The sequence below is a fragment of the Oryctolagus cuniculus genome, chromosome X (assembly GCF_051225735.1).
Source record: "Oryctolagus cuniculus isolate XC-2025 breed Fujian yellow rabbit chromosome X, ASM5122573v1, whole genome shotgun sequence".
NCBI classification, from domain to species: Eukaryota; Metazoa; Chordata; class Mammalia; order Lagomorpha; family Leporidae; genus Oryctolagus; species Oryctolagus cuniculus.
The window spans coordinates 129715212-129833519 of NC_142888.1; the positions used below are offsets into that span (position 1 = coordinate 129715212).

At 42.8% G+C, this 118308-nt stretch overlaps 1 protein-coding gene across 1 annotated transcript; it reads left to right on the forward strand.

The window, feature by feature from the left end:
* Positions 1–41417: 41417 nt before the first annotated feature.
* PASD1 (PAS domain containing repressor 1) lies at positions 41418–94587 on the forward strand. The gene is made up of 16 exons (XM_017350860.4): positions 41418–41471; positions 42426–42577; positions 48026–48093; positions 48927–49016; positions 56743–56842; positions 57202–57312; positions 60376–60506; positions 62523–62605; positions 73343–73409; positions 82729–82837; positions 85328–85665; positions 87676–87852; positions 88751–88915; positions 89308–89624; positions 91071–91224; positions 93979–94587. The coding sequence occupies exons 1-16, from the start codon at positions 41440–41442 to the stop codon at positions 94105–94107; spliced, it is 2223 nt and encodes a 740-aa protein (XP_017206349.1). The 5' UTR covers positions 41418–41439; the 3' UTR covers positions 94108–94587.
* The last annotated feature ends 23721 nt before the right edge of the window (positions 94588–118308 follow it).

Consider the following 118308-nt stretch of genomic DNA (forward strand, 5'->3'; position numbering starts at 1 on the left):
CCATTTTCTACCTGCGTATGCAGACAAGCACCCCGTTATAAGTAAGAGGGCTCCCAAAAGTGGCTGAGTCGCAGGGCAGTTTTGAGAACACAATTTTTCGGCTGCTAGAGCAACTTGCGGTTATGAAAAGTGACTCTGGGACTATTTTTTAAAGAACCTGGACAAATATGGAGAGAGAGAAGGAGCCCAGGGGGTCTAGAATTCTTTGCGTAGCAATGCACGACAGAGTGTCCTGTTCTAGAACTGGTAGCTGGGTGGTGGAGTGGGAGTGGGAATGGGAGTGCGACACCGACACCGACGACACCGACGCCGCAGCATGGCTTGGGGCGCTGCAGGCGCTGCAGGTGCTGCAGGCGCTGCAGGTGCTGGCGGTGGCTCTGGCGCTTCGGACTTCCGTGTATTTAAGAAATGCAGTTTTCTTGTACTAATTAGACCAGGTGAACTTTCTGTACAGTTAGAGAATTTAAATGAATTGTTTTGCAGTGTTCCCCAGTCGCAGTTTTACACAAATACGTACTGGCTTATTTGGTAAATTCACATCGAGCTTGTAAAGAGTTACACTGTTGGTCTCTGACGTGAAAACTGTTGTGAAGCCAGGTGCTAGGGGCTTGAAAATGGAAATACCTGAGAGGAAAAAAGAGAATAGGGCAACGTGAATTCTTCAGTATTTTAAAATCTAAATGCTGTGATGGTGGAGAGGTTAGTGGCTGGCAAACTGGAAAGAGGACAAAAAGCACTAAGTGATTCCCAGGTTGTGAGAACAGTAGGGGCAGTGAGTGTTTTTTTTTTTTTTTTTTTTTTTTTTTTTTGTAAATTGCAAGACATTTTGCTCCTTACTGAAAAGCAAGGGCCACAAATGGACTCACAAACATTTCTCAGGTGGAAGCAAAACCTGAAAGGAGGAACCCCTAAGGCCAGGTCCCCTGATATCTTCCCACCTTTTTCTTGGGGCTTATTCAGTTCTTTGCAACCAGGAGGAAGGGATAGCAGGGAAAAATGTTATTATCTAAGCAGGGAAATTTGCATTGCTACAGGAGCTCTAGGAAGTTTGTGGGAAAATTGAATTAAAAGATAAAGCTTTTAACCACAAAAAAAAATCCATGAATTTCCTCTTATACCTTTTGAAACCCTCATGCACAGTGATAAACTCCACAAAGGGTGGAATTTTTCCTCTTTCTATTTCAGATAGCAGAAGATAAGCTCTCTGGTTCTTGACACTTGGTTGCTTGACACTGGACCAGCAGCATGAGCAGGCAGGCTATTTAATCACCTTAGGTTTCTGTCTGGGGCATGATGTTATTACATGTGTAAATAATTTAAAATTAAAATGAACTTTGTGTAGCTCAGTGGCTTGAGGTAACCCTTCCCTGCCACAGGAGGCCTCGGGTGGTTGGTGAGCCTAGTGGGTAGTGTAGCAATGACCTGGGAGGGGCACTTGGCTTTACACTTCATGGTGGTATTTTTTTTTAAAGATTTATTTATTTGAAAGGCAGAACTACAGAGAGAGATCTTCCACCCATTGTTTCAGTCCCCAAATGGCCACAACAGCCAGGGCTGAGCCAGGCCAAAGCTAGGAGCCAGGAGCTTCTAGGTCTCCCACATGAGTGGCAGGGGCCCAAGCACTTGGGCCATCCTCGGCTGCCTTCCCGGGTGCGTTATCAGGGAGCTGGATCAGGGGTGGAGCAGCTGGGACTGGAAGCAGCACCCATATGGGATACTGGCAGTGGGGCTATGCCACAACACTGGCCCCCTGGTTGCTTTTTTTTTTTTAAAAAAAACTACCAAATGACTTTCTTTTGGGGTCTCACCTTACAAATGTTGGTACTTCAATTAGGAAAGTATTTTAAAACAGATTTGAGAAAGATCTTTATTATGTTTTGTGTCTTCATGGGTAAATAAAATAGCACAGTAATAGAAATTTGAACTCCCACTTTAGCCCTATTTATTATTTTCTTTTATTTTGAAGTTAGTTGCTCAATTCTGAATAGAAAAACAGAAGGAGGCTGAAAGTTCACCCCCAAAGGTGGAAGGATTTCTTAGCAGGGTCCTTTTCTTACTCAGGCTGCTAATGCAAGAAGAATTGTATGTAATTTTCTGAATAATCATCAGTTTCTTTTGTTTTTAAGAATTAGTTTTTCAGATAGATAGCCAGTTTATTTAAATTATGCCAGAAGGCATGAGCAGTCATCACATTTAGAAAAGTACTGCCAACTGAAGTCCTTGTTCTAGAAGAAAAAAAAAAAAAGCCCAGTTACGTCTGAAGTAGTTTTATGGTATTTTTGTTTTGTTTTGTTTTTGGCCTGTTCTCAAAGACAAGGGAGCATTGAGGTGTTAAAACAGACAGCAAAGAAAGCCCTTTTCCACTAAAATCCAGGGGATGGGCAGAAAGTATTGTATTCATGACTTTGAGAATACTCAGGCTGTTGAGGTCCCTGGGCTTAGTGATGAGTCCTCCCCAGTCCCAGTTATTCCTTAAGGAGGTTTCTGCCTTTGACCTTAGCTTAGCACTTCCACTGGGATAGAAGTGGCAGGGGTAGTGGGGGTGCACTGGCACTTTCTGTCATCACCAGAGAACCTGTGTGTGGGTTGTTCTTAACACCGCCCTCCCCCAAGGCAGGAGCTGGTGGGGAGTGGTCATTTAATGACTGACTTTTCTGTGTACACCTGTTAGCAAAGCATTTCACAGGTACTTAGGTTTTCGTGATAAGAATGAACTGTACTACAATCATCCTACTCTTAAATTAGCTGAAAGTTGATAATTAGGATTATGGGGTAAAAGCAGTTGGTTAATGTCAGTAAAATTTGGGGTAAAAGTGTAGTTTAACTCCTGGTTTTAGTCTCAAACATCTCATTTGATAGGTATTCACACTGTTACAGTCACTTTCTGAGTCAGAGTATGGGGAAAACAAATGTGAATAAAGGCACAGGCAGTTCTTCTAGGGCTTCCATAGACTAGTGGAGCAGAGAAATTTGCAAATAAATTGCCATAACTATATGTGCTTTGCTTTGTACTTTAACGAGTGATGGAGTCACTTTGTATCACAGAGGACAGAGTGACCAGTTTATCTGAGGGGGTGTGTGTTGGGGGGTAGATAAGATCTTCAGAACATTTTCCTAAAAGAAGAGGACTTAGATTGGGCTTTGAGGGTTAACCCTAAAAGGAGAAGGCAGGGACCTTCAGAGGAGGAGGGATAGAGAGCTAGCCTCTGCAGGCATCAATTTGGGGAGCTGCCTTGTATTTCTTGGACAGTAGGGAGCCACTGGAGGATTTTAAGGAAGAGACTGATTCCTTTTACTACATCTGATTTGCATGTTCACTCATCAGGACTTGCTGGACTGGATTGAATCTGGGAGTTGGGTGAAGGAGTGAGAGCTCTTAGGAATGAGTCTACAAGTTTCTGGCTTACTTGAGTGGTCCTACTCACAGAGGTGAGAAGCACTGAGGCAGGAACACTATGGGCAAGTTTAGTTTTGGACCCAAGAGTGAGGTTTTGGTGGGACATCTAGAAGGCTCAAGGTGTCAGGGAACTGAGTGAATCCCTACCCTGCTGCAGTGAATGTCTGAATGTTGTAGATGCAAGCTGTGCGGGACAAAGACTCCCCCTAGACTTGCAAAGTGATAATCTCAGATCAGCAGTCTTGTAAAAGAAGCGCCAAGCATGGAAAACACAAACTACCTCTGCTGTGGGCCTCCCAGTTTGCATTCTGTAAAGAACCTACATTTTCCCTTTGTCCTTTATCAAGAGTGTAAGATCTCTGTAAGGCTTTTTCTAAACCATGAAACTGTTGAATTGGCTTAACCAGTGTTGTTTATAAGAGATAGAATGCTCATGTTATTTGATATGTATTTATGAACTGCCTGTGTTCTGACTTGAGTCTAGTTAACGTCCCAGTAGAGTAGAATGCTTTGGAGGTTGATGAGTTTTACATGTAATTCTGTTCCTAACAATTAAGCACATTGTTTAAGTAACAGATTGATATTTGATTATGGAGTGTTCACGACCATTAATAAATGTTCCCTGAATTTAAAGACACAACTTGTACCTCTGGGAGGGTAGGGATCTAAGGGCCTGTCAGCCCTTTCATATGCTAATACTGGAGATCAAGGCACACTTTGGTCTTACTCAATCAAGTTAATATTTAGCTTTGGAAATTAAAGCATAAATTCACAGATTTAATTAATGTTCTCTCTGAATTTATATTTAACCATAATATATGTATGCATAGGATGTTCCAAGAGTTTTTGTTTTTCTTTTTTTGACAATGTACGTTTTACTTTCTGCAGTATTTGTTGCCTTCATGAATGCTGTTGTTTTTCAGGAGAAAGCAATCTAAGAGCTATTGAACTCTCAGTGTGTCTTCCTGAAGCTTGTCTCCTTGTTAAGGTAAACCTTAACTAAATTTAAGGTTAAGGTAAACCTTATCATTTGAGGCACTTGTTAAATATGTTGACGTGCAAAGCATGTTAGACTTTCCAGCAAGCTTCCACATTCCTTGTGACATCTGATCCTCCTGAAAATGAGTTTGTGGGGTAAGGGGACCAGGGCTTGGCATCATTCTACAGGGACTCAGAGAGGCATAGCTCACACAGCTAATGCAGAGCTAGGATTGAATTCCAAGAATTCTGACTTTAAGAATGATGCTTATTTCCATTAGTTTTGCAGTTCCTTCTTGTTGAGCCACTGGATTAATAGTTTTTGAAGTGTACTTTAATATACTTTCTTGGCTTGTTATCCTCTAACTTTAGTTCTCATGGTTGGGAAAATAAGCTTGTAATACAGGTAGAAAGCAGCTAATATATTTCTCTCTTTCTAAAGAGATTTATTTACTTATTTGAAAGAGTGACAGAGAGAGAGGGAGAGACAGATATCTTTCATCTGCTGGTTCACTCCCCAAATGGTTTCCACAGCCACGGTTGGTCCAGGCTGAAGTTGGGAGTCAGGAACTCTATCGGGGTCTCCCAAATGGGTGGCAGGGGCCCAAGCATTTGCTCCATCCTCTGCTGCCTTCCCAGGTGCATTAGTAGGAAGCTAGATCAGAACCAGGATTTGAAGAGGTATTGCAAGCAGTGGCTTAACCAGCTGTACCATAACACTGGTCTCAAACGTTTTTATTTTAAGATTTCTTTATTTTACTTGAAAGTCACAGTTACACACAGAGAGAGGGAGAGGCAGAGAGAGAGAGAGAGAGAGAGAAAGAGAGAGAAAGAGAGAGAAAGAGAGAGGTCTTCCATCCACTGGTTCACTCCCCAGATGGCTGCAACGGCTGGAGCTACTCCAATCTGAAGCCAGGAGCCAGGAGCTTCTTCCCGGTCTCCCATGTGGGTGCAGGGGCCCAAGGACTTGGGCCATCTTGTACTGCTTTCCCAGGCCATAGCAGAGAGCTGGATAGCAAGTGGAGCAGCTGGGTCTCGAACCAGAGCCCATATGGGATGCCGGCACTGCAGGTGGCAGCTTTACCCACTACAGCAAAGCTCCGGCCACATCAAACATTTTTTAAAAAGATTTATTTATTTTTGAAAGGCAGAGTTTATTCCCCAAATTGCCTCAAAGGCTGAGGCTTCATCCTGGACTCCCATGTGGGTGGCAGGGGCCCAACTTCTTGTGTCATCTGCTGCTGCTTTCACAGGTGCATTGTTAGAAGACAGCTGGACCCGAAGTAGAGCATTCAGGACTCAAACTGTTCTTCATATGGGTTGGCAGCATTGTAAACAGTGGCACCACAATGCCAATCCCCAAATATATTTCTTAGTACAGGCAATAAGTTGTGGAAATTTCTTTTCTTATTTTTTTTTTCTTTAAGATTTTATTTATTTATTTGAGAGGTAGAGTTACAGACAGTGAGAGGGAGAGACAAAGAGAAAGGTCTTCCTTCCGTTGGTTCACTCCCCAAATGGCCGCAATGGCTGGAGCTGCACCGATCTGAAGTCAGGCGTTTCTTCCTGGTCTCCCGTGCGAGTGCAGGGGCCCAAGCACTTGGACCATCTTCTACTGCTTTCCCAGGGCATAGCAGAGAGCTGGATTGGAAGAGGTGTAGCCGGGACTAGAACTGGCTCCCATATGGGATGCCGGCATCACAGGCAGAGGATTAACCTACTGCACCATAGAACCGGCCCCAACTGTGCCTGTTAAGTAAATAAATAGATCTTAAAAAAGGACTTTTCTTAAAAAAAAAAGAAAGAAAAAGCAACATTGGATTATGATAAAAACATGCAGGATTAAATGCGTGTATTAAGTTTAGAAAGCTTGACAATTTGAGAGAGCAGCCTTCTCTTCAGAAACATACAAGTATGCTGGCCTATTTGTTCATACATTGTTTTATATCCTTCAGTAATATTTTTTAACATTCTTCATGTAGAGCAGGGGTGGGGAACCTTTTTTTTCTGCCAAGGGCTCTTGGATATCTATAACATTGTTTGCGAGCCATACAAAATTATCAACTTAAAAATTAGGGGCTGGGGGCCAGTGTTGTGGTGCAGAGGGTTAAGCTGCCGCTTGTGACACCAGCATCGCATAGGGGCTCTGGTTCCTGTTGCAGCCACCCAGCTTCTGACCCAGCTCCCTGCAAATGGCCCATGTCCTTGGGCCTCTGCATCCACATGGGAGATCCGGATGAAGTTCCTGGCTTCGGCTTGACCCAGTCCTGGCTGTTGAGGCCAACTGGGGAGTGAACCAACTGATGGAACATTTCTCTCTTTCTTTGTGTCTCTCCCTCTTTCTGACTTTCAAATACATAAATAAACCTTTAAAAAGTTAGCCTGCTATAAATGTATTGGATTTAGGGGTTGGCTCTGCAGTGTTCGAGTCCTGGCTCCTCCACTTCCGATCCAGCTCTCTGTTATGGCCTGGGAAAGCCGCAGAAGATGGCCCAAGTCCTTGGGTCCCTGCACCCACTTAGGAGACCTGGAAGTAGCTTCTGACTCCTGGCTTCAGATCAGCCTAATTGTGGCTGTTGCAGCTACTTGGGGAGTGAACCAGCGGATGGAAGACCTCTCTCTCCCTCTCTCTCCCTCTCTCTGTCTCTGCATCTCTGTAATTCTGCTTTTCAAATAAATAAATCAATCTTGAAACAAATGTATTGAATTTCAAGTCTTATCTACGGTTGCCTGGGCAGGCCCAGGCCCAGTGATTCTGTGGGCTTTAAGGGGTCTGTGTGCCAGATGTTCCCCACCCCTGTTGCAGAAGATATTTATTTTTGTTGTTAAATTTGTCCTACATATCCTGTGATATATGTTGCCACCATTAATCAACTTTTTTTTCATTTGAAAAGAAAGTAAAGGTAACAGGCAGCAATTTGGGAAATTGAAAAGTGCATCTACTCAAAATGATTGTACTTTGAGGTAAAATTCACAGTCTGTCACCATGAAAAATCTGGAAACTCACCGAGAACAGTTTTGTTTGTCTATACATTCCACTAGAAATAACTTGTAACTTTCTAGTAAAGTTCTAACATGTATAATCATAAATGATAATTTGAAAGTTATTGAATATAGCTACGGGCAAAAAAGTTTGCAAAGCTTCATTTTGATGTGCTTATGTCTTTTTTTATTTTATTTAATGAACATAAATTTCCAAAGTACAGCTTATGGATTACAATAGCTTCGCCCCCCATAACTTCCCTCCCACCCACAATACTCGCCTCCCCCACTCCCTCTCCCCTTCCATTTACATCAAGATTAATTTTCAATTATCTTTATATGCAGAAGATCAATTTAGCATATATTAAGTAAAGATTTCAACAGTTTGCACCCACACAGAAACACAAAGTGTAAAATACTATTTGAGTACTAGTTATAGCATTAATTAAACACCTAAGAGTAAATGTGTATTAATTACAGAGTTCAACCAATAGTTTTAAGTAGAACATAAAAAAATACTAAAAGGGTAAAGTATTAAGTTCTTTTTTTTTCTTTTTTTTGTTTGTTATATAGCTATTTTTTTATTTAATAAATGTGAATTTACAAAGTGCAACTTTTGTGTTGTTGTGGCTCCCCCCCCAACCTCCCTCCCTCCCGTGGCCCTCCCCTCTCCCACTCCCTCTCCCATCCTGCCCTTCATCGAGTTTCATTTTCAATTACCTTCATATACTGAAGATCAACTTAGTATATACTAAGCAAGGATTTCAACAGGCTGCACTCACAGAACCGCACAAGGTATAGGGTATTGCTCGACTAGTAGTGTTGTTTTTAAGTTTCATAGAACACATTAAGACAGAGATCCTACGTGGGGAGCTGGTGCTGTGGTATATTAGGTAAAAGCTGCCTCTTGCAGTGCTGGCATCCCGTATGGGCACTGGTTCAAGTCCCAGCTTCTCCACTTCTGATCCAGCTCTCCGCTGTGGCCTGGAAAGCAGTGGATGATGGTCCAAGTCCTTGGGCTCCTGCACCTGCGTGGGAGACCCAGAGGAAGCTCCAGGCTCCTGGCTTCAGATCAACCCATCTCCAGCCTTTGTGGCCATTTGGAGTGTGAGCCAATTCTACCTTTCAAATAAATAAATAAATTCATTATTTTAAAGTCAGAGAGAGGGAGAGACATAGAGAGAGAGAAAGATTTTCCATCCCCTGGTTCACTCTCCAAATGGCTGTAACTGCCAGGGCGGGACCAAGCCAAAGCTTCGTTAGGGTCTCCCTAATGTGGGTTCAGGGTCCCAAGGAGTTGTGCCATCCTCTGCTGCTTTCCCAGACAGTTATCAGGGAGCTTCCAAGTGGAGCAGTCGGGACTCCAACCAGCACCTATATAGGACGCTGGTACTGCAGACAGCAGCTTAACCCACTGTGCCACATGGCCGGCCCCTGTGCTTATGCCTTAACCATTAGGCTTGAGAATTGGAATGGTGCAAAAGTGGGGGGTTGCAGGTGGGGTGGGGGAGAGAGGGTCTGACATGGGATGGCAAACAGTCAGGAACAACTATGGAGATCATTTTAAAAGAAGAGTTCCATAGAATTTCTTTCAGGAAATCGAAGGTTTCATGGACTCTTATTTCTAATTCAAGAACAGTGTAGCCAATATGTTAAGAAGCTTTTTGCCAAGTAGTATATGTTTTTCATATTTTATGTGATATTGGATCTTAATATATTGATCATAAATTATTTTCTGTTGTATATGGGTTTTCACTTGTGGACACAGCTCCTTTTGAAAAGCATTCAAAAGAGTGTAGGAGACAAATGCCCTGCTTTTTTAGATTAAGACATCCCTTAGTATTCAAAACAGTGCAATAGGATTCCAGATAACTGGGGGCTTAACTGGGCATTACTTTAAGATAAGGGGTTTAAAATAAGTTAAGAGAAGTCACCTAATTGCTGAAAGCCTTGTTATCCCACTTAGAATTGTCCTTTTACAGAATTTTCACAGCCATGTAAAACAGAATAAAAGAAATACCCTGAAACGGTAATATGTTCCTTACAGTGGTAGAATTATGTTTTTTTTTAATAATTATTTTATTTGAAGGTCAGAGTTAACAGACACACAGAGAGAAGGAGAGGCAGAGAGAGAGAGAGAGAGAGATTGAGAGAGAGGTCTTCCATTTTGCTAGTTCACTCCCCAAATGGCCGCAATGGCCAGAGCTGAGGTGATCCGAAGCCAGGAGCCAGGAGCTTCTTCCGGGTCTCCCACGCAGGTGCAGGGGCCCGAGGACTCGGGTCATCTTCCATTGCTTTCCCAGGCCATAGCAGAGAGCTGGATCAGAATAGTAGCAGCTGGGACTCGAACCAGTGCCCATATGGGATACCAGCCCTGCAGGCTGGGGCTTTAACCCGCTGCACCACAACGGCGGCCTCAGAATTATGTTTTCATTGCCTCTCCTTTCTGTTTTGTAAAACTAACATCCTTAAAAGTAAGAAAATGAAAGTAAGTTTCCTTTAAAGAATGAAATAGCATAAGAAACAAGAAGTCCGGCTCTTTCTTTTTCTAAAGGCCTCCTCAGCCTTTCCAGGTAGACAGGCTGTGTGCAGGACTGGGAGGTGGCCAAGGTCAGGTGTTTCTAGGGCGAAAAGTGGAAGGAGATGGGTTTGTAAATATCACTGATAGTCAAGCACTGGCAAAACTTTGGTGCTTAAGATATTACCTGGAAAGAACAAATTATTATTCAAATGGAACAGGTTGAGGTGGCAGAGAGTTCTAGAATGCTGAAATTGTTCTGTCTTGATGTCATACAAAATGTTATTACATCTTTTTGTGTTGTTTGCAGTTCTTTCCCAGTTTCCTCCCTGAACCTGAGGTTCTATGCTTTTGTTCAACATGGAGAAGCTGCTTCCATTTGTGCTCATCTCTTCAGTTGCTGTGGCTCTGTCCTCTCTCCTTGCCGCTGTGTACTTCTTCCACTCTTGTTGAGTATCTGCAAGGTTATACCTTCTCTTCAAGTCATTCCCTTGGGGCACTCCAGCGATTAGTCTTAATTTCAAATATTCTCTGTGAACATTATTTGTGGCTTTGTGGAATTCTCCAGGCTGGAACAAATTTCCAAGATTTCCAGGTGCCTTGAGGGGTAAAGGCAGCATGTTCTGGAGATGGCGGGGGGGAGATCTGTAAAAGCTTCTGGGAGAAAGTGCTTTTGGGATGTCCCTTGAAAGATAGGTATGACTTCAATTGTTAAGGATACTAGGAAAAGGCATTCTAGGCAGGGAGATGATCATGAGCTCAGGGTGGGTGGTAAGAATGGCGAGTGATGGTGAGTTACTCTGGGTAATTCACCTGGGTAATGGTGAGTGCTTGCTGGAATTCAGAGGACATGAAGAATGTTACAACCTGAAAGGTGAGTTGGGTCGTATTGTAGAGGTCCTTGGGTGACAGGTTGAGGCAGTTTGATTATGTATGATGTTTAAAAGCTGCAGACAGAAGAACACATGACCATGACAGAAGAACACATTCAATAATATGTGTGGGTTAATTTACATATTGAAACCTTTATATTCCCCCATTCTAATATGATCTTATCTGTGATGAGGCAAAGTAGAAATTAGTTTAGTAAACTAAACCAAACCCAAACTTATATAGCCAGGTGTAGTCCAGAGTCCAAATAACCATTCTTGTTTGCTTCATAATGGTTTCAAGTGACAAAATGTCTGATGATCTTCCTTGAGGTCAGAAATGTGCCAAAGCAGGTAGTCATGAAAGTCATTCACCGTTGAAGTAAGTGCGGGACCCAAGTTCTGCTGCCAGCACCTAACCAGTTTTTGGCAGGTGCTCCTTGGCTAATGTAAATTGAGGCTATCTGTTGATGACTGGCCCTGGTTCGCTTCAAGGAATGACTCTTGAGCTTCTTCTCTGTGCCAGGGGCTGGGGATAGGGTATAACCAGATCACATTCTGACCTTATGCTCATAATCCAGTGTGTGTGGTAGGGAGGAGAAGGAAGAGATAGACAGGAGCTTAAATAGTGATATGTTATTCTACAAAGTAGCAAGTGCTCTGAGACACAAATATATACTAAATTCTAGAGGCCGCAGAGAGGAGGAATCAGAAGTAAGAGTGAGAGAACTGGGCTGGCGCCTCAGCTCACTAGGCTAATCCTCCGCCTTGTGGCGCCAGCACACCGGGTTCTAGTCCCGGTCGGGGCACCGGATTCTGTCCCGGTTGCCCCTCTTCCAGGCCAGCTCTCTGCTGTGGCCCGGGAGTGCAGTGGAGGATGGCCCAAGTGCTTGGGCCCTGCACCCCATGGGAGACCAGGAGAAGTACCTGGCTCCTGGCTTCGGATCGCAGTGCACCGGCTGCGGCGGCCATTGGAGGGTGAACCAACGGCAAAGGAAGACCTGTCTCTCTGTCTCTCTCTCTCTCACTGTCCACTCTGTCTGTCCAAAAAAAAAAAAAAAAAAAAAGAGTGAGAGAACTTTCACATGCTTTTGGAAAAACTTGAGAAAAATGATTGGTTTATTTTTTGGATACATCATGGTCCTGGATAACCTTCAGGTCCAATGGATGTTGTGGGGGTATATTTGGAAAACAGCAGAAACAGGTTTTTATTTTGTAACAGTTCATATTCGGCTTCAGCATTCGTACCACCCAGATAGTGCCAGGGTTGTGTGTCCTTCAGAGAAAGCAAGAGTACTCCATGCCTAAGGTGAAGCAAGTCTGTAGGATCTGTTAGAAGAAATTCATGACCATCAGCATTAACTTCTATTTGTATAAGCCAAGCTAACATTACAAGTAAGACTTTAAATTGTGCACAAAGAGTTTTCATAGAGGCAGATCTAAATACCATCTATCAGAAACTCAGTCCCTTTGCTCGGGCAGGTCACAATCCTGACTGCAGAGGACTGAAATTGGGAGGACAATAAGGAAATTTGACTTCAAACAAGCACCACAAGGAGTTTAAGAACATTTTGAGGGGAATGATGAATGTTTCCAGTTTCTCTACCCCACAACATTGCTGTGAGAGTCCTAGGACTCATGAAAAAGTCATTTCTAACCTGGAAAGTCTTGGTGGATGGAAAGTGTTCTCCAGCGTGCAGTGAGCTTAATTTGATCATCTTCCCCAGGCTTTCTAGAAGGGCTATTTTTTTATATCTAAAACATCTCTTTTTTTTTCCAAAGTGATCTGAAGAGAATATCCAGTGCCCATACACAACTGATCAGTTTTTTAATCTCTTGGACTCAGGTAAAAAAAATATTGCTTAGACTTTACTTTTCTATTTACCTTTCATATTTTACAATATAATTATAATCGAATGGAAGTAAGATCCCTCTGTGTTTTGAAACTGATCATCAGTTTTAAAGCACAGATCAAGATAAAAGAGTCAAGCAGTGAGAGTTCACTAGCAAATTGAACGGAAAACATGTGAAATTGCATAGTATGAATAATAAAAATGTTTATATGTGTTTTTGATTTTCACCAATGACAGTTGTAGACTTAAAATGGAGATCATATTTTATTTTGGAATTCTACTTAAGATCGCTACATGTGGTAGTACTCTACTCATTTTCCTGAGAGAATTATAAAATCAAATAATGGAAAGAAGTGTTGGTTTTGATAAATGCATAATTTTAGAGCAGTAAAGGGGTGTATGAGTCTGTGTATGTATTCATGTATGTATGTATACTCAGTTGTGAAACAGATGCAAACAAATGTTCCCGAATGTTATTTTTTCTGGTTATGATTTTATATTTATGTAGAACTTCATATGATCATACTCTTATAAATGAAAAGTCAACATGTATTTCTTTTGAACTGTGATGTGTAAGATAAATTGTAGAGGCAGCTGTATAGCCTAGCACTTCAGGTGCTGGATAAAATGCCCATGTCTCAAATTGAAATACTTGGGTTCAATAACCAGCTCCATTCCTGACTCCAGCTTCTTGCTAATCGGGACCATGGGAGGCAGCTGTGATGGCTTCAAGCAGTTGGGTCTCTGCCACCCATGTGGCAGACTTGGATTGAATTCCCAGCTCCATGTTATGAGTTTGCCTAATCCAATTGTAGGAATTGTGGAGTGAACCTGCACTCACACACACACACACACACACACACACTCTCTCTCTCTCTCTCGCTCTCTCTCAAATAAAAACCAATGTAACATATGTAAGGGTACTTTAAGAAGTTTATGAAAAATTGAATTAAGGGCTGGCATTGTGGCATAGTGGGTAGAGCTGCTCCTTGCAATGCCAACATCCCTAATCGGCGCCAGTTCGAGTCCTGGCTACTCCACTTGTGATCCAGCTCCCTGCTATTGCACCTTGGAAAGGAGCAGAAGTTGGCCCAAGTACTTGGGCCCTTATACCTTGGGCTCCTGGCTTCAGCCCAGCCCCCAGCTTTTGCAGCCATCTGGGGAATGAACCAGTGGATTGAAGATCTTTCTCTATCTCTCCCTCTCTCTCTAACTCTGTCTTTCAAATAAATAAATAAATAAATAATTTTAAAAAATAAAATTAAAAGATAAAAAATTCTCTTTTTGAAGATCCCTCATATTAATTGAGATAAAAGTAATTTGGTTTTTCGATAGTCGGGGAACTTTGATACTTCAGTAATGCAAAAGAGAACATATGTGGAAAATAGGTTTATAAAACGTTTTAAAGATTTATTTTATTTATTTAAAAGACAGTGACAAAGAGACAGAGAGAGAAAGGTATCTTCCACCTGCTGGTTCACTCCCCAAATGGCTACAACAGGTGGAGTTGGGCTGATCCAAAGCCAGGAGCCAGTAGCTTGGCAGGGGCCCAAGTATTTGGGTGGTCTTCTGCATTAACAAGTACGATTTGAACTGGCTCTCTGATATGGGTTGCCAGCGTTGCAAGCTGCAGCTTAACCCACTGTGCCACTGCTCCACAACACTGGCCTCATGATGTAACAATCACAACTCAATCTCACTCCATTCTTTCAGAGGGGACATTTTCCCTTTCTAGTATAGAGCTAGTCAATTCTCTGAATACACTTTTTAGAAATTGCAATATACTTACATACCTGTCATGCCAACTTGATTGCTTTATAAAAAAATCTCTCAATGAAATACAGATTGCTCTTATGCAGCCTTGAAATTCCACACTGTTGGGGGAGGGGGGTGGAACTGTGGCACAGAGGATTAAAGCCCTGGCCTGAAGCGCTGGCATCCCATATGGGTGCCGGTTTGAGACCCAGCTGCTCCTCTTCCGATCCAGCTCTCTGCTATGGCCTGGGAAATCAGTCGAAGATGGCCTAAGTCCTTGGGTGCCTGCACCCACGTGGGAGACCCTGAAGAAGCTCCTGGCTTCTGGCTTCGGATTGGTGCAGCTCTGGCCATTGCAGCCATCTGGGGAGTGAACCAATGGATGGAAGACCTCTCTCTCTGTCTCTACCTCTCTCTCTAACTATGTCTTTCAAATAAATAAAATAAATATTTATAAAAAAAGAAATTCCACACTGGGAATATTTACTTAGCATAGGTATTCTCCTGTAGTAGTACACCTGGTAAACACATTTTACCTTGTTTCTGTCTTCAACGTTATCTAGATGCCAGGGATTAAGGTAATAATAATTTGTGCTTGAAAGAAAGTTATCTTGCATATATACTTATGAGAGAGACACATACAGGTATACAAGTATAGTGCACAGTCATTCCGTTGTTCTCTGAAAGAAGGATTAGATGAATGTCCTTTATCCTTCAAGTTGTCTCCCAGATGTTTGCACAGGCCTTTGCTGGGGACTTTTCCGGGGAGCATCTTGGACTGAAAAAGGTTTCCCACATCCATCTTTACTCCCAAACCTTGGGGGATCCCAAGAACAGTATTTTTAAATATCTTCTGTTTACTCATTTTCATTTTATTTGAAAGGGGAGAGAACAAGAGCAAGAGAGAGCCAGTAAGCCCATTTGTTGGTTCACTCTTCAAATGCCCAGGATTCAGGAACCCAGTTCTTTTCTGACACATGATTCGCAGAAACCCAAGTACTTGAGCCATCACCTGCTGCCTCCTGGGTGCTCAGTAACAGGAAACTGGAACTGGGAGCGTAACAGAGACTTGAACTCAGGCACTCAGATATGGGATGTGAGTGTCCTAAGTGGTGTCTTAACATCTACCCTCAATACCTGCTCTGGGTTCACTACATTAAACCAGTGTTTTTCAAATGTACTCAACCAAGGAACACTTCATTTTGATTTAGTAGTTATTTATATCATTTGATATTAGTGTTCTGCAGGACCAATGACTTTTAGGAGTCCTGGTTATTTGTACTAGACCATTTACATATATTTGTACTAGACCATTATATAATATATTTATAATATTTAATGCATTATACTAATATATAATTTATATGTGCAATGTTTTAAAAACCATTTATTTATTTGAAAGGCAGGGGAGGAAGAGAGATAGAGATTCCCCAAATGGTCTCAACAGTCTGGGCAGGTTGGCAGTAGGGGGATTTGGGCCAGAGCAAAACCAGGAGCCAAGGACTCCATCTGGGCCTCTCAGATAGATGGCAGGAGTCAATTTTCCACTCCTTTCCCAGGCTCATTAGCAGGGAGCTGGATCAGAAGTGGAGCAGCCAGGACTCCATTCAGCACTCTGATAGGAGATGCCGGCATTGCAGGTGGCAGCTTAACCTGCTTCACCACAGTGTTGGCTCCTACAGTGGTATTTGACCCAGGAATCCTTGAACTCTGCAGTAATATTTACCAGCCATTTCTAAGCAAGAAGAATACCAACAGTTAATTGGCAACGTCAAACTTCTTGGGACAACTGACAGTGAATGTTTTTGTGCCAAATTCCCTGATGTATTGATAGAGGATCCAGCAAGTTTGAAGGCATTGAAAGCTGTTGGGATCTTTCTGGTAGTTTCAGAAAGAAACCCGCCTTCTAGGCCTAAGCATTTTATCTGCTGCAGACAACATAAATAAGCCCAACCCTCAAATTGAGAATGAGTTTGTTGACACAGTCGCCTCTGTTCTTGGATGCTGTTGCAGAGATTTCAGTGCCTCTCCCTCCCCTCTGGGTGGCTTTGAGGTGATAGACTTCCGGTGACTGAGTCCATCTCTTTGGAGAGCAGATGTAGAGACTAGCATCATCCGTGGTGAACAGAGACCTGTCCTCTTCCCAGGAAGCTGGGCCGGTTTGTTCTTTCCTTGAACTGTGAAGAGAGTTTTAGAATATTTTACTCATTTCCTCCTTCTTCTTTTTTTTTTTATTTTTATTTTTTTGGTAGTATGAGCTGTTGAGCATTTAGGTTACAGACCAAATCCTACCCTATCCTTTTTAACTGTAGAATAATGAGTTTATGTTTGGACAGACTAACTTTTCTTTAAGGGAAACAGTAAAATGTAATGTTCCCATTCTACAAAACATTGAAATCTTTGCATCAAATTTCAGTGAGTTTTCTTTTTAGTGAGTATGATTGGAATTATGCTTTTTTCCATAATTTATTTTTTAAAGATTTGTTTATTTGAGAGGCAGAGTTACAGACAGGCAGAGGAAGAGAGAAAGAGAGATAGAAAGAGAGAGAGAGATCTTCCATCTGCTGGTTCACTCCCTAAATGGCTGCAACAGGTGGAGCTGGGCTGATCCAAAGCCAGGAGTCAGGAGCTTCTTCCGGGTCTCCCACATGGGTGCAGGCACCCAAGCACTTGGACCATCTTCTATCGCTTTCCAGGCCATAGCAGAGAGCTTAATTAGAAGTGGAGCAGCCGGTCTCAAACTGGTGTCCATGTGGGATGCTAGCATTGCAGGCAGCAGATTTACCCTCTACACCACAGCGTTGGCCCCTAATTCCATAATTTTTAAAAGTCAAAATCAGTTTGTATTACTAATACAGTAGATCCAGTGTGAAGAATTTTATACAAAATATTAATCTTACAAGTCAGTAAAGATTTCATCTTGAGCCTCTTACTAACTTAACTATGGTGATTTCAGTCACTTTTGGAAAATGTTTGGACTACACGACTGACTACAACCTTAGTTTCTATAAATTAAAACTAACTCAAGTGGGGGAAATATAAATATTTGTTTATATATAAACATTTATAAATACACAAATATATATTTTGTATGTAAAAACTTTTATTCCTACATGAGTTGAAGTTTTTGAAGAATTATGCATATCTGTGGAAGTCAAGTCAAAGAATAAGTAAATTTTTAGTTTTTGTAAAGAACAAAGAAATAACTGTAGGAAGGCTAAAATGTAGACATTTAGGGGAAGGAGGAATACTGAGATGGACATGAGAGAAATACGGGGGTAATCTTGACTCAACTTTAAATAATCACTTTCAAATTCCAATGCTTTCACTAATATTAAAGTATGGTTACTTCATTCATTTATTCATTTAGTAGAAATTTTAAAAAATTTATTTTGGGGGCTGGTGTTGGGGCACAGATTAAACTGTTGCTTGTGACATCAGCATCCCATAACATCTCAAACACTGATTTAAGTCCCAGCTGCCCTTCTTCTTATCCAGCTCCCTGCTAATGTGCCTGGAAAAGCAACTGATGATCGCTCTAAGTGCTTGGATCCCTGCCACCCACGTGGGAGACCAGGATGGAGCTCCAGGCTCCAGGCTCCTGGCTGAAGTCTGGCCCTGCCCTGGCCTTTGCTGCCATTTGGGGAGTGAACCAGCAGATGGATGATCTATCTTTTCTACTCTCTCTGTGACTCTGCCTTTCAAATAAATAAATATTTTAAAATCATTTTTACTTATTTGGAAGGTGGGGGAGAGAGTGAGTCATTTCCTGGTGTGCTTCCCAAGTGCTTGCGACAGTGGAGGCTGAGCCAGGCTGAAACCACGAGCCTGGAACCCATTCTTGCTCTTCCACATGGGTGGCAGGGTCCAACCACTTGAGTCATTAGCTGAGAGCTGGAAACAGAATTGAAAGGTAGTAGAAGCAGAACTAGGGGCTGAATCCAGGCACTCTTGATACGCATTTCGGGCATTTCAGCGGTAACTGCAAAACCAAACATTGCCTCCCATCCCCCCAAAGTTATTATTTTTCTAGAGTTTTGAAGACTACCTGTTAGTACTTTACATTGTTTGTACTTATAGTCTAGGTTGCACACATTGGTTTTCCTCACTGAATTGAAATGGAAATTCTATTAAGTGGAATGGATGAAAATCACTTTGTCGGGGCCGGTGCTGTGGCACAGTAGGTTAATCCCCTGCCTGTGGTGCCGGCATCCCATATGGGCGCTGGTTCTAGTCCTGGCTATTCCTCTTCCAATCCAGCTCTCTGCTGTGGCCTGGGAAAGTAGTAGAGGATGGTCCAAGTCCTTGGGCCCCTATACCCGCATGGGAGACTGGGAGGAGGCACATGGCTCCTGGCTTCGGATTGGCACAGCTCTGGCCATTGTGGCCACTTGGGGAGTGAACTGAAGGAAAGAAGACCTTTCTCTCTGTCTCTGCCTCTCACTGTCTGTAACTCTACCTCTCAAATAAATAAATAAAATCTTTAAAAAAAAAAGAAAATCATTTTGTCTTTTATAATAGTTTGCTTTCTTTTCCTCTGTAGTAGTTCAGTGACTACTTTTTCTGCAATTCTAAGAAGGACAGCTCAATGTTTTCACTAGCCAGAGAACCCTGAGCTTCACCATAGCAGTTCACGGGTCAAAACAGAAAGTGTATAATTCTTCAGCTTGAGTGCTCCTGTTACAAGCAGTATCAGTTCTGGCTTATGTGCCTGTCTGTTCTTGGCATTTCCTCTGTGCTCCTTATTTTTATTCCTTCCCTTCAGCTTCCAGAATCCTTTGTGTGTAACTTTCTTATGGAGTTTAGAAATTTTAATCTTGTATTATACTTATCTATTTAGAAGTCTAATCTCCAAAGAGCAGTACAGATTGACTTCATTTATCCTTCAACCACAGAGTCCACACTTAGAAAATGGATTTAAACTATAACATGAGAGTGGCAAGGTAGTGCAGCAGGTTAAGCCTCAGCTGGAGATGCCCATATCTCATATCAGAGGCTGGTTCCAGTCCTGGTGCCTCTGCCTTCAATGCAGTTCCCTGCTAATAATGCATGTAGGAAGCAGTGGGTGATGGCCTGAGTACCTGCATTCTTGCCACCCATGTAGAAGATCCAGATGGAGTTCTGGGCTCCCAGCTTCAGCTTAACCCATCTCCAGAAGTTGCAGTCATTTAGGGAGTGAAGCAGTAGATGGAAGAGCTCTTTCTTTGTCATTCTGCCTTTCCAATAAATAAGTAAATCTTTCAAAATGGTAAATGAATAAATGGGATTTGATTTGCACCATATTGTTGCCTGATGAGGAGAAGCATGCCTTTATTTACTTCCAATAAATGAGTATGTACTTTTTTACATAATAAGAGCTACGATAAAGAGAAACAGAGTATTAAGATATAGTATTTTTTCTTTAACATGCTTTCTGTACTACTTTTCTTAGAATTATCAATTGTGCCTTTAAAGTTTTTTTTTTATTTGAAAGGTAGAGCATGAGAGAGAGAGAGAGAGAGAGAGAGAGAGAGGGTGCTTCCATCTACTGGTTCACTCCAAATGGCAGCAGCAGCCAGGTATGGACCAGGCCGAAGCCAGGAACCAGGAGCTCCTTCCCAGTCGCCCACGTGGGTAGCAGAGGTTCAAGTCTTGTGCCATCCTCCACTGCTTTCCCTGGCGCATTAGGAAGGAGATAGATGGGAAGTGGAGTAACTGGGACTCAATCATGACTGGAACTTGCACTGCGATATGGGATGCCAGTGTCACAAGCAGCAGGTGAAGCCGCTGGACCATAGTGCTAGTCTCTACAATTTTTAATTATTATTTTTGGTAAGTTCTCAGGTTTACTTATTTGCTTATGAGAACTAAATGATGAATGAGGAGAGAGTAACAGAGCAGGGTAGAGGATGAGAGTGGCCCTCGGCTAAGCCTGGAATGAGAAGCAATGAGCAGCCAGCTCTATTGACTCATTTTTGCACAGCCAAAATAGACAGGACAGAGTTTGGATGTGTGAAGAGTGGATAGTCAGAGAACATCCTCTGTGTAAAAATCATTCTGAGAAACATTCCAGGACAGTTTTCTTCACAACATGTTCTTGGATATTGAGTGGATATGAGAGTATTACAATTAGTTCAGTGCCATAGTCCACTCATATGCCACATTCAGCAAACAGCCACAGAAGCTGTGAAAGAGCTATTGGTTGGGGAAAGTGGTTGCAGGGACTTGAAACCCACACACTGGAGGGGGAGAAGAGTTGAGAGGCGATGATAGAATTTATTCCAAAATTATCACCTTCTACAAAGTCCAGAGTGCTGTTGTGCTTCGGCCTTGATACTGTCTGGAATCAGTAACTGGCGTCACCCTTTACTGTTTAGAGCATGAGCTCTCGAATATTTAAATCTTGTGTCTCAGCAGTCACTGTCAAGGGACTGGACTCTCCACTATGATGGAAACCAAATGCCCTTATTTTTTTCAGCAAAGGACATTGATGTGTTTATAGACAGTCTGTCAGCATATTTATGATTTTTTAGGTTTCAAGAGCATGATCAGTTGCAGAAAGGTTATTGGACATAAATGTGACTGCTATAGAACATCAAAGTAATTTGGTGATAGGCAGGAAACGCAATTTGGAGGAAACATGGGATGTTCATGCTTATTCCTAGTAGGCTGAAAGGTCACAGATGGGAATCAGGGGAGTTTAAGGGAGGGGAGACAACATGTGACACTTGCAGATGGGCAAGAGGGTTGAAAGAGGGTCAATGCCAAGGAGTAAAAAGTTGGCACACTACCGTGAATAAATACCCAAACATTGCCACTGACTCTCAGGGTAGCCTGGTGAAAACTGGCTAAAATCATTCAACCTCATTTTCTTTGTATGTTAAATAGGGAAGATAATTCTAATTTTTACACTATTCTAAATCAAAATTCAGTGAATATGGTCGAGTGTGAGCCCCATTAAAAGGGCAATTTGTTGCTATAAAAATTGGGGCCTGCACTGTGGCTTAGTGGGTAAATCTGCCACCTGTAGTGCTGCCATCCCATATAGGTGCTGGTTCAAGTCCCGGCTGCTCCATTTCTTTTTTTTTTTTTCTTTTAACTTTTATTTAATGAATATAAATTTCCAAAGTACGACTTATGGATTACAATGGCTTCCCCCCCCCCATAATGTCCCTCCCACCCGCAACCCTCCCCTTTCCCACTCCCTCTCCCCTTCCATTCACATCAAGATTCATTTTCGATTATCTTAATATACAGAAGATCAGCTTAGTATACATTAAGTATGGATTTCAACAGTTTGCTCCCACACAGAAACAAAAAGTGAAAAATAATAGATGATTTTTTTTTAAATGATGATGAAATCAGATCAGACCTATTGTCATGTTTAATCCCAGTGAGAGTCAAGTTGGGAATTGATAATTTCTTTTATTTTTTACAGAAGATCAGTTTAGTATGCATTAAGTAAAGCTTTCAACAGTTTGCACCCCCATAGAAACACAAAGTGAAATATATTATTTGAGTACTCGTTATAGCATTAAATCTCAATGTACAGCACATTAAGGATAGAGATCCTACATGAGGAGTAAGTGCACAGTGACTCCTGTTGCTGACTTTACCAATTGACACTCCTGTCTATGGCATCAGTAATCTCCCTATGCTCCAGTCATGAGTTTCCAAGGCTATGGAAACCCTCTGAGTTCTCCAACTCTTATCTTGTTTAGACAAGGTCATAGTCAAAGTGGAGGTTCTCTCCTCCCTTCAGAGAAAGGCACCTCCTTCTTTGATGACCTGTTCTTTCCACTGGGATCTCACTCACAGAGATCTTTTGCCAGAGTGTCTTGGCTTTCCATGCCTGAAATACTCTCATGGGCTTTTCAGCCAGCTCCGAATGCCTTTAGGGCTGATTCTGAGGCCAGAGTGCTATTTAGGACATCTGCCATTCTATGAGTCTGCTGAGTATCTCACTTCCCATGTTGGATCACTCTCTCCTTTATTTACTCCATCGGTTAGCGTTAGCAGGTACTAGACTTGTCTATGTGCTCCCTTTGACTCCCAGTCCCTCCACCATGACCAACTGTGAACTGAAATTGATCACCTGGAACAGTGAGATGGCATTGGTACATGCCACCTCGATGGGATTGAATTGGAATCCCCTGGTATGCTTCCAACTCCACCACTTGGGGCAAGTCAGCCTGAGCATGTCCCAAATTATACATCTCTTCCCTCTCCCATTCCCACTCCCATGTTCAACAGGGATCACATTTCAGTTAATTTTCAATACTTAAGAATAACTGTGCATCAATTACAGAACTAAACCAGTCATATTAAGTAGAACAGATAAAAAAACTACTAAGAGGGATAATGTATTAAGTTGTTCATTAACAGTCAGGGCTATGCTGATCAAGCCACCGTTTCCCATAGTGTCCACCTCACTCCAACAGGTTTCCCTCTTGGTGTTCAGTCAGTCGTCACCGATCAGGGAGAACATATGGTATTTGTCCCTTTGGGACTGGCTTATTTCACTCAGCATGATGTGTTCCAGATTGCTCCATTTTGTTGCAAATGACTGGATTTTGTTGTTTCTTACTGCGGTATAGTATTCTAAAGAGTACATATCCCATAATTTCTTTATCCAGTCTATCGTTGATGGGCATTTAGGTTGGTTCCAGGTCTTAGCTATTGTGAATTGAGCTGCAATAAACATTAGGGTGCAGACCTCTTTTTTGTTTGCCAATTTAAATTCCTTTGGGTAAATTCCAAGGAGTGGGATGGCTGGGTCGAACGGTAGGGTTATCTTCAGGTTTCTGAGGAATCTCCAGACTGACTTCCATAGTGGCTTGACCAGTTTGCATTCCCACCAACAGTGGGTTAGTGTCCCTTTTTCCCCACATCCTCGCCAGCATCTGTTGTTGGTAGATTTCTGCATGTGAGCCATTCTAACCGGGGTGAGGTGAAACCTCATTGTGCTTTTGATTTGCATTTCCCTGATTGCTAATGACCTTGAACATTTTTTCATGTGCCTGTTGGCCATTTGGATTTCCTCTTTTGAAAAATGTCTATTGAGGTCCTTGGCCCATCTTTCAAGTGGGTTGTTGGTTTTGTTTTTGTGGAGTTTCTTGATCTCTTTGTAGATTCTGGTTATTAACCCTTTATCTGTTGCATAGTTTGCAAATATTTTTTCCCATTCTGTCGGTTGTCTCTTCACTCTCCTGACTGTTTCTTTTGCAGTACAGAAACTTCTCAATTTGATGCAATCCCAATAGTTGATTTTGGCTTTGACTGCCTGTGCCTCCCGGGTCTTTTCCAGAAACTCTTTGCCTGTGCCAATATCTTGAAGGGTTTCTCCAATGTTCTCTAGTAACTTGATGGTGTCAGGACGTAGATTTAGGTCTTTAATCCATGTTGAGTGGATTTTTGTGTAAGGTGTAAGATAGGGGTCTTGCTTCATGATTCTGCATGTGGAAATCCAATTTTCCCAGCACCATTTATTGAATAGACTGTCCTTGCTCCAGGAATTCGTTTTAGATCCTTGATCAAATATAAGTTGGCTGTAGATGTTTGGGTTGATTTCTGGTGTTTCAATTCTGTTCCATTGGTCTATCCATCTGTTTCTGTACCAGTACCATGCTGTTTTGATTACAACTGCCCTGTAGTATGTCCTGAAATCTGGTATTGTGATGCCTCCGGCTTTGTTTTTGTTGTACAAGATTGCTTTAGCTATTCGAGGTCTCTTGTGCCTCCATATAAATTTCAGCACCATTTTTTCCAGATCTGAGAAGAAGGTCTTCGGTATCTTGATTGGTATTGCATTGAATCTATAAATTGCTTTTGGGAGAATGGACATTTTGATGATATTGATTCTTCCAATCCATGAGCATGGAAGATTTTTCCATTTCTTGGTATCCTCTTCTATTTCTTTCTTTAAGGTTTTGTAATTTTCATCGTAGAGATCTTTAACGTCCTTGGTTAAGTTTATTCCAAGGTATTTGATTGTTTTTGTAGCTATTGTGAATGGTATTGATCTTAGAAGTTCTTCCTCAGCCATGGCATTGTCTGTGTATACAAAGGCTGTTGATTTTTGTGCATTGATTTTATACCCTGCTACTTTGCCAAACTCTTCTATGAGTTCCAATAGTCTCTTAGTAGAGTTCTTTGGGTCCCCTAAATACAGAATCATGTCATCTGCAAAGAGGGATAGTTTGAGTTCTTCCTTCCCAATTTGTATCCCTTTAATTTCTTTTTCTTGCCTAATAGCTCTGGCTAGAACCTCCAGAACTATATTGAATAGCAGTGGTGAGAGTGGGCATCCCTGTCTGGTACCAGATCTCAGTGGAAATGCTTCCAACTTTTCCCCATTCAATAGGATGTTGGCTGTGGGTTTTTCATAGATTGCTTTGATTGTATTGAGGAATGTTCCTTCCAAACCCAGTTTGCTTAGAGTTTTCATCATGAACGGGTGTTGTATTTTATCAAATGCTTTCTGATTCAGCTCTTTACTATGGCCTGGGAAAACAACCATTTAGGGAATGAACCCAGGGATGGAAGACCTCTCTCCCCACCCCCCTCTCTCTCTGTAACTCTTCTTCTCCTTCTCCTTCTCCTTCTCCTTCTCCTTCTCCTTCTCCTTCTCCTTCTTCTTTTTTTTGACAGGCAGAGTGGATAGTGAGAGAGACAGAGAAAGGTCTTCCTTTTGCCGTTGGTTCACCCTCCAATGGCCGCCACGGCTGGCCCGCTGCGGCCGGCGCACCGCGCTGATCCGAAGGCGGGAGCCAGGTGCTTCTCCTGGTCTCCCATGGGGTGCAGGGCCAAAGCACTTGGGCCATCCTGCACTGCACTCCCGGGCCACAGCAGAGAGCTGGCCTGGAAGAGGGGCAACTGGGAAAGAATCCGGCGCCCCCACGGGGACTAGAACCCGGTGTGCTGGCGCTGCTAGGTGGAGGATTAGCCTATTGAGCTGCGCTGGCCTCTGTAACTCTTCCTTTCAAATAGATAAATGAATCTTTTAAAAAATCACATAATAAGGAAGGTTTCATTTCTGAGGAACTCTTTTTTTTAATTTTGTTTTAAAGATTTCATTTATCTATTTGACAGGGAGAAGGAGAGAGAAAGGTTCCCTTTTCATTGGTTCACTCCCCAGATGGCCGGAGCTGTGCCAATCCGAAGCCAGGAGCCATGTGCCTCCTCCCAGTCTCCCATGCGGGTATAGGGGCCCAAGCACTTGGGCCATCCTCCACTGCTTTCCCAGGCCACAGCAGAGAGCTGGATTGGAAGAGGGGCAGCTGGGACTAGAACCAGTGCCCACATGGGACGCATGCACCGCAGGTGGAGGACCGAAGCTACTGTGCCACGGAATTGGCCCAGAGGAACTCTTTTTTTTTTTAATAGATTTATTTATTTATTTGAAAGGCAGCTACTGGGGGCAGGGGAGGGGGACGAGGTGGACAGAGAAAGAAAAAGATCTTCCATTTGCTGATTCACTTCCCAAATGGCTGCAATGGCTTGGGCTAGTCCAGGCCGGGAGCTTTTTCTGGGTCTCTCACGTGACTGCAGAGGCCTAAGCATTTGGGTTGTCCCCTGCTGCTTTCTTAGGCACATTAGCAGGGAGCTGGATGGGAAGTGGAGCAGCCCGGACTCGAACAGCGCCCATATGTGATGCTGGCCCTGCAGGCTGTTGCTTAACCAGCTGTGCCACAGTGGCAGCCCAGAAGGGGTTCTTAGAGTAAGCAACTTGAAGACAGATTTCTAGCAATTTCCTGCTTTGTTTCTTTGTGATTTCAAAGGAGAATGAGAGTAAAATACTCTTGGTAATTAAATTGAAAAGTTTGTGTTAGTTTTGAGTTTATCATGCCACTTAGAATTCATAGATTTTAATCTTCATACCATTCTTTTTAACTAGGATTAAAGTTACTGGTTTAAATGTCTCTCCTTATTGACTGTGGACTTCATGAGGGCAGAGACTTCGTCCTTTTTAGCTCTACAATCTCATGCTTGGCACTGCCAGTTCTAGCATGGAGTAGGCACGCCTTGAATGCACTAAGAATAACTGCAGAACTTTGGCTTTTCTTAGTGCATTCATATGCCCTAGTCCTAGAAGAACTCAGATTAAATCTGAAGGAAATTTTTAAAAATCTAAAAGATTTTTCCTGTTATTTCTCAGGTTTTATAAAATGTCAATTTGAAGATGACAAATTTCATGCATTAATAGGAATTCCAAGATTGTTGTACAATGGTATAGCTAGAAATGTAGAGACCAAGAAAATAGTTCTGGTATTTCTTTGTGAACTTTCTTAATGAGCTCCTCAGTAGATCACTCTTACTTGGAAGTTGAGGCTAGCTTTAGTAATAGAGATAGAAGGCTTCGTTCAGGGCAGGATAGTGCCACAGCGGGCATTCAGAAGAAAAGCAGTTCTGTCCCCATGCACTTTTCATTATTAGGGCTCCTTTTCCCTAGCTCAAGGGCTAGTGCTTCCTATGAGGACTGATTTCTGTGTTTAATATTAAGACATACTTAATATAATGAAAAACATGCTCTGTAGGTTGACTGAATTCTACTTCAAGTTATAAAAATCTTTGTTATCACCCTGAGTTTTAGAAGGCTTAGTTGCTAGGTTTTGTTGTTGTTTGTCTTTTGGGAATAGTGAAGATAATGGGCACACTTGAGCAGCAGACTTCACATCGATTCTCCCTTTCCGGAAAGCGAAGTCCCGCAGAGATGTAGAAATCAAATTCCTTTACCTGTTGGGGATCGAAGTAGCCCTGGACAGTTATAGATAGTGTGAAATGGCTCTTTAACCACTAGAGGCAAGAAACCTGGAATCCACGGGTCTTGTAAACGCCTTTACAGGCCACTATCAATGTAACCCTTTGATACAACTTTGGTCAGGTGGCCTTGGTAAGCCTCACACAAAATGTACTTTGGAAATGAAATAGACTGGATTTCTTTTTTTTTTTTTTAAGTCTTGACTTGAAAAAAATTTTTAAAGATTTATTTATTTATTTTAAAGGCCGAATTACAGAGAGAGAAGGAGAGACAGAGAGATTTTTCCATTCACTGGTTTACTCCCTAAATGGCCACAATGACTGGAGTAGGCCAGGCCGAAGTCAGGAGCTAGGAGTTTCCTCCTGGCCTCCCACCAGGGTTCAGGGGCCCCAGGACCTGGGTCATTCTCCACTGCTTTACCAGATTTATAGTCAGGGAGCTGGATTGGAAGTGGAGCAGCCAAGACTTGAACCAGAGCCCATACGGTATGCTGGTGCTGCAGACTGTGAATTTAACCTGCTGTGCCACAGTGCTAGCCCTGGCTGGATTTCTTCAAAATAATTTGTTTTCTAAAACTCTAGGATCGTATAGTTTTAATTTTGGTATTCTAAACGCTCACTTCCTCTCTGCCATATGAGTATATAGAATCATATTTGTCACTGCAAACTTTGCAAAAGGTCAAATAGTTTGCACCAAATTCTCTACATCATCTTTTTAATTACACACCTTTAATTGGTTTGAACAAATATCCAGTGATTTGTGTGTATGGAGAATGTTTCTAGATGGTTTAGGGTATAGAAAGTTGGATAACACTTTCCTGCCCTTAAGAAGTTACATTTTAGTGGAAGAATATGATAAATATACCTAAAGAACAAAATTTGTAACAGGGATATTTAAAGAAAAGACTTAGGGGAAATCCAGGACGATGTTTTGGAAAGAACTACATAGGTATGGAAAGTAGTCTAATGTAGCCTTTCATCCTGACATCAGACTTTCTGGACTCAAATCTTTTTTTTTTCTTTGACAGATAGAGTTAGACAGTGAGAGAGAGAGAGAGCCAGAGAGAAAGGTCTTCCTTCCATTGGTTTACTCCCCAACTAGCTGCAACGGCCGGAGCTGCGCAGATCCGAAGCCAGGAGCCAGGTGCTTCTCCGTGGTCTCCCCTGTGGGTGCAGGGGCCCAAGCACCTGGGCCATCCTCCACTGTCCTCCCGGGCCACAGCAGAGAGCTGGACTGGAAGAAGAGCAGCTGGGACTAGAAACCGGCGCCCGTATGGGATGCTGGTGCTGCAGGTGGAGGATTAACCAAGTGAGCCACGGCGCCGGCCCCTGAACTCAAATCTTTGATACCACTCACTAGCTGGATAATCTTAGGCTGCCTTTCTGTGCCTTAGTTTCCTCATCTGTAAAGTGAAGATGACAACTTCAGGGTATATCTAAAAGCAATTTGTGAGAATTAAATAAGTTACTTTGTGCCGAGTGTGAGTCTGGGATTATGGAGGCTCCGGGGGAGGGTTTCAGAAGGAAGGGCAGAATCAAGTCATTGTGTTACATTGTGTTGCCAGCTTGGTGAAGATGGACCTGAGGGGGCAAGAGTGGAGACCATAGGGGGCTGCCATTTGGTGCAGCAGATAAGTTACAGATAAGTTGGAGTGCCTGAGTATAAGTCTTGATAATGTACACCCTGAGAGACAGCAGATGAAACTCAAATACTTGGGGTCCTGCTCCCCATGTAGGAGACCCAGATTGAGTTTCTGGCTCCTGGCTTCAGCCTAGCCCAATCCTGGCTGTGTGTCTCTGTCTCTCATTCTGTCTCTCTCCCTTTCAAATAAAACTGAAAATTTAAGAAAAGAGTGGAGACTATGGAGGAGGAGGTAGTAGTTTCAGGAAATGAAATGAAATGGCCTGAGCTAGAAGCCATTGAGGATAGAGGTCATTGAGGCCATTGAGGATTGACAGGAGCAGGCAGGTGTGAGCCACAGAGCAGAGGTGGGTCCATAGACAGGCCACAGATGTTGGTCAGATGGGCTCAAACAAGGAAGAGAAGGAAGAGATAGTTATGAAGGTGATGTGACAACCTTCATTTGCAGTAATACATTTATGATGCTCATTGTCACAAACTGGGATTTTCTGTTCTAATATATTGATTAATATAAAGACTTTCTTTCAGTGGATGACAATATAATAAATGAAAAAACAGTTAAGAAAAAACTTTTGTCTTTTTCAATCAAGGGAGGAGAGTTTTGAATTCTCTTGATAAATGAGGAAGGGAAAGGAATCAACATTAAACTGCCTCCTTAATGCTGATCAGCAGAATTCCTGTGAATCTTGGGATTCTAGAGGAAAGGGGCTTGGAATAGACATTCCTTTTTGTTAAAAGAAAATATTTGTTTGAGAGGCAGAGAGAAGACAGAGACAGAGCTCTCATCTGCTAGTTCGCTCCACAATGTCCAGGACTGGGCCAAGGATTAAGTTGGGAACTGGGCACACAATTCAGGTCTCCTGAGGGTTTCAGGAACTAGTTACTTGAACCATCACTGCCGCCTCTAAAAGGTCTGTATTAGTAAAAAGCTGGAGTTAGGAGCCAGATCCAGGGATCAAACGCAGGCACTCCAGTGTGGGAGGCAGGTGTCTTAACCACTAAACTAAATGCTTGTTTCCGAGACAGTCACTTTGACTATGGAAGAGGGAGTAGATTACTTAGGGGCTTCATGTACAAATTAGGCAAAGGCTGGGGCGGGTGCTGTGGCGCAGCAGGTTAAAGCCCCAGCTCGCAGAGCTGGCATCCCATATGGGCGCTGGTTTGAGTCCTGGATGCTCTACTTCTGATCCAGCTCCCTGCTATGACCTGGGAAAGTAGTAGAAGATGGCCCAAGTCCCTGGGCCCCTGCACCGGAGTGAGAGACCTGGAAGAAGTTCCTGGCTCCTAGCTTCGGGTCAATGCAGCTCTGGCTGTTGCAGTCATCTGAGGAGTGAGCCAGCAGATGGAAGATCTCTCTCTCTCTCTCTCTCTGTAACTCTGTCTTTCAATTAAATAAAAGAAATATATTTTTTTAAAAAAACAAATTAGGCAAAGGCTGGGAGATAAGATGTGAAAGACTGCATCCAACAGGGTAGCAGACAGCTTTCTTTGACTAGAATGGATATGAAGGCTGTTATGAATGTTTAGGTAGTCTTGTCCAGAGAGTAGTTGTTTTGAATTGGATTCAGAAGTTTCTCATTTATTTATATGCTGCCTTCCACATCAGTTGAACTTCCAAAATAGTTTAGAGAGGTTTAAGAGAAATCATCCCAGAGTTTAATAACTCAGAGAAAAAGTGGGTAGTGTAGCCAGACAGGAAAATCTTGTTTCCCTGAGGTTTGAGAAGCACTACAGAAATGATTAAGCAAAATGTTTGCAGACTGTTTGATTTGAATTCTGGTGCTGTCAAGCCTTTCCCAGCTGAACTCCTTGAGTCTTCTTATCCAGTGCTTCTCAAAGTTAGTATCCACAGGCATTGTTTAGAGATGTCATTGGAGCCAGTGCTGTGGCTCAGAAGGTTAAGCCACCGTCTGCAGTGCCAGCATCCCAAATGCACTCCAGTTCAAGTTCCGGCTGCTCCACTTACGATCCAGCTCCCTACTAATGCACCCGGGCAAACAGCAGAAGATGGCACAAGTGCTTGTGCCCCTGCACTCACGTGGGGGACCTGGGAGAAGCTCCTGTCCTCTGACTTTGATCTGGTCCAACCCTGGATGTTGCAGCCGTTTGGGGGTTGAGCCAACAGATGGAAGATCTCTCTCTTCTCTGTCTCACCCGCTCTCTCTGTAACTCTGACTTTCAAATATATATATGAATAAATATTTCTAAAGAATAGAGATGTTGTTATGGTGGTAATTCCAATTCTTAGGTAGGGCAGCCCAAGAATTTCCTCCTGGGCAAGGGATTGTACTTTTTAAGTAACAAGGATCTAATTGGTGTGACTTTCTTCAGGATTAATTTCTTTGTAGCCTTCCATTCCACACACAGAGTAATCTATAAAATATATCAATGACTTGTTTATAATTGAATAATTGAATTCATAGGATTTTCTGTTGTTCCCAGAGGGCACTTGTTGTAGATAAAGTTCACACTTCTCAGCTGGTTACTTTGAAAGTTCTTTGCTTCTACTCCTTAACTGCCTTCCTAGATAATTTGAATGATTACAGTCACACTGTGTTGCTTGTTGGGTGAGCCTAATACTTTTTGTTTCTGTTTAGTTTTTTTTTTCCCATTTTTAAATTGTGGATATACACGTGCATAGTAGAATGAATATATCATAAAACTTACCATTTTTTTTTCCAGGCAGAGTTAGACAGTGAGAGAGAGAGAGAGAGAAAGGTCTTCCTTCCGTTGGTTCATCCCCACCCCCCCAATGGCTGCTGTGGCCAGCGCACCACGCTGATCCGAAGCCAGGAGCCAGGTGCTTCTTCCAGGTCTCCCATGCGGGTGCAGGGCCCAAGCACCTGGGCCATCCTCCACTGCACTCCCGGGCCACAGCAGAGAGCTGGACTGGAAGAGGAGCAACCAGGACAGAATCCGGCACCCCTACTGGGACTAGAACCCGGTGTGCCGGCGCCGCTAGGCGGAGGATTAGCCAAGTGAGCCGCTGCGCTGGCCATAAAACTTACCATTTTAAGCATACAATCAAATGACATTAAGTACGATCACATTGCTGTGGAATCATCACCTATTGTTCTATCTCTAGAATTTTTCTTATCTGAAAGGAAAACTCTGTACCTGTTAAGCAATAACTCTCCATCAGGTCCTCCCTGCAGCCCCTATCTAGTATCCAGTATTCTACTATGAGGTGTTTTCCCCTGCCTATTACTAGGATAGGCACCTTGACATTCATTTTTTCATTATTATTTCCAGTTTACATAAGAGGAAACAGGCCCAGAGATGTAGAGTAACTTGTCCAAGGAAGTTACTAGGAAGCAGTGTGGACATTTTAGTTTCACTATACCGTGATGTTCCACCTGAGGGTCCTCACTCAGAATTTGTTTTCTGTGTAAAATGTGCTTTCCTCTGCATTTCCCAGTTGAGGTCCTTTGTACCCATTACCCAGTGGCTGCAGACGCCATCTTGTATAAAGCTTCTCGTCCAGCACTGTCAGCTCCTTTACCCCAAATCACTGGATTCATGTAGATGCCAGTGTTCCTCACAAACCTTGTGTTGCCTGGGGAGCTGGGACAAGGGTTGAATGAACTGCTGAGATGCTTCAGGACTGGCAGGAACTTGGAAGGCCTTCATGGAATTTCCAAGGACTTAATTGTCACAAGGCCACGGTTAAGAATTTAATTGAATGCTGATCTTATTTTTAGGTCCTGCAGAAATTTTTATTAGATCATCTAAAAACTTGAGACATTCTACCACAATATTCAAGGATCTAAGAGAACTTTTTTGCTAAGAGAACATGCCATATAGAATTCCCCAAAGTGGAAGATCAATAATTGATACACATTCGGATCCCACTTTATTTATTTGCAGATCTGGGCTTGCCTTTTTGGTGCCTATTGGGAATAGGATTAGCTATGTGAGAGGTATTCAAAAACCTTTGTCCGTCCATCAGCATTTTTTTTTAGGTAGGACCTAGTGCTCTTTAATTCTTTTGGACACAAAACATCAACTCAGAATAAGTTTTCCTGTATGCATAGTTTGGGGTATAGGGGATACAAGATTCACAAAATAATCTGACTTTATCCTTTAAAGGAATCACAGACTATTCTCAGAATGTGTCTGAGTTTTCGTCTAGGAAAGAGTAGGCATTTTACCTGTGCAGGGGTGTGTGTGTGTGTGTGTGTGTGTGTATGTGTGTATTCATGAGTGCATGTGTGTGGCACATGTGCATGCATATGTTCCCAATGAATTGGACTCATTTGTTTCATTGCTTGGCTTCCCCTAGAACCTAGCTCAAGCCAGGGACTATGGCTGTGTAGTAAGTGGTTGCTGAAAGAACTAAGGTTAGAGAAAAGCAAACCCATTCCACTAGGGCTATCTCAAAGGAACCAGCAAACCTGATCCTATTTCTGGATCTCTTCTGGTGCATGACTTTGCCGCTTGTCCCTTCTTGGCATATTAAACATGGTGTGTGGCATGTGTATTCCACAATCCAATCTAAGTCAAGTTTTATTCTTAATATTATCTGTTGGACACTTTTGTTCACTTAAAATGGATGAAGAACTAGTGAAGTACAGTCTTATAAATTAATTTTTGAAGGAAGTTTTGATTGAAAATCAGTTGGAAATTTCCGTTGACATGGTTAATGTATTTGTGCCATACACATTTAACACCATTACGTGTGCCTAAAAATTTTAAGTATCTCATTCTTTCTTTTGTGTTTAGTAAACCTTATATGACTTAATTCTAGTTGATGAGATATGTCATCATGTGATAACCCCTACAAACTTCATAAAAATATTCCTGGAACCATATTGAGGTTTCAGACTTATTTTCCTTTACTTGAATAATTGCTTATTAAAAATGTGTATGTGTCTCTCTATATGTAAGGAAGGAGCTGATCCATGATAATAGAATGCAGATTTTATAACTACAAAATATGGTATAATTATTTTCTCAATGGCATTTTAAATACTTGGAGGTTTTTACTTTAAAATAAACAAATATTAGAGCCAGAGTAATATCCAGAGATGTATTCATCTCTACATTCTGCTTTTCTTCATACCCTCTCTGGTTTTCTTTAAAATTCCATATAAACATTTTAAATGATGTTTACATGAGGCAAACACTTTCTGGCCATTACTGCTCTGGGAAGCCATAGGGCTTTCCTTCTCCCTGTCTGTGGGACTGAGCTGGCAAACTGACAGGCAGAGGACAGACTGATCAGCAGAGCACAGATGGGGAAGAGTGCAGATATACTCTCTCTTTCTCTATCTTTGTGGAAAATAGGATATTTTCATGATTGAACTTGGCATCAGCAGAAACTACTGGTGACATTTCAACTTAATTCTCCTCAGTTGTGCCCAGAACTCCTATCCTTGTGTTACTTTTTTTTCCTGGTACTTTTAAAAAAAAGAGATTGATTTTATTTATTTGAAAGGCAGTGTTAGAGGAGGGGAGGGAGGGAGGGAGGGAGGGAAGAAGAGAGAGGGAGAAAGAGAGAGAGATCATTCTTCCATCCACTAGTTCACTGTCCAAAAAGCTGCAACGTCCAGGGCTGGGCCAGGCCAGAGCCAGGAGCTTTTTCTGAATCCCCTGTGTGGGTGCAGGGAGCCAAGTACATTGGCCATTTGCTGCTGTTTTCCTAGGCACAATAGTGGAGAGCTGGATTGGAAGCGTAGCAGCTGGCACTCGAACCAGTGCTCATATGGGATGCCTGCATTGTCGGTGGTGACTTAACCTGCTACATCACTTTTTTTTTTGATACATCACTTTTAACAACCCTGCTATTTGCCTCTTCAAGATTTATTGTAATTCCTTGACCACTCTATTTTCTTCTCAGTGAGCGTCCCCCATCCCTGCCGCAACTTCTTTACTGAGTCTTCAGATCGTGATCCAGCATCTAAAGTCCCATTTTTAGCCAATATTCTTAGTGCCTCTTTTCCTTGGTGCTCAGAAAAACTCAGAGGAAGGGTCAATCTGACCATCCCTGTCCTCTGTACCTACCCTTGGGCTGCTGCGTGCTGTTGGAGAACGTGTCATTTCTGTGCCCCCAGCACAAAGAGTCCTGCTGTTTTCTCACATGTTACGCATTCTGAGGATTGACAGCAGGTGCCGTGATACCCTGACTCAGTACCAAGACTTGGAACATCACTTCCTTTTTTATTTATTTAATTTATTTATTTAACAGGCAGAGTTATAGACAGTGAGAAAAAGAGAGACAGAGAGAAAGGTCTTCCTTCCGTTGGATCACTCCCTAAGTGGCCGCAACGGCCAGAGCTGCGCCGATCCGAAGCCAGGAGCCAGGTGCTCCCTCCCGGTCTCCCATATGGGTGCAAGGGCCCAAGCACTTGGGCCATCCTCCACTGCACTCCTGGGCCACAGCAGAGAGCTGGCCTGGAAGAGGAGCAACCGGGACTAGAACCGACACCCATATGGGATGCCGGTGCCACAGGCGGAGGACTAACCTAGTGCACCATGGCACCAGCTCTGGAACATCACTTCTTTAGGATGTGTTAGACTTACCCAGCTGGCCCACTGCATGCATATCAGTCTCCACATGGTTGTCTCATTCTTGTCTCAACAAAGGACATCAAGAAAGCTCCTTATATTGCTGTTTTTTCCATCATGCTCTCCTCTGAGAACAGTGCATCCCACTCATAGTCCTTTACAGTTTCTAGTGCTATTACTAACCTCAAGTTAAAATCACAATTTATTGGATGGCTGATGTAAGCAATAGTGTTAGCCACTTATATACAGTAACATAATTGTCACAGACCTGGACTTGTAGATATTATAACTCCTATTTTATAGTTGAGATAATTGACACTCGTAGAGGTTAAGTGATCCATCAAAGTTCACACAGCTTGTGTCCATATTTTTTGAGAGGCGTTTCTTAATTTTGAATTTCCCAGTTCTAATAAACTTTAAAAAGTGAGAAAAATAGTTTAATCACACATAGTGACAGCAACCAAAGACATCTCAAAAGATTTTGCTTTGTTTCTATTCCTGTGTTCATTGTTCATTATTTGTTTTATTAGCTTATCATGTTTTATATGATTAGGTTTCTATGGGATACATGGCATTGTAACCTTATTTTTCAGCAAATATTATAACAAGTACTTCTGATAGTACAGATTTTTCACAAACATGCTTTTCAGTAGCCCTCCACAATTACTAAAATGCACATGAAAAATCTACCAAGTATCACAAATGCTGAGACTTGCCATGAAATAAGAAATGTAATCTTGGGAGGGAGTGTAAAGGAAGCATGGACTTTTAGTCCTGGGAAAATGTTACTGTATTGCAAACTGAACAATGCCACAAGTGTAGAGATTTCACATGGAGCCACATTAAATCCAACTTTACAAATCATCACGCAGAATAGGCAAAGGTGAATGAGTACATGTATTTATTAGACTTTATGTAAAGAATCTGATGTAAAGGTCATCAGCCCTGAAATATGTAAGTAAATTCCTTGAATTATCATTTTACAATCTTCCTTCTGAAGCTCTTTCCTCTGCACTTCTAGGTTTATATCCCCAGGGGTGTGACTGTGTTACTCTTTAGCTATTTGGCTTAGTTTCTCATCTTCCACAGCTGCTGGTGTAGTAACTGTTTGGAACTTTAAAGGGATGGTGGAATATTTGACGCTCTGGAACTAACCTCTTTTGTAAATAAGTCCTGTATACACACATACAGACACACACACACACATGCACACACACTTTTTTCCCAGAAAATTAAAAGTGGCTGAGAACCATGCCCTGCCACCATCTTTAAAGCAGAAGAAATCTTTGCAAGTTTGATCTTTTTTATTTTTTAAATTTATATAAGTGGAACAAGTGTCATGTATTTCATATATACAGATTTAGGCACATAGTAATACTTCCCACCCCACCCTCCTGCCCTCTTTCCTTTCTTATTCGTTCTTTTAAATTTTACAGTGACATATTTTTAGTTTATTTGATAATCATAAGCTTAACCCTCAACTAAGTAAAGACCCTCTTAACCTTTGTATCACACCTCAGCATTAAAATCTGATGATATTTTAGATTATTTCCCATTGATTTTGGAAAATGGTGGGTAGTACATAACTGCTATTCTCACAAATTATTGTTTGCATAGCAAGCATGGCTACTCTAAGCCTGAGAGCTTTTAATTAGCCTTCCTACCTTTCATTATTTCACTAGTATAGTTTTTTGAGTCTGTTATTTTAGAATGGACTGTTGAGTGGAAAAGGTAAGCAGGTGTGTTAGCAGTTAGGCATTTGTGCCTGCTCTGTTCAGTGGGTAAGGACAATTATCAGCTAATTAGCATTGTGTTTTGTCTGCTCTCTATAGAACTGGGTGCTGTTGGAGTTATCAAAGCATGGCTCCTGTCTCTAAAGAGCTTGGAAACAAATTTTATTTCCCCCAAACACAGAATACTTTGTATTAAACACACACACACACACATTTTTCATGGTAACAAGTTTAAACTTACCATGCCTCTTTTGTCATAAACCAAATTTCATTTTATGTAGAGATGTGTCCTCTGTTGGCTCTTTGTCCTGTTAACGTATACATGTCTTACAGCATTATCTACTAGTCTAAATACTACAGCTTTGTAGTAAGTGTTCCTATCTAGCAGGGCACATCTTTTACATTGTTCTTCAAAATCATTCTAGATGTTTCTGGATCTTTACATAGGAATTTTGTAGTTAATTTGTAAAGTTTACATAGTAAAAAAACCAAAGCAAAACAAAAAAAAACCCTATTGAGTTGTTATTAGAATTAAATTAACTTATACATTTGTTTGGTAAATCTAACAAGTTTATGATATTGGCACTTTCTGCTTACAGACAGGGCATATCTTTCCATTTATTTAGGTCCTCTATTATGTGCACTTTAATAAACTGTTACTGTTTTCCCTGTGATGGTTCTATATATTTTCATTAAATGAAATAATAAGCAGTGTTTAGTTTTTTTCTATATGTAGAAACCTCTAAATTCTGTCTAAAAACATGAGGAAGATATTTGAATAATTGGATAAATATAACTGCTCTTGGTGGAACTAGATAATATCATAAAGATATGAGATAATCTTAATAAATTAAAATCAGATTATTTATTTAAGTTTGGGGTCTTAAAATGGATTTTTATGAACAATTTGAAATATTTTTTCATTTCCTTTGGAGTTTCTTCTTTAACCTACAAGTTTTTTAGAATTATCTTATTTGGGAGATATTTTTTATATTTATTTGTTATACATTTCTTTTTATTTTTTTAAAGGCTGATTTACTTGTTTGAAAGGCAGAGTGAGTGAGCGAGAGAGAGAGAGAGAGAGAGAGAGTTCCATCTCTTGGTTCACTCCCCAAATGGCCGAAATGGCTAGGGCTGGGCCAGGCCTAAGCCAGCAGCCAGGAGCTTCTTCTGGGCCTCCTACATGGGTGCAGGAGCCCAAGCACTTGGGCCATCTTCTGCTGCTTTTCCAGGTGCATTAGCAGGGAGCTGGATCAGAAGTGGAGCAACAGGGACTCGAACCAGCTCCCATATGTGATACTGGTGGGCTTTGCAGCTGCAGGCTTAACCTGCTATGCCACAACACCAGCCCCTTTATCGACTTCTAATTTAATTCTGTTGTGGTCAGAGAATATAGTCTGTATTATTTTAATACTTTAAATTTATTGAAAGTGCTGATATGATCCAGTGTGAGTTGAATCTTAATGAATGTTCCGTGTTCTACAGTTGCCTGGACTGGTGTTCCGTAAACATAAGTGGAGATAAAGCTGACTTGGTGGTGGTGGTGTAAGTCTTCAGTGTCCTTACCTGTTTTCTGTTTATTTCATCTGTTGATTACTGAGAGAGGAGTGTTGAACTCTTAACTTTTGATTGGGAGTTGGTTTATTTCAGTGTCCACTTCATTGTAAAGCTTTGTAATTAAGTTTGTAAGGACTTGCTGATTGGCTTTCTCAGTAAAAGTGTCTCTTCTTTTTCTCTGATAATATTCCTTATCTGAAAGTCCAGTTTCTCTGATATTAATGTACCCACTCAAGCCCTTATCATTGGGGCTACATAGTCTTTCTATTTTTAACCTATTTGTGTCTTTATAACTGATTTATGTTTTGTACAGACACATGTAGTTTGGTCTTGATTTTTGACTTTACATGAGTTTACTTAGTCTGTTGACAGTCAATATGCTTATTAATATGTTTAGCTTTAAGTCTCCCATTCTGCTGTTAAGTTTTCTGTTTGTCCTATTTGATCTTTGTTCCCCTTCCCACCCTTTTTTGGTTTTCTTTTGTATTAAATTACTATTTAATTAGTATTCCATTTCAGCTATTCTTTTTATTTATAACCTGTGTCTTTGTGTCTTTTATTTGTTGCTCTAAGCAATTTGTAGCATACATTTTAAGTTATTAGTTTGCAATGAATTAATATTGTGCCACTTCATGTATAATGTAAGAACCTTGTAACAGTAGGGTGTTTTCCACCCTCCTGCCCTTTATACTGTTGTTATCACAGGTTTTGCCTCAACATATATTATAAACCATGTAGGACAAAAACTCCTCCATTTATGATGGGGTCGTGTCCTGAGAGACCCATTGTGAATCAAAAATGCATTTAAATAAACCTAACCTATCAAATACCATAGCTCAGCTTAGCCTGCCTTAAATGCACTCAGAACACTTAATTATAGCCTACAGTTGGGCAAAATCATCTGAAGTGTTGAATGTCTCATGGGATTTGTTGAATAATTCACTGAAAGGGAAATGGTTTCTACTGAATATGTTTCATTTTTGCACCATTATGAAATGAAAAAAATTGTAGGTCAAACTATCATAAGTCAGGGACTGTTTGTACTTTGCTTTTACATCAGTTATCATTTAGAGAAATTAAAGAATAGAAATTATATTTTATTTACCTACATAAATATTATAACCAGTGGTTTTCATTCCTTTGTGCAGATCCGAGTTTTTACCTGGTGTCGTTTTCGTTCTACGTGAAGAACCTCTGTTAGCATTTCTAGTAATGTTGACATGCTGGTCATGTCTTCTTTCAGACTTTGCTCACTTTGCAATGGCCGGAGCTGGACCCATTCAAAGCCAGGAGCCAGGAGCTTAATCCGGGTCTCCCACGCAGGTGCAGGGGCCCAAGTACCTGGGCCATCTTCCACTGCTTTCCCAAGCCATAGCAGAGAGCTGCATAGAAAGTAGAGCAGCCTGGACTCAAACCAGCACCCACATGGGATGCCACACTGCAAGTGGTGGCTTTACCTGCTACACCACAGTGCTGGCCTCATAGTATTCTTTTTAAAAATATTTTATTTGGGGCCAGCACTGTGGCGTGGTGAGTGGAGCCGCCACTTGCAGTGCCAGCATCCCATATGGGCACCAGTTCGAGTCCTGGCCGCTCCACTTCTAATTCGGCTCCTTGCTATGGCCTGGGAAAGCAGTAGAAGATGGACCAAGTCCTTGGGCCCCTGCACACGCATGGGAGACCTGGAAGATGCTCCTGGCTCCTGGCTTCGGATTGGCACAGCTCTGGTCGCTGCAGCCAATTGGGGGAGTGAACCAATGGATGAAAGACCTCTCTCTGCCTCTCCTTTTTTCTCTGTCACTCTGCCTTTCAAGTAAAATAAATATGTCTTTTAAAAATATTTTATTTATTTATTTGAAAGGCAAAGTGACACAACAGAGAGGGAGAGACACACAGATCTTCATCTGGTGGTTCACTCCCCAAATGGCTGCAGTGGCTAGGGCTAGGCCAGGGCGAAGCCAGAAGCCAGGAACTCCATCCAGGTTTCCCATATAGGCAGCAGGCATCCAAGTACTTGGACCATCTTCTGCTACCTTCTCGAGCACATTGGTGAGGAGCTGCATTGGAAGCTGAGCAGCTGGGACTGGAACTGGCACTCTGATATGGAATGCAGGAGTTGCAAGCAGCGGCTTAACCTGCTGTGCCACAGTGGAGGACCTGACCCTGTGCTATTCTTATAATACTTTAGTTTAGAATTCTAAACATCCAGATCTATGTTTTTTGTCTGATTTCTAATTTAATTATTTGACACTTACTTTGAGAACATTTAAAGGATGTTTGCTATATTTTGACCTTTTTTTCCTTAATATATGTATTTGAAAGTCATTGAATTCTACTTTGAGGTGTTGACCTTGAAGTGGTGGGTGAGTCTGATTATACAGTTCTATGTAGAAGACTGATGACTTCAGGGCCATTGTTTTAATATGGCCAGGCTTTTGGTGACATAAACAGGAAATGCAGATTTTGTTTTTTGTGGCATGCACATGCTATGTATGAAGCTTTCAAACTGATCTATATTTGTTTCCGTAAGTGTCCTTGAAGCTACTGAAAGTTAAATGAATTTAAGGGTATGGACGTAAACCCACAGATATTGGACTTTTGGATTAAGTTGTGGAACTTAACAATATTTTTGTAACTTTTACAAATATATTCAATTGTAATGTTATTGTCAAAATATTCATTGAGGATAACACAATAAAGCAAGTCTTCAACATCTGCATAATATATGAGATGGTTATTGGCACTTAATGAAATCCTACCTTTAAAAGAAGTGAAGTATCTATTCCTTGAGGGAAAGGTAATAAGCAATTGAGAATTATGACTAGTTTTCCTGCTTCACCATGCTGCACAGTAAGCTGATTTCTTAGTGAAATGTTGCTCTTTCATTTCAGAATTCTTTATTACTGAATAATGGACGAGGGAGACAGAGAAAACGAGAATGCGTAAGAATTCATAACTGACTGATATTTTTGTTATAGCCCTCTCCCCCATCTTGTTTTCTTATTTCACATCTTGCAAAATCCTGCTTCCTCAGGGAAGCCTGATTCACTCAGGAAAAATGTGTTTTCCCCAATGAGTTTTTCCTAACCCCCAGCCCCAATTCTATTGTAATACTTAGCACATCACCTATGTATCTGACAGCCTCCTTCATCAAACTGTGTCCTCCATGACTTCCACAGTGCCTGCCAAGAGCTGATGCTAAATAAATGTGATCATTAAATAATGGATGGGTATACACTTCCTGATATGTCTAGAAGCCTGTTTTTCAACTTTGGTTTGCCCACAGCTTTAATTCATTTACATTTGAGAACACAAATTAACTTATTTTCCCAAGCAAAACATCCAAAATAAACTCAATAAAAAGGTTTTTGTCAAGACATTCAGCATGTTCTGCGGTTTTTAAAGGTTAAAAAAACTCAATTAGTATTTTATTACCCAGTTTTCTCTCTGAGATGCAGCATTGGCTTTGAGAGAGACTTTTGAATAATTATAGACCACTTAGAATTTTTAAATAGAAGTAATCTTGTTAAAGCAGGTAAGACTATGTGGTGGAACAGACTCACTCATTTAAATTAAAATGAATCTGACAATTTATTTATGCAAAGCTTAGTTTACCATGCCAGACATTGTGCTGGCCTTTACTCTAGAAGACAGGGCAACAGATATGGTCTCCACTCTCAAGGGCCTCATGGTTTAACGGTGATAAAGTTGGCTTTCGTTTCCTTATTTTAACAGTGACAGTTACTGTTGTGCTATGAGTAATTGAAGAACTAGGTTTTTCCCAAATATTGATACTAACATTTCTCTCTTCTTATCTCTTCCTTCTAGTGTCCCACGATCTGAATCCCCAGCCCCATCTTTACCTTTAGTAACTCTGATTACTTTTTGTCCACCAGTGATGTACCTGGTAGACCTGAAAGGAGAAAGAAAGAACGGATCAAGTCCTTCTTTAGTGAACTTCGTGCAATGATGAAGAGTCAAGGTTATCCTACAAAAGGAGACAGATACAAAGCACCAATGAATGATATTGCTGTTTCACAGCTTAAAGGTCTGATTAGACAATCTCACCCATTCTCACCATTGGCTAGACATGTTGAAAATTAGCTGTGGGTGGGATTGTTAAATCCTTCGCTTTTTTTTTAAGATTTATTTATTTATTTGAAAGTCAGAATTACACAAAGAGAGGAGAGGCAGAGAGAGAGAGAGAAAAGTCTTCCATCTGCTGGTTCACTCCCCAATTGGCCACAACGGCCGGACACAACGGCCAGAGCTGCGCCGATCCAAAACCAGGAGCCAGGAGCGTCTTCCTGGTCTCCCACATGGGTGCAAGGGCCCAAGGGCTTGGTCCATCTTCTACTGCTTTCCCAGGCCATAGCAGAGAGCTGGACAGGAAGTGGAGCAGCCAGGTTTAGAACCGGCGTCCATATGGGATGCCAGTGCTTCCAGGGCATTAACCCGCTGAGCCACAGCGCCGGCCCCAAGTCCCTTGCTTTACCTCAAAAACATTATTTGGGAGAATTGATGATTAGAAGATATATTGAAGTATCTTCTATATCTCTTAATTTTTTATTTATATAAGATGAATAAATTTCATGTAATGCAAATATACACTTTAAGAACATAATGCTAACTTCCCACCTACCCTCCCTCCTGCCCATGCTCCCAACCTCCCTTTTCTTCCCTGTTTTTTTCTTTTAATTTTGACAATGATGTACTTTTAGTTTGTTTTATAATCACAAGCTTAACCATCCACTAAATAAAGAATTCAACAAATAGTAAAAGGATAAACCATTGTTCCTCAAAAGTATAGACAAGGGGTATAAACAGTACTCAAATTTCAAAATGTCAGGGGGCCAGCACTGTGACGCAGTTGGTTAAAGCCCTAGCCTGCAGTGCCAGCATCCCATATGGGCACAGGTTCAAGTTCTGGCTGCTCTACTTCCTATCCAGCCCCCTGCTGGTGCTCCTGGGAAAGCAACAGAGGATGGCTCAAGTCCTTGGGTCCCTGCACCCATGTGGGAGTCCTGGAAGAAGCTCCTGGTTTCTGGCCTCAGATTATCTCAGCTCTGGCTGTTGCGGCCATTTGGGGAGTGAACCAGCAGATCAACCATCTCTATCTCTGTCTCTGTCTCTCCGCCTCTCTTTGTGTAACTCTTTCAAATAAATAAAATAAATCTTTAAAAAAAAGTGTGTAACACATTCTTAAGTATCATTTGTAAGACTGTACAAGTAGTGACAAATTCTTTCAAAAGATAGCTATTCTTTCTATTCACAAGTTTGTTTATGATTGATGCTTAAAATGTTACTGAGGTTCATGCAAAAAGTGGAATAAGAAAATGAAAATAGAAGCATATGTGGGAAATAATAATGTAGATTTTGGTATCTTAAGCACTTGAAGACATACAGAAAATGTTGCTAAGGGAAACACGGCTTCAAGGCTGTAAAATGATTCCTACAACACATTAAAGCATTTCAAAGGGTCATGCCCATAAGCACATAATCATGCTGTAATAATCTCTTACCTTAAAAAAATCCCATAATAACTTCAGCTGTCGCCCCGTTTCTGTGTCCCCCTTCACAGCAAAACTTACTGAAATAATTTTGTAGGCATATCTCTTGTTTCCTCACATCACATTTTTTCCCTAGTTCTCCACACCAACAATTTTTTCAGGGATACCAGTGATCTTCAGATTGCTGAATTTGTTGGTCCTCTAACTGTCCTCATGTTTGTTTATGTTTCAAAAACACGGGATGAGTGACAACTCCCACCTTAAAGAACAATTTTCTCTTAGCTTCCAGGACAACACACTCACTGGCTTCCTCTCAGCTGGTTGACTTCCATTGACTTCTCTGTCTCTTTTTGTTACATCTTTCTTCCCTTTGAAACTTTAAACATCACTTCAGTCCTTGGAATTTTTCTCTTCTATATCTATGCTCATTTTTCAGGCAGTCTCATCCAGTATCTTGATTTTAAGTGCTATCTGGATGTCAGGGATGACCCCACCACCACCACCACCACTAACACAAGAACAACTTAACAACAAGTTTCATCATTAATTAAGGAAGCACCTAAGACAACAGGCAATGGAGTTGGACACTTAGGCATAACTAAAACTCAGGGGCACACACATACTTTCTAAACCTACCTCTAGCCCTGACTTCCTACCCAATCAGGCCCCATACTTGAGAAACATGCTCATTATTAAATCACCAAGAAAGTTTTCTAATGTGAATTCTTCACTTGGATATCAGTTGAACATGGCCATAGAGGGATTCTTGATCTTCCTCTACCACATTGTCTCTTGAACTCACACTCTCTTCTCTCCAGACAAGTGACCGGCAATTGTTACTCCACCAGCTGCTGGTAACAAATCTAGGAGTCATTCTTGTTTCCTCCACTTCTTTCACAACCTCATCCAATCCACTGGCAAATCCTTTTGCCTTCTAAGATATATATCAAATGTGTTCACTATTCACCATTGGTATAGCTTTGATGTACCACCATAATCCAGGCCACCATCATCTTATATTTTTCTTTATTTTAATTGAGAAATACAAACTATATATATTTATGGTGTACAACATGATGTTTATATGTAAGTATAAATGTGATATGACTAACTCAAAGCTAATTAACATGAATTATTTTCTGTAGTGAGAACATTTAAAATAGGTTTTTAGCAATTTTGAAGTATGCAATATATTGTTATTAACCAGAATCACCATGTTAAACACTGTATTGCTTGAATTTACTCCTCCTATCTAAATGAAATTTTGTATCCATTTATAAACATTTTCCTACTCCCCCTCCCCCATCTCCTACTTCTGAAAGAGATTCTTACTATGACTGTTTTTATGCTTAACCCCTGTTTTATTCTATTTTCCACATCCATTAGTGATATTTTAAAAGCTGACTGCATCACTCTTAAAAGCACTTGATATTTAATTCAGAATAAAATACCAATTCTTTGCCATATAACCTACATAATCTAGCCATTTCTATCTTTCAAACTTCATTTTCTACTACCTTACCCAATGACTGTACCACTGAAACCACTCTACTCATTTTTTAGTTTGTTTAAATAGAATTCCTTCCTGCTTCACTTTGTACTAACTGCTGCCTCTGCCTGTCTCCCATGTGTTTACCTCATTGTCATTCAGGTCATATCTCAGATGTTTCCTTCCCAGTAAGGCTTTCCTTTATCACCTAATCTCAGTCATTCTACTTGCAGGAATCTGAAACAATCTGCTATGTTGTTCATGTGTTGATCATCTGTATATCCTGCCCCATCAGTTTATAAGATACAAAGGGACCATGTCTTAGTCTGTTTTATGTTACTATAACACTTGAAATTGGGTAATTTATAAAGAAAAGCAGTGTATTTTAGCTCATGGTTCTTGAAGTCCAAGGGCAAGGTGCTGGCATCTGCTTGGCTTCTGTTGAGTGCCTTGTACTGCTTCTACTCATGGCAGAAAGAATAAGAGCAAATGGATGTGTGCAAAGAGAAAAGGGAGCCAAACTCCTGAGAGAGAGAATCCATTCCTGAGAGAAAAGCCTTCATTTGTTCAGAGGGCAGGTCCCTCATGACCCTAAATGCCTCTTAAAGTCTTCACCACGTCTCAACACCGTTAAATTGGGGACCAATCCTCATATGAGTTTCAGTGAGTACAAATCACAGCAGACAGTTATTTTACGTCTGCTGCTCATATTGTATCCAGAGCTTCTAAAATCGTCTGACACATAACAGTTCTTTAAATGCTGGTTAAATAAATGAATGAATGATATTGAATTTAACAAGAATTAAGTCGTTCTTACTGTGACTTAAATAAGTATCATGTTAGACATTGGGCATATAATAAAGAATTGCTGTGGTGTACACCCCAGAGGCAAAACAAAAACAAGCTCATGGATAATAATAAGGTAGAAAAGCCCTTTATTATTTAATGATGAAATGCATTGGTTTTCTTTTCTTAGAAATATATAGATTCTCCTTTCTATTCTTTGTAGTTTTTTGGAAGAAGCATAAGAGATGAAAGTCATAGGTGGAGCTCAAAGGTGATAAGGAAATGACCTCAGAAAGTAACCATGAGAGGATATCATGGGTCATTTCTTGAGTTGAAGGAGCTGTGCCCAGAATTGTTGAGCTTTGCCTTAAATTGAATTTCTGCACTGGGGCAATGGTCAGCAGTGTTAATCTTGAGGCAGTTGTGTAATTAGTTTGGTTTAATTTTCATGTGATTCCCACTTCCTACCCAGCTGTATGCCTCTTTGTCCTATTTTGTGAGGAATGTGAAGCTCTTCTGCTTAGGTATTACTTCTCTGTTACTCTAATCTACTTATGGTACAGAATCTGAGACTCATGCCAACTGGAAAACCAATAGCCACTATCAGAATTACATTTTCAATAGGGATCAAAGTTGTGTACTATTGGTGAGGAGAAGTAACTAATACTTATTGACACAAACCATTTATATCACTTGAAATTGAAGGCTTGTGTCAATGAGGTTGTTTTTACTAGTGGAGTAGATGAGGTTGGAGGAGGTGAAGGGAGTAGATGTTAGGAAAGTCTCTGAGTAAGCACTGGAGCAGGACCACTGCTCATTGGGGAAACCAGTAAACCTTGAATGGACTAGAATGGGTGGGAGACAGAACAGTTCCAGCAGCTTTGAAGAGACATGAGATAAAGTCATCACAGTTAAGAATCCTTGCTTAACGCTTAATGAGATGAAACTTAAGAGTGAAATTCTATATTTTCACGGGGAGTTGAGAAGGTCTTTGGGGGTCTAGATCTGCCTAGAACCCTTGTCCTTATGAAGAATTTGGTGGATACTGGGTTTTGGTAGAACACAAGAGGAGGAAAGAACTAATCATAAAGTTGTTGGAGTAGAAATTGAGTTGGATGACCTTCAAGGCCTTTTAAAATTCCAAACATTTCTGTGATTATGATTCTGTGATTAGCCACTCACTGTTTTCTCATGAGAATCTTTTCTATAGAATTAATTGTAACTTTGAGAAATCTAGTACCAATAGCTAATCCTTGTGTGTGTGTGTGTGTGTGTGTGTGTGTGTGTGTGAGAGAGAGAGAGAGAGAGAGAGAGAGAGACATTCAGGTCTCCTATTATCATTGTTGTGCTTTCTATTTTTTTTTTAAAGATTTATTTGAATGACAGAGTTACACAGAGAGAGATCATCTGCTGGTTCACTCCCCAGGTGGCCAAAACAGCCAGGGCTGGGCCAGGCCGGAGCCAGGGGCCAGGTGCCAGGAGCTTCTTCCACATGGGCTCAGGGGTCCAAGTACTTGGGCCATCCTTCACTGCTTCTCCAGGCACATTAGCAGGGAGCCACATGGGAAGCGGAGCAGCCAGGACTCGAACTGGTGCCATGCTAGAGCCGTAGGCAGTGGCTTTACCTGCTATACCACAGTGCTGGCCCCAGTTAACCATTTTAAAGTGATGTTTCTCTATCCTTTTTCCTTTTTTCTGACATGCAATCCAGGAATCATAAAATCAAGTTGGATGCCACGGTTTCGTAACTATGAAGAATTCAATCAAATGACCCTACAAGTAAGAGAACTTTTGTTTTTTATTTCATATGTAGAAAATACATAGTAGAAGATAGAGAATAGTGTTTTAAAAAAGGGTTACTTATTTGTTTTAAAGTCAGAGTTACAGAGAGAGAGGGAGAAACAAAGAGAGTCTTCGTCTGCTGGTTTACTCCCCAAATGGCCTCAAAGGCCATGGCTGGGCCAGGCCCAAGCCGGGAGCCAGGTGCTTCTTCTGAGTCTGCTACATGCGTGCAAGGGCCCAAGCACTTGGGCCATCTTCTGCTGGTTTCCCAGGCAGATTAGCAGGGAGTTGGATTGGAAGCGGAGCAGATGGGACTTGAATTGGCTCCCATAGGGGATTCCAGGGTTGCAGATGCAGGCTTAACCTGCTGCGTGCTGGCCCCTTGTCATTTTAGATGTTCTGTACTAGGAAGCATTTTTTTATATATCTTACTCAATATATAGCAGGAAAGTGATGACAGTATCCACATTTATAAGTAAATGACTAAACCAACCATGCATGAAAGTGTCCTTAAAATATCCTTAGTACTTTTGAAATTAAATGTGCTTCAAAGGAAATAAGTCTTCTTAGCTCATGTTTGTGTTAATTGGGTGTACATTGAAATTTGTCTAAGTGACATCTCATTTGATAAACATCTCATGCTTAAGGTTAAATAGATTCTGTGTAGGAGGTAGAATAATAGCATTTTAATTAATTCTGTACCTACTTTATTGATATTTAAGATTGTAATACATTTTCAGTGTTCTATTATGATTATTTGCATTTAGAAATAAAGCTATCATTTCGTTATTGTTAACTATTTAATTACATTATTATTTTCTCTTCATTAGTCGTTAGATGCCTTTATGGTTATACTGAGCACAGATGGACTGATTATTTACGTGTCTGAAAATATTTCACCTCTTCTTGGCTATTTGCCCGTAAGTTCTACAAGCTTTTGGGAAAGTGGATTGCTCTGGTTTATTGCTTAGTGGTTTATTGTTTGTTATTGGGAGCAAATAATTCAAAAGAGAAGATGCTCACAGTGTTGTCAAAAGTATGCCGTGTTTTATGTTCATCTCTGTTGCTTTCAGTTTTAAATCTATACAAAGCATTCTGATATGAGGTAAGGAAACACGTTTTGCTTTTTTGGTTTGAAATCTGCCCCAGGAGGCAATCCCTAAAAAAGCATGCACCTTATAAAACAGCAGTCTCCTCAGAATCCGTGGCTAGTCTCCGAGGTGACTACTTGGAGAGGAGAGAGCTGTTGCTAAGAGAGGTGGTGCGATGTGGGGTGGGTGTTTGATTTTGATTTTGTACATTTCTTTAGGTTCAGTCACATATAGATTAAACAATGTCAAGACTTTTTATGCTGACTCGTGGAATCCAATCCGTGTCTGATTTGGTTTTTATTTATATAAAAGAACAAATAATGATCTACTTTAGAAGCAATGTAGAAACAATTGTGTGGATTTGCAATGTCATAAATATTGCTGGGGGCAACTACACATTAGTTGTGCTTAGGATCTCTGGTGTCCAAAAATCACTCATTCCTGAGCCCTTTGATGGAACTGTGACTCCTTTGGGAAAGCTTTCTACATCATGATAATACTGACGACTTGGAATATATAATTCCCTAGTGCTTTTTTGTGGATCTTCAGGCTGCACATCTAACAACTGTATTACTTAAATATGAAAGTACTACACGCCTTAGTACATTCAGACTGTTATAAAGAATATCATAGACTGAGTGGCTTATGGCCAACAGAAATTTATTGCTTGTAGCCTGCAAGTCTGAAAAGTCCAAGTTCAAGGTGCAGTGCCTGGTTGAGGGGCCACTTCTGGTTCATAGATGTATGAACTTCACTGTAATCTCATATGACAGAAGAGGCAATGATCTCTCTGGAGTCTCTTTTATAATGACACTAATTCTGCTCATGAGAGCTGTATCCTCATGTCTTAATTACCACCTAAAGGCCCACTTCTTAATATCATCACATTGAGAATTAGTATTCAGCATATTAATTGTGGAGAGACACGAACATTAAACCTATAATGGTGCTTTCATATGTACATCCACCATCACAGATCCTCCCCCACGAAACATCTTTCATCTGGATTGTTGTTTTTCTTGTGTATTCTTCAATCCATAGAGTTCTCTCACGAACTTGCCAAACCCTGCCCCAGAAATCCGTAGTACTTGAGTTTGGAGTGTGGAAATTAACAGAATGTTGCTTAGATTATCGTATGGTTAAGTTGGAATTGGGCTAGTTTATTTCACTAGTTAGTGATGTCAGCATGTTCCATGGATCTCTTTGAAACTAAGAGTTTTAATATTCTTTTCTTTTGATTCACAGATGCTAGAATCCATCCTTTCTATTTCTCATTATCTTAGTTTACATTTCCAAATTTAGTTTGTATTTGTAGGATACTAAAACAACTGAATAAAATGCAAATATTAGAGTTGTTTATTGAATTTAATTGGACTTTAGAAAATTTTTATCATAGAAATGGGAGATCTTATTAAAATCTATATTAAAATAAAGAACTGTGAGTGTGATCCTCTACAGTTTGTAATTTGTTATAGTGAAGATAAGAAAACTCCTCAAATATCAGATATTACATAATCCGTGTTGGCTGTTGAGTGAGACTGGTGACCATTTCCTGTTACATGAAGATTTTTCATAGTGTTGCTGTTTGTTATATTACGTTTATTTCTTAATGTATTCAGTTCCAGGGTTTTCACTTTCTTTTTTTAAGATCTATGTATGTATTTATTTTGAAAGTCAGACTTAGAGAGAGAGAGACAGAGAGAGAGAGAGAGAGAAGAGAGAGAGAGATACATATACACACAGAGATCTTCCATCCTCTGGTTCACTTCCCAGATGGCTGCAATTCCCATGGTAGGGCCAGGCCAAAGACAGGAGCCTGGAATTCATCAAAGTCTCTTAGCTGATGCAAGGGCCCAAGCAATTGGGCCATCTTCTGTTGCTTTTCGCAGGCCATTAGCATTGAGCTGGATTGGAAGTGGAACAGCAAGGACACTAACTGGCACTCATGTGGGATGCCAGCATCCCAGATGGCAGCTTTACCCACAACACCACAGTGCAACCAACTCCCCCTGCTGAGTTTTACGTTTCAAGAGGCTCTTTCACCCTTGGACATTTGAAGTACCCCCAAATACACACACACACACACACACACAAACACGCAGTGTTACCCATGAGATGACATCTTTTGGACTATCACTCTTAAACTATAGACTTGATTATCTGAGATTGGTGTACTTAAAATAAGGGCATAACTGTTCTATCTTTACATAAACCTTAAATGAGAATGAAGTCACACATTGTTTTTTTTTTAAGATTTATTTATTTATTTATTTATTTAAGATTTATTTTTATTTGCAGCCCAATTGGCTGCAATGGCCGGAGCTGCGCTGATCCAAAGCAGGATCAGGAGCTTCTTCTGGGTCTCCCACGTGGGTGCAGGGGCCCAAGGACCTCTACTGCTTTCCCAGGCCATAGCAGAAAGCTGGACTGGAAGAGGAGCAACCGTGACTAGAACCGGCACCCATATGGGATGCCAGGGCTGCAGGCAGAGGATTAACCTAGTGCGCCATGGTGCCAGCCCCAATGGATTACATTTTTAACGGCAGAATTTAGCAGAGTCTGAACATAGGTACACGGTTAATTTGTGATAATTGGGATAAGATTTGCTCTGTTCTTCCTGAACTTCCAGCAATAGAAGAGAATTATTACTGACAAGTCTCATTTGATGTAATACGCAGCCTGAATTTCTTGCAGAGGCTCTTATGCTTTCCTGTGTCCTCTAGAGTTGAGAAGTTTTCTAATGCGTGTCTACTGTGAATGTCTCAGGCACGAAAAAATATTTTTTTTCTTGGAGATACTTCTTGACTGTGACATGGAGTGGAATGAATTTCTTTTTTAAGAAAAGATTTATTTATTTGAAAGGCAGAATTACAGAGAGGCAGAGGCAGAGAGAGCAAGATCTTCCATCCGCTGGTTCACCCCCAAGATGGCCACAATGGCCGGAGCTGGGTCGATCCGAAGCCAGGAGCCAGGAGCTTCTTCCTGGTCTCCCCGGTGGGTGCAGGGGCCCAGGGACTTGGGCCTTTTTCTACTGCTTTCCCAGGTACATTAGCAGGGAGCTGCATCGGAAGTGGAGCAGCCAGGACTTGAACTGGTGCCCATATGGGATTCCGGCACCGCAGGCGGTGGCTTTACGCACTACATCACAGCGCCAACCACTCCTTTATTCTTTTTTTTTTTTGCATGACTGGGACCATACTGATATTTGTGTGACAACTAACAGGTATTCAAACTTGGCTTTTGAAAAATCTCCTTAATTTTTCACTGGTATTTATCCTCGCTTCATTAAGCTTTAAGTATGTTGATCTTTCTGCCTTGTGTAATAAGAAGAGCAAATGCCAAAGATCTAGAAAAAGAACACGAGGTTGATAATGCTTTCAGGTCTCTGCCCTTTTTCCAACAAAGGAGCAGGTCACTGGAATGATTGTTATGCTCATTATTTAATTGGTGGCTAATTGTAAGTCTTATTATCAATATTCTCATCCCTAAATAACCAATAAGAAACTCATGGGAATGGGAATTCTTTTATGTGACAATGCTGTCCTTCATTCCTCTATTGAGAACAAAGTCTGGCATGGAGCAGTGGTTTATTATGTGTTAGATGAATGAATGAGTGATCTCCACTGAGATGAGATAACTTGATTTGGTATCTAAATTGCATTTGGGACTAAACCAATCAAATAATTTCATTGAATTTATTGAAAATGGTAGGTTTAATGAATAGTAATCTACATTTCTTTGCAAAGACAATATTTTAATCTGTGACTTTCACTGTCAAAGTATATTGCCTATTAATTCTGTAAAGTTTTGTTTGCTAAATTAATGTAATTCTATTCAGGAGCCAAGCCTTTTCATGAATAAGACAGGATCCATCTGCTAAATTTCAGCGCTGACCAACTCATAGGCTGTTTCTGCAAATGGACCCTAAATATTTATTTCTAAATATTGACTGTAGATTATTACTATTAATCAGTTAAAATCATTTGAATTTTGTAGTTCATCACCCAAAGTTGTTACTCAACTACAAAGGATACTTTATGACTTTGTTCCTATCACATTAAAAACTCTTTATTTTTTTATCTGTTATTCAATTTATCCATTTGTCTCCATATTTCAACTACATGGTACAGCATTGTTCATTCATTCAACTAATATTTATTAGTACTCACATGCCAAATTCTGTTCTATGTGTTGATAATAAAGCCCTTTATAAATGACTGGGGATGAGTATTTCACATGGATTGAGGATTAAATATCTGCTTGGTGTATTTGGATATGAGCAAGGAATTACATGGATCTGGAGTTCAGGGAGCAGCAAGAGAGAAAGTGAGAGGAAATAAAACTCAATAGCCACGAGGATGCAGAATATACAGCAGTAAAGGCTAATTTAAAGACTTTAGATTTACTCTGAATGAGTTGGATAGCCAGTAGAAAGCTTTGTGCAGAGGCTTAATGTGATCTGACTTCAGTGGATCACCTCCCTGCTGTTCTGTGGAGAATAGAATGTTGGCAGAGGTGTGGCAAGAATAGATGAAGAGAGACCAGTTAAGTCTATTGGATTAATCCGAGATGGAGATGAGAAGTGGGACAATTCTGTGTGCATTTTTGAAGTTAGAAACAATAGAGCTTGCTGTTAATGAGTTTTGGAGATAATAGGCACGTCAGAGATAAACAAATAGGTAAATGATGATGTTGTTTATTGAAATGAGAGTCTGAGGGAAAAGTATATTTTTTTCCAGGAAAAATACCAGGAGCTCTGTTTTGTATTTCTCAAAATTGAAAATTTTTTAGTTGCCTCTGGGACCTAAGGCTAGAAGAATTCAAGGAGAAGTCTGTACTATAAATGAGAATTTGGGAGTCATTAACAGATATTTGTATTTAATGAGATAGAGCTGGAAGAGACCATCTAGGGAGACAGTGTATTAAGCGAAAAGGTCCAACCAGTAAGCCAGGGGAACTCCAATACCTAGAAGTCAGGAATAAGATTGGAAGATCCAGCAAAGAAAATTGTGGAGTAGGCTTTGAGGTAGAAGCGTATCTGTATGTGTGATGTCTTGGGAGCCAAATAAAGAGTTTGATGAAAGAAGGGTTAATTAATTGCATAAAATTTTGAAATATTAGGTAAAACAAGGACTGAGAGTTGGCTGTTGGATTTGGCAAGATGGAGGTTATTGTGACTTTGATAGAAGCAGTTTCAGTGGAGTGGTTAGGAAAAAAAGATTAGCATAGTTTTAAAGTATATTAAGTAAATGAAAGAGAGATATCAAGTTAGTCAGTAGTTCATTTCAAGGACTTTTGCTCCAAAATTGGCCTTAGAAGTAGTGTTACAGCTGGAACAGAGGAGATAGCAGCAAGGAAGGTTTTGAGTTTTTTAGACTTTCTTTTTTTGGCTTTCAATATAATAGATACTATAGCACGTTTGACAAAGCATTTGCATGCGTGCTGTAGGGAGGCCCAGTAAGAATGGAAAAATTGATGATATAGGAGTAAGGAGAGAATTTCTAGAATGATATCTGAGTATTCAAGAGAAAAATGAGATGCAGTGCATAAACAAAGGAGTTCAACTTAGGAACTTATTAATTGGAATAGGAGGGAAAGCACATCTCTAGAAGCAGGAACAGATATGTTGGCAAACTTGGTGCCAGGGAGATGGTGACTTTTTTTTTTCTTCAGTGAAATCAGAAATTAGGCCAGTGAAAAATGAAGAGACTGAGGGTTTAGAGGTTTGGAGAAGGAGGAAAAGTCAAGAAATAGTCACATTGAAGAATAGGAGATCAAATTGTCCGTGGAAATGATTTCTGGGAAGAGCTGAGTACCAATTTCAAATAGTATAATGCATGGCTGTGGGTTTTTCTCCATCCACATTTGATTGCTTGGGTGAAGGTGTAGGATAGATGAGCAGTTAGAAGTTTTGATTTTCCCAGGAAAACTTGGCAAAAGGCAAGAACACATAGGAATGGTCATAATGGCCAGTGAATCTGAGCTTGTTTTTTTTTTTTTTTTTTTTTTTTTGACAGGCAGAGTAGACAGAGAGAGAGAGACAGAGAGAAAGGTCTTCCTTTTGCCGTTGGTTCACCCTCCAATGGCCGCTGCGGCTGGCGCACCGCGCTGATCCGATGGCAGGAGCCAGGTACTTCTCCTGGTCTCCCATGGGGTGAGGGGCCCAAGGACTTGGGCCATCCTCCACTGCACTCCCTGGCCACAGCTTAGAGCTGGCCTGGAAGAGGGGCTACCGGGACAGAATCCGGCGCCCTGACAGGGACTAGAACCCGGTGTGCCGGCGCCACAAGGCGGAGGATTAGCCTAGTGAGCCGCGGCGCTGGTCTTGAGCTTGGTTTTAAGGGATATAATGCCCAGTAGAAATGTGTTAGGAATGAACTGGAGGTCTCAGTGGGTGGAGTAATTTTTTTAGAGGTGGAGTGCTTGAATTGAGTATACTGAAAAGGTAGGAAATAGTGGTCATAGAGTTGGGGCACAGTGAATTGTATTTTGAAAGGTATAACAAATATAGCCACACCATCAAAGAAGGAGGTACCTTGCGCTGAAGGGAGGAGAGAACTTCCACTTTGACTATAGCCTTGTCGAAATAAGATCAAAGTCGGCGATCTCAGAGGGCTTCCATGGCCTTGGCAACTCATGACTAGAGCCTGGGGAGATTGCTGACGCCTTAAACAAGAGTGTCAATTTGTTAAGTCAACAACAGGAGTCACTGTGCACTTGCTCCCCATGTAGGATCTCTGTCCTTAATGTGTAGTTCAATGTGAATTAATGATACGACTAGTGCTCAAACAGTATTTGGTAATTTGTGTTCCATGTGGGGGCAAACTGATGAAATCTTTACTTAACATATACTAAATCAATCTTCTGTATATAAAGATAATCGAAAATGAATCTTGATGTGAATGGAAGGGGAGAGGGAGTGGATAAGGGGAGGGTTGTGGGTGGGAGGGAAGTTATGGGGGGGAAGCCATTGTAATCCATAAGCTGTACTTTGGAAATTTATATCTACTAAATAAAAGCTAAAAAAAAAAAAATAGAGCCAAGGGAGATTACTGATGCCATAAACAAGAGTGTCAATTTGTTAAGTCAACAACAGGAGTCACTGTGTACCTACTTCTCATGTGGGATCTGTCCTTAATGTGTTGTCCAATGTGAAGTAAAGCTATAACTAGTACTGAAACAGTATTTTACACTTTGTGTTTCTGTGTGGGTGCAAACTGACGAAATCTTTACTTAATATATACTAAATCAATCTTCTGTATATAAAGATAATTGAAAATGAATCTTGATGTGAATGGAATGGGAGAGGGAGCGGGAGATGAGAGGGGTGTGAGTGGGAGGGAAATTATGGGGGGAAGCCATTGTAATCCATTAACTGTACTTTGGAAATTTATATTTGCTAAATAAAAAATTAAAAAAAAATATAGCCATAGATGACTGAGGTTGAATAGAGGATAAGCTCGTTGGAGGTAAGGAGATAGAGGAACTGAACAGTATTAGCATGTCTAACAAAATTTCTCCTTATCCCTGTCCGTTTTCTTCTTCCTCTTTCCAGGAAGAGATTGTGGGCAAAAAATTATTACACCTTCTCCACGATGAAGAGAAGAATGAAGTCTACCAGAAGATAGCTCTTAAACTTCCTATGTCAAACTCTGGTACATAAAAAATAAGTTTTTAGATTTTAAGAGACAAGAGGCAAACATTCAGTGGAGTAGTTTTATAATATCCAACATTATAATGTTAAAAATCTCTCCTCTACTAAGTCTTGTTTAACCACAAATCCCCAATATTGCACGAATGTGTGAGTGCTATAAACACAATAGACCATTGTGCATAAGGTTCTTGCTTGCACCTTACCCTACAGATACAACATAAATAGCCATGTAAGTGCTAATGTTCATGGGAATAAAATATTTTTGTAAAATCTAGTGTAAGACATTGCTTGTATGAACTTATACAGTAGAATATGATAAAGTGCAAATGTAGAATTGTTTTGTGTCTATTCTTTTTTTAGTAGAAAAACACATTGAATTTGGCTGTTATTTGAAGAGAGGAGATACTGAACATGACGCTTATGAATATGCAAAGTTCATTCTGGATGTAAAAGATATTGCTTTACAAAGTGGTAAGCAGTTCACTTTATCGTCTCTAGATGATGTCAATGAGTTATGTAACTTCCTCATTACTAACATTAATGTCTTCTGCACTCAGTATTTACAAATTTTCATGTTTTTTTCAAGATTAATTTATTTATTTGAAAGGCAGAGTTAGAGAGAGAGAGAGAGAGAGAGAGAGAATATCTTCCATCCACTGGTTCACTCCCCAAATGGCCACAATGACCAGGGCTGGGCCAGGTTGAAGCTAGGAGCCAGGATCTTGTTCCAGGTCTCCAACGTAGGTGCAGTAGCCAGCACTTGGGCTGCTTTCCCAGGTGCATTAGCAGGGAGCTGGATTGGAAGTAGAGCAGCCAGGACATGAACCTGTGGCCATATGTGATGCCGTTGCTGCAGGCCGCATCTTAACTCACTGCTTCACAGCGCTGGCCCTGCAAACTTTCTATTTCCATGGCCAAACTTTCTATTTACATACATTAATTGGAATTTAAAAAAACTAATAGTGAAATGTACAAGGTAAGCTCATGCAAAAGTATAGTAGACTGAGCTGATAAGGATGGCTTTCTGCTTTTCTGAAACAAGGAAATTACTGCTGAAATGCAACAAAAGAAATGTAATGCATATGAAAACTTAAAATAAAGGGACTCTGTGTTGCCAGAAATTAAAAGATACAGCAATACAGGGTCAGCATTGTGGAACAGTGAGTTAAGCCGCTACCTGCTGGTTTGAATACTGGCTGCTCTGGTTCCAATCCAGTTTTCTGTTAATGTACCTGGGAAGGCAGTGGAAGATGACCTGAGTACTTGGGGCCCTGCTGTCAACACTGGAGACCTACATGCAGCTCCAGGCTCTTGGATTCAGCTTGACCCTGCCCCAGCTATTGTGGGAAGACTCTCTCTCTCTCTCTCTCTCTCTCTCTCTCTCTCTCTCAGCTATTGTGGGAAGACTCCCTCTCTCTCTCTCCCCCTCTCCCCCCTTCTCTGCTTCCCTCCTTCCCTCCTTCCCTCTCTCTACTTTTTCTCTGTCACCTACTTTTCAAATAAATAAATAAATAAAATAAACCATTAGAAAATTAAGCAATACCACAGTGGTAAAGAGGAAGCTGATTTTGTGGTGGCCTTGGTGAGTTTTAAATCGTGCATAGGATCCCTTGGTTGGCGTCTGGAGTTCTAAAATGCAATTAAGGACAGATTTGAGGAAGCTTTTAAAAAGTTAATGGACCCACACAGAAACACAAAGTGTAAAATACTGTTTGAGTACTAGTTATAGCATTAAATCACAATGTACAGCACATTAAGGACAGAGATCCTACATGAGGAGTAAGTGCGCAGTGACTCCTGTTGTTGACTTAACAAATTGACACTCTTGTTTATGGGTGCAAACTGTTGAAAGCTTTACTTAATATATGCTAAATTGATCTTCTGTATATAAAGATAATTGAAAATGAATCATGATGTGAATGGAAGGGAAGAGGGAGCGGGAGAGGGGAGGGTTGCGGGTGGGAGGGAAGTCATGGGGGGGAAAGCCATTGTAATCCATAAGCTGTACTTTGGAAATTTATATTCATTAAATAAAAGTTAAAAAAAGTTAATGGAAAATGTGCACTATCTTTCAATCCATTTTTTCATGAAACTTTTGAGGTATCCTTATATAAAACCTAGAGTGAACGTGGTAATTACCTGATTTTATCAGTTCATGTTGCATACATGTATTGAACTACTCAGAGTATCCCATAAAATATACAGGTATTATATGTTTATCAAAAATTTTAAAAAATTAAAAACATTTAAGTGTTAATAAAATAAAACCTAGAAATCAGTAAGATGATCAGTAAAGTTCTGTCCACTGACCTAGAAGAAGAGCATTTCTCTGGGAATTTGAATATATATCACAGGAAATCAAAGCATGGATTTGTGTTATATATGGATATGGGGTTCAACTTATAATTTTTTAAAGATTTACTTTTTTATTTGATAGTTAAAGGGAGGGAGGGAGACAGAGAGAGAATTTCCATTCACTGGTTCACTCCTCAGATGGCCACAACAGCTGGTGCTGGGCCAGGCTGAAGCAAGAAACCAGGGCCCAAGCTGCTTTTCCAGGCCATTTTCAGGGAATTGGATTGGAAGTGGAGCTGCCAGGACTCAAGCTGGCGCCTATATGGAATGCTGGTATCACAGGCGGCAGCCCCACCCACTATACCAGAAAGACAGCCCCCACTTAAAATTTTTGAGGTCTCAGGAACTGCAAGCTAACAAATTAATAAGTTAATTAACATTAGTTGCTTTGGGGCCACTAAAGCATCTGGATTGGATGGTCAACCTTACTAATAAGCAAAGAATAGAAAGTGTAAAAACTCGTGAGATGGCACTCTACAACCCAGCAGAGCAAAAATTAGAAGAGTATGTAGTAACAAATCTTAGTGAAGATGTGAGAAATGAATGAATAAGTAAACAAACAATGAAAACTAGCTCATACAAAGTTCAGCTGATGTATTTGCTGTGTTTCTTGGAAATTAAGGGTCAGTTACATTTCAAAAAATCTTACTTGATTACATATGAATATACACACAAGTTACATACACATGAACACTTAATATCCATGTGGTGTTTATAAAGGAGAACAGATCAGAACATTCATCCACAGGGTTGTGTTAGTATACATGAGTAAGTGAAGTTCAGCTCATGTATTTCAAACTGGAAATCTCAGTGGAGATTCATACATACTTCAAAGAGGCAAAATCATTTACAAGTGGTTTTGCTACAATATAGAATAGGTATATATGAGCTGCTGGGGGCTGGAACATATAAAGGAAAGTGAACCTTCTGACAGGTAAATATTATTACAGATGGCTAAAACCAACATGAACTCATAATAATTGATTCTCTGTTACGACTTCTTCATGTTTTGATAAGGACCATCTTGGGAAGGGTTGCAGGAAAAAAGGAAAACAGGAAAAATTAGAATTTTGAAAATTGTCAGTAGGCTGACAAGCAGCACACTTTTGTGGAAGGGATCTGTTTTCTTGTTTATCCAACTTACCGTTCAATTGTCATATGTGTTCCTGTCTCCTTTAGAGCCTTTTGCATTATTTGCTGCCCACATTCCCACCAGCTACTACGATGCACCAACTAACTCGACTCTTCCTTGGGAGGATCGGATTTATCTTGTGGGAATGATTTGTATTATCAGGAATAAGATTCTAAAGGTGAGTGTGCTGTGTGTGTATATCCATTGCATCCCATTTGGTGCCTTAGCCACAGGACAACATTGCTAAAGCACTCAATGTGTGCAGTAGGTTGAGCTAGACTAACACGAATAAGGAAAGATCAACTCTTGTATTTCAAACTGTGCGCATCTCAGTGGAGATTTCGACATGCTTGAAGGAGATGCACAATTATTTATTATGAATATAGAATAGGAATATATGAGCTTCTGGGAGCTGGAACATACTGAAAGAGTGAATATTTTGACAAGCAGATAAAGAATTTTGTCAGAAAGTGAGTTTTGAGGCAGCTGTTTTTTCCCTGATTGTCACTTGTTTTAAAGGATTTTACTCAGTATTCACCTTATTGGGCACTCACAGGCACTATCTAAAAAGAGGAACAAGTCTTTAGACTTAATCTGATATATTTGGGGTCAGATAATTTACTTATTCAGTAACATACTTAGTAAGCACTTCTTAGGTTACAGGTACTATGCTAGTTGCCTTGAAACATACTGGAAGATGGACATAGCTGGGTGATTCTGACCCTTGCCATGGAGATAAGACAGAATAACTTGCTAATAACTTGGGGAGATGGAGAGCTCACATGTCTGGTCCCTTTCTGAGAGCAGAGACCCTCAGTGACGACAAGAAAAGAAGGCAAAAGCCCTTAGGTAGCACTAGTTTGGCAGGTACCAAGAAGCAAAGTGGAATATGTGATTATAATAAGTGAAACAGGAAAGAGTAGTAGAAAACAGGATTTAAGAGGTCGCAGGGTCCAGATCATGCAGAACTTTGAGATCCTTAGTAATGACTCTAGGTTTTTCCCCAAGTGCATTGGAAAGCAAAAGAGTGACAAGATCGAATTTACTTAGAAAAATTTGGGCTGACTCTGACTTCTGAGTGGGAATGGAGTATGGAGAAAGAGGATCTATGTGAGAGATGATAGGGGCTTTGATCATGATTGTAACAATGGAGATAGAAGTGGAGATGGGGCATTTCCTGATGAGTTGAAAGTGGCTGGGAGAAGAGAGAAACATCTCAAGCATGATCCTTTGCTCTTTGGCCTGAGGAAATCGTTGAGTAGAACTGTCATTAACTGATTTGAGCAGGATGAACAGTATGGATTGGAGAGCGTTTGGGGTTCAGAATCAAGAGTTCATACCATTATCTTGATGATATTGCAACATTCAACCCATCCAACCCCTTACCTTAAAGGGGGAGCTTCTGGATCAAGGCAACTTGAGTTCTAACCCTTTTCCTACCATCTGTGTGACCTTGGCCAAGTGGTATCATTTACTCTCAGTTTCTTTTTCTATAAATGATGATAATAGTACCTCATTTTAGGGTTGATGTGGGGAGCAAATAAGAGAGTGTCTCATATGTAAACACTACTAAAATTCACATGATCATCGCTATCACTGTCATTAATATTGCTATTTTAGTATCTAGGACAGGATATCGGGTAGCCCTCCAGATTTAAACTGCTGTGTTTACCATGAGATGTAGACGTCTCATCTGGGGGGTCGAAGCCAATATCTAGTTCCTGTTCTGATAAAGACAGAAAATCTTATATGGCCCACCACTCTAGTCCCCTTCATGGCCCATGGCCCAAGGAGCTCTATTTTTATCTACTCCAGTTTTTCTCTGGGTTTCTAGAATATTTGTTCTATATTGGTGGATATTTTGGAGAAGATATCATGAAAATAGAAGGCTTTGGGCAGCTTTCTTTTTATACTGTGACTGTGTAGCACTGTGGGAAGAACATTTAGCTCAGGGTTTAAACTTTTTGAAATTCTGCTGCTGGATTTACTATCTCTGTGTCTTGGGGTAAATTGTTACATCTCTGTAAATCCTGAATTTTCCTACATGTGAAATACAGTGCCTTTCTCAAACTGATAGGGAAATTAGTTATGACATTGAATATGAGCATGCTTCCAAAATTAGATATGTTGCATATACCATGTATTTATTGTGTAAATATATTGTAAGTGTCTAAACATGCCAGTATTTTTGCAGGAGCTTTATGATAACAGATACTTCAACAGAGAAGTTCTACTTACTCAAGATTCAGAAGGCGAACATGCTCCTTGGAACACCAGGTGAGAGGTAGTGTTAGCACAAGTAATGGAGATGTAGAATACATTTCTGTTACACAAAACTAAAGCAAGAGAAAGAATATCTCTAGATTTTTTTCCATCAAAATAAAAAAATCAAGTGAATCCAGAAGACCAATCCACTAGTCTTAATTCCCTTTCCCAATTAATATAATTCATATTTTCCTACCCAATATTAATATGGGTGATGGCTTTTTATTAAAACCAGTTCAAGTAATAGAATAGTTCAAGTGTAGAGTCAATTTAACTTAGAGATATTTAATGACTTTCAAATTAAGATAATGCATTTAAAATAATACTTAATTTTTAATTGAAAATAGAGATAATGTTTAGAGAACAGAAGCCAATACTCTACTATTTTAGGTGGAAAAAACAAGTTTGTAACCCACAGGAAAATGTTGATCGACTTGCTACATATCACCAAAACCCTCTTCACTCCCATTTAACAACCCACCAAGGTTTTCTGTAAAATATAAACTTTTTATAATAGTCTCTATCTAGTTACTTAATACTTGATAAACAACAACAGTTGATATGTTGATATGCAGTGAGCCACAATACCATGCAGTACACAGTGTACAGAATTGGGAACCTTTTCCTTCTACATGATCATGTACATGTACTGATAGATCAATAATGGAATTATGCATTAAATATGTGCTCTACAAGCCAGCAGTAATGCTTAGCAAAATAAAATAAGCAAATGAGTACTTCGTGAGAGGTTTTATCATTGGAGGGCATGCTTGTTTGAGGTCTGATGGTAAGAAGAGGGAGCTTGAGGCTGTGGTCACTCTTACTCTTGGGGAGTAGGTAAGGAAACCAGATTGGTGAAGGAATGAGTTAAACAGGAAACAGCTGAGGTTCATGCATGTGTAGATCTGAAAGAGGACAGAGAGAATCCTCCCTTCCCCGCAGGAGCAGTCAGAGGTGATTGGCTGTGAACCATTGTCAGAATCTCTGCACAGAGCAGAGATTGAAAAGAGAATTCATGATGGGTGACTGCATCCATGTTGCTTGGTTAAACGCTCTGGCTAACCTAAGGGTGCATTTTTTTTTAAGATTTCTCTCTATATATTTGAAAGCCAGAGTTACAGAGACAGAGAGAAAGAGACACAGAGAGATCTTGCATCCACTGGTTCTTTCCCCAGATGGCAACAATAACCAAGACTGGGCCAAGCAGAAGCCAGGAGCCAGGAACTTCATCTGGGTCTCCCATGTGGGTGCAATGGCCCCCAACGCTTAGGGCCACACTCCACCTCTTTGCATAGTGCATTAGCAGGGAATTGGATCAGAAGTGGAGCAACTGTGACACGAACTGGCACCCATATAGGATGCTGGCAAAACGGGCAGTGGCTTTACCCTCTATGCTACAAAGCCTGCCCACTGAGGGTGCATTTGTAATTGGGTGTCAAATGTGACATGTCTGCTCATGTGCTCACATTCTTTTGTGTCAGCAAGCTTTTTCTTTGTAGAAACTTTGAAGTTTTGTACATCTTCATCATTTTATTCACAGTTCGAAGGAGTTGGGGACAACTTAGTCCTTGCTGTCTTGCTTACTTCCTTCATTGGTTTCTTTACTTTCTTAGAAGATCTTTTACTGAACAACTGGGAAAGAGGATAGCCACAAGACATAAAGTGTTTTAAACAAGGTTAACTCAAGACACTATCCTCAAAGACACAGTAGCAGTATGCTTCACATCCTCTTGCATAGGTGTGCAAGAGGATGTGCAACCTAAGATGGATTAATCTAGTAGATTTTGGTAATGCATTTGTGTAAAAAAGTTAGCACATCATTGTAGGAAATATTCAGATAATGAAAGTTCAGAGATCAAAGAGAACCTATACCTATTTTAGAACAAAGAGACAAAGATTTATTTTACACTTGATCTTAGCCAAAAGGCCGAGAAGTGACAAAGATCTTATTGTAAAGACAGATTTAACAAGATGAAAATATTTTGATGCACAAAGGAGTCCTATATTACATTTATGCCAGCAACATTCATAGAATATGCAAGAAATTTTTTTCCTGAAGGGTAATGAGCACATTATTTCTAATACTCTAAGAAATTATTACATCAGTGTGGATGATATACTACAGTTCTATCTACTGAGGTTTGGTTGTATTGGGACTTTATACTGGCTGAGGAGTACACTGACTTCATTCCTTTTTTTTTTTTTAAAGATTTATTTATTTATTTGAAGGCAGAGTTACAGAGAGGCAGAGGCAGTGAGTGAGAGAGAAACAGAGAGAGGTCTTCCATCTGCTGATTCACTCCCTAGCTGCGCCTATCTGAAGCCAGGAGCTAGGAGCTTATTCCGGGTTTGGGCCATCTTCTACTGCTTTCCCAGGCCATAGCAGAGAGCTGGATGGGAAGTAGAGCAGCCGTACTCAAAGTGGCGCCCAAATGGAATGCCAGCACTGAAGGTGGCAGCTTTTCCAGCTATGCCACAGTGCTGGCCCCTGACTTCGTTTTTGTGTCTACCTAATCTCTAATAGGGAAGAGTCTCACATATCACTGTATCAGAATGCCACATGTTTCAGTTTCTCTGCCACTAAGTAGCTAGCTTGCCCAGTCTCACCACTCTAGATTTAATGAAGCTTATTTATTCATACAACACATATTTAGCACCTACAATTTGGGAGGTTCCATTTTAGGATCTGGGCCTTCAGCAATGAGCAAAGATCCTTATCATCATGGTACTTAATGCACCAATAGAGGATAAATATAACAAGCCGGCGAATTCGTAAACTATAGATCAGGTTATATGGTAATGAAAGCCAAGGGGGAAATAGGCAGTGAAACGAGATAGGGACTGCTGTGGAGGGAGATGAAATTTTACTAGGTTTTGCCACAGTGAGTGGCATTTTTATAGATTAAAAATGGTGGATATTACCAATTCCCTATAGTTTAAATTTATTGATAGGATGTCCAGAAAAGACCTCAAAAAGCAGGTGACTTCTGCTTTAACACCTGACAGGAGTGGAGGAGCAAGTCTCCTTGATTTTTTTTTTAAGATTTCTTTATGTATCTGAAAGGCAGAGTTAACAGAGAGAGAAGGAGAGACAGAGAGATCTTCCATTTGCTGGTTCACTCCCTCAATGGCTGCAATGGTCGGGGCTTCACCGATCCAAAGCCAGGAGCCAGAAGCTTCTTCTGGGTCTCCCACATGGGTGCAGGGGCCCGAGGACTTGGGGCATCTTCTGCTGCTTTCTCAGGCCATAGCAGAGAGCTGGATCAGAAATGGAGCAGCCGGGACTCGAACCAGCACCCGCTATGCCATAGCAGCGGCCCTGCCTCATTGAAGAGCAGAGGCCAAGGCTCAGAGGCAGAGGCTCTGGAAACAGCAAGAAAGCCAGTGTGACTGAAGTACAATTGCCAGAGAGTGATAGAGTCGCAGCATGCAGGCCCTGCTAGGCCATGGAGAGCAGTGCAGCTGCAGAGAGTGTGAGCAGCTTTAGGGAAGAAGCCAGGAGCACGCCAGCTAGTCCCTGCCTTCATGGGGTAACAGTACAGTCAGTCTCCGCGACTTCCCTCTGCTTTCCGGTGTCGCGGAGAGGACAATTCTTCTGCTCTCCCTGTGCAGGTCAGATGGCTAATTTTACAGATTCTACTCCTCACTGCTACTTGTCACATTTGATAAATACTGTGGTGGGCTTGTTGCATAGTTAACTATACTACCTATGGGTGCATTTACACCCAGGTTGTTTAGTGAAAAGCATCCATGTTTTCTATGGGGCACAGAGGAGGATGCAGTCAAGTCTGAACAGGATGACATTCCTAGCTTCAAGGCCCATCCAGCCATGTGATTCCATTTTCTCATACCGCCCCAAGATACACTCACATGTTTGCATGTGGTGTTAACACATAAGGAAAGAAGTTGGAGAAAACTCCGCAGCCCATCGCCCTGCGGCTGCATTTGCCTCTTGGTTTCCACCTAAATTGTCATGTTAGTCCTTGAAATGCCTGATCTTTGAAAAGGGCATTCTTCAAAAGATGGAGGTAAAAAAGGGATGGAAGTCTTGGGATTTGGTGGTTTATATTTTGTCTTGTGTATATGACCTCTACCCTACCTATAGTCCATCTTCAGCTACGCAGCAAATTATTTTTATCTTCTAATAGCATACAATCATTAGACTGTTAAATTTGCAATTGATAAGAATAGTTTCCTTGTTAATATTTTTGGAAACAATTCTGTGTAAGGGTTTGTACTCAAAACTCACTGAAGTGAAACAAAAATCACTGAGGGTTTAGATACCAATGAAAATGAGTCTAGTAAATATCAAAGTTTATAAAAATCGGGGACAAACTTTCTGAACTATTATCCTGCTTTACAAAATAAGTTGGGATAAATATCTGGCAGACGCTCATTCGTACAGACAATCACTTGTGAAGAAGATGTTATGCTTATTGTAAATTAATCATCTGAAGAAGAGTGAAAGGGTTCATTCAGCTGTTGTCTTAATTCTTTTTGTTTCATCTTTTTCTTGTTATTTTGCTTTCATTCTGTTACCTTTTGTGCATTTTTTCACTTTTTTATTTGAACATTGCAGAAGCTATCATATGTATCTTCTTTTACACGTAGTCACAAGTATTTATATTTTGTCCCATTTTCTTTGTTTTCACTCTCTCTATTTTCCCACCTTACTGCTTCCCTCCCTCTGTTTGTCTTCCTTCTTTCCTCTTACTCCTCATCTGCCTACTCCTCTTGTTACTTCTCTAACTCCTGTCTCTTTTTCTCTTTCTCATGTGTACTACCTCTTTTTCTCAAATACTTCTGCATATTTCCTCCGATTGAGGATATTCCAGTGTATAGCTACATTATGATTATAAAATCAATAATTTTGGTACCTAGAGAATACTATTATCTAACATATGGTCTATGTTAAAACTTTACAATTAGACCAATTGCTGTCCTTTTCTTAGTAGAAGGTCCAATTCAGGATCATGCGTTCAATTTAGCTGTCATATCTCTTTAGTTGTTAATCTGGAACACTTTCTCATACTTTGATTTTCTTGACCTGAATATTTGTGGAGAATACAGATGAAATAGTTTCTAGGACATCTGTCCATTTGAGTTTTCCTTGACTAGATCCATGTGAGGCACAGAAGCAATATTATATTATGAGTACATGATGTCCAAAGGCACCTTATTGATAATTCTCCCTATGTTGAGATTAAATTTGGTCACATGACTAAAGTGGTATCTGCCAAGTTTCTTGAATGTGAAGTAGATTGTTCCTTTGAAAATTGTAAGTAACTTATGGTAAAATACTTTGAGACTATAAATGTTGAGGCCAGTGTTGTGGCATAGTGGGTTAAGCTGCTGCCTGCGATGCCAACATTCCATATGGGCACTGGTTTGAGTCTTGACTGCTCTGCTTCCTGTCTAGCTCCTTGCTAAGATGCCTGGGAAAACAGCGGAAGATGGCCCAAGTACTTGGGCCCCTGAACCCATGTAGGTGATCTGAATAAAGCTCCTGGCTCTTGGCTTCAACCTGGCCGTTGTGGCCACTTGACCACATGGAGAGTGAGCCAGCAGATGGAAGATCCATCTCTTTCTCTCTCTCTCTCTCTTTCTCCCTCCCTTTCTCTGTCCCTCTCCACTCTCTCTCTATACATACGCCCACACACACATACACAAAATCCTCTCTCTTTTCTCTGTAATTCTGCCCTTCAAATTAATTAATTAATGTTTTTTTTAAAAAGGCTATAAATATCTTGTTCCTCAATAATTTTTTTGCCCATTAGTCTTATCATCTATTGATGATTTTCTAACTCTTTCATATATTCTATATTTAATGGCTGGCATTTATGGTCAAGTAATTTCTCCTGTGCCTCATTAATTAACTTATTTGTTCAGTTTTTACTAGATTAGAATATATTACTATCATTATTTATTTTAGTGCTCATATGGTCCCAGAATTAGCCCAGAAGAGTTCCCTCCAACTGGTTCTTCGGTCCTTTGGACACTTCTCATCAGTTTTTGAGAATTATCTTAAAATCTGGTATAAGATGCCCAAAGTTTTTTTTAAGGTTTATTTTATTTATTTGAAAATCAAAATAATACAGAGAGAGAAGGGGAGGCAGAGAGAGAGGGAGTGAGAGAGAGAGAGGTTTTCCATTCACTGATTTACTCCCCAACTGGCTGCAACAGCTGGAGCTGTGCAGATCCGAAGCCAGGAGCCAGGAGCTTCTTCCAGGTTTCCAACATGGGTGCAGGGGCCCAAGGACTTGAGCCCATCTTCTACTGCTTTCCCAGGCCACAGCAGAGAGCTGGATTGGAAGAGGAGCAGGCAGGACTCAAACGGGCTCCTATATGGGATACAGGCACTGCAGACAGCAGCTTTACCCTGCTGCGCCACAGTGCCGGCCCCCAAGTTCATTTTGAACTTTCTTTGCTTCAGCCATAAAATCAGCTAATTGTTATGTCATGGTGCCATGAAATCAACTAATTCCTAGGCACCATGGCTTCTTTACCTGAAAGTATTTAGAAACCAAGATATGGGCAGCAGTTCTGCTGTTACTTGTTAACTGCTTTCAGGTGCTTTCCAAATTAGGAAACAAATACACACAAAGCTACCCAGATATAAAGATACATGCCCATATTTCCATGTCTTTCTTTAAGAATAACTCCCTGGAGTTTCATCAATATGCATCAATAACTTTTTGCTGATGAGCTACATTTCATTGTGTGAATGTATCAGAGTTTATCTTTTCATCACTTGCCTTCATCTTGTATTCTTTTGCATTGTATCTTGAAATGCTTTGCCTATTTTAAAATCATGTTGTTTATTTTCTTATTACTGAATTGAAAATTCTATATATATATAATGTGTACAAGCCTTTTTTCTGATATTTGATGTGCAAATACTTTCTCCAGTCTGTAGCTTCCTTTTATATTTTCTTTAACAGTATCCTTAGCAGAACAAGTCTTTGATTTTTAAGGTAGGAATATTTTATCATTTCATTCTTTGATGGATTGTGCTTTTGGTGTCATGTCCTTCTTTAAAAATTATTTATTTACTTAAAAGCCAGAATTAGAGAGAGAGAGATAGGGAGAGGGAGAGGGAGGGAGAGAGGGAGGGAGAGAGAGAGAGGGAGAGAGAGAGAGAGAGAGAGAGAGAGAGAGAGAAAGCTTCTACCCACAGGTTCACTCCCCGAGTGACTACAATAGCTGGGACTGTCCTGGGCCAAAGCTAGGAGCCAGGAGCTTCTTACAGGTTTCTCACATGGGTGCAGGAGCCCAAGAACTTGGACCATTTTCCACTGTTTTCCCAGGTGCTTTATCAGGGAGCTGGACTGGGATTGGAGCTGAGACTTGAACCTGTACCCATATGGGATGCTAGGTTGCAAGTGGAGGCTTATCCCACTTTGCCACAGAGCAGGCCCCTTGATGTCACTCAAGTCTCAAGAATTCCATACCAAACTTAAGGTTACATAGATTTATATTTTTTCCAGAAGTTTTATAGTTGTGAATTTTTTAAAAAGTATATATTTATTTATTTGAGAAACAGAGTTACAGAGGGAGAGACAGAGAGGTTTTCCATCCAGTTGTTCACTCTCCAAATGGCCACAATGGCTGGAGATGGGCCAATCCAAAGCCAGGAGCCAAGAGCTTCTTCCGGGCCTCTCAGGTGGGTGCAGTGCCCCAAACACTTGGGCCATCTTCCGCTGTTTTCCCAGGCTATTTTCAGGGAGCTGGATTGGAAGTGGAGCAGTCGGAACTCGAACTGGTACCCATATAGGGTGCAGGCAGAGGCTTAACCTACTAGGCCACAGAGCTGGCCCCTATAGTTACATTTCTATGCACAGTCCATTAATTTTTTTATAATGCATGAGGTTTAGGTCAACGTTCACATTTTTTTTGGCATATGGATGTCTAATTTGTTTTCCAACATCATTTGCTTAAATGTGATCTTGACCTTTTCTTTCCCCGGAACTTTCAGTGGTTTCCCCACTGCACTCAAAATAAAATCCAAGCTGTTTGTGCGTGGCACGGAGGGCATACTACTCTCAGCCTACCTATTCCCAAATCCTTGTTTTGTGCCACATATCCCCTTATCTCTCATACTCTAACCACCCTGGCCTCTTCCTCCCTAGGTTATCTCAAAGCTCTTTTCCAACACAGAGCTTATGCATATGTTTGTTTCCTGAACCCGAAGTACGTTCTCTCTCTGTTGTTTCATGTTTGACTCGTACTGTCAGTTTCTTTGTTTTATTCCATGGCACTCTGCCCTTTCCTTCATCATTATTACATTTTGTAATTTTAGATTTCACTCTGAGACTAATTCTTCATTATCCACATACCCCATGAAACAATACATCCCACTTGGCTGTGTTCTCAGGGTCCAGCACCGTATCTCCTGTCATATGCTTGCTTTGTAGCACAGAGATGGATGAGTGAACAAGAAACTATAATAAAGACACCAGTCTGTGACATTCTTCCCCCTTGTAGCTTGCATGTTTGAATTCTCATCATTCAAGAACAAGTGCAGTCCTCCTCCTCTCAGGAGTCCTCCCCACTGCTGCCCACGTTGGAAGAGCTCTTTTCCCTCTCCATTTCCCTCTGTTCTTATGACACTCCACATTTTGTTCAGTGATTACAGAGAGTTACTTGGCTCTTTTCAGAGAAAATTGAAAATTCCATGATGCTAGGATCCAACTTGCATCCAGCTTGGGTCTCCCTAAGTACAAACACTACTTCATTTTATTCAATTAATTTGTTTTCTCCTTTCTAGGGCACAATCTTGTACATAACCACTAGAAATGAATGGGAATGATCTGAAGAATGCAAAATGAAAAATATGGCCAAGTTTAATGTCAATCTCATTTTTTCACAGCCAACACATAAGCCATCAGCATTTTAATAAGTAGCAAAGACATACAAAGTTTTTTTATTTTAATTTATGCTGGGACTTCACTGGTCTCATTGGTTTTATTTCAGGACTGACACAGTAATAGTCTTATACAAATGATAGAAAAAACACATGTGATGTCATCTTAGGGGAATGACCCAGTGATTATCAAGTAGAAAGACTGAGATGCCAAATGAAACACACGTTGTGTGGGAAAACCTTTCCATGGAGTATGTACACATGCTAGGCCATATGAAACCACTCTGTGTATTAAAAATAAGTTGGTCCTGCTTTTTGTGATGTAAAAATGTTGTATGTGTTTCCTTTCATTGAAGCACTATGTCTATCAAATCATTTTGACTGAACATTGACATGCTTTTATTCAGGGGTAGGGAATGTGTGGCTCATTGTCTGTATAAGGCCTGAGAAATCATTTGGTTTGGCTTTGAAAAGGTGACCCCAGGCAGGACTTGAAATTCAGTACATCTATAACAGGCTAATTTTTTTAAAGATTTATTCATTTTTTTTGAAAGTCAGGGTTACACACAGGGAGGAGAAGCACAGAGAGAGAGAGAGAGAGAGAGAGAGAGGTCTTCCATCCACTGGTTCACTCCCCAGTTGGCCACAACAGCTGGAGTTGCACCAATCTGAAGCCAGGAGTCAGAAGCTTCCTCTGGGTCTCCCATGGGGGTGCAGGGGCCCAAGGACTTGGGTCATTTTCTACTGCTTTTCCAGGTCATAGCAGAGAGCTGGATTGGAAATGGAGTGGCCGGGACTTGAACCGGCAGCTGTATGGGATGCCAGCACTGCAGGCAGAGGCCTTACCCTCTCCACTGCAGCGCCGGCCCCATAACTGGCTAATTTTTTTAAAGATTTATTTATTTATTTGAAAATCAGAGTTACACAGAGAGAAGGAAAGGCAGAGAGAGAGAGAGAGATAAGTCTTCCATCCATTGGCTCACTCCCCAATTGGCTGCAACTGCCAGAGTTGCACCAATTTGGAGCCAGGAGCTTCTTCTGGGTCTCCCATGCGGATGCAGGGGCCCAAGGACTTTTCATAATTTAAAAATTTTATATATTCATGTTACCATCTTGCTGCTCCAAGATTTTCCTTTATACTGTATTTATTATCATACTCCAGTTCCTCATTTTTTTGGAGCAATAGGGACTTTTCAGTTTCTGGTCTCTAAAAGAAAATTTCTTGAAAACAAAATATTTTTCAATTTCAGAGTCCCAGTTATGAAAAATTTTAAGGCTTGGAATGATATTCTCAGTATTAAAAATAAAATTCTCATTTCTTCATATTCTCTCCCTCCCTCCCTCCATCCCAGTCACATTCTCTCTCTCTCTTCTTATTTCACTCCCTTTCTTCCTCCCTCCCTCCTTCTACTTTAATTGGTAAAAAATTAGTATTTAGATTCAAATGTGCCGCAAAGCTGCAATCTCCTCTTGGGTATTGAAGTTCTGATTTTGATTGAAATGAATGGGTAATGAGCCAGAGAATGCAGAATTTCTCTAATTACAGGAAACTACATGTTCTTTCTTGATTTTTAACCCATCTGAAATTACAGAAATGTCTTTGGGCCAGATTTAATTTTCTCATTCACCTTGGCTTTTTAAAACCTTGGTTTCCTCATCGAGATCTGTAGCAAACGTCATTCCTACAAGGGTACAGAGGATACATTGCGTAGCTATGGTGCATAACAACTTTCTCTGTAGAAAATGTGACACCTCAAAGATTGATGATGTTATATATTAAGACAAATAGTTTCTCTTACTTGAAATTTATTTTTATTATCTGATCTAAAAATTAGATTTAAATGGCAAGTGAAATGCTTACCATCTCTCTTTTCACCTGTTTATAGGAGTGCCCAAGGCCAAAGAAGAGGTTCTAGATTTCAAACCCTGCGTGACAAAGCTGCTGCATCAAATGTATGTACATTGAAAGCCATTGACTAAAACCTTGACCTCTTACCCTTTAATGTTGACTCTTTTAGTCAATATGCATTGCTAACATGGAAAGATTTTAATTTCAAGAGGAATCTCATATGGGCATACACATGAGCAGGGTTCCATTGTTGCCATTATGTAAAATTATTATTATTATTATTGGGAGCCTCTAACTGCCATGTTTGGAATGGTCCCCATAGTATCTTTAAAAAAGAATTAAATTAACCTCAATCCCAAACATTGTTCAAGTTCTTCTTGCCCTGTGAGTGCATTTTATAATTATAAGTTACTGACTGGGCTGCCGCAGTAGACCATGTGAGTAGATTCGTCAGACATCATCATCCCATCAAAGGCAGAATCTAGTTCCTAATTCACCTATATTGTCCTTGTTCTTTCCTTAAGAAATTCAGGGTATTGTTCATTTATTCATTCACCAGGTGTTACCGGAAAGATTTCTTTAGGGATATACATTAATAGAAACTAAAAACATGAGTCTGCCTGCAATGATTTGAAACTTAGTCTGGGAAATAAAATCAAACCACATTCTATCTAAGTATGATTTGGTGTCTCTTTTCTGACCTCCCTCTAACCTGTGCTTCCCACCTTTCACAGTTTCTAGTAATCACAATTCTATGTTCAGGTTTTTGGTGTTTTATAGCTTTCATATTCCTGGAGAGAATGTGAGGTATGTGTCTTTCTGTGTTGACTTACTTCACTTAACCTAATGCCCTCCACTTTTTGCTACAAATGGTACCGAAACACGGAGGGGTTTGCAGCAATTTATAATAACCTATTACATATTTTATGAGCAACTAGAAGACAGGAGTTGGAAGGCTCCAAGTGTAAAGTAATGAAACGGAGGTGGAAACATTAACTACCGTGGCTTAGTTATACATTATATCATGTGTTGAAATATCACACTGTATCCCACAAAGATGTACAACTAAAATATGTACAATTATTACATGTTAATTAATTAAAAAGCTTTAAAAATTTTAAGGATTTGTAAATGCTAAGTAATCTTAGTTATTACACATTATATACATTTATTAAATTATCATACAAATAGGACACTACATTAAAAATTCATGGGAAATGGAATTAAAAGATAGTTTTATTTTGGTGCAAATTTTTTTGAAAGTACACACAGTTTTTGCATAATACACATTTTCCATGAACTTTGTGGAGCTTATTTGCATGCATTTAAGATAGTAATAATAAAGAAAAATGTAATGATTCACACTGAAAGAAGAGTGGTAGAGAAGAAACGAAGAGGCATTCTGGGAGGCATTCCCAATGTTGAGAAGCGACGAGGCTGTCCTTCACCTTCCTGCCACTGCATGGTTACCTCTAACAGAGGTCTGTTTTCCTGCGGCAGAATGAAACCCCTGTTAGAGCAGGGACCCTTAGCTATCTGCTGAACAGCATATATTCAGCATCTTGAGCAGGTTTGGCACACATAGGAGGCAATCATCAATATTAGATGTACAAATGAATACTCTATGTTAAATCACTCTGCTACTGTTATAGAACTTTTCAAATGTATGGTAAAGAAATTTCAGGACAGTATATGTAGTTGTGTCTGAAAGGATTTGCAAGTTCCTGGGACAGTGCTGACAGCAGGTGTTTTCAATATTTAAGTTCTTCTGTCCCATGCATATTCTGTGAGCAAATGTTCTAAATATGAAGTGCTGATGTTGTATTGAAGTTTTAACTATTGTTCACTTAGCAAGGTACTTCTATGTAAATAAAACATCCTCCCTTCTGATAGGAGGAGTAAGTTCTAGTATTCTACAGCACAAAAAGATTTCATTTACCTAACATTCTGTTCAAGGTAGTTTGAAACAGGGAGGAGATTAGGTAGAAGGCGACTAATGTAAATAGAGCTATGTTCTGTTTACATACAGTTATTCTAGGAAGAGAGGCCAAGCAACCACACAGCTCTCACCATCAAGCTAACCATCAACACAGCTGGTGTATAGCATACTATGTATGAGGAACCCAGGGTCCTTAAACGTAGTATGTTTTGAGGAAACCTTGATTAAAATATTCTCAACTTTATACAATTTATAAAATCTGATTATAACATTCAAAGAAAATATTTTAAGAAACTCACAATCCCATCACCATTGCACAGCTGCTATTTAATTTTGCTTATTTCCACTCAGTTTTAGTCTATCTATATATTTTTCATATATTTATAATGAAAAATATAGCTTACATGCTATTGGCTTCTCCTTAACACTAAGTGCTATTTTTCTACAGTCCCAAATTTGATCATAACATGACTGTAGAATATTCTATGGAGTTAGGAGACTTCTACTTCCAACCAAGATGGAGCAGCAGGGACTAGATTAACTTTGCTGCTCAAAACAGGCAAAAATAAAACCATTAAAAGATCTGAATTAAGAGTTTTCAAGATAATGGACGTTAGACAGAGAAGCCAGGGATCCTTGAGTGATGGGAGATCACCTGAGTCTCATAGTTCCCACAGCCAACTACACAGCAGGTGTCTAGGCTATGTGGCCAAGGAGGAGAACACAGATGCAGTTCAGTGGACTGCCTGAGTTGAGGAGACTGAGGTGATGATACAGGCAGACATTAGCGTGCTAGCGAAGTCCCAGAGAGCAGAGAGGTGATGCTGGAGGGAAATGTCTGAGTTCTGTGATGGTGCCCTCTGCAATTCAGCAGAGTCCTGATGAGCACTTGTATTTGGGGAAACTGCTTAAAGCAGGGTAAAGAGCCATTCAAGAGAATTACAGGGAATAGTTCCAGCAGTCATAAAGGTCTGGCCATAGTTCTTGTTTGTACCAGCCACACTGGAAATCCTCGTCATTCACTGGAAGTTAGGTAAGAAAAGGTACTGCCTCTGCTAAGGGCAGAAATTAGCTCTAGGCTATCTGCATTGCCTGGTTCTTCCTAACAGTTCAAAAGAGATCAAACTGTTTCCAATTATTCTTTTTTTAAAAAAATTATTTATTTATTTATTTGAAAGGTAGAGTTAAACAGAGAGGAAGAGACAGAGAGAGAGCTTCCATCCTCTGGTGCACTTCCTAAATGACTTCAGTGGCTTGGGCTGGGTCAGGCCAAAACCAGGACCAGGAGCTTTTTCCAAGCCTCCTACGTGGGTGACAGGGTCCCAAGCACTTTGTTCATCTTTCACTACTTTTTCCAGGCCATTAGTAGTAAGCAGGATTGGAAGTGGAACAGCTGGGACACATACCATACCATAGCTCATATGGGATGCCAGCATCTCAGGGGGCGGCTTAACCTGCTATGTCACAATGCCAGCCCCTGGTTCTCACTATCCTGTTTCCTTGAAAATAGAGGAATAATATTTGTAGGAGTACAAAATATGAAGTAGTTTCCAAAGTAAATTTAACAATATTGTGGCACTCAGTCAGAGATTACCAGACATGCAAAGAAGCTGTAATGCATGACCCTTAGTGAAGAGCAAAATCAGTAAATAGAAACTTTTCCAGAACAGATTTAGAATTAGTGAACAAAGTTACTGAAATCATTGTAATTGTGTTACATATGTTCAAAATTCTAAGTTAAGATATCAAGATAGGAACACATTCTTAAGTCAAAATTTTAGTGAAAACTACACTGGGTGCAACTAATGGCAGATAAAACATCTTAAGTTTAGTAAATTGATAGATTTAAAGACAAAGAAATAGAGCCTAGGGTGATTACTGAGGCCATAAACAAGAGTGTCAATTTGTTAAGTCAACAACAGGAGTCACTGTGCACTTACTCCTCATGTAGGATCTTTGTCCTTAGTGTGCTGTACATTGAGATTGAATGCTATAACTAGTACTCAAACAGTATTTTTCACTTTATGTTTCTGTGTGGGAGCAAACTGTTGAAATCTTTACTTAATATATGCTAAACTGATCTTCTGTATATAAAGAAAATAGAAAATGAATCTTGATGTGAATGGGAGGGGAGAGGGAGTGGGAAAGGGGAGGGTTGCGGGTTGGAGGGACGTTATGGGGGGGAAGCCATTGTAATCCATAAGCTGTACTTTGGAAATTTATATTCATTAAATAAAAGTTAATAAAATAAAGACAAAGAAATAGGAACTCTCCAAAATTAAACACATGGAGAAGAAATTAAAATGGCAAAGACAAAAAGAAAAGAATATCAGAACTCTATGACAGCCTCTGATGAGGAAGTGGACAGGTGGCCAAGAAAAGTAGGTGGAGAAGGACATCCAGGCTGAGGGAGCAGCCTGTGCTAAGACCAGGAGATAAGAGATCACGTGAGCTCGGGCAACAGCAAGTACCTCACCAAGGCTAAGCAGAGGTTCTCCAGCTCAGTTGCACAATAACTTCACTGAAGTTCCTTCCACAAAACCACCACATCACTATATGGGCAGCAATGGCTAATGTAGTAGTGTTGATGCCAATCCAAAGCAAATCCTTCCTATTGGCTGTCCAAGTACTTGCTCTTAATGATGGGTTTAGGTAACTTATGTTATCAGCTACTTGACGTTTGCCATCCATCCCTAGAAATTGCTGACTTCTCAGCTGTGCACTAAACAGGCATGTTTGGCAGATTTGGAGCTTGCATGTGTTTCAGATTTCTTTCCCATCCAAATCCATGTGTCTCAATTATATTAAACATGTGATGGGCACTTAATTGTTTATTCATTCAACAAGTATGTGTGTAAGTGTCTAAAATAAGTAGTCAAAGAAGGTAAACGCTGATTCAATCTGGGAGAGCGGTTTTGGCTGCTTTTGTTCCCCAGCTCCCTGCTAATGTGCCTGGGAAGGAAGTGGAAGATGACCCAAGTACTTGGGACTCTGCACCAATGCGGGAGACCCCGATGGGCCCCTGCCACATGTTTTTTATAAAGCAGGTGTTGTATGGGATGCATTGGCCCCAAAAGTCCAAGAGAGGTAGAGGGACGATGATCTGTCTTCTAGAGCTACTTCCTGCTGATATGGGGTGATGAGTTACTCTTCACTGGCATGGAGTGATGTCTCAAGCTGTGATCTCCTGGGTGGGGAGCCAAGTATATCCCTGTAGCAGCATTTGATTGACTGCCTGGTTGATGAAGGCTTTGATTCATTCCATTATCACCTCTTGTAAACACTTAAACAGACACGGTAGTATAAGAGACAGGGTGAGAATAGCAGCCAATGTTCCCAGGAGTGGCATTAACCAAGTAACGAGAGGATTTCATAGGGGAGAGGAAATGATGGGGGGTGGTCTCTGAACCCTAGAGAAAACTGTTTGATGGGTGTGGTTTTGCCTGACCTGATTGATTGGTTAACATAATAACAACACTTTGTGTTCCATAACATCTGTTCCATAGTACCATGCCTGTTAGTGAGGTGATATGGCTTTGGAGACCTCAAATGGCATCAGCTGAGGTCTCAATGGACCTAGTGACCTCTTCTTGTAACTGTTTAAAAAATATTTTTTATTTATTTGAAAGGCAGAGTTACGGGGTGGGGAGGGGAGAAAGGGAGTGAGAGTGGGAGTGGGAGAGGGAGAGGGAGAGAGATAGAGATCGAGATCTTCTATCTGCTGGTTTGTTCCCCAAATGACTGCAACAGCTGGGGCCTGGCCGGCCAAAGTCAAGAGCCAGGAGACTCTTCCAGATCTCCCTTGTGGGTGCAGGGGCTCCAACACTTGGGTTGTCCTCCACTGCACTCTCAGGCACATTAGCAGGGAGCTGAGTGGGAAGTGGAGCAGCCAGGACTCCAGCTGGCACTAATATGGGATGTCAGCACTGTAGGTGGAGACTTAACTTGCTGCGCCACAATGCCAGCCCTAACGTGGATGCTCTTAAAGCTGTTGAGTCTAGATGAGCTCACCTAGGTAGATAGCAACAAGGGCCAGAGACTGAACCTTGGAGTACACCCAAAGATAAAGAGATAGAAGAGGAGGACTCAGCAAGGGAAACTGAGCAGCAATGACTGTGAGGTAGGAGTTCAGCAAAGGAAAGAAACTATTTCCAGGAGGAGGTAGTGATTAGTTAGGTTTATTTATAAGTGCTCATTAGACTTAGGCCCTTTAGATCATTGCTGAACTTGGAAACAATTTTGATGGAATATGCAGGAGTATGGGCGGATAATGTCTGATTGTAGGTGATTTAAAAGACAATGGTGGAATTGAAGACATTGTGTATAGAGAGAAAACCTCTTTGAGAAATTTTGTTGTGCAGGAAATAATGTAAACAGGATGGCAGGTAAAGAGTGGAGTCCAGAGAGAATCTTTTAAAATCATTGTATTTTAAGAATTATACTCTAGTTTGTCTCGCATTTCCCTATGTCTATTCAATGTGCTGGCCTGACTGGAAGACGAATGGCTCTTTTCCCTCCTAAAATATAAAATTGAAGGATCTCTTAAAAATAGGTCATGAGCACTCATGATATTAAGCTAACACATGGGAAATGCAAAGATTTGGGTACATAATTCTTGAATGCCCTCTCTACCCTCACATATTCATTTCTAGTTACTGGAGTCTACATCTGAAGCCCATTCAGTGTCCAGCCTCAAAAGCTGTACCTCCCTTGACCCATCCCTTAGCATTTTTCTTTTTAAAAAAATATTTATTTATTTGAAAGACAGGGATACAGAGAGGAGAGAGAGAGAGAAATCTTCCATCTGCTGGTTCACTCCCTAAATGGCCACAATGGCTGGAACTGGGCCAGGCCAAAGCCAGGAGCCAGGAGCTTCTTCCAGGTCTCCCACATGGGTGCAAGGGTCCAAGGACTTGGGGCCATCTTCCACTACTTTTCCAGAAGCACTAGTTGGGAGCTGGATCCGAAGTGGAGCAGCAGGGACTCAAACTGGCACCCATATGGGATGCTGGCACTGCAGGCAACGGCTTAACCTGCTTGTCAGAGCGCTGGTCCCCAGGCCTTAGTATTAATTGCATTTTAAACAGGTGTGTAAAATTGTTTTTTTGATTTTGTTTTCTCCAGCAAATTACCATTACTGTATATGATAACATAGTTGAAGTTAATTTACAATCACTGGATTTATATTCATAGACTAAAACATGAGTGCACAACAATAACCATCTTAATAAACATCCTGGCATACAAATTATTATTGAATATTGTTCAGGAAGCAAGGAGTTATGCATTAAATCAATAGATTACTATGATAAAGAAAAAAGAAGGGGCTGGCACTGTGGTGCAATGGGTTAAAGCCCCAGCCTGCAGCACCAGCATCCCATATGGGTGCCAATTCAAGTCTTGGCTGCTCCACTTCTGTTCCAGCTCTCTGCTATGGCCCATGTGGGAGACCCAGAAGAAGTTTCTGGCTCCTGGCTTCGGATCAGCTCAGCTCTGGTTGTTGAGGCCATTTGGAGAGTGAACCAGCAGATGGAAGACCTCTCTCTCTCTGTCTCTCTCTCTCTCTCTCTCCAGCTCTATCTCTCTATGTAACTCTGTCTTTCAAATAAATATCTTTTTTAAAAAAAAGAACAAAAGAAAGGAAAGAGAGATCATATCCTATCTCAGTGAATACCACCCTGTCATAATTTTATTCTAAATATAAAAAGTATTGACACATCTCTAGCAACATATCACTTTTTTAAAGGAGTACAAAACAAAGCAGTTGTTTCGAGGCTACACAGTTTCCTGAAGTTGAAATGCTAGGATGTAATCCAAGAAACAGATTCCTTGTAGAAAAATCAACATAGATGTCGGTGCTTTAGCTAGTACAAACAAACCAATAAAAAAAACCCCAAAGTATTTTGACAGATGTGTAAAATATTTCATTGCTTAACCATGTGCTTAAATGTCATATGAACAGTGACCCACAGACCATTAAAAAGGGATCCAGTTGTTAAGGAAATGGAACTAGATAACCCAACATGCATATAGTATACAAATTGCCCCGATATACAATGGCTTAGATTATGATTTTCTCACACATGATACTGTAAGAACAATGCACACTTGATAAAATCGGTATTGTGATTTTTGAATTTTGATCTTTTCCTAGCTAGCACTCTAATCTTCTCTTGTAGTGTTTGGCCAGTGGCAGTGAACTGCATCTCCCAATCAAGTGGAACAACCCACACCCTATGCTGGGATGTTTGATAGGCTAGGTGGATTCAATGCAATTTCCACATACGCTATTTTCAACTTGTGATGAATTTATCAAGAGGTTATGCCATTATAAGTGAAGGAGCATCTGCATACAGTTTAAAGTAGCACATGGCTTAAAAAGAAGTAGCCAGGCTTAGGAATAAGAGCACTGGGTTTGACAAAAATGGAGTCTCTCTTGCCATGCCCCTAACATGCTGTATGACCTTGTCTTGTCTGACACTATCAAATGAGACTGTTGCACTTGGATTTCTCAAGAACATTTTCTCTCTCAACTACTAGTGATTTTTCTAATATTATTTTCAATGTCAATTCATCTAAAATACAGATATTTAACAGGTTATTGAGAACTATAGTTACTCACCTGTGCTGTAGAACCTTAGAATGTACTCCTTCCATCTCATCTCATTATGTTTTGGTACCTGTTATCCTACCTCCCTCTAGAGAGGAGTTTGAAGACTCCAAACATAAACTAAGACAAGTAGAGGGAAATGTTAATTGCTCTGGTTTGATCAGTACACATTGAATACACATATTGAAGTATCAAGCTATATTTCATAAATATGTACAATTTGTGTTATTCATTAAAAACATGTTTGAGATGGAAATGCTGACTAACCTGATGATCACTGAATACATGTACCAAATTATTGTGCTGTGACACATTAATACAAAATTTAAAAAATATGAAGTAGTACTTAAACAGCATCCAGTTGACCTTTTCTTGATCTAAGCCTAAGCTGCATGTGTAGGTATTCTGAGAAGATGGCCCCATCAGTGTACAGTGGTGCAGTTTTCCCACTGCTGTCCTGCTTTTCTTTGAACCAGTGATTTGAGGCTAGTAATGAGGAATGGAAGATGAGGTGACTGGCCATCCTTGGCTACTACTCCTACTAACTCCATTGAAAGGCATAATGTGTTTGTCAGGACTTTGATAGGGACATTTTTAAATTCTTCTGCTTTTAGCATACATACATATGGTGTCTCTCTCCTTTGGTTTGGCAATGTTTACCTTGTGATGCCCATAATCTCTGCTTGCTGTTTCCTTCCAGCAACATTTTTCAAGGACACATGTGGTGATTTTGTGTTAAATTTTCAGATGATTGAAGCAATGTTAGAAATGTGGTTGTGAAATGTGATACATTGTGTTCTGCCTCTGTTTCTGTCATTTATCTCTCTACCTCCAAAATGAAATGTCATCTCCTTTATCTTTTGGAAATTCATAGGATGAAACTGGTTTGGTAGCAGTCCAGCAGTATGGATCACAAGAAGTTGAAGTGATTAAGATAGAGTCTGACTCTTCTTACGACTCCAAAACATCTTCTGATTCTCCTGGTAGGTAAATTTGGGTTTTTGGATGGAGATGAACAGAAGAAAAACAGTGAACCTACAAAGTGGTTACAGCTTTTCAGATGAAGATAATACTATATTTGCAATGGTATAAGATCACAGGAGAGAATTCCAGCTTTCTTCATCTTCTGTGAATTTATTGAGAGGATGATTTGAGAGCAATGAAAAATGAACATCTCATCACAAGTTCAAGTGCTTGGGAATAGTATCATTTTCTCTCATTTAATTTTACTCTTCTAAAGTGCTAGATATCAGTCCTGGGAGGAATAGCACTTTATCTTTCATATTCATGCAGTCTATTCTGCTATGGCACAGTAGTTGTAGTCCAAAGAAACTTTGCATTACTCAGTTTTAATGAGAATAAAAGGGGAAAATGATAGTCTCTAAAACGTTATTACATGAGTTTCTGCATTAAATACATTTCACAACTGTACTTGTATAAAAAACACAAAGCTTAAAGATCTGCTAATATAGATCATGTCCTCTAATTAGTGGAATTCTATCATAGATAAATTTTTACTGTGGAATCTCCATATATAGAAGTCATACTTCTATTTTTAATTAGTAAATTTTACAGTTTCTACACTTTCGTTTTTAAGATATGAGGGTATTTCAAAAAATTCATGAAAAAATGGATTAAAAGATAAAAGTTTATTTTGGTGCGATAAAATTTTGAGACCCATGCATATGAAGGGGTCTTCTAAAAACTCATGAAAATGTGGATTATGAGCTGGGTCAGTCAGGAGCCAGGAGCCAGGGGCTTCTTCCGGGTCTCCTTTGTGGATACAAGTGCCTAAGTTCTTGGGTCATCTTCCACTGCTTTCCCAGGCATATTAAGAAGGAGCTGGATCAGAAGTGGAGCAGCACGAACTTGAACTGGTGCCCATATAGATGCTGGTGCTGCAAGCTGCTGCTTCCTTTATTTGCTATATCATAGCACTGGCACCATAACCACTGTTTTCTGAAGTGACTTAGGCTTTATTCACTGTGGATACATCATTTATTTTTAATGCTGTTAGATTCATTTGCCACAGTCTGCATTCAAAACTGGGCTTCCTCATATCATGATCAATTCATTTTTAAATTTATATACATCAAAATTCACCATTTGGGGTGTACAGTTCTATGGGTTTTGAGAAAGGCTAAGAGTCATGTGTCCATCACCACAGTACCAAACAGAATAGTTCAATCATCCCCAAAATTCCTTTGTGCAAACTCTTTATACTAAGCTTTTGTCTCCCAAACCCTGACAACCATGGATCTACAATTCCATCTTTGTAGGCTTCCCTCTTCCAGAATGTAATGTAAATTGAATCATACAATGTCTAGCTCTTTTGGCCTTGTTTCTTTTACTTTCCAAAATGCAATTAAGATTCATGCATGTTGCCTCAAGCATCATTTCGTTCCTTTTTGCTGCTGAGTAGTACCATATCTTTTGCATATACCACATTTTTAAATCCAGTCACCTGTAGTAGGATGTCTGATTGTTTCCATGTTTTTGGTGTTTATGAGTAAATATTTACATGGAGGTTTTGTTGGATATACATTTTTGGGGGGGCAGGCAGAGTTAGACAGTGAGAGAGAGAGTTACAGACAGTGAGAGAGAGACAGAGAGAAAGGTCTTCCTTCCGTTGGTTCACTCCCCTAATGGCTGCTAGGGCCAGTGCTACACTGATCCGAAGCCAGGAGCCGGGTACTTCCTCCCGGTCTCCCATGCAGTGCAGGGCCCAAGCACCTGGGCCATCCTCCACTGCCTTCCCGGGCCACAGCAGAGAGCTGGACTAGAAGAGGAGCCACCGGGACAGAATCCAGCATCCCAACTGGGACTAGAACCTGGGGTGCGGGCGCCGCAGGCGGAAGATTAACCAAGTGAGCCACAGCGCTGGCCCTGGATGTACATTTTCAATTCACTTGAGCAAATTCCTTGGCATGGTACTGCTGGGTTGTAAGGGAAGTGTGCGTTCAACCATTGTACAGACTGTCAAATTGCTTTTCCAAAATGGCTGTGCCATTTCACATTATTCGATATTCTTTGCTATTGAAGAAAAGTCATGTTGTCACATCTCCCAGGGCCCTTCAAAGCCCCCTGGTCGCAATTCCCACTTTCTAGAGAATTCAGTTGTTCAGAAGTGATTGATGACTAACTGTTCTCAGTTCATTTTCAACCAACTCAGTTGATTGGTACCCAATTTCCTGGAGCAGAGATGAAAGAATTGATAATGAAACAGCACTAACAACTGAAATGAGCCTAGGCACCAGTGCTGGAGGAGTGGGCAGGTGTAAATTCAGACTCCTCCTCCTTTTTCTTAATTTTCAAACATGAAAAAAATTTTAAAAATAGTGTTGTTAGTGATTCCTGACACATCTCATTCTTATTGTAGAATTGAACTGGATTTCACTGTTGTCTAATTTCTTTGATAACTCAGAGTTTTTTTTTTTTTTTTTGTCTGAATTCCACTCTATTGTCTTCTTTAGCCCAATCCTGGCAGAGCTTTGGATACGAATCTGAAGTGGATCCGGAGAAGCTGAAGGATCCAGTGGACCTGGAATATTCTGTGAGCCTGGAAGAGGCAGGAGACTTGGATAATTCAGTGGATACCGAGAACCTGAACAACACAGTGGAAACAGTGGCACCGGAAGTGAAGGAGAACTCAGCAGGCCAGAGTGAACCAGAATACGTTGATGACTCAGCAGATTCCGAGATCCCAGTGGTGCAGGAGGTGCTGTCCGTTGATGACTCAGCAGATTCCGAGATCCCAGTGGTGCAGGAGGTGCTGTCCGCCGCCACTGTATTCGCTGGCAGCAGTGCTCAGGTAGTCTGCGAGGCCTGCTCCACAAGGTGCACTCACCTCTAACTCTGCCGAGCGCTGAATTTCCACTCTCGTGCTCAGTGGCACTTTGTAGAAAGCACACTTTTTACAACCAAATAAGAAACGATCCCTGCCTCTGTTGTACTGGGTTTTCAGAGGCAGCCAAGAACTCCCTTGCAAACAGGGAGGCTGGGCGTTCTATTCATGTGGAATGCCCAAGGACACTTTGTGCTTGAGAGGTAGTTTGAGTCAAATTGGAAGCTAAGTACCAGGAAAAGCCAGTATTTTTAAGAACCCTGCTTCTCCTTAGCAGTGAGGGCATGATAGTCATGCCGAGGAAGGACACTTTGCCTGCCCACCTGTACCAACTCGTCCCTCACGCCACAGGCTAGGCTTTTTCCTGTGCGATTTTGTTAGGTTAGATCATGCATTTCACTGTGTTACATATATCCAGCCTTCAAATATCAAAACATTTGGATTAACTGCACCTCATCTATTAGCAAATGTGTGTACATAAACACAGATTTGGATGATCATCTTGTATATTAGACATAATTATTAAAATCTGAGTTGGCAGCCAAGAGAAGCAGTTTATGGTCAGCTATGTTGAATTGTGTGAATTAATCACTGAGTTTGAGTCATTGCAGTCCTAATGTCCAATGCATCCTCATCCAGTGAAAGGAACTGAGGTCTGGAAGACAGTTGTTTGAGTTGGGCTCCAGCAGTTTAACGCTGGCAAGCCCTTGAGCCTCTTGTTTCTTGAGACATCTTGAAATGGTCTTCTTACTTTTCCATAGCTTTGTGGACTGCTATGAACATTATTTGAATTATGTAAGAAGAAATTTCCATGGAAACCCATTTTGTTCTTACTTACGTCCTTATGAGAAAATGTGTTGTACTTTTCACTGCTGATAGATTCATTTTCTCTTTTGAATGAATTTCTAGTTAAAACTTCAGTATAGCTCTTGCTTAAAGTTATCAGAATGACAGCAATGACGTGTATAGCCAGGCTCTGTAGGTCATAGCATGCTAAGCTTCTTCCTGAGTGCCATGTAGTGACAACCAGCAATGTATCCAGAAGGTGGAGCCCAGGTGGGGGAAGGAGCTGAGTCAGGAATTCAAGACACTGATAAAGGAAGATTGGGACATACAGGGATGCTTTATCCAAATGGCCGAAGAGCTCCCAGCTCCCTGCAAACGGCCTGGGAAGGCAGTGGATGATGGCCCAAGTGCTTGGGCCCCTGCACCCATGTGGGAGACGCAAAGAAAGCTCCTGGCTCCTGGCTTCGACCTGGCTCAGCCTTGGCTATTTCAGCCATTTGGGAGGCGAACCAGGAGACCAAAGATCTCTCTCTCTCTCTGTCTCTCCCTCTCCCTGTGTCTAAATCTTCCTCCCAGGCCATTAGCAGGGTGCTTGATAAGAAGTGAAGTAGCTGGGTCTGGAACCAGCACCCATATGGGATGCTGGCCAGTGCTGCAGGCTGTCGCTTAGCTCTCTGTGTGTCCACTCTCTTAAATCTCTCAATTGTGTGCTTTTCTTTGTGTGTCTTCCAGCTCTGGTCTGTTTTGAATCCCTGTTCTCTTTAGCTTGAGTTAGCCCCACAGCCTTCTAGCTGGCTGCTCCCTGACTCTAAGCTGAATCTCCAGTTGCTAACCAGGGTCCTGTTGGCAGACTGTGATAATGATCTGACTGAGGAGTAGAACACTTTGGCTCTACCTTCCCATTCTTCCACTGAAAACTTTGGGCATGTTGCTTCCTGTCTCTGGCCCAATTCCATATTTTCGCTTTTAGGAAAAAAAAATATCAGACTAAATGATCTGCATGGTCCATTTCTGATGTAGAAATCTTGGATTCTCTAGCCTTTTCTTCAGACTTTCTGTAAATGAGTTCAATATGGATTGGAGCGCCACTGTTTACATTCTCAGCCTGAAAATTTTGAAATAGAACAGTATGGTGGGATTTGGAGAACCCAATGCTCTTGTATATGAATCATAAGGGCTTCCTTTCCACAGCCAGTGTCGTTGCCAATGGTGTCCTATACTAATGGCCATGAACTTCACCTGATGAAGACGTTTAAGGAGCAGCTGGAAGACAGAACTCGAGTGCTGCAAGCTGACATTACAAGCAAACAGGATGCTCTGGACATGATGAAGGAACAGCTTCAGACATTGCAGGATTCTACGTATCAGGTCAGAGACTGGTTCCCCTTAAGTGGCAGGAGGAAGAAGAGAGGAGGACTGTGGTACCTTTCAAGGAGTTAGCCAGTAGGGCCTGCCAGGAGAAACAACTGCTGTCCACAGAGAGCCATGGGAGTTATCAGCAGTTTTTTAAGGATTTCCCCTTCTGCTCTTGGTTGCAAGAGGTGAGATGGGGACCAGAAAGTCCTTGACTGTGAAAGATGTGGCTAGTGTATAGCCAAGGCTTCCTTTGGGGTTCTCTGTGGGCAATCGAGCTGCATGCTTAGCAAGTCTTGTGCCCTAAAGACAGGCGTTGTCGCTCCCCCTCTTCGTGGAGGAACGACACTGGACCCTGCCTAGGCTTCATATCCGAGTCACGGCACCATTATGTCGCTCCCCCTCTTCGTGGAGGAACGACACAGGACCCTGCGCTGTTCTTTTGTCTTCTCGGCCCTCCCCGGGTTTGCTGCTGGTTCTTCCCGGGTTGGCTACCGTCCCTTCCACCTCCGTGGAAGGGCGGTTCCCCCTGCCACATTCCCCACTTCCGCGGGGGAGCGGCACACCGCCGGCTGGCTCTCTCGGGGGCTGCACAGGTGTTCCCTCAGATGTTCCCCTTAGATGTTCCTGGTGCATGCCGTCTCTCTCCTCCTTTATAGTCCTCCTCTGCCAATCCTAACTCGGCTGCCCACACGCCGAGTACGCTGCTCTCCTCCAACCAGGAGCAGGTCCTACAGTTTATTGGTTGAACTGGAGGCAGCTGTGTAGAAGCTGTTTTCTCCTCTCCCAGCGCCATACTGTGGGAGAGCAGATGCATAGAATAAGTCCCAATTCCAGTAACTTAGTCCAGTCCGAGTTGCTCCCCACAGGCGTAAAACCTGAATGAGAAGTTTGTGATACTGTGTCTTTACAGATGCAATCAACCACTTTTGTTGTCAGTCCTGAATCCAAAACCCAGTGTACTGCTCAGATGAAGAGGTCCTTCTCAGATGTCCAGGAGGCCAAACGTTTCTGTGGCCCATCTCGCTCTTTGACATCTACTAATATGTTTGACGACCATACCATTACTTCCAACCAGGTATAGAAAGCCTGTCTTAAGTGTGTAACTGAAAGGGGATTTTATTTTCATGAGGATTTGAACTCACTTGGTTCTCCCAACGCACAGTGGCTGCCTTGTTGGCTGAAATTCATTTGCACAAGATAGTAAAAAGTCCTGGGCCAGGTATAGCCAAGCACACACTAGACTATGCCCACATACATGTGCATATGTGTTGGCTTATTACACTCTCACAATCGGGAGCATGATTCCAACTGGTGCCCTGTCAAACAAGTAGACAGTCACACAGACCACTATGTGCAGAGACAGACCACTGTGGTCTTTGGTTTTGGGAGAACGGAGTGGGAGTACTTATGACATCTCTGGGAGGTTCAGACAGACACTGAGCTACTTCTTCTCTTGTCTTGATGCAGCGGTACTTACAGGAGCAGGAACAATACCTGCAGGGGCAGCTGCTGCTGCTGCAGCAGCAGATGCAACAGCTGCAGGAGCAGAAGCAACAACAATTGCTGCAGAAACAGTTGCTACCGGAGCAGTCACAGCATCATAGTAACGCTGTAGGGAATCATATGATGCAGCTCTGTCTGCCAAGCCAAACCTTACCCTTCTACAATAAGCAGGTTACGTATGTGCAGACCCGACCCTTCTTGGTTCCTTTACGGATAGTAACTGAGCAGAAGTCCCCTGACTATTATCAAGATGGAGACTCGAAGCCACAGCAAAATGAAAGGTAAGAAGTGCATATAATGGTAATAAGGGCTGAGATCACTGCCTCCCCGTCATGGCCATGGGACACCAGCGGCTCTCTCTGTAAGCTGGGATAAGGAACGTTTCTATGTGCCAAGGGACATTTGGAGATTTATAACATCATCTGTGGGCTTCACAAAATTATTAACTTAAAGATTAGTGTGCTATATAGATTTGTTGAATTTTGAGTTCCACTTGTGGTTGCCTTGGTAGGGCCAGACCAAATGATTTCACGAACCTTATACAGCCCATGGGCCAGAAGTTCCTTACCCCTGCTCTGAGCAGCAGAAACCTGCTCTCAACTCATCTCCCTCTTTGGCCACTGCCCACACTGTCTCTGAACAAATGATGAATGGCTAAGCATCCCTTGATGAAACTGAGGGGTCCTCGTGACAAAAAGGACGGGATTAGGAAGCCTCACAACTAGGGAAGTAGGTGGCAAACCGTGAAATCACTTGGCTTGATTCTTCAACCCCAGTTTCTAAACACAGGGCATCTGTAGAGAAGTCTTTAGGGACCACAGCTGAGTAATACCTGGGCTTCCAGGCTCATGCCCAAACATCCCTGGAATATGGGTCTTACAGTAGAGCAGTGAAAGGGTTTCCATGCATTGACAATCAATGCAAGGTAACTGTGTGAAACAGTTGCATTGCCAAGAACACGTAAGAGCCAAGTCCTGAAGGCACAAAACATTTCTGCTCAATAATGGTCTGTTTCCGAGTGTCAGAAGGAGAAGGTTCCGCTCAGCAGTTAAGGGATTGCTTAGCAAACAGTTTGGGCTCAATAACAGTTCTGAATGAACGCTAGCTTTCTAAAATGGTCGCCCCCCCCCCCCCAAGCTCTGTGAGTTTTCCCCCAGGCCTTGTTTTAGAATCAGTGACCTGGGCATGTGGGGTAAGTTAGTGTCATAGTTTCCAACTGACCTGATCATCAGAATGCACCTGAAGAGGGTGTTAAAAGTGTAGATTAAGAGTCTGGAATGGGCTTATAGATTAGTCACAAGTTCTCCAGGCTTTGGGTTTGATCTCCAACACTGGGTTTGACATCACAAAATCTTTGTCGCAGTCCTTACTCAGCTGCCAGCTTCTTTAGTGATTTTAAGGGTAAGTAAAATGCCTAACCCACTTTGGCAGCACCAAGACTGTCCAAGTAATATAAATAAGAAAATGTAAATGAAACAAGTGACTATAATTTCTTACTGCATCTACATTCACTTTACTTGGGCAAGTTGGGTCTTGCACCAAATGTGTCTGAAGCACCTGCTAATGAGCAGGAGAGTGTCTCAGGGTCATCATTTCTAGATCTGGGTCACTGTGACAGGTTTATTCTCTTCCAGTTTTGCTCCTACGGAGCAACAGTTGACCTCTGTGGCTCAGCCACTATTGGTGCATAGCCTAAATTCTGGAACAATTTCTGTGTCTCCCATCAGTTCTGAATCAGATATGGACATTCTGGAGACCCCACAAGATTTCATCAAACTCTGGCCACAGCCAGCTGAGCCACAACATCATGTTTTCTTTGACATGAATCCTTGGACCTCCAATGAGCAGTCTAACATCCAAGGCCAACCCATGTGGCACGAGGTATGCTATAGCCGTCTCCTTTATCCTGCAGCACGCATCAAGAGAAACTCGGGACCCTCCCTCACGAGGTCCACACCACAGTATCAGACTCTGGGAAATTTAGATTTCAAATCTGAATACATTTTTAAAAAGATTTATTTATTTGAAATGCAGTGAGGGATAGAGCAAAGAGAGAGATCTTTCATCTGCTGGTTCACTGCTCAAATGGACAAAACAGCTAGGGCTGAGCCAGACCAAAGTGAAGAGTCAGCAACTCCACCCTGGTCTTCCACGTGGGTGGCAGGGGCCCAAGTGCTTGGGCCAACTTCCGCTGCTTTCCCAGGCAAGTTAGCAGGGAGCTAGATCAGAAGTGGAGCAGCTGGGACTTGAACTGACGCCCATATAGGATGCCAGTGACACAAGCAGCAGCTTAACCTAGTGCACCACAGCACCGACCCCAAAGCTGAATACATTAGAGAGCAATTATTCACATGGTGGCTGGACTCTGCTGAGTAAGACTGTTCTCTGCAAGGTTTCTTGGAAAAAGTGAGCTTTCCTAGAGGATCTTAAGTGCAATCTGACTTTGAAAGCTCTCAAAAATGTTAGCTGGTCTAAGTGATCCATGCCATATTTTTAATGCTGAGTGTGTTGCCTGGGCCCAAGGCCCCTTTCTGGACTTGAGTCTTTGGTCCTGCTTCTAAATCTAGGGCTTAGTGTGGATATGTTTCCTTGTGCTGAAAACAAATCAAAGGTGTCTTTGTTGAGAGCCGACCTACCTTGGGAACCATCCGCAGTAGCCTTGTTTCCAGGATAGAAGCTGGACAGGTGGTAGTTTCATAGTGCTTTGCTCCCAAGTAAGCTTCTAGTGTGCCCTGTGGGGACTACAAACACAATTTGAGGGACAGCACTTAGCAGAGTGCTGATTTTAGAAATTGTAATATAACATTTTTTTCTATAAATGACAACAACAAAAACCCAGTACGTTAATGTGGAATGAAAGAGTTTAATGCCCTTAAATGGCTAAAGATGTGTTTTTTTTCACATACACACTTTGACCAACTGGCTCTACCAGTGCTGCCAGAAAATTGGTCCCATATGAAGAAATCAGCTGATCAGTGGGTCTAATGGTTCCACTACATATGTCAGACTCTGGTGAGAGCCTTCATGGCTATTTTTTTTAAAGATGTGTTTTTATTTATTTGATAGGCAGAGTGATGGGGGGTAAGGGGGGAGAGAAAGAGAAGAGAGAGAGAAGAGGAGAGGAGAGGATAGGAGAGGAGAGGAGAGGAGAGAGAGGAGGGGGAGGGGAGGAGGGGGAGGGGAGGAGAGGAGAGGAGAGGAGAGAGAGGAGGGGGAGGGGAGGATGGGGAGGAGAGGAGAGGAGAGAGAGGAGAGAGAGGATGAGAAGAGGGAGAGGAGAGGAGAGAGAGGATGAGAAGAGGGAGAGGAGAGGAGAGGGGAGGGAAGGGGAGGGGAGGGGAGGGGAGGAGAGGAGAGGAGAGGAGAGGAGAGGAGAGGAGAGGAGAGAGGATGAGAAGAGGGAGAGGAGAGGAGAGGGGAGGGGAGGGGAGGGGAGGGGAGGAGAGGAGAGGAGAGGAGAGGAGAGGAGAGAGGATGAGAAGAGGGAGAGGAGAGGAGAGGGGAGGGGAGGAGAGGGGAGGGGAGGAGAGGAGAGGAGAGGAGAGGAGAGGAGAGGAGAGGAGAGGAGAGGAGAGGAGAGGAGGAATGAGGTCTTCCAGCCACTGGTTCACTCCCCAAATGCTAATAGCCACAGCTGAGCCAAGTTCTGAACCAGGAGTGTAGAACTCCACCTGGGTCTCCCATGTGGGTGGCAGGGCCCCAAGCACTTGGAGCATCTTTCACTGCCTTCCAAGGCACATTAGCATGGAATTAGATTGGAAGCAGAGCACCCAGGACTTGAACTGTAGCTTCAGTGTGGGATACCATCATCTCAGGTGGTGGCTTAATCTGCACCACCAAGCCAGCCCCTTGTGTCTGATTTTGACAAACTTACTCTCCTGGATGGGATGCTGAGAGGCAGAGCCAACACAAAGCTGAGTAGGTAGCCCAGGGAAGTAGAGAAGGGAGGATTCTGGAAGTTGCTCAGTTGAGAGAAAGCAGAGCAGCGACCCAAGGTAGGGCTATGTGGGCGCTTCACTGGCCACAAAACTTCAGGGCCCTACTGCCCTGAAGGTATGCGGACACCTCCAGTTTTGTGCCCAGATCCAAGCTTGCCACCTCCTCCTCCCTTCTGTCCTCTCTTCCAACCCTTTTTGTTTCACTGGCTGGACTCTTATATGACCTCAAAACAGAGCCCAAAGGAATCCCTCCTTGCTACACAGAAAAGACCTCAGCAGCCCACTCCTTGTACAAGCATGTTTGTGTCCATCTTTCCTCCCACCTGCACACCCCAGGGTGAGTTGGCACCTCTCTGGGAAGTTTGTTAAAGGGCCTAAGGCCTAAGGAGCTGCAGATCAAGAGCAGCATGGAAATGCCTGACTGAGGCCCCACAGTGGGCTGCAGAGAAGCTGGGCAGAGAAGCCCAGATGCAGATCCAGGAGCTTTCAGGCAACTTTGCCAGAGTCCAGGTCTGCTTCTGCTGAGCTCTAAGCCAAGATGGCACTGAGAGAGAAAAGAGGAGGAATCTCCGCTTTCCCAGCTCCCCATTGCTGTCAGCACTTTGCAGGCTCATGTTGCAAACAGGCACTTCTTGGCAGCTTGCTGACTGTCCAGGAACTCTAGCAAAGGATTCCACCTTGTCTATTCTTCTCCCAGCAGGTGCAAGTTGCTAATCCAAGAACCCAGCAGCCTCCTACTGCAGAGGCTTCCCAGGCACCTGCCGCAGACCCAAGGTCCTCCCCTGCTGTGTATCAGCAGAAGCAGTACTTCCGTCCCAAGCCATGAACAGAAGACGGAGGTGGGGACAGACCAATGAGGTCTGCATGTCCAGGGGACCTACAGTGTGAACAGAGTCCCTTGGATTGGGTTTTGGGCGGGGTGGGCATTTACTTTTCTTTACTGACATACTTTGTTTGTTAAGCATAGCCTGTTTTTTTTTTTAATCATGATGCAGAAATAGCCTATAATCCCTCTGGCTGCACGTTCCAGCTGTGCATACACACGTACCACCATGGGCAGATAGGATACAGCACGTCTGTTCAAATTAGAATGCTTTTTCCCTGCCCCCCCAAAAAAACCACCAGAGTGGATTGCAATCTACTAAGAAGTTGTTTTAGCTGCAACAATTCTGAGATTCTGAGGCCTTGGCCTTTTGATCAAACCTGGTCTCTCTTCTCTAGTCCTGGAGAAACTCCCAGGGAATGGAATTCCGACTGTGGGTACACAAAATCTGCAACACAGGCACTCCTACAGGCACTAAAGTGATTACAGCCTTATTGCTTAATAAACATTTTCTTGCAATACAATGTTGCACGAATTTGTGATTTACTCCTTTATTTATGTCCTTTGCAAACAGATGCCTTCTCTTCCATCTGTAGCTGTCTTATATTCTCTAAAGGAAAAGGGATTGTGCTCCCTGGTCAGACACCAAGGAGAACTTCTTCCCATCTGTCTGCCTGATGTGTGCAGGGAGGGGCTTGGAAAGCCCTGTCAGGAGTCACTGTGTCCTTTTTTAAGGCAGTGACCAATCACTGGGAGAAATGAAGGGGAGACACTAGGCCTCACACAAGAGGTTTTGTCCCCAGAATTCCTATGTGGAAGCGCTAACCCTCAGTGTGATGGTGTAGACAACCCTTGGGATCTGCAGAGGGTTGGTTCCAGAACCCTTCCCTCAAGGATACCAAAATCCACATATGAAATAGAACTACAAACACCCTCCCATAGGCTTTAAAAAAGATTTATTCATCTGAGGGGCAGAGTTAGAGAGAGAGAGAGAGAGATAGATCGATCTTCCATCTACTGGTTCACTCCCCAAAAGATTGCAATGGCCAGAGCTGAGCTGACCCAAAGCCAGGAGGTTCTTTTGGGTCTCTCACATGGGTGCACGGGTTCAAGTACTTGGGCCATCTTCCGCTGTATTTTCAGGTACATTAGCAGGGAGCTGGATCGGAAACGGAGCAGCTGGGACTCCAAGCAGCGTCCATATGGGATGTTGGTGTCACAGGCGACAGCTTTACCCAATAAGCCACAGTGCCTGCCCCCTCCCATAGACTTTTAAATCGTTTCTAGATTACTTGTAACACCTAACACAAGGTAAACACCATGCCAATAGCTGTTACACTGTGTTGTGTAGGGAATAATGATAAAGACAAAATCTGTACATGTTTAGTACAGATGAAATATTTTCCCAAACTTTCATAACTGCTGTTTGTGGAGTCTATGGATACAGAACCCATGGATATAGCGATGACACTTACGGTAGATACTTAGGTTTAGATGGGGCCATGAGAGTGAGACTCTCATGATGGTATTAGTGCTCTTACAAGAACAAATAAAGACAGATTGTTCTGCACCCCCCACCCTTCTGTGTACATATGTGCATACGTGTGTGCTCACACACACACAATCAAGACAGGGGCCTCAGAATAAAACCTAGTACCTTGCTGGCAGCTGGGTCTCAGACTTCCCAGCCCCCAGAAGTGTGGAAAATAAATGTCTGCTGTTGAAGCCATCTAGTCTGTGACAGATCAAGCTGTTTAAAATATGGGGCTGGGGCCAGGGCCGGGGCCGGTACTGTGGCACAGCGGGTTAAAGCCCCAGCCTGCAGTGCCAGCATCCTATATAGGTGCCAGTTTGAGTCCCAGCTGCTCCACTTCCAATCCAGCTCTCTGCTATGGCCTGGGAAAGCAGTAGAAGATGGCCCAAGTCCTCGGGCCCCTGCACCAACGTGGGAGACCTGGAGGAAGTTCCGAGTTCCTGGTTTTGGATTGTCCCAGCTACTGCCATTGTGGCCTTTTGAGAAGTGAACAAGTATATGGAAGATCTCTCTCTCTCTCTCTGTCTTTCAAATAAACAAAGGAAATCCTTTTTAAAAAAGCAAAAAAAAACTATTTACAGTGTGGGACCATCTTCAGGTGTATACATTCGCAGCGACTGGGAAGGGGCAGCTGACATGGCAGTCAGTCATTGGAGTCACTCACCAGCTCAGGTGCATCCCCCACTGTGTTCAGCAGATGCAGAGCGTTCCCAAGAATCTGTTAGCATGGGGTCACCTAGCAGAGAGGGAAGCCATGTCAGGATTCTCGATTCCTTCTTTGACGTTAGATTCGCAGAGGTGGAGGTGGTTGTCATTCTTGGGTGTGGGCCGGGACTCCCTTGCTTCCTGTCTTGGCAGCTGCCTCTTTCAAGAGGCCAAACTCCAGCTCAGAGGTAGAAGCTGTAGCATTTTCTACCTCTTTCCTACAGGACTTCCCAGGGGCCATGTACGTCCTCACGCCAGAGGGTAAAGTGTGTGCAAAACCAAGCCATACCTATGAAAGTAAAGAGAAGGCAGTGCGAGGGACACTATTTGCCAGCAGGTGGAATGACACAGGCTCAGGGTTCACAAGCTACCAGGAGAGCTGCAGGATCCTTCTGCCTACTCGGCCAACCTAGGAGCGTTCTGAGCACGAGCGATGCCCCACTGCTAGTTCCCACAGTCAGAGGCCTTGGAAAAGCACTCAAAGTCTCTGGGCCTCAGCTTTTTCAGGTGGAGAAAAAAAAGCTCTTAGAGCCGCTCTGAGGGTACATTCGTGGAATGGTAGTGCTGAAGACATCAGGGAAAGACAGCGAAAGCTGATGAAGTTGGGAAGCATTTGGTTGGGGTTACTGTTTGAATTCATGGTTTGTCCGATTCAGTCCATTGATACCGAGTCCACCACCCACTGCAGTTCAGACAGGGATCCCTGCTGGGGCAGTGTTCATTCACCCTCTAGTCACCTGCTTAGCTCCTAGCTCAGTCCAGAGCAAAGTTGCCGAGGGGAGAGGGATGGGCTGCCCAGATCTGCTTGCTTATTTATTTATTTTTTTTTTCTGGGGATTCCTACGGGAGTAGTTCCAAGGATGACCCATCTTAGCACGAGAGGAAGTAAGAGTGGTTTCAGGGTCCAAAGGCTATAACGAGCGCTCCTGTGTGAGCTAGTCCAGTTGTTTCGTGATTTACTAAGGTCAGACTTGGAGAGACAGGGAGTTCCCTGCGGTCTCTTCAGCAGTTCCAGCGCCGAGTCTCTACGTTGAGCTACCCAGCAGCACCACGGCCTAGACCGTGACTTAGCAGATCAGTGGTTCTACCTGGAGTCTGCTGTGGGTGAATCTTTCTTGCTCATTGTCCCAGGCATGAAGCCTAATGCCCCCCAGCTCCAGAGAGCTGGGGAGAAAGCTGGCAGCTCTCAGGGAGGCAGTGACCAGGCCAAAGGATTTCTGCGTTGGCACTGATCAGTGAGGGCCTATATCAGCCTTGCTTGGGGCAGGAGAGAGGTCTGGGCACAGGTGGGTTGAGAAGACGCACCTGAAGCTTGTGGAGCTATTGCTTAAACTGGAAGGAGTGGTGACTGTGGCTGTGCTCTGTGTTGAACTACCCCAGAAGCCTCTGGGCACTACCTACTACAACGTTTCAACAGGGAAATCTGCAGATGGATGCTGCACCTGGCGCTACTCAGGGCAAAGATGTTTTTTTTCTCAGCCTCTCTTCCACCTCGCATGCTGCACGTGCACAGGGCACAACTGGGTAGAACAAGTCTACTCCATATTTACTCTCAGGCTCTGTAAGGTGTATCAGAGGGAGCAGAGGTAGATGAGTGGTTCCTTCAGCAGCCCAAGGCTGGGTACGCCCAAGGAAACAGACGTGGGGAGGGAGAAGCCAAAAGTGAAGACGGCTTCGCTCCCTGGGCTCCCACTCCCAGTGTCCCCAGTCTTAGCCACTTAGCCATCTGGGTGGCTCCAGAGTGGCTGCAGTACTCTGCCTCATGGCCTGAGCGCAGCGGCCTTCACACTAGCACATGGGAACAGGCAGCCTTTATGTCCCAAGCCAGGTGCCCTCACTCCATCTGCCCAGACCACACCTGTTTTCCCTTTGATGGGGAAGCAGAGAAACAGGGGTCCGAGCACTGCAGTCCAGTTGGCAGAGGTTCCTGCAGTAGGGGTGAATCCCTCTCTCTACTGAGCTACAAAAGCCTACAGGTGGGTTCCAGGAAGGGAGCCCCAGGCGCCGACTGTCCCCCACCCTCAGCATAGCCACCAGCAGCCTCAGGTAGTGCTGTACCTCTGTCTTGTACTTTTCGGTCCCCAGCACTGATGGCTGCAAGGTGTCTTTCAGCTGAAAATCACCCTCCTTGCCACTTCCTTGCAAGACTCGATAGTGGTTTGGTGTAGGTTGGTTTACCCCTTCGGCATGAAGCCAGATTCCTTTCACCTGTGTGGCAGAGTGCAAAGGGGCTAGGGGGCTGGGTGCAGAGGAGGGGTGTGTTGGAAGAACACAACAGGGGTGCCTCAGCTGCCACACGTGGCAGAGCTTCCAGGCACAGGCACAGTGCCACCCTGCACAGGGGCTCACTCCCAGGTGGACAGTGCAGCACTCTTTATTGAGCTAGAAGCAGTCTTCAAATAATGGAAGAGTCTACACACAGACTTAGAGGTGAATATTCATGTGGTCTCAGTGGCATCAAAAATTTATAAGTGTTCCTATTCCCAAGTGCATTTTAAAAGTTTTATTTATTATTTATTTGTAAGTCAGATTTACACACAGAGAGAAGGAGAGGCAGAGAGAGAGAGAGAGAGAGAGAGAGGTCTTCATCCACTAGTTCACTCCCCAGATGGCCGCAATGGCCAAAGCTGAGCGGATCCGATCCCAGGAGCCAGGTGCTTCTTCTGGGTCTCCCATATGGGTGCAGAGGCCCAAGGACTTGGTCCATCTTCTACTGCTTTCCCAGGCCACAGCAGAGAGCTGGATCGGAAGTAGAACAGCCAGATCTTGAACTGGCGCCCATATGGCATGCTGGCACTGCAGACGGTGGTTTTACCTGCTATGCCACAGTGCCAGCCCCTCCAAATGCATTTTATAATAAAGAAGGATGAGTGTTATTAAAACTACCAGCCCAAGCCCGTGTTCTTCTGCCACTCCATTCACAGCATACAGCACAGCAGATCTTGCAGAGTGAGCCTTCTCTTTACAAACGTTCCAAAGGGCATCCTTGTAACCTACACACTTAGCAGTCACCTTGAAACTTTCACAAACACAAGTAGCTTCCTGAGGCAGGATCAGCAAGTGGGAATTCAAACCGGACTCAGACAACCGTCCAGTGGTCAGGTGGTCCTTCAAGCCAAAAGGTAGCCCATTACGCAGTTCACAGTGCCCAGGACAGCCTCCCCCCTGCACTCACCTTCCCTTAGTGCAGGCAGAACTGTTCTTAAGCTTGTGCGCATCAGCTAGTCACCTTGCAGCCCTCTTCCACGAGGGGCTGTAGGAGCCACTGGATTGGTATGCAATGCAAAATCGTCACTTTCCTACGGACCTTAGAGGATGAAGGGACTCCGTGGATGACACAGTGCTCGAATTGGCACATGTCCCTGGTGGTGGCTCTGATGAGCCCTGATTAGCCTTTGTGGCATACCCAAGGTGGAACACTCCAGGGAGCTGAGGTGGGGGTGGGGCGAGAGGAGAGGGAATTGACAGTAACAATTAAATGCCAAGGAGGCTGAAAGTCCTGGAGCCATGGATGTTTCCTGCCCAGATGGAGGCCCTGACCCCACAGGTCAGAGGGTAATTAACCACATGGTCACCTTGTTGATGAAACAAAACCCACAACCCTGCAGAATGAAAACATGTCAAACGCAGAGAGGCAAAGGTCAAGCCGACAGGACAGACAAATTGCAGTATTTAGAAGAGCGCAGTCAAGTGTTTGTGCTATGGGGAATGTACATGGGAGAGGGGCTGGGGTGGGCCATAAGCGCAGCAGGGACCAGATCCCGTCTCTGGGCAAGAGCCAGGCTCAGGCTCACATGGTGATTTACACAGGAACCTCAGAGTGTGTGCTCAAGCCAGGAACACCAGCCTGAGGCTGCCTGGCCAGAATGTCTGTGGACAGCAGAAAACCCGAGACAGGAGGATGAGGCCACTCAGTTGAGGGCTGTTTTTTTTTTTTTTTTTTGACAGGCAGAGTGGACAGTGAGAGAGAGAGACAGAGAGAAAGGTCTTCCTTTGCCATTGGTTCACCCTCCAATGGCCACCACGGCTGGCGCGCTGCGGCCGGCGCACCACACCTATCCGAAGGCAGGAGCCAGGTGCTTTCCCTGGTCTCCCATGGGGTGCAGGGCCCAAGCACTTGGGCCATCCTCCACTGCCCTCCCGGGCCACAGCAGAGAGCTGGGCTGGAAGAGGGGCAACCGGGACAGAATCCGGCTCCCCAACCGGGACTAGAACCCGGTGTGCCGGCGCCACTAGGTGGAGGATTAGCCTATTGAGCTGTGGCGCCGGCCTTTTTTTAATTTCTGATCTCACTTACTAGCAGCTGGTGCCCCCTGCCCAGTTGCCAACAAGGATGTGGTGCTAAGGCAGGCAAGGCTTTTAGGCTTTTAGGCTTCGGCCTACAACTACCTGCTGTGAAACCCAGTGCCATATCTTTAATCTGTCAGTGTCTCTGCCAACTCCTGGAACACATAGGTGAAGACAAGGTGCTCACTAGAGAGCGGCGACTGCAACCAGAACCATCCTGGGTCAAAAAGAGAATGAACGGTGGTCTCTCTCCTTGCGAGTCTGAGCTCTGTGTAACTCCTCCTGAGTTCTAGTGGAGACATAGAGGAGGTGCCTGGTCCTTGAGAGGATGGACGTATTGCAGAGAGAATCTCTTCACTGCATGCTCTCTCCCATCTCTCATATCCATCTGTTTGGGCCCTTCCTCCTGGTGCTTTCTCAGGACAAGGGTCTCCTCCTTTAACTGCCACAACTCCCCTTGCAGGGACAGACATCTCCATCCTCTCAGTCGCCCAAGGCAATATTTGCATACATCCCCCAATCCCCTACCCAGCCCATCACCTAGGACATAGCTGTCCGTCTCCTCCAATAACACATGAAAGGGGGCCTGTCTTGTGTGCCCAGGGTCAGCATGGGCTGGAAATACAGGAGGCATCAGGAAAGAGCTGTTGCTCATGGGCTTTCTCTGTCAGAGCCCTCCCTTCCTTAGGCACAAGCACCTTGTTTTGGGCTCTGGGCTGTTAGCTGTAGGAGCCCTCTAGGTTAGAGTCAACCTGTGAGATTACATACTATGGCACTAGCCTTGGCAAAGAGGTTTGATGATGCCTTGGGGTCAGCACATAAACTGGCTTTCGTGGTACCAGATTCCCATACTTTCTGGTGCCCAAGACATTCAGAATCCATTTCCCATGGTTGCTCAAGGCTGGAGCATTTCTTAGAGTCCAGACATGGACCAAGAACACAGGATGGATGCACTAAAAAGAGGTTCTATGATTTTAGAGCTGAAGGTTTCTTCTGTCCTTGTCCCCCACACCATATCATCCCACGTCTGGAGGGACTTAGTGGCTCCAGTTCAGTAGGCAGCATCTTATACCTGGATGCCCTAGGAAAGCTCAGAACAGGTAGAAGGGCCAATGAAGCACTGGATACAGCCCCCAAAACTTTAGGTGGGGCAGGGTTGGGCTTATTTCTTGTTGTCTCTTGCCCCCTGGTGAATGATTGCAGTATTGCACTTTTCTAGTGGCCTCCCTTGTGACCAATTCAGCTAACACCTCAGACTACCTATTCTGCGCCAAGACCCAGGCCAGACAGAATTCTATTCTCAAGATTTCAATCCAGCCCTTGATCTTGATCAACTCCTAGTTGAATTTGAATTCGCTCCTCTTCTCAAGTGCACTCAGATCCATGAGCCATCATAGAGTCACCCCCTTTCTCCTCTTTGCCTCTGCACAGTTGCTTGGCAGATCCCCCATCTTGGCTGAATCTGTGCTCTGTGTGTCTGCACTTCAGCTGCTGTCTCATAACCTGGCAGATGTTTGCCCTCCATAGATTTATCAAGGCACAACTCCCTTCTCAGAAGGACTTCTGAGTTTTGGGGTCTTTCCAGAACCATTCTCAGTATAGTGACTTGCTCCCTCTTCAAACCCCCCCGCCCATGTCTTTCCATTTGTCTTCCGCTTGCTTTGCTCAGTCTGCACTTACAAACCGGAAGATGTGGAATGAACATTTCCTCACCATTTCATCAGCAACCTTCCTCCGTACTTAGCCTTTCCTCCTTTGCACAGCTAAAGTGGTGGAAAGAGCCCTGCTTTCTAAGCCTAATGTCTTCATCTGTGCTCTTCAGCCCATCCCATCCCCCTCTCTCTACCATATTTGAGTTGCTTCTTTCTAGCTGACCAGTCCCTTTGCTATATAAACACTATTTCTTGTCTTGAAAAAGCGTCATCCCTTGACTTCCACATCCTTCTCCAGGAGGTGTCACCTATCTTCCAAGACACTTGTCTGTATGTGCTGTCTCCACTTCTTATCTTCCTGGTGTACTCAGCACTGTGCTTGAGTCTGACCTTAGCTCCCAGCATTCCACTGAAAGATCTCTTCGCAAGGTGGCTGATGATCTCAGGCTTGTAAAATCCACTATCCATTTCTCTGTCCTTTCTTCTGCATTGCATTGTGGTCACTGATGATTGTTCATTTATAATGAGGGTGATGATTTTTTAAAAATTGCCTTGAATCCGTTTGCCTTGCTAAAAACATTTCATACTAAATCATCTTTAGTTTCTAAGCAGGCAATCATGTATCATTTCCAATATGTGTGCCTCTTATTCCTTCTTCAAATTTTACTACATTATTTAAAGTAAGATTTCTTCTTAATATCTACTAAACTGATCTTCTGTATATAAAGAGAATTGAAAATGAATCTTGATGTGAATGGAAGGGGAGAGGGAGCAGGAAAGGGGAGGGTTGCAGGTGGGAGGGACGTTATGGGGGGGGAAGCCATTGTAATCCATAAGCTGTACTTTGGAAATTTATATTCATTAAATAAAAGTTAAAAAAAAGAGAAAAAAAATAAAGTAAAATTTCTTCCCTTGGCATCAGCTCTACTAATAACAGAATGGAACCCAATTTGCTTATATACTGTCTTGCTGAATAAAATAAGTGAATAGATGCACTTAGACTGAATAAATAACTTTTTACCTTCTTCCCTCACCTGTAAACTAGAAGCATCATAAAGTAAGCACAGTGACTGATCCCCTACTGTTTTTCCAGTCCAGATAACAGGGTGGGCAATCATTAGATGTTTATTGAAAAAGAGAATAAAAGCCACGGAGATACCCAATGGAAGCACACAGCAGCCTGTTGAGAGATGGTTAAATGATGGGAAGCTCATTTCTAGCCAAAAGGAGAAAGTCATCAAGGCTTCTCCGGGATCTCAGCTTCAAAAGGCTATCGTCAGATGGAGTGGGGGCAACATCACAGGGAGGGCTCTGGATTTGCTGCTTTCTCCTACTGGAAAGCCACCAAAAATCTAAGAAAAACTGTACGGAGTATCTTCCTCAGCCATGCATGGATGGGGCTCCCTGTCTATGACAACTGGAAAGAATCAGAAAGGTAAAATGAAGCGAATACATTTGTCTACATTATAATAACAAGATTTTTCATGCCCAAAAGACAAGTAACAATCCCAGCCAAACAAGAGCATAAATAGGTACAAACAAGAGCTGCAATAGGTACAAAGAAGAAGCGGGAATCAATCGGAAAAACACTACGACTGCACTAACAGTGCATCACAGAAAGGCGACCACACGGATCACCCACAGAAAAGAACGGTGAGTGCACGTGGAGAAATATCGACATGACTAAAAACAGAAACTGAAACAATGAGACATTTAATAAACTTCACAAAGTGTACTATTTCGTACTGGCAAGGTCCCGGTGAAGTGAGCACAGTTACCCACTAGGCTCCGGAAAAACCTCAGATCTATAGAGCAAGACCTCCTCAAACTCCACAGTGTGCTTGGCATCCACAATTCTATTTTTATGAGATAAATGAATATTTATTTTATTTTCAAAATATTCATTTGTGGCACACTTTAAGATAATGAAAAATAGAAATGATCCAAGCCTCCAATTATCTGAGTAATTGTTAGGTACATTTTGAAACCTGCAAACAATGGAATTATTTGAAACCATTAGAAAATACGGCAAAGTAAAGTGATTTAATCAAATTCATCTTCCATTGCTCATCAAAATTACAAGTAGCAGTGAACCAGGAATAAAAGGATTCTTCGTCAACATGGTGCAATGAGTTTATGTGAACCCAAGGTCAACACTGTGAACCACTGGAGACATTGTCAGGACACAGCAGGGACTCCAGCACATCATGTAAATCACATCCGGACTGCTAGGAGATGCATTTGTAAATGTGTTAGTAAGGCAGATGCATATAGTTCATTTGACCAAAATGAGCATCTATGCCACAAATCAGCAACAACTAGTTAGGAACTACAACAGGAAACATACCCGTCACAATTTATGTAAGTGTCTATAAAACACATATAATACTTTCAAATGTATGCGACCTATAAGAAGAAAAGTAGAAATGTGTGCTGAAGATTACCAAACAAAATTTAGGAAAATATAAAAGAAGAGGTTAGTTGAAGAAATTTACATTGTAAAGGTAGTAGTTTTCTTGAAATTTAATTCATAAACTGTATTTTTTTTCCTTTGTAATTTTATGAAGCTATTGTGGAGGTTAGATGGGAGAATACATAAGCAATAACAAATAAGAAAATTTTGGGGAAAAGAAATGATTGGGAGCTAAGAGGATATTTGATACCAATAGTTCGGTTAGCGCTACATTGGTGTCAACGGTGTGTTGGCACTTCCCACCACATAGCCCAGGAATTGCATATCATTTTTCCATACCAATTCTCAAAGAAATATAGTCCTATTATGAGTACTTTGGAATTAATCACTCACAATCTCATCAGCCAGCGAAAGCCATTATTAAACTTTTGGATATTGCTTTATTGTTCTTCAGTTCACAAATCCAATTTCACATCATTTAGTTAATGCACTATAAATAGTTTTATTTCATTGATTTTATTTAATTATAAAAGTCATAAAGTACACACTATACGAATATTCAGGTAAAACAGAAACATGTAAAATAGGAAGCTGAAAAATCATCCTTAATCTGATGAACTGGTGAAAATTATGCTAGCTCTGTGGCACCTGTCCCTCTGCATATTTTTCTCCACACACACACACACACACACACACAAACAACAAAGTAACTTTTTTACCCTTAACGGTATGCGGGGATCTCACAGACGTCACTCCTGGTCAATGCATTACTCAGTATGACCAATGCTTCTTTACCTTCCCCCTCCCCATTGTGAACTACTCTGTTTTGGCCCTCTTTACACTCACGTTTGGCATGTGGCCATTTCCTCCCTCTTCTTTCACACTGGAAGCCTCATACCCTGCGCCACCGCTGGGCTCTGATTCCCCGGGCGTGTGTCAGCGAGCGTCTCCAAGTGCCGCCCCTCTTTGTGGAGGCCCTCTGTGATGCCGTGAACCCCAGAGGGCACCTGCATGATTCGCGCCCAACTCCAGGGCCGCACTTGCCTGCTGTTTGCGCGCCTAGACAGCAGTCCCGCACGTGTGCTCACACAGGCACGCAGCTTGGCGGAAATCCCAGCAGTCCTGGAACAGCAGTGGCTCGCCTTGAGTGTGGGATCCGCCCACCGCGCGTTATGTGGTCAAACCCGTGGGCCGCTTTCCTGGCTGCTTCTACCAGACACAGTGTTCATACCTTGCGGCTCCAGGCCTTTCCTCCGCAGCTCATGGAATGCCCATGCAGAAAGTAAAATGACGGGCCGGCACTGTGGTGTAGTGATGAAGCCGCCGCCTGCAGTGCCCGCATGCCGCGTGCATACCAGTTCCAGTCCCGGCTGCTCCACTTCCCATCCAGCTCTCTGCTGTGGCCTGGGAAAGCAGTAGAAGGTGGCTCAAGTCCTTGGGCCCCTGCACCCACGTGGGAGACCTCGAAGAAGCTCCTGACTCCTGGCTTCAGATTGGCCCAGCTCCAGCCGTTGTGGCCATCTGGGGAGTGAACTGGCCTCTGCCTCTCTTTAACTCTGCCTTTCAAATAAAATAAATAAATATCTTTTAAAAAAAGAGTGGCACATGCTGAAACGGAGCTTTTCCTGGTACTCCTGTGGCTGGGCCAACCCTTTTTACAGAAAGCCATCAACATTCGGGATTTTAATTTAGGGGGATTATGATTTTGGGGACTTGACCCCTGGAAATTTTAGAACTTACAGGTTGTGATTTGGGGGGATTGTGGCTTCCAGGTTTGTGTCTTTGCAGACGATGGTTTTGGAGCGCCACCATCTCTCCGCTGTTACTGAACAGAGACAGTTTAGGATCAGATTTAGTCTAAAGAAATTCAAGGGCCACAACTCTTCCACACCAACTGAACCAGTTCCTGGGCTATGTGGTGGGAAGTGCCATGAGAAAGGCAGGAAGGAGCTGAGGCTCCAGCGCAGGTGATTCCGCCCTCGGGGAGCTGCCCATCTGGTAGGGGAGGTAGGCAGAGCACAAGGAACAATGTACGGAGTCCCATCCCCCAGTAGAACCAGGGCATTGGGTCGTGGTACTTATGGTACACTTATAGTACACTTATGGTATACTAATAGTGACAATAATAATGCACGCTTTCCTTCAGAGCACTCACCAGCCTTTGACAAGTTCTCTCCTGGAAGGGAATGTACAAGGGCCTCTGAGACAGCTCTTCACACAAGACCACTCATCTTCTGAGGTTCCTACGAGGAACATTGGGGCATTTTGGAAAACTTGAGCCAGATGCTGGTTGAACCTTGCTTTTGTTGCCTGTATGAAGCTATGCTAGGCTCAGGGAGCTATGGTGCAGCACTTCACTTGCATTCTTTGTGCCTTAAAAATGCCAACCACACTCTTGCCTCAGGGCCTTTGCACTTGCTTTCCTATTTCTAGAAAGTTCTTCTCTCAGCTACCTGCACACAGCTCACCTGTCTTGAGCTTCCCTTACCTTTAAGTGCTACTCATGCAGAAGGGGTGGGGGTTAAGTAGATCAGCTGCATTCCCTAAGAAATCCAAGGTAGACTTTGGGCTCAAAGGTTTGCTTTTTAAAAATATTTATTTATTTGTTTGAGAGGCAGAGGCAGAGAGAGAGAGAGAGCGAGAGAGAGAGGTAGGTCCTCCATCCTCTGGTTCACTCCCCAGATGGCTGTAATGGCCAGAGCTGTGCCAATCTGAACCCGGGAGCCAGGAGCTTCCTCCGGGTCTCCCACATGAGCTCAGTGGCCCAAGGACCTGGGCCATCCTCCACTGCCTTCCCAGGAAACAGCAGAGAGCTGGATCGGAAGTGGAGCAACCGGGACTTGAACCAGCGCCCATATGGAATGCTGGCGCTGCAGGCCAGCACTGCAGGCAGCGGCTTTACCCACTATGCCACAGCGTTGGCCCTGGTCCAAAGGTTTTTATTTTGGTTAGTTATTTATTTTGAAAGTAAGATGTGTGTGTGTGTGTGAGAGAGAGAGAGAGAGAGAGAGAGATCTTCCATCCACTGTTTCACTCATTAAATAGTCACAATAACCAGGGCTGGCCCAGCCCAAAGCTGGGATCCAAGAACTCCATCCGGGTCTGCCATGTGGTTGTAGGGAGTAAAGCACTTGGGCCATCTTCTGCTGCTTTCCCAGGTACATGAGCAGTGAGCTGGATCAGAAGTGGAGCAGCTGGGACCCCAACTGGCACCTGTATGAGATACTGGTGCCACAGGCAGAGGCTTAACCCATTATGCCACAACACTGGCCCCTAGGGCCCAAAACTTCCTAAAAATAATTGTTTATCATTTTGGAACTGGTTTATTTCACTGATACCATATGTTCTCCCTGATCTGTGACAACTAATAGAGCACCTAAAAGGTAATCTATACAAGGGAAATTGACACTCTGAGATGTGACGACTTTGAACATCCCTTGTCTCAGCTGTTGAGGAATAGTGTTCTTTTCTTCATACTGTTTGTTTAAGTCTTTAGTTAGTATAGGGTTATTCTTATGTGTATAAAGTTCATTGAAAATATATCTTTGTAAAAATTAAGAATGGTAGTAGAGGAGGGAGGAAGAAGTGTATGGGTGTGAGTGGGAGGGAGGGTAAGCTGGAAGAATCACTATGTTCTTAAATTTGTATATATGAAATGCATGGAGTTTGTATACCTTAAATAGGAGGTTTCTAGGTTAAAAAAAATAAGCAAAATAAAATCGAATGGAAGAAAACACAATAAAATCAAAAAGAAAATATGAATGTAAAAAAATTGTTTAAGAGAAACTTTGCCGGGGTCAGCACTGTGGCCACTGTCTGCAGCACCAGCATCTCATACGGGCACAGGTCTGAGTCCCGGCTGCTCCTCTTCTGATCCAGCTCTCTGCTATGGCCTGGGAAAGCAGCAGAAGGGCCCCTGCCACCCAAGGGAGAGGAAAAAAAGAGGAAGGCACAGAGGGCGATGCTGTGTGGGAACATGGGGACATCCACAGGTCTCGGCTAAAAGGTGCTTCCGAAGGGTTGGACTCTGAATGTGAGCAGATGTACTTTAACCAAACTGTTTTTCTTATATTTTCCTTTTTATGTAAGCATAGAGAGATTTCTGATTTAAAAAATCAATGATTAAGTGAGAAAGAACTGTGTCAATGAATACAAAATAAAAATTCTGTGTGCTCTGAAAGCATTGTATCATGGCCTAATTGGAAACAGCTTATAAGGTCGTGCAACTGATGTCCCCTTAGATTTGATGCAGCCTGACCTACACTGTGCTTATTTACTGTTATACTGTCTGTATTTTCTTGCTTTACATCTGTGAAGACAAGCGGTCTTTAGTCTGCTTGCTCCTCTGCTGCTCTCAATATCAAGGACATATCTGTGAACGAATAGTGGGTGCTCAATAGGCATTTGTTACACACTTTAAACAAAGAGAATTCCAGATAAAGAGTTTGGCAAGTGCAAACATCTTGAGTCAGGACTCTGCTTAAGGGGTTTCCAGAGTACCAAGGGGACCACTGTGCTTTGAACAGAGTGACAGAGTACGTCTTTTGCCTTTCAGGTCTGGCATTAACATTCTCTTCTTTAAGGTGTCCTCTCAATGACCAGAGCTTGGGGCTTGGTGGGTCTCTCTTTGGTCTTGCTGAGCATTCCAGGTAAGTCAGTGGAGCCATGATCATGCTCCTCACTTCATTCATAAGAGTCAAGGGCAAGGAATGTATCTGGACTTGAGTTTGGACACTTCAATTATGGTTGAAGCCACTTGTGAAGTAATGACACCCATAGCGGCACAGGAAAGGACTATGATTACATGGGGTGAAGGTGGTTGCTATGGTGTCTACCATGTCCGGGAGGTGGCAGTAAGAAAAATGAAATGCCTGGCGCTGAGGCCAGTGGAAGCTAGACTGCTTAAGCATCTTTCCTGGCCTAGGCCATAGGTGTAAGTTGGGATGAAGGGGCTTTGTGGGTGGGGGGATTGCAGATGACTCCTGTGCATCACAGTCTTTGAGAAATATTGATCTTGGCTGGCGCTGTGGCTCACTAGGCTAATCTTCCGCCTGTGGCGCCGGCACACCGGGTTCTAGTCCTGGTCAGGGCACTGGATTCTGTCCCAGTTGCCCCTCTTCCAGGCCAGCTCTCTGCTGTGGCCAGGGAGTGCAGTGGAGGATGGCCCAAATGCTTGGGCCCTGCACCCCATGGGAGACCAGGAGAAGCACCTGGCTCCTGCCTTCGGATTAGCGCAGTGCGCTGGCCGCAGCACGCCAGCCGCGGTGGCCATTGGAGGGTGAACCAACGGCAAATGGAAGACTTTTCTCTGTCTCTCTCTCACTGTCCACTCTGCCTGTCAAAAAAATTATTGATCTAGGGCTTCCTTTATGCTCAGCAGATAGACTAGGTAGCCAACGGGACCCTGATTGCTCAGTTAATGGAAGAAAATTCTACTGCCCAGAGACGAAGTGCCTAAGGGACCCTTCAGCTACTGAGAAATCTTTTTTGTCCTTCTTCCTTCTTCAGCAAGGACCAGCCACCCATCTCAGGCAGTTGTCCAACTGACCCCGAGCTCCCAGGGCCCTGGAGCCACTCACCTTGGCTCCCCAAGGAACATGGCGGGCCATGTGCCTAGGACAGACTGCTGAGAGGCAGTCCCTCAGCAGCTAGGGCAGACAGAGGCTGTCCTGACAAAGCCAGCCCTATAGCTTCCACAGCATGGCCTCTTGGCTTTGCTTCCCTGCCAGGGTTCGTTAAGAGAAGCTCAGAGCTTGCTGGTAGCTTCCCACAGACAGGAAGTGGGTGAAGGCACCATCTCCCTTGCACTCAAATAGGGGCTGGGTAAGGAGAGGACGGGGCTCAGGGACAGGACTGGGAGGGGTCTGTCCAGATCTGAGAGCCAGGGATTGGGAGCAACTTGAGGGCAGTAAACCTCTGGGCAATGCGCAGCTGGGGAGCTACCGAGACCTTGAGATGAAGCTTCATTGAGGATTGAGGATCAAGGATGGTGCAGGGGCTGGTGTGGGATGAGATTCAGAAGAGGAAACACCAGTGCTGGGGGAGAGCGAGCGAGGAACTGGCCTCGGATGAGAATTCTGCTGGTGTGGAAGCTCCTGAAGGGGGAGCGGATTGCGATGAAGTGAGGGTCAGTGCCCTGGCACTCCGTGGGCCCCTTCCCGGCCTCTTAGGTGTTCTTTGGGTCTTCTGGTTTATTGTCTGTCTTCGCCAGTCAGAATGGAAACAGGGCAGACACTGTCTCTTTGATTTACTCTTATGTCCTTAGCTCCCGGCATGGTGCCTGCCAAACAGTAGGTACTCAGTTAAAAGCCCAGAGGCTGCCACATCTTGGCAGATGTCTCTTCAGCAGACCGGTGTCAGTTCCTTGGGATATATAGCCAGAAGTGGGACTGTTGGATCGCACTGAAGTTCTAATTTTAGTTCTTTGAGGAACCCCCATACTGTTTTTCACAATGGCTGTGCTAACTGACATTCCCAACACTGTGCAAAGCTCCCTTTCCTCCACATCCTTGCCAACAGTTGTCATCAAAAATGTAGTGTGTATACATAATGTACTACTATTCAGCTGGAGAAAGGACAGTCTGTCAGCTGTGACAACGTGGACGAAGCTGGAGGACGTTGTGCTAACTGAAATAAGCCAGGCACAGAAAGGTAAATACTGCACCATCTAACTCATATGTGGCTTGTAAATAAGTCACTCATAGAAGTAGAGACTAGAAAGGTCGTCACAAGGGCCTGGAGGAGAGGTGGGGACTTGCAGGGAGAAGCTGGTAAAAGAGTGTGAAGTTTCAGTTCAGATGCTCTATTGTATAACATGGTGACTACAGCTATAAAATATCGTTCATACTTGAAAATTGCTAGCCGTAGAGTTTATGTGCTCTCATTACAAATCAGCAATCACTGAGGTAATGCTCATGTTAACTAGCTTCATTTAACCTTTCCACAACATGTATGTATGCGTGTGTGTGTGTATATATATATATATATATATATATGTCAAAACATCATGCTGTATTTCAAAGCTATATATAACTTTGATATGTCAGTTAAAAATTGAGAAGAAGAATGAGAAAAAAGTTTAGGGGCAAGACTCAGGGAGGGATGACTGCAAGGGGCCCAGGGTGTGGCTATTGTTGGGGGGGTGACCTCTACCACCAGTGAGGCTCTGGGAAGAGGGGAAGCTCAAGTTCAGGAGATGGAAGGACGAGTTGTGATGCAGATAAGGATATAGAATAAGGTCTCCGAGGTAATATATATCCAATAATTATTAATTCAACCTTAGTCTCCTATTCCCTTGACCTTCTCCCTACCAATGCTCTTGTCCTCCTCTCTACCCCAGCCACCAACTTCTGTGACCCTGTGCTAAGGCTGTGTTGACATCTGTAACCATAACCTCACCATAATTTATTTTTTTGCTGTTGTTTAAAAATGATTTATGTATTTGAAAGTAAGAGGTACAGAGAGAGACAGACAGGCAGACAGACAGAGTTGCCATCCACTGGTTCACTCTCCAAATGCCCACAATGACCTGAGCTGGCCCAGGCCTAAGCCAGGAGCCAGAAGCTTCTTCCAGGTCTCCCACATGAGTAGCAGGGGCCCAAGCACTTGGACAATCCTCTGCTGCTTTCCCAGTGTTTTGGCCCCTACCACCCTTGTGGAAGACTGAACGAAGCTCCTGGCTCTTGGCTTTGGCCAGCTGTCATGGCCATCTGGGGAGTGAACCAGTGAATAGAAAATCTCTCTCCCCCTTGGTGTTTCCCTCTCTGTCTATAATTCTGACTTTCAAAATAAATGAATGAATCTTTTAAAAACTAACCTAGCCCTCCTGAAAACCAAATCTCTGTCTACTCTGGGTCTGTAGCTGCATGCTTTGCTTGCACTGGGCCCTTACCACAGCACGACAGTCATGCTGCATGTACCTTCCATCTCACCAAAGACTACGTCAAACCTTCTCCCCTCAGACCAAAACATGCCTTTCGCCCTCCCAGCTGGTAGCCTGGATTCTTGTTTAGCTGAGAACTTTTACAAGCTCCATCATCGCCTCTCTCATCCATCTGCACCTGTGCCCCTTCTCTCCTGCATCACTGGCCTTCCCCTGTTTCCTGGCTCATGAGCATAAATATGTTACCATGCTTTAATTTATGCTGTGTTTTTTTAAAAACCTTATATATTGCCCCCACATATCCCTGACACCCTTGCATTTCTCTCTTCTTCATAGCAAAGCTCAACAGAGCTGTGAGTCATTACTCACTGTTTTCAGTGATCCTTACGATACTCTTGATGGAAAACACTCTGCTTCGCCTTTGTCTCTCACGTTTCCCTGGAAATTGCTCGTTAGGTCACTCAGGACTCCCACACTGACGAACACAACAGGCAGCTCTTTGTTCTCATCTTACTTTCCCAGTCCACAGGACTCACTGTTTCCTTGCTGCGCTTTCTTCAGCTCCCTCCCCATTCCTTTGGTTTCCCTCCTACCTTACCAGTCACTCCTTCCCTGAGCTTAGTTCGGGGGCTACATTTCTCTCTCTGCATTGACTATCTTGGCGATCCCATCCAGTCTCATGATTTTCAACACCTACTGAATGCTACTTATTCTCCAGTTATATCCTCAGCTCTGATATTACTCCTGAATTTCAGACACCCCTATATAAGCAGTCTACTCTTGTCTTCCTCATCTCAGTTAAGGTACCTCCATTCTTCCTGTTCCTCTGACTAAAAACCTGAGAGCCATCCTGGACTCCTGTCCCAGCCCAGCTCCAAACTGTCATCGAACCCGAACTGTAAGCCACTATTGTCTCTCACCTGAGTTATTTCAAGTATCCCCTAAATAGTCTTCCAGCTTCCCACCCTTGAAATGTATTCTTATGAAGCAGTCAGCCTTATTTCTATTTCCATTAAAATAGAAATCAGGTCACACTACTCTTTGTCTCAGAGTCCTCAGCATCTCTCCAGATCACTTTAATAGCTGAAGTTAGTACGATCTCTGATGCCTCATCTTGACTTTTCCGACCTTATCGCCTACCAGTCTCCTGCCTTGTTGACTCTGTCAAGAGGCTGGGCATGCCTCTGCATCTAGGGCTGTCGCATCTGTGCATCTGTGCACCTAGAACAGGACGGCCCTTCCCTTCTGCATGTTTTCAGCCACATGCCAGCGTCTCAGCAGTGTCTTCCCTGACCACCTTATTTAAAATCTCCGCCCCATTTTTCTTCATAGCACCAAACCATCCCCTTTCCTATATTTTTGACTTCTTGGTTTTTGTTTAATATCCATGGGGGTAGGAGTTCTGTTCGATTTGTTGGCTTTTGTAGCTCCAGGCCCTAGAATAGGGCATAATGCCACTGAATAAATACTTGAAATATTCATTTGTTTGGGCTGTCATGGCAAAGGACCACAAATCAAGTGTCTTAAACAGTAGAGATGAATTACCCTGCGGTTATGGAGGCTAGAAGTGTGAGATTCATGATTTTTCCAAGACTCTTTCCTTGGCTCACAGATGATTGTCTTCTCCCTGTGTCCTCACAAGGTGATTCCTCTAAATATGTCTGTCCTAATGACTTCTACTTCAAAGGACACCAGTCTTCTTGAATTACAGCCCACCGGTATTCATTTTATCTTGGCTGTCTCTTTAAAGATCCTGTCTCCAACTAAAATCACATTCTGAGGTCCTGGGAATTAGGACTTCAACATACAGATTTTGGAGTACACAATTCAGCTCAAAACACCTGATTAGTTTCTTAATCAGTATGCAGAGATGGTGCCAGACTCTTACTGGAGCAATGATCGATGTGTAAGTTCAGGGAAGGAGTGAGACTCCTCAAGGACCTATGCCTACGAGTAGAACTCAGAGAAGGATTCACTTCTGGAGTGAATGCATGTTAGGGAGAGAGTGAAACTCTTGGAATGGCTGAGACTGGAAGAGAGCATTCATCTCAGCCAAAGGATGAAGTGTAGGGAAGGAGTAGAGGAGAGGCAATGTGGAGGAAGCTGATGGAATTGGTGTAGTCTGGGTATGGGGAAAGAAGGGCTTTCCAGTGCTTGCAGAGGGGAGCAAGACAGGAGCCAGAGGAGTGATGGATACTGGAGTGACCATGGATGCTGGGGACATCATTGATAGGAATTACGTACATACTTTGTGGGCCCAACACAAAATGAAAATGAAAGGTCTCCTGTTCCAAAAGTATTACAAACTTCAAGATGGCACAGCAAAACCTCATGCCCTGTGTGTGGAGCCCTTCTATGCATATGGATTATCTGCCTCCACTGGTCACACATCCACACAGCTGGCTCTGCCACATGTCATCTGGATCAGAAATGGAGATGGGTTAGAATTTAGGTCAAGTTCAGCTTGGAAGGTCTGTTTTCCTGCCTTGTATTGGGAATTTTTACTGAAGTATGAGCTACCTTTTGCCATCTTGAAAAAAAAAATTTAGAGTGGAGTTGGGGTGTGGTGGGTAGAACCACTGCCTGCAGTGCTGGCATTCTGTATGGCAACAGCTTGAGCCCCAGCTGCTCCACTTCCAGTCCAGCTCTCTGCTGTGGCCTGGGAAAGCAGTAGAAGATGGCCCAAGTCCTTGGACCCCTGCACCCACATGGGAGATCAGAAGATCCTGGTTCCTGTCTTCAGAATGGCTCCGCTCCAGCTGTTGCAGCCATTTGGAGAGTGAACCAGCAGATGGAAGACCTCTCCAGCCTCCCAAGCCTCTGCCTCTCTGTAACTTTGCCTTTCCAATGAAACAATATAAACATTATAAAAGAAAAAAATAAGCAATTATACTATAAATTCTTTTGTAGAAGTGCCCACCCCCAATCATTTTACATAGGTACTCAGAAAACTGGAGTGATTTTTATGCACCAAGCTGTGTTGGGCGAGATCTCCCATGCAGGGGTAAGAGGAGGGTGACTGTTGGATGTGGTAGAGGTGACAAGAGAGAGTGAACGTTGCTAGGAAGAGCAGGACCTCTCTCCTGCATTTAGATTACGAGGAGCTAAAGTGACTATTGCAATTTGTTGGAAAAGGGAAGCCTGTTGCCCAGTTCCTGCCCTAAACAATGGAGCCAGTGGTCAAATTTCTCATTCTTGTACAAGAGGACACTGTTCATAGCAAGACCTAAACTCAAACGGTGGGAGAGACAGAGGGCTGCAGTTGCCCCATGCCACTCTCTGGGAGTGCCTGGAGCCCTCCTGAGGGGAGTGAGAGACTTTTCCGAGGCAGAGAAAGAATCTAGAAGAAGCTTATGCCCCAAGACTCAGGCTTCCCACAAGGAGGAATCAAGGGCAAGAGCTGCCCTTGGTGTTGGGAACAACATCTTGGTGGTACATTGACGGGTGACCCTCACCCCAGTTCCTCACTTCAGCACATTGTCTGCTGCCTCAGCTCTACAAAGGTCTAGTGGAAGAGTGCCTGCTGAACATGAGGCTCTGTGCTGGCTGCCAGGGACACAGGAAGAGTCAAGGTTCCTGGCCTCGGGACAGGAGACAATGTACGGAGTCAGTGAGTCATCAGATGAACAATATGCTCTTGGATGCAGGCCAAGGCTGATGTATATGAAGCTCACACTTAAGTACCAGGCGAATGCTACACAATTATCTCATTGACTCGCTTAACCTGTTAAGGCAGGCATCATAGCATCATTCCCATTTTGTAGATAAGAACACTGAGACACAGAGAAATTAAGTCACTTGCTGAAGATCGCTGAACTGAACTGTGGTGGCACCAAGAGTGACAGCTACTCTCCATTGTTCCCTTCCCTTGCCACCCACAGAGGCTCCACATTGATAGTCTCTGTAGCTGGGGCTGAGAATGGCATGGTCAACTTGGGTGGGTGGAGGACCCCACAATGTCTCATAGCAGACATGTCATCTGCATTGTGTGGGAAGAATGAATGCAAGTGCCCAGGAATGCAAGTGCCCCTGTGGGAGGAAAGGCATTCCAGGCACTGAGGGAACTAAAGTAGGCTGGTGTCACTGGAGCCAGAAGCTCAAGTCAGGGTGCAGGAAGTTTAGGTCCTTGTGCACACACTGGAAGTGGTACGTTTTCCACAGCTGGATGCACAGGGCGTCTATGGACGAGATCTGCATGAGAACACGCTGGTGGGTCAAGCCTCTCAGGAGGTTAGTTCCTGAAGAGATCAAATAGTTTTCTCCACCAACCATGGCCCCAACTCTCTCCCCCTGAACTGAGTTTCCTTCAAAACATACACAATTCTTTGGGCACCAAAGGGTCCCATTCTCACTTCCAGGTGATTTTTTCCCCTCTGGAACCTTCCCACAAGGTCTGGCCCTTGCTGCCTTCAATGGCAGGAGAGCAGCAGAGGGTCAGTCAAGAAAGACCCCTGCAACCATGCAAGTTCAAGCAAGCTGGGGAAGGACTCATAAGAGCAGGTGGGAGTGGAAGGGAAAGTGTGGTAAGAGGAAGGGGAGTGAACAGAAGCGTAGGACAGCGGAGCTCAGGCACCTGGTCAGTTTCAGGAGCTGCTGGGAAAGAGAGCCTGGGGTAATGGAGGACTGCCCCCATCCATCTCCCACAGCTGGCAGGGCAGGTTGGTATTTCTCTGCCTGGGATGGGGTTAGGGGTAGTTCCCAGGATGCCTCCTGAGGCTCATTCCCATCGAGCACCACGTCTGTTCGGGCTGGGGGAGGAGGGGATGAGGGAGGACTAGGGTGCTCCAGAGGTGCAGAGAACACAAAAGAGCCCTGAAAATCCAGCACATCGCTGGAGCTCCCTTTCCCCAGCAGTTTTCCTAGATCCAGACACTGAGCTCCCTCAGAATCACCTGCCCTATCTCTTAGCACTTGATCTTGTCCTGTGGTCCTTCCTGGGCTAGTGCGGTCTCTCTGAGCCTTACACAGCGTGGCGTCCAGGGGGGCGCCCCCCTCCTAGTGCTCTTGGCTAGCCCGTAAGATTCCTTCCACTCCCTCCTTTCTGCCCCTTGGGCTTTCCCAAACTCATTTCCTTCTCCAGGTCGCTGCAGGCCTGCCAAGGAGGCAGGATTCTCCCCATTTCTCAGATTTTAATGGGACAGAAGCCTGCCGTCCCAGGTCAGGGTGGGGGAAGATACGTGAGGAAGTCAAGGTCACCTAGTCTGGCGGAACTCGGACTCGACTGGCCCTTTCTCTGCGGGACCAGCGCAGCCCGGCAAGGCGGGGCTAGGTTGCTGGCTCTGGCCTCTCTTCTTGGCTGGCGCCCCGCCAGTCCGAATGGCAGGTAAGCCGGAGTGGGGGATAAGGGGGGGGGGGGTTTGGGCTGAGCGGGGACGCCTGGCGCGCCGGCCTTGGGCGCAGCCGCCAGAGCCGGCCAGTACGCCAGGTCTTTCAAGGGCCCGCGCAGTGGCCGAGGGTCCCTGTTGTGCCCCTGTCCCGCCGGCCAGGCCCCGCCCCCCGGCCGCACGGGCGGGGGTAGGGGCGGCGCTGGCGGAGTGGGGCGCGGGCGCGCGGTGCTTAGTGCGCGCCGCCGCCCCTCCGGCCCAGCTTGCTAGCCAGCCCTCCCTACCCCCCCACCCCGGCCTGCTGTTGTCGCCCCCATCCCTCCTTTCTCTCCCTAACACCGCAGCCCGGTGCATCGCGACGATCGCGGCCTGGCGATCGGCGCACGGTGGTCGTGGCGCTCCAGGGT

Coding starts and splice junctions, on each gene's coding strand:
- PASD1 (XM_017350860.4), top strand. CDS start 41,440: ATGGACGAGGGAGACAGAGAAAACGAGAATGC. Junction 56,843..57,201: donor ACTTCCTATGTCAAACTCTG/GTACATAAAAAA, acceptor TTCTTTTTTTAG/TAGAAAAACACATTGAATTT. Junction 87,853..88,750: donor TGCAGGATTCTACGTATCAG/GTCAGAGACTGG, acceptor GTGTCTTTACAG/ATGCAATCAACCACTTTTGT.